This window comes from Cornus florida, unplaced genomic scaffold, assembly GCF_030987335.1.
Source record: "Cornus florida cultivar Cherokee Brave unplaced genomic scaffold, ASM3098733v1 CherokeeBrave_3.0.0_Hap2_Chr01, whole genome shotgun sequence".
Lineage (NCBI taxonomy): Eukaryota > Viridiplantae > Streptophyta > Magnoliopsida > Cornales > Cornaceae > Cornus > Cornus florida.
This window is the reverse complement of record NW_026775571.1, coordinates 31,426,869-31,528,800: the sequence shown is the minus strand read 5'-3', so window position 1 is coordinate 31,528,800 and position 101,932 is coordinate 31,426,869. Positions and strand designations below refer to the sequence as shown.

The following is a 101,932-nucleotide window of genomic DNA, read 5'->3' as shown; positions in this document are numbered from 1 at the left end:
TGCATGAAATGAATTGGACTCAATCTCATAAGGATTAAAATATGATAGAGGGGCATAAGGTGAAGGGATGTAATTCCCTCCCAAACTTGGATCAAACAATTCCTCCATTCACAATTAAAATCCAAATGCAACAAATAATGGCCTCAACAAGGGCCTATGCTTGGACAAAGATAAAGCAATATAATGAGCCTCAACAAGGGCTATCACAAGCATGCAAACAAGTGAAACAATTAAAATTCAAGAGTTCCAAGAATTGCTCACAACGGTCCTTAAGCAACTTCAAATTTTAATATTAGCTTTAAGCTCCAATTATTGCTTCAAGTTCCAAAGTTTGTCTTCCTTGTAGTCAAGTACCTAATTGAACAAATAATAATGAGAACAAGAGAAAATAATATACAATGGAAAATAGAATAAAAATAGAAGCAATCAAATAAACACTATTGTCTAGTCTAATTTCAACAAAACCGTTAATCTCCGGCAACGGCGCCAAAATTTGGTCGAGGGCCATTCCTATACGCCAAATTGATGTAGTGAATGCGCGATTCAAGAAAAGCCTTTTAGGTCAAATTTAAATTTATTAAAACCACTACCAACACTACTACTAACGTAGCAAGAGTGAGTAGGGATCGTCCCAAGGGATTATACGTGTTGGAATTTAACTTTGACTATAGTGGATCACAAGATTGCAAAGGATGGTTGGTTGTTTAATCTAGAAAACAATTAACTAAAATGCAGTTAAAGTAAAATAGTTAGAGATAGGGATTTAAGGGATGAGAAGAGAGGACTTAGGGTGTTAGAATCACCACTAAGCTCATGGAATTAACCACTTGCTTTCCATTAATGGGGAATACATTGTTATGAACAAAATGTGACTACCAATTGCAATATTAAGCATGGACCATCTAATTAAAGAATGAATTGTCTTACCTAAACTAAGTGTAGCACAACCCATCTAGTTAAAGCATGACCTATCAAACTAGTAACAATTGTAGCACACATTAATCTAGAGAATCATGGAATTTGCAATAATAAGCCATGGAGTATCTAAACAAGCATAGATTGTCTACCTACCTACAAGCATAAATTAAATTGTAGAACAACCCATCAAGCACAAGTATAAACCATCAAATTAATTGACAAATCCATTCAATGAAAAACCCATGTCTAGCTATCACTAGATTCTCAATCAACCACACATAGACATGCAATTAATATAAAAAAACTAGTGTAGAGATTAATTCCCAAATAATCACACATAACACAACATGTAATCAAATAGAGAATCAATAGGAAGAATTAATCCATATGAATCATGTGAGACATAATTCCTAATTTAATCACACATAGACATGTAAATAAACTATATAATTCCTAATTAATAGGAAGAATTAAACCATAGAAATCATAGAAATATACCAAGATTCATGAAATTCACAAGGCTAGAACACTAATCACAACAATATATATAAATTCCCAAAAATAGAAATACAAGGGTTTAGATTATACAAGACTTAGGGCTCATCCAAGCCCTAAGTGTAGATCTAGGCAATCATGGAGGAGGTGGATGTGGTCATGAAATCAAGCTCCAAACATGTCTCCATCTTCTTCTTCCTCTTCTTCTTCTTTGAAACTTTAGAGATGGAGAGAGAGTTGATCTAGAGATGTGTTCTTGAGATGAGCCTCCACTTCCCTCTATTCTTCTAACCCTAATCTCTAACTTTTCTAGAGAGAAAAAGTAAAATTACAATGTGAAAATAAAATGATAAAAAGCTCTTTACAAAATAGGTCACTTCCCTTTATATAGAAAATCCTTTTCTTAGCCATTAAGTCAGAAATATAGCCCCAAAATGATCTGGCATGCACACCAATATTCTCCCAATGATTAGATAGATGACAACTTTTTATGAGCTGGCAACTTAACTTTTTCGCACTGGAGGATGTTCGATCGATCGAACCTTGACCTTGGATCGATCGAACATGGCTGAGATCTATCGAATTTAGGCTGGATCGATCAAGGATGGCGGTGCCTTTTTGGATAAGAATAAATCTGAGATATTTTGGGAAAAGGACAAAAGTGGTTGGTAGGGTGGTACAACTGGATAAGATCAATCATTTGGATATGGACAAGGTAGTTCGATCGATCGAAGAATGATGTTAGATCGATCAAACTTTTGAGATCTCTGAAAATGTTATCATGGCTCAGATCCATCTTGAAGTGCTGAGATCAATTATGTTGGATCGATCGAACCTTTATCTGAGATTGATCGAAGATATTGAAATTCCACCCTTTGCTCTACTTTATTCCTCTCTTTGATTCATCTCAGAATTGCTCCACTTAACTTCTTTTATGCTCTTATTTGGCAGAATTGACTTATTTTTGGGATAGGCACCTAAAAATAACAATAACATAAAATTATACTAAAACGAGAAAATAAGATAGATAAAGGTCCTAGAATAGTCAAGTTTAAGGGGTTTAAAAATGTACTTTTCAGCGCTCATCATCATCCCATTTAGTAAAATAATCCGTGGCAACAATCACCCAGTGATAGCCTTCACTTGATGGTGGATTAACTTTACCAATAAGGTCAAGACCCCATCCTCTGAACGGCCATAATTTGATTATTGGCTGTAATTCTCTTACTAGCACGTTTTGAATCGGCCCATGTTTTTGGCAAGCTTGACAGCCTTTTGCATAATCTATGCAATCCTTTCTTATCCTTGGCCAATAATATCTATACCTTCGAATCAACCATCTCATCTTTATCCCAGCTTGGTGGGCTCCACAGCTGCCTTCATGTACATCGGCCATAAACTGAAGTGACTCTTCTTTACTTATGCATTGTAATAGGAGTCCATCCTCAAGGCCTTTTCTCTATAGATCCCCATCAAGGAGTAAAAAGTTGATTGCTCTTCTCTTGATACTTCTATCAGCCTTGATGTTTGGATTTCGGAGGAACATTATGAATGGTATCCTCCAATCACCATCGGCCAGATCTTCTATATCAGTTACACAAGAATCAACCATCTCAGTATTTCTTAACTCGGCCGATGGCAAGGATCTTTGGGTTATCTTTATCAATTAATCTTCTATTCCGACAGGTACTCTTATTCTAGAGGCTGCTTGGGCCATGCTATTGGCCTCCTTATTCTGTCATCTCGGCCAGAATTTAAGTTGAACATTATCAAATTGATTCATCAATGAAGTGGCCAGAGAGTGGAACAGCCTTAATTGCCAACTTAAACATTTAAAATCTTCAGTGATTTGACTAAGTTCCAAGTTTGAATCTCCGAGAATCTTTACATCTCCAACAGCCATTTCAATCAAAATTTCTAGGTCGATTATAAATGCTTCATACTCGGCCTGCTCCTGCTCCATCGGCCGTGCTTGATCTATCGAACATCAATATCCAAGGAGTTAGGAATATGGCTGAAGACTCGAGTTCATCTATACCTATGGATCAATATCAGTTGAAAGATGATCGGCCAAGAAATCGGCCAGAACCCTTCCTTTAACAGATTTTTGTGGGACAAAAATAAAATTGAATTCCATCAAGGCCAGTGCCCACTTACCTATTCGGCCAGTGATCAATGGCCTTGATAGCATATATTTAGTAACATTAGTTTTACATAGAATGCAAACATCAACCGGCCGCATAGATATTCTTAATTTCATGGCAGAATAATACAAAGATAAACAAAGTTTTTCAATTAAAAATATTTGCATTCAACATCAGTTAGTACTCTGCTTAAATAGTAAACAGCCTGTTCCTTTCCAAGTTCATTATTCTGAGCAAGCATGCTTCCAATTGATTTTTCTGCGGCCGATAAATAAGGCTTCAACGGCCATTTCTTCCTTGGAGGCATCACTACCGGGGGGTTTGCCAAATATTCCTTTATTTTGTTAAAAGTCTTCTGATGGGATTCATCCCAACAAAATTTTTCATGTGACTTCAATTTTAATAAAAGGGAAAAAACATGTACTCGGCCAGCATGGTTTGCAATAAATCTTCTAAGAAAACCTACCTGGCCAAGAAACTGTGATACCCCTCGAATCAGAGACATGGGTTGATCAGGCCCAAGCCCAAACCCGAGAGAATATCAAACAATTAATATTTAAAACGAACACAGATTACAAAATGAATTAAGAAATAATATATTAAAGCTGAAGAATTCTAAAGTAAAAATCCTCAAACCATAATTGTTAAAATCCAATAATCCAAAACCTCCATTAATTTAACAACTTGGGAATCCATTCAGTGGACCCCTAATAAAATCCCTACTGTAAAGGAAACAACTGAAACAAAGAGTAAATCTAAATATGAAAAGCAATCCTACATAGTCGGAGGAATGAGTGTCTGTATCTACTCTGCACGTCCAAGCTCTAACCCAGGAATTGACGAACACTTGAAAAGTAAGAGAGTGAATCAGGCCCACATGCAAGTCCTATCCTACTACGACCCATACAGAAACCCGATACGCATATACATCCTAAATAGCTCAACAATAACTAGAGTAGTCCATATATATATACTTACACACTATAGGACGATCACTAGTCTAATAGGTCTGTCTTAGCCTGAGTAGAGATACCATGCAAATCACACATTACGTGGTCATGTGTACCTAGACTTACCAGGGAACAACACCTATGTCCAGCTATCCATCCTAGGCGATATACGCACCCTAACCATGGTCTTGAGACTCAAGCTCATACCATGGCACCATAACTTAAATATATAAAGTCCGTATACTCCTAATACAAAATATCACCCATCTGGTATAGTGGTCTGATATATGTATAACAATTCCTCCAGAAACCAAAGTAGGTCATCCAATTATTTTATTGACATGACACAAATATGAGTAGGACTTAACCTTTGTGGTTAATCCATACCTCAATCCAAATTAGGTAGGACTTAGTATTTGAACTAATCCGTTCCTAGTATGCCATAGTCCCATACCGGTGCATATAATCCTCCAAATAGCATAGTTAATAAAACAACACTATAAATTCAACAACTATTCCCCAAAATATGCATCAATATAAATTAATACATATATATCAATATTAGGCATTCATTATAGATCCTAAAAATCATATTCCAATAATGTAAACTGCTAAAATAAATCGAAGCATTTACATCCTCCAAATTGTCCATAAATTGATGTAGTTAAAAAGCAAGGTAAATATCAATTTGTTACATCACAAGCATGGTTAATTTCAAGTAATCCATGATACTTATAACCCTATTTAAATATCATTAATCAATATTGAATCAGATATAAATAATTCTCCAAGTTCCAACGTGTAAGCTGATTAAGAATCAAAGTGCAACATGTAGGATTTTTTCCTAATTTTACACTGTCCAATCCCTAACCCATTTATGAATTATTGTTTCCCTATATTCTTACAAGTCTAAAACCATTATATACATCATTTAAAACAGTTTAAACGAAGTACAAAAACTCTGTATAGTCCAAACACAGCCTAAAAACCAATAATACGCAAAACTGGGCGAGAGCAGGCTCTCACAAGTTGAGAGCCTGCTCCAAAGCATCAAGATCTGGCTCCTTAAACTTGAGAGCTTGCTCTTGGGAGCTAGGATCTGGATCCACACTCCTTGGAGCCGGCTCCATTAATGAGGAGGTGGCTCCCTCTTTTCCTAGAGCCTGCTCTCTCTCCCTTAAGAGTCGTCGTCCGTTTTCCTCTGTCTTCTTCCCCTCCGGCGATTCCCAGGACCTCTGTAACATTTTAAATACTTGTTCTAATGTTTAATCAATGTCCCAGAACAATTATAAAGCATCAACATGCATCAACGACATCAATTAAACTAAGCTTAAACTCAAACAAAGCATGCATCAGTTAACAGAACTGTAAGAACTTGGAACCCAGTTTAATTCAACAAAATTAAATATAGTTAAAACATGCATAAACAATTTGTTTTAACATTAATTAAACCCCTGGAGTCTACCTAGGCATGCACAGAACACAAGTTTAGGGGAAAAAGTTAGAACAAGACTTGCCTCCGATTTTAGTTTAGAAATCTTAAACCGTCGTCTCTAGCAACTCTGGCGATCTTAGTTGCTTTTACTAACCTTTGCTACTTCTAGTTTAACCCATGAGCATGCATCAATTCCCCCTCCTTGGTTCAGTCTTAATCTAAGCCAAACCCTAGCCTTCGTCTCACTATTTTTCTCTGTTTCACAATACTCTCTGTTCGTGGTTTATGTTGTAAACCCTAAACAGACACAATATGATAGTGTATATATATATATACTAATACAACACTAGTCCACTTATAATTAGAGGCAGAAAACCCTAATCAAATTCTAGTCGGCCACAATGTGAAGAAAACTAAAACAAAACCCTAAATTACAATTAATGCATTTAACTTATTCAAACAATTACGTCAATGAAAGAAAGTACTAATAATACAAGTAATGTAATTACAGAAAAATAAAATACAATTAAATAATTAATTAATTCACATAAACAACCTTAAATTAAAACAATTCCCTTAAGTAAAATAATTTATCAATTAATGCAAATAACACGCCAATAAATAATTAAGTAATTTAAAATGCAATTTAAACAATTAATTAAATACCAGGACTATCCTTTTAACATTAGAGGTATTACATTCTTCCCCCCTAAAAAAAATAATTTCGTCCTCGGAATTCGCTCTTACCTTCTTCCAATATGTCAGGAAACTGCGAGCGAATGACATCCTCCCATTCCCAAGTAGACTCAGCCTCATTGTGATGACTCCACTGAACACGCACCAAAGGGATAACCTTATTACGAAGGATTTGATCTTACGGTCGATAATACGACACAGTGACTCCAAATATGTTGCATCCGGCTGCAACTCAATCTCCACAACATCGATATGTTGATACCGATCTTCATCTCACAAAAATTTCTGCAACATGGAAACATGGAACACATTGTGTATGCGATCCAAATTATCCGGAAGTGCCAACCGATAAGCTACAGGACCAACTCGATCCGTAATCATGAATGGACCGACAAATCGCAGTGACAATTTCCATTTCTTCCCAAAGCGCATGACACCTTTCATAGGCGACACTTTGAGTAGAACCTGATCCCCAACCTGAAATTCCAACGTACGAGTACAACGATCATCATAACTTTTTTTCCTACTCTGGGTAGTTCACATACGATCCCTAATAAGAGCAATCTTCTCAGAAGTATCCTTGATGAACACAGGATCCAAAAATCTGCTCTCTCCAACCTTCATCTAACAAACAGGTGATCAATACGGTCGACCGTACAATGCCTCAAATGGTGCCATACCAATAGTCTTCTGGAAACTATTGTTATATGCAAACTCCACAAGTGGCAAATAATCCTCCCAATGGCCCTTGAAGTCAAGGACACAAGAACGAAGCATGTCCTCCATGATTTGATTAACCCTCTCAGTTTGTCCATCAGTCTGAGGGTGATAAGTAGTGCTAAGATGCAATTATGTACCCAAAGCCTACTGAAAACTCTTCCAAAAGCCCGACACAAAGCTCAAATCCCTGTCCGATATAATAGACAACGGAATGCCATACAACTTCACAATCTCGGTAATGTAAAGTCTCGCTAACTGCTCCGATGTGAAGTCAGTGCGAATAGGCAAGAAATGAGCTGATTTAGTCAACCTATCCACGATTACCCAAATGGAATTTTGATCCTTAAAGGAATTAGGCAATCCCTCCACAAAATTCATAGAAATGCTCTCCCATTTCCACTCCGGTATAGGTAGTAGCTGTAGAGCTCTTGGCGGCCTCTGATGATCAATCTTAACCATCTGACAAGTACTACATTGAGAGACAAAAATAGCAATGTCCCTTTTCATACCTGCCCACCAAAACTGCCGCTTCATATCCTGATACATCTTGTCTCCTCCTGGATGAACAGAAAACTCAAAATAATGAGTCTCAGTCATCACATCCTTTCTCAAATCATCAGTAGAAGGTACCACTAATCGGCTTTTGTACCTCAAACCTCCATCAGTCCCAACATAGTAAAATGGAACCTCCCCAGAAGTTATCTCTGCAACTTTGTCAATGCACTGCTGATCTGTGAGTTGTGCCTTCAGAACCTTGTGAATGATAGAAGGTGTAACTACCATGCAAGCCATAAAAGCATCCGATAACTCATCCACCGTCTTCAACGCATTCCACTCAATGGTGAAAAAAGCAGAAAGACTAGCATCAGGTCGGCGACTGAGTGCATCTGCCACCACATTCACTTTCCCTGGATGGTACTGTATAAAAAAATGATAGTCCTTTACCAACTCCAACCATCTGCGATGTCTCATATTCAGCTCCCGCTAAGTGAACAAATACTGCAGACTCTTGTGATCACTAAATAATCTGAAGGACTCTCCTAACAGATAATGCCTTCAAATGTATAAGGCAAAGACCACTGCTGCAAATTCCAAATCATGTGTTGGATAATTAAGCTCATGAGGCTTAAGCTTTCGAGATCCATATAAAATCGGTCGCTCCTCCTATATCAAAACACATCCAAGACCTTGCAAAGAAACATTTGTGTAAATAAGATACTCAATCCCGCTCTGTGGAGTAGACAGAACTGGTGCCGAAGTCAACTTAGTCTTTAGCTCGTCAAAAGCCTTCTGACAGTGTTCATCCCACATGACCCGTACACCCTTTTTAGTCAGATAAGTGAGCTATCTTAGAGAATCCCTGTATAAACCGGCGATAATATCCTGCCAATCCGAGAAAACTCTGAATCTCGGTAGGCGAAGTAGGCTGTCCCTGACGGGTGCCACTTGTGAACTCCAAATTGATGTAGTGAATGTGTGGTTCAAGAAAAGCCTTTTGGGTCAAATTTAAATTTATAAAAACCACTTCCAACACTACTACTAACGTAGCAAGAGTGAGTAGGGATCGTCCCAAGGGATTATTCGTGTTGGAATTTAACTTTGACTCTAATGTACCAAATGATTGCAAAAGAGTGAGATTGGTTGATTAATCTAGAAAAAATTTAATTAAAATGAAAGTAAAATAAAACTAAGTAGAGATAGGGATTTAAGGGATGAGAAGAGAGGACTTAGGGTGTTGGAATCACCACTAAGCTCATGTAATTAACCGCTTGCTTTCCATTAATGGGGAATACATTGTTGTGAACAAAATGCGACTATCAATTGCAATATTAAGCATGGACCATCTAATTAAAGCATGAATTGTCTTACCTAAACTAATTGTAGGACAACCCATCTAGTTTAAGCATGACCCATCAAACTAGTAACAATTGTAGCACACATCAATCTAGAGAATCATGGAATTTGCAATAATAAGCTATGGAATATCTAAACAAGCATGGATTGTCTACCTATCTACAAGCATGAATTAAATTGTAAAACAACCCATCAAGCACAAGTATAAACCATCAAATTAATTGACAAACCCATTTAATGAAAAACCCATGTCTAGCCAATATTGGTGTGTGTGTGTAATTGGTTGGTTCAATAAGAAAGGATGACCAATTAAGCATCTAATGTCTAAGCAACATGTGAAAGGCACAATATATCTAATCAATGAAGCATATCTTGTCTAAACAACATATGAAAGACACAATAGATTAAAATAAGTCATTAATCCTTTTATTAAGCTCACAATCCAAATACACCACAAGGTTAGAGACATATGCTACTTGCATTCAAAAGCATGGAACATCCAACAAATAAGTATGAACCATCAAGAAAATAGCAAGAGCATTCCATTAAGCACTATGTTTTGACAATCTCTAGATCTATAGCATCAATACACATAAACATGCATCAACAACACAAGAAATAGAGACAAGCACATGAACATCTACTCTAGCATACATAAACATATGGATAGAGGGGAAATGATCAATTGGAAACATTAAACCACATAAATCGTGGAAATATACCAAGATTCATGAAATTCACAAGGCTAGAACATTAATCACAACAATATATATATATATATATATATCCCCAAAAATAGAAATACAAGAGTTTAGATTACACAAGACTTAGGGCTCATCCAAGCCCTGAGTGTAGATCTAGCCAATCATGGAGGAGGTGGATATGGTTATGGAATCAAGATGATTTTTCTGTTTTTGGGTCTTCATTTGATGTATGCCTCAAGAATTTGAATTTAGTGCTTAAAAGATGTCGTGAAACAAACCTTGTTCTCAGTTGGGAAAAGAGCCATTTTATGGTTCAAGAGGGTATTGTTTTGGGTCACGTCATATCAAGAAGAGGAATTGAGGTAGATAAGGCAAAAGTTGAGCTTATTTCTGAATTGCCTCCACCTTCAACGGTGAGAGAGGTTCACTCCTTTCTAGGTCATGCCGGCTTTTATCGCCGTTTTATCAAAGATTTTAGCAAAATTGCTCAACCCTTGTGCAATCTCCTTGCTAAGGAAACTCCTTTTGTCTTTGATCAAGCATGCTTAGACGCCTTCCATAAATTGCGTGCCTTATTATCATCAGCTCCTATCATACAGCCTCCCAATTGGTCATTACCTTTTGAAATTATGTGCGATGCTTCTGATTATGCAATGGGAACAGTTTTAGGACAAAGAGTAGGTAAGCTTCCATGTGCCATTTACTATGCAAGTAAAAATTTCTCGGGAGCTCAATTGAATTACTCCACTACCGAAAAAGAATTACTTGCCATAGTATATGCTCTTGATAAATTTAGGTCCTACCTCTTAGGTTCTAAGGTTGTTGTTTACTTTGGTCATGCTACCTTGAGACATCTTCAAACAAAGAAAGAAACAAAACCTAGGTTGATTAGATGGATTTTGCTTCTTCAGGAATTTGATTTTGAAATCAAGGATAAGAAAGGCACCGAGAATGTGGTTGCCGATAATCTTTCTAGATTGTCGATAGAGCCTTTCCCTAGTCCACCGATTTGTGACTCTTTCCCGGATGAACAACTTTTTCAAGTGACCAATGGACAAATGCCTTGGTTTGCCGACATTGTGAATTATTTGGCAGTTGGCAAACTTCCAACTTCTTGGTCAAAGAATGCAAAGAATCGCTTTTTTGCCAACATTCGGAATTACTATTGGGAAGATCCTATCTTGTACCGTTATTGTCCAGATCAAATAGTGAGGAGATGTATTCTTGAGAGCGAAGTTCCAAGTGTCCTAGTGTTTTGTTACACTCATGCATGTGGTGGGCATTTTAGTGCAAAGAAGACCGCCTTGAAGGTTCTTCAAAGTGGGCTCTTTTAGCCCACTATCCATAGAGATTGCCTACAATTTTTGCAAGTTAAGTGAGAGATGTCAAAAGATGGGGACAATGTCTAGAAGAGATATGATGCCCTTAACCAATATACTTGTTATTGAAATCTTTGACATTTGGGGCATTGATTTTATGGGGCCATTTCCTATGTCCTATGGTTTTCAATACATTCTTCTTACCGTTGATTATATTTCTAAGTGGGTTGAGGCTTGTGCTACCAAAACAAATGACCACTCCGTGGTTATTCAATTCATTAAATCCAATATCTTTGCTCGTTTTGGTATGCCAAGAGCTATAATAAGTGATGGAGGAAAGCATTTCTGCAATCAATTCTTCAGGCACCTATTCTTTAAGTACTCCGTCACTCATAAAGTAGCCACCCCCCCCTACCACCCTCAAACAAGTGGGCAAGTTGAAGTGTCTAACCGGGAAATTAAGCATATTCTTGAAAAAATGGTTAACACCACCTGGAAGGATTGGTCAAGGAAACTAAATGATGCTTTGTGGGCTTATCGCACGGCATATAAGACTCCCATTGGCATGTCTCCTCAATTTTGACCTTGCCAAAGCCGGAGAGAATAGGCTACTTCAATTAAATGAGTTAGAAGAGTTGAGACACAATGCTTATGATAATGCTAAAACCTACAAAGAACGAACTAAAGCCTTTCATGATAAGCATATTGTGAAAAAGTCTTTGGAACCCGGTCAAAAAGCTTGGCTCTTCAATTCTAGGCTCAAACTCTTTCCTGGGAAGTTAAGAACCAAATGGGAAGGTTTGTATGAAATAATCTCTGGGGCGGTTGAAATCAAAAATTTGAAGAAGGGTAACATTTTTAAAATAAATGGGCAGAGATTGAAACCTTACATTGAGGGTCAAGTCTTCCAAAGACACTTAGAAGCTGCACATCTAGTTGACCCGGTGTATGAAGATATAGAAAATTGCATTGACAAAGGATCAAAAACTTCTTTTGAGTTTGATCCAACAAGTTCTTCCAAGAACCATTTGTTGGGTGGAACTCAAGATATCTCTCACCCCAAAAAGGAGGGGATGCATAACAAGATCTTTGATCCGGGCTAAAGGAGCCCAAGGTCTTGCTAGAGACGTTAAAGACTAGTAAAAGTATTCGTAGGGTGTCAAAACCCTATTCCTCCCCCATTTCTATCTTACATTTCATTTCTTGTGAAGTCTAAATACTTGTTTTTGGTTCATATGCATTAAAAGGAACTTTGGTGAGGATTGCATGACTTTTTATGTTGGAATTGAGCTTTCTGCATAAGTTCGATCGATCTCATACCTGAGTTCGATCGATCGAACTTCTATCTGCATCCAATATTTAGAAAAAATTTCGCCCTGCATCCACCTGCATCCACCTGCATCCAAATCATCTCTCTGTTCCATCGTTCGAACACATTCCGAGATCGATCTGAAGTTCTTCGATCAATCCAACTATCCTACTCGATCGATCTTGAGTTTTGACACTTAGAATATTTTTGAGCTTGCAGGACCTGCATCCAAAACAACTCTCTGTTCCATCGTTCGAGTTTATTTTCAGATCGATCATAGAACATTCGATCGATCCAACTTTACAGTTCGATCGATCTCAAGTTCCAACACTTAGCCAAATTTTTGAACCAAAAACCTGCATATTTTTACTCTCTGTCCGATCGATCGAACTCTTGTTCCGATCGATCTCACTTCTTCATTTCATTGTTTGACTTTATTTTGACTTTTCAAATTTCAAAAATTCAAAAATATATATTTTTTATTTATTTTTATTTTATTTTATTTTCCAAAAATACCAAAAACATTTTATTTTATTTTTCAAACATCCAAAAATATTTTTCGTTTTTCAATTTTAATTTTTAATTTTTAATTTTTAATTTTAGTTTTTGTTTATCCCAAAAAAAAAAAAAAAAAAAAAATTCCAAAAATACTTTGAAGAGAGAAGTTCGATCGGTCTCAGTTGAGATCCGATCGATCAAACTCTATCGAGAATGTTTTTAAAAATAGATCTGAGAGTTATGAGATCGATTCCAATGATCGATCTCAACTCTTTCAAACCCTAACCCCATCTCATCATCCTAAGATATCCGCGGAGCCTGACTTGCCCGACCTACCTCATCATCTTGAGATTCCCAGTTTCTTCTATCTTTTCATACTACACCTCTATGATCTATATTTCATTTTTGTCACTGTATATTATCTGCAGCCGGATATGTCGGCTTTACTCTTTTGATGTACTCTATACTTTATTTTCTTTATTTATGCTATGGATGTCATATTCTTATATTCTTATATCTGTGTGTTTGACTCCATCAGGTGCATCCCAGTGACTTCAGTGAGAGAGTGCTACACAATTTTTTAGGACCACCCTTATACCTCTCCCACTTCTTTATCTGTTTATCCCATTTACACTTGCATGTCCACTGTACACTGATTACCCCATTTTGTTTTTTGATGAGTTTATTTAAGTGCCATCTTTTCAGGACCACAGTTTATCCTAAGTTTGGGGGGGCCATGCCACCCACTTCGGATAGTTCAGTCCTGATCATTATTGCTTAGTTGCATTGGTATACTCTTTCCTTTGTTCTCTTTGCACATTAATGACATTGTGCCATTTAAGTTTGGGGGAATGGTGCTTTGCAGTATTTGCTTTAAATTACATATCTTTCGAGCATGACTTGTGTATTTGAGGGATATTTCTATGATTGGTCCATGACTAGCTATGATTTTGATCTTTTGAGGACTATATTGCTTAAAATTGAAAAATTGCTTGACTTGAGAGTCCAATACTCCTTGTATGCCTTGTGGATGCCATTTAGGAGTAAATTTTTCAAAAGATTGATATCATGCTTGGACTTGTAGTCCAAATCATCCTGATTTTGTGATTGTTTTGAGATTCACTCTACTTTTCTACACTAGCACAGGTGCACACTAGCATTCATTTGTAGGGTATATGCTTTGTTGATTATTGAATTGGTTATATCCCAATTGGGCTAGTAGTGCATTAAAAGCTTTCATTCTTGATAAAGGTGGATAACAACCCCTTTTCACTAAGTAGCTGGGATTCTAGCCTCATCAAGCATTGAATTTCTCGCGCCGAAAGGTGGAGGGCCCAAATTCTAGGTTAATAATTGTATTTAAAAAAAAAAAAAAAAAAAAAAAAAGAGGTGCAAAAGTTATAAAAAAGTGAGGACTTCTCCCAAAAGGAGAGAAGTGGGAAATGATTAGATGGAGGTTGTCTTGATTTGTAACCTAGTTGATTTGAGCTTGTAAGTCCGTAGGGGTATTTGAATTCCTAATGCCCTAAAGCCGTCTGGTTTGGGAGTCATTGACCTAACGCTCGATCTCATGAATCACTAGAAAGCTTAATAGATCAACACATTGCACTATGCTTCCATCTTTGATCCTATTAAAAAAATAAAAATAAAAAAATTGAATGAGTGAAAAGAATAAGCGCACCTAGAACAATAAAGATTTAATAAAAGGTCCACTATTTTGTCTTGATGATCGGTACTAGATTTGTGTGCTAATTTGAGGGTAAGGATGTGATTAATTCTTTAGTTGGCTAAGATAGCAACACATTTGATGCTGGTCCACTAGAAAAGGATTCTAGAGTTGTTTTGATTTGCATGATCATTTTCTTGATGTGTGGAGGACCATACTTGCTTGTTTGATGTTGAAATTTTGGGAGATTGCTTAGAATGTTTGAAAAACTGCATACTTGAGGTAGTTTTCTCCCAATACTTATTTGCAATATTGGTGCCTCTTTTGAAAGAATGAGCTTAATGTTTGTGGGTATCATTTCTGGAAACCCTTACGAGACTTCACTCGTCCACTAGGGGTAACCTAGGGGTTTAAAAGGCTTGTTGCATGTGCTAAGTGCAATCGTGTTCCCTACGAAATTAACGCTATCATTTTATTGCTTTTTAGTTATAGTTATATTGTTGTTCATTTCATTCCTTTACTTTCTAGTTCACTGCTAGGGACTAGCAATATTTAAGTTTGGGGGTGTGATGAGCACTAAAAAGTGCGTATTTAAACCCGTTAAGCTTAGATATTCTAGAACCTTTATCTATCTTACCTTACCGTTTTAGATTAATTTCGTGTTAATTCCATTTTCAGGCACTTATCCCGAAAATAAGCTAACTCAGCCAAATAAGAGCTTAAATGAAGCAATTATGAGATTAATCAAAGAAAGGAGCAAAATGGAGAAAAAAAGAAGCAAAAAGAAGCCAAAGGTGGGAAGTAGCAATTTTCGATCGATCAGAGATGAAGGTTCGATCGATCCAACATGGATCGATCTCAGCACTTCAAGATAGATCCAAACCTTGACCTAAAATAGGAAGCCCAAAGTTCGATTGATCCAACTCTATACTTCAATCGATCGAACACCTTTGTCCTCATCCAAATGATTGATCTTATCCACAGCTATCCACCCACCTACCACTTTTGTCCTTTTCCCAAAAATATCTCCAAAATATCTCAGACTTATCTTTATCCAAAAAGCGTAGCCCAGTTAGATCGATCTAACCTTAGTTCGATAGATCCCAGCCAAGTCCGATCGATCCAAGTACAAGGTTCGATCGATCGAACTTCCTCCAGTGCGAAAAAGTTAAAATCCCAGCTCACTAAAGTTGTCCTCTCTCTAATCATTAGAGAATATTGGGTGCACGACCCCAGCTCATTTGGTGTGTCACTTGACCTACCTATAAAAGGAATATGATGCACTTTTTGAGATATACACATATAGATAGATAGAATTAGAAAGGAGGCAATTCTTAGAGAGGAAGAAAGGGAGGAGGAAGCTAAAGACACCATTGGAGGCCTTTCATCTTCCAAGAAGTAGATTTCATCCATGGAGCTTGCCCTTAAGGGTTGGAGGAGCATCACCATGAGTGGCTAGACATCCTTTTGGGGCTAGAGTTAGCCCCAAGCATGCTTTCTTTACCTTAATCTTGTGTATTATTGAGGGATTAGTGTTGTAATACTTGTTTTGACACTTTGATTTATATAGATTTTGTTTATTCAATGATTTATATGGTTTAATGCTTCCAATTGTTCATCTCACCTCTATCCAGTCTATGTATGCTAGGGTAGATGTTCAAGTGCTCATCTCTATCTCTTGTGTTATTGATGTATGTCTATATGTATTAATGCTATAGATCTAGAGATTGTCAAGACATAGTGCTTAATAGAATGTTATTGTAGTTTAATTGATGGTCCATACTTATTTCTTGATGGATTGTGCCTTTCCTTTAGTTTAATTTCATGCTAGTAGTGTAGTTGTAGTGTAGATGATAAATGGGAGGACAATCCATGCTTATTGTTTGATGTTCCATACTTTTGAATTAAAATAGCATATATCTCTAACCTTGTGGTGTATTTGGATTGTGAGCTTAATGAAAGGATTAATGACTTGTTTTGATCTATTGTGCCTTTCACATGTTGTTTAGACAATATATGCTTCATTGATTAGATATATTGTGCCTTTCACATGATGTTTAGACAATACATGCTCAATTGGTCATCCTTGCTTGTTGAATCAACCAATCACACACACACAAATGTTGCAACACACCTTACCCTCATTAGTCACTTGTGAATGGTATAGAAATGCATTGCTTGGTGGTGATATCTAAACCCCAAGACCTTTCTCTATCTCTTTTACTTACTCTTTATTACACTCATACTTAGTTTAATTTAGTTGCTCTCTAGTTTAAACAACAAACCAACCAACCATTGTTTGATCATTTGACCTACTAGCCTTAGTTGCATTTTCACAACAAAATTCGACCTAGCACAATCCACAATCCCTTGGGACGATCCCTACTCGCCCTAACTATATTTTTAGTGAAGGTAGTAGTGGTTTTTATAAATGTAAAACTTGGCCCTCGCCTTAATGCACACTCTCCAAACTTGACCGTAGTGCGACGTTGACGGCCAATCACATGCTTACAAGCAAATTAGACAACTTAGATCAAATCCATGCATTTCTTTTTCAAAACAAATGAGACAAGGTGGAACTATATTCACAATAATTCAAACTTTCAAAGCCATTTAATTTGCAAAAATATATCAAGTCCAAAAATATTTCTTCTTTTGCAATTCACTTTCAACATCTAACTTTGAAAAAGTCTTTTCAAATTCTCTCTCAAAGTCCAAAAATCAAAACATATGCCTTTTGGAATTTTAAAATCAAAGTTCGAAATTTTTTCAAAAATCCGGCATGGTTTCCCCTTAAAAATGGACATCCCAAAATTTTTTGAACACATCAAAACAATATGTATATCATTCAATACAATCAATTAATCAATCTCAACATTCAACAAGGGACACCGCCCACAACAATTCACAAATCAAATTCAATTTTTGCCCATTCTCCTTCTAAAAACTATACCAACCACATTCCATCTTTCATTTCCAGTTGTTCTATCAATATGTAACCAACATCAAATTTTAGTTCAAATCAAATGTTCCCAATATATATATATATATATTTTTAAATAACAACTTTTTGCATGTTTATTTTATTTTATTTTATTTTTTATTTTTTATTTTTTAATTTTTATTTGGTTTTGCCTTTATTCAATTTTTATTTTGTTTTCCATTTTTATATACAAGGATATAAACAGTATGACATTTAACATGCAAAACTAAAAGCAAAAATAAAAAAAAGAAGAAAAATAAAAACAAAATAAAATAAATAAAATAAAAATAAAAATTCGAAACATACCCGACTTAAATAGGTGAAGAGGAGGGTAGAGGAAGAGATGTGGAACAAAAATGGAGGTTTTTCAACCTTGCCGGCGTCGGAGAAGATGACCAGAGGCTCGCCGACGGTTCGCCAAAAAATTTAGAAGCTCGCTGGAGCTTGGAATCGGATCTCCTTGGCCTAAATCGGTTGGAGATGAAGAAAAGACTAGAAATAGATTGAAATGGAGAGAAAGAAAAGAGGAGAAGCTTGGTCTTTGCCAAAAGCTTCCCTGCCGCCGTCGATAGAGGTGCGACGGTGGCTTGGTTTGGGTTTCCTTGGGTTGCCGACCTTGGAGAAGAGAGTGGGATGTTTCGATGATGGCAATGAAGTTGAGGGAGAGAGATTAAGGTGGTGAGAGATGGAGATGGATTAGGGGTGAGAGAGAACAGAAGAGAGGGTTAGGGTTTGGTGCAAAATAGAAGATGAATAGGAGAGAGGAAGAAAGAAAATAGAAAAAGAAAAAGGAAAAAGAAAAATAGGGGGAAAAAGAAAAGAGAAAAAAAATAAAAAAAAAAAAAAAAAATCTGGAACTTGAACGGCCAAAGGGATTTCCGAAAAATTCAAATGACGCATTTTCGATCGATTGAAGGACTTTGATCGATTGAACCCTTAACTTCGATCGATCTAAAATGGATTTCTATCGATTGAACTTAACCTTGATCGATCGAAATGGAATTTGAAAGGTCCTCAACCCAGGTGATTCGATCGATCTAAGTGGAACTTTGATCAATCGAATTGGAGTTCGATTGATCGAAACCTCATTGGCAGTACTCAAAATGCAGAAAATGGCTCTCAAGCTGGATTTTTCAATGCAACTCATATCTAGACAACGCAGAAACACATAAAAACAGAAATGAGGGAGGAATAGGGTTATCAAACCCTACGAATTGCATTAGTCTTTAACGTCTCTAGCAAGACGTTGGGCTCTTTTAGCTCGTATCAAAAATCTTGTTGGGCATCCCCTCCTTGATGGGGTGAATGGCCTTTTAAATCCCACCCAACAAATTGTTCCCTAAAGAACTCGTTGGATTTGATTCAAAGGAAATTGATGGTCCTTTGTCAATGCAACTCTTAGGCTTCCATGCCCTATCAACACTTGGTTTTAAAACTTTATTCCTTAAAATCATTTTGGAAGACAAATCATTGAAGTTTTCAACCTCAAGCAAAGACTCAACTTTTTAAATTTCATTTTCAAGACACTTTCCACAACACACACTTCTTTATGCTTGTCTATTGAACTCGGGGTTGGATTAAATATGTTCAATTTCACCTTTATATGCCCAAATGAAATTTTCATTATTCCCATCCTACAATTGATGTTGGCATTTGTGGTTGCCAAGAAGGGATGGCTAAGGATAACGAGAATTTGGCTCTTGGGATTTGGGATCGGTTTCGTGTAAATGACAACGAAATTGACCAGAAAAAAGAATTTATCAATTTTAATGAACACATCCTCAATAATACCCTGAGGCTTTTTGATGGATTGGTCAGCTAGTTGCAAAACTACCGACGTTGGTTTTAAGTCTCCTAAGCCCAATTGAACATACATCGAATATGGAAGAAGGTTAACACTTGCTCCTAAATCTAGAAGAGCTCGGTTAATGACATGGTCACTAACGATGCAAGAAGTAGTAGGTGAACCGGAGTCTTTAAATTTTGGAAGAGTATTATGTTGCAAAATAGAGCTTACTTGCTCGGTCAAGATCACTTTCTTTGGTGGCCTTTGTTCTTCCTCTTTTGGGTGCAAAGATCTTTCAAAAATTTGGCATAAACTAGAATTTGTTTAATTGCATCAAAGAGTGGAAGATTTATCTTCACTTACCTAAACATTTCAATTATTTCATTGGCCTTGGTCTTTTGTTTTTCAAGAGAAATGAATCCTTTTAAGGCATCCGAAAATGGAGATTTTGACCCAAAATCTTTTTCAAAATCTTTCTTTGAATCACTTTCAATACAAGAATTTCTCAAATCATTTTTCAAAACTTTTTCGACAAATGGTTCATGCACATGCAATGAAGGAGGAATTTATTTTCTTTAAAACTCTATCACATATAACTTATTTTTATCTATTTATTGTGAGTTTTTTGATGAAGGAAATCTAATTAGACAACGATATATTTAAAGAAAATAAAATATTTTTTTAAAAGAGTTTATATAAAATTATAATAAAAATTACCTATTTATGTATATATTATGAATTTTTTTAATAAAATATAATATAACTAGATAAGAATTATTAATATAAAAAATATTTAATAATTGGTATAAAAAATAAAATAATTTTTTTAAAACTCTACTACAAATTATCTTTTATTATGAGTTTTTTAATAAAAAAAAATCTAATTAGACAATGATATATATATTTAAAGAAAATAAATAATTTATATAAAATTCTACCACAAATTACTTATTTTATTTAGAATAAAACTCTATCACATTCTATAAGAATATATTTAAATAATTTTTATAAAACTCTAAAACAAATTAACAAAACTTTAATTTTTATAAAACTCTAAAACAAATTAACAAAACTTTAATTTTTATAAAACTCTAAAACAAATTAACAAAACTTTACCGCAAATTAAGTATTCACTACGACTCGCCTTTCCATATATATATATATATATATATGCGCGCGCGTGTGTGTCTATAAAAGATCGTATCTATATAAACTACTGTGGTACTAATAGTACAAAGTGGAGAAGTCGATTACTTTTATAGCTCTTCAATTGGCTGTTCTAAATTCTCCCACTCGGCGCTTTTGTTCAGCCCCCACAGAAACCCTAATTTACTTTTACACTGCACATATACGAATATATACGTATAATATATATATATATATATAAACACACATCACTGTGAAGTCTGCGCTTGAAGATTGCAGCAATGGAGGCTTCCCTAGGGCAAAATTACAAACAAAAGGAGTTCACTTTGGCCTCTGTATCTCAGCTGTCGGTGACTTCATCAACGTATTCTTTTTCGCCTGTTGTTGCTCGTTTCAGCAGTGATTCTGGCGTCCCTGAGCTTCAATTCCACCAAGAATCTGAGCCAGATGTTTCTATTAACGTTGATCTTCGTAATGCACAGGTTACCATTTCTCTTGAGGTTATACGATTTAAGTTTGCATATTGAATAGGGATGAATATCACTTATGCTTTTATCATTTTTACATTTAGAAATTGCTATGATTTTTTTTGAAAGGATGCTTATAATGCAATGCAATGCATTTGAGAGGGTTATTTCATTATTTACTTATTTATTAATTTATTTATTCATCTATTATTACAGTTTTTCAAGTTAAGCCCTGTTCAATCAGTATGCATATCAGAAGTTTCTGAAACCAGTAAGGAGGTATGAAATTCCCAGAGTTCGTCAGAGCTGATCGGTTCTCTCATCTAATATATGGAAAAAAATGAGTTTTTAATTTATCTTGCTTTGGCATTATAATGTTTTCTCTTTTTCTTTTATTTGTTTTACTTGCTTGAAAATATGGTACACTAGAATCCCTGGTATGAATATTATTCTCGGTATTTATCGAAGTCATACTTGAAAAGTTGATACACCTGTAAATAGTATTCACTATTTACAATTTGATTGGTATATATATATACATATATATGTAAATTATCTATTAGATGTATATTTCTGTTAATATCTTTATCTTTGAACCAGAAAACCTGTTCAAGAGGAATAACCATTCAATTTACAAAGGAGGAGCAAAGCAGGGCCTTCCATTGTGCGATTGAGCAATGGAAGAAGGAAGCTGTTGACGAAGGTGATTCTTTTTGTCTCTCTCATAATTCTTCCCGAAATTCATTGGTATATTATGCCACGTGAAGTTTTGTATATATGACTAGGTTTAAGCGTAGGGGTGACATCAACTGAAAAGAAAAAAAGAAGATTTAATCTTGCATGAAAAGAAAACGACCCAACTTGAAAAGGGAAGAACTAACATCAAAGGAACAACAGGTGAAGGACAAAGGAGATGCACAATTCAATTTCCTAATAATTAAATCATGTCTACATCTTTTGGCTTGCGAACAATTATATGTCACGTCCTCTCCATAAGTTCCAATTACCATCTCACTGTTCTGCCATCATTAAATAGTTTCCGCAACACACAAATCGCCCCAGAAACTAGCACTTAGACTAAATCACCAATCAATCTGACACTTATCATCTCTAGAGATATTAAATTTCAACTGCTCTACAACTCATTGAGGTTTTCATATTAAGCCAATTCCATCTCTATATATCTAAATTGGCAAATTTAAGCTGACTCAACGGCAACACCGTTATGTTTGACACTTCAACACTACAAACCAATCTTCAACAATTACTCACACTTAGTATTCTAACTGAAGTAGATAAGAACTAGCATACAAAGATGATCCCCTCAAATGTAATAAACTATGATTAATCAACAAAAAAATGACGGTACAGATCAGTTCTTACTTTGCAATGTCCTGTTTATCCTTGCCAAACTTCTCCATGGCAAAATCTATAAATCACAGCCATAACTGTTCTAGAAATAAGTGGCATCAAATTTATTCCTAGGCCAGAAATTAGCATAATTAAAGTATTCACTTGTATATTGTTAATTACCACCTCTACATCTTTGTAGAAGTTGTATTATCTGTTGTAGAATAGCTCAAAGGTCCCAGCACAATGGAGAAAGAGTAGAATACATGTGCATTTGCAGCGGTTGTCCACATATACAGATTTGTGCACACATCTTAAGTAGATGTTGTATAATGTCTCTAAATTTCCACCAATATGTTTGTTTGCTTAAAAATGTTAGAAGCTGTGTTTCTCTGTTTTGTGAAGATGTTTTTTTCTGCACTGGTTCTTCAGATCTTTTGCAGCTAGCATCTTTTATATTAAAAACATGGGTTTACAACCACCTGAAATAAGGTTTTGACTCAAAAGCAGATGCTCATTATAGTGTGAAGGATCTAACTGTTTGTTATTTTCCCTTTCAGGATCTCGTCTTCAAAATGGAACACTATTACCTTCTAAAAGCAAGTTTGACAACAAGATAGAGGCATCTTCTGCTAAAATGTATTTCCATTATTATGGACAGCTGCTACATCAGCAAAATATGTTGCAGGATTATGTGAGGACAGGTTATATCACCAAGCTGTAATTTTTTGCTCCCTTTCAAAATTATAAGTATTTAATCTCCAGTTTCATAGTCAAATGTTCATCTAACCCAGAATGTTAAAATTCTTTGTTAAAGGATGATGTGCTCCATTGTGCTGCTAAAATGTATTTTATCTTGGCAAGCTTTTTCCTTGTATTCAAACTTGTAAAGATGAGTACATCTTAGTTGAGCATTAATGGCGTCCACTAGTGAAGTGTCACTTGACATTGTAAATGTGCTTGTTTCAGGAAGCTATTATGCTGCAGTCATTGAGAATCGTGCAGATTTTATTGGTCGTGTGGTGGTTGATGTTGGTGCTGGTAGCGGTATTTTGTCACTATTTGCTGCTCAGGTTTCCTTAGCCTTTTTTATCAACAATGTTTATTACGCATTGCGTGATTTACATGCAATTTCTGTGTTTGTGCATGGCAACATAAAAGGGCACAAACATTTTTGTGGGGTGTCTTGTGGAGTGATGTCCTGTTCTCTCTCTCTCTCTCTCTCTCTTTCTCTTTCTTGGATTAGGCTGGTGCAAAACATGTTTATGCCGTGGAAGCATCTGAAATGGCAGAATATGCCCGCAAACTTATTGCAGGAAACCCATCACTTGGTCAAAGAATTACGGTATTTTTTATTGTTTATTTTGTTTTGTTACATATTTTTTCCTACTTGCTATTTTGATTATTGGACCGTTATCACAATTTTTTTGGGGATTTATATAATCAAAATTATAGGTAATCAAGGGTAAAGTTGAAGAAGTTGAATTGCCTGAGAAAGCAGATATTTTAATTTCTGAGCCAATGGGTAAGCTTATTGTATTCTTTTGTTTTTCTAGTAAACAAACAATTTCTATCATACTAAACATCTATGGCCATGCTTTTTTTTTTTTTTTTTTCATGGTAATTGTTGAACTTTAGCTAGTTAAATGTTCCTTTATGCCCTCGAGGGGTTGTTGTTGAGTAATTAACTTTAGCTTTGATAGGTTTTCATAGACTGATGAAATTGAGTTGTTAGTTAGATAGTTTACCTTAGTCAAAGGGTAAAAATTGGAAGCTAAAGCTGCATCCAAGGGCAAAATGAACGCTAGCTTGGACAACTAGTCATGGAGAGAAGAAGCGGATCGCGTGAAGAGCGGATCTGTTGGTTGACATTGGCTAAGACTCGAGTGGAGAGTTTTGCATAAGTTTGAGGATTTTGCATAAAAATTGTGTCTTCATCTTGTTTAATCACAATGAATGGATTGATTTACTTGCTTTTAGCTAGTGAAATTTTGAATTTCCGGTATATTGTTCCAATTCTGAAAAAAGTAGTTAAAATTAGTTGTTCAAACAATTAAGATCTATTCACCCCCCTTTTCACTTCCCCAAATTTGATATAAGGACATCTTGTCCTATACCCAAATATGGTGCTTGATTTGGGTAACAAATCTCATTGCAACAGACTAACAACCATTATCGTATGCCAGATTGGAAAATATTGCAATGACTAATAATTAACTAAGGTAAAACCATTAGAATTTATTTCAATCTCTCAGAAAATAATACATCAAAGCCCTTTTAAAATCCTCAAAACATAGAAGAAAAAAATAAATTCAAATCACCAATTTATGCTCTCAATATCTCGACAACCTTCAAACTTTAATTACTTGAGATATTGGAAAAAAGGACGGGGGTGAGCTTACAACTTAGCAATTAACAGCCCAACCATGCAACGATATATATAAGTGTACGTAAACACCCCATGGAAAGATCAATAATCACTCTCCCAACCAATATATTTTTCATCTTTTTTTTTTTTTTTTTTCCCGATAAGTAAAGTTTTATTAAAAGCACCTAAGAGGGAAGTGCACCGGAGAAGCTCACGCGTTTAACCATTGAACCAGGCAACGGCTCTCAAAAGATTTGTTGAGTTGGAGATGCGGGGTATTGAACTCCATCCTCTCCATGCAATGTGAGCGCTCTAATATTTTCATCACTCTCTTTCTTAATAAGTTTTTATAAATTCTTCTTGCATGCTTTGTGCCTAATTCAGAATAAAGATTATTGTATGCTCAGCTTCCTCACTACTATTTTTAATTCCTTCGCATGTATGTATTAAATAATGAATCAATCATATCTAGGTTTATTGCCCTTTATTGTTGGATGTATAGTGCTTGTTCTTTTTGGAAGAGATTTAGTTTATATTGGGTGATGCATCCATTTCTAAGAGATTTCTGTTCTCAGTTGATTATTTGCAAGACTATGGAATACTTAAATGTCTCTTGATAGTGTTTTAACGCATCAGATTTTGGTTGGATGCCTGGTGTGATGATAGATCCCTTGCTCATCGATTCCCTAGATTGTTCAGGTTGGTGGTTGACAAACATTGCACAGTGTGCGAATGTTTGATGACAATGCGGTGACATGGGATTTCTAATTTGTTGGATCGTTTAGGACTGGGAGCTAGAATAGGGTTAAAGCCTTCTTTGGCTTGTTATACCTGTAGGCTTTGGATATGAAGGGTGATGATGTGTGGTGTTGGATGGGAGTTGGGCACAGTGGGTTTGCAGTAAAATTATTGTTCTACCAGGTTCTGTAAGGTGATTCTAAGATTGCATTTCCATGGAAAGAGGTATGGAGGAGAAAAGCCCCTCTTAAGGTGGCTTTCTTTGAGTGGTCAATGGCGTTGGGGGGAATATTGGCCATGGAAAATCTAGAAAAGAGGCATCAAATTGTTGTTGCATTGATAGAGGGGTGAAGAGACTGTCAATCATTGCATATTGCATTGCCTAATTGCGAGAGACACTTGATCTATGCTTTTGGTTATTTTTGGAATGCAATGAGTGGCTTTGGCTAATGCTTTGGAACCTCTTAAGTCTTGGAGGGGTTGTGGGAAGGCAAGTTAGAGATGTTTGGAGGACAAGCTAGAGACGCTTGGAAGGCAAGCCTGTTATGCATTTGGTGGGGTATGTGGAAGTGGAAAAATTTGAGATCCTTTGAGGTTGACAGGTTGTGGAAGCACCCCGATTTGGGTGATAAAGCACACTATTTTGAGTTTTTTATTCATTGGGTAAAAGGTGACTTATGTATATTGATTATGTTAATTTTTTGGATAGTGTGAGGGTACAAGGCTTCTTCTGTATGTTTTTTGCATGGGTGCACTCCACTTTGAACGCTTTTAATGAAATATGACTTGTCAAAAAAAAAAAAAAAGGTTTTGGCCCACACGAAAATAAAGAACCAAGCAGTTTTTTGAAGTACTATATTGGGCGTGGAGCTGGTTGAATTGAGAATTGTTTCAGAAGGGACATCTGGTTGTTTGTGTAGATCCTTGTTGAGCGGTGCCCGTGTATGGTTTTTTAAAGTGCTTGGACCTCATTGGGTTCTCTTTAACTTTTGGGGCTTTCTTGTTATTTTGTTATCTATATAAATAATTGGAAACTGAATTATTGGGTATATGGTATCGTATCTTACTACCAACACTGCCATACTGATACCTTTGTCTTGGCTCAGGTAGTCTAACCATATTTCCTCTGTTTTCTGTATGACCTCATATGGTATTCGTGCATCATGTCAAAAAACTCTTTTTGGATATATATGTTTTTTCATCGTTGTTGAAAAATTTCCTGCTAATTTGCTCATTATATGTTAATTGAGGTGTCTTTCTATTCTATGATCTTGTCTCCTCCTTGTTACTCTTTTGGTTTATAAGAACAACTCTCTTCCTTGTAGAAACTTTAGTGCTTGATGTTGTAGCTAAAGGTGTTAGATTGCACTGAAGCAAGTTTGATTTATCACATTTCTCCTCTTTGCAGGAACCTTGTTAATCAATGAGAGAATGCTGGAGTCCTATGTAATTGCAAGAGATCGGTTTCTTGTTCCTAATGGAAAAATGTTTCCTACGGTTGGAAGGTGATTGTACTTGTAATGCCTTTCTCCCCCTTAATAATTTCATAGTTTTCACTCTTAATCATTCTAGCTTTAACTAAAACTGTTATGATCATGCCTTAGATTGCCGTTATTTTTTGCAGCACTCAAAAATTGATTTATGAATGATGCTTCTAAGTAATTCGGAGAATTCAAAATCATACTTTCATCTTAATGTTCTTTATGCTGTTTGTTTGCCAAAGTGCTGCTGTATATGGTTTCATATTTCATCTTTGGTTCTAGTATACTGCTATGTCACTTCTGAGTATAAGTTTTTCCTGTATTGTACTATGAAACACACAAACTTCTTAGGAGGAACCATATCCATCTCCAAAATTTTGTTGAATACAAAACTTTTCCAGACGTAGATGGAAACTTGTTGGATACCATGCATACATGTCTTAAGTTTTTATTTTTACTTACGTATTTTTCTAGTATACATGGTCAAATTATTTCATGCATAATCTGAACACTTTTTACCAAGGGTCATAAGGCTCGTCACCCAGAGTGTTCTGTGAATCGAGATTGATGGGAGGGATAGATTAGATACAGACCTAACATTTTACATTATTTGCACAAAGTGACCACTCTCAAGATTTGAACCCACTTTCTCTTGCTTACAGTTGAGGATATTATTACTGTACCAAGAAATGACCCTATCTGAGCACTTTTTAGTATACAAAATAAATATTGTTTTAAATAGGAGATGGTATATTGACAAGGGATGTAGCCTAGTGGTACTTCCTCACCTTCCAAAAGTATAAGGTCAGGGTTCAAGTAGGGGAAAAAAATATACCGAAGTAATAGTGTACACCAAAAATTATTTATATGATATTTGTTGACTTTGTCTTCCAGTGTGATGCAATTGTTGATATAAAAGTTAAAAAAGAATATTAATTACAATTATACAATTCTATATTTGTCTATATGTAATTCATATAAAAAAATATCTTTATATTGCAATGTCCTCTGCATTTCCATATCCTACTTTTTCTGAATTTGTTTTGTCAATAGATCCATGTCATATAATGTGGTATTGTGTTTGTGTCTCGTGTTTTCATTTCTTAGATTTAATCGTATGCTTAGGTTGTTTGTTTACAAGAAACCAAGTTTGATTCTATGTTGGATAGGGTGGTGAGGAGTCTTTGGGGTGGAGGATTTGTCGAGTGGGAAGCGCTGGATGTCGTGGGCACTTTGGGGGGGTGGTGTTCTTGTTATGTGGGACAGGAGATGGGTGTCAAGGGTGGGTGTATGGAGGGGGAGATTCTCCATCTCTTGTGTCATTGTTATGGATGAGGATGGTTTTAGGTGGACCTTTTCCAGTGTGTATGGTCTTGTGGATGATGAGGAGAGACACATCCTTTGGCACGAACGCAGTTCTGTGAAGGATTTGTGGGCCCTTCCGTGGTGTGTCAGTGGGGATTTTAATGCAGTCAGATCCCCCTTGGAGAGATCTACTGGAGGAAGATGGTCTTCTGATATGGAGCACTTTTTCAGAGTTCATTGATAGCCATCATCTCATTGATAATCCCATGGAGGGTGTGTCATTCACTTGGTCTAGTGGTAGGGAGTATGGTACTCTCCACGGCTTGGTAGAGAACAGTGGCATCAGCCTTTTAAAGTATTTAAAAGGCGTGGCAAGAAGGATTCTAGAGCTCAAACCTTTATATTTGGCACATGCTAGACGATGGGGTCCACTTGGAGTCTTGCATAATTAGGGGGTTTGGTCAAATTGCATTAGTTTAGTAATTGCATTAATTATGGTGAATTTGCATCATTTTGGTAAATTGTATTATTAGGGGGTTTGGTCAAATTTCATTATTTTGGTAATTGCATTAATGATAGAAAATCTGCATTGTTTTGGTAAATTGCATAATTGGATTAAATTGCATCAATTAAATTATTTGTTACTTTATTAAGTTAGAGTCAACTTTTGATTACCTCCATTATAGGGTAATCCAAGGGTCATCTTTTATTATAAAAAGGATACTATGTAACTCTGAATACTCAGCGTGTGATTGAATAAAATTATTCTTTAAGATTTCTTTGTGAGTGATTCACAAATTCTGAGGGTGTGAGGCCTTCTCTAGATGTGATACCTAGGTCCTATTGGAGTGATTCCAATATGCTTTTCTTTGTTATTTTCAATCCTTCTTTTCTACTAACAAACTCTGAATCTTAGCTTTGTTTTTGAATTTCCAGCCCATAACTCTTATTTACTTTCTTCTATTTGAGCCTGTCCTTTGTCCTACATCACGGCTAGACATATTTTTGGTTTCTGGGGATTGGGAGGAGAGGTTTCCGGATGTGGTTCAAACAGCTTTGGCTAGACCAGTCTCGGATCACATTCTGTTGTTGTTGGATTGTGGGGGGATGAGATCCCGGGGTACACCCTTTCGGTTTGAGAACATGTGGCTCAGAGTAGACGACTTCTAGGGGAAAGTACGTTCTTGGTGGGATGAGGCTACAACCATTGGTACTTCGAGTTTCGTGTTGGCAGGAAAGCTTCAGTTCTTGAAGACAGAAATTAAAAGTGGAATAAGGAGGTGTTTAAGAACTTGGAGTGGAGGAAGAACAGGGCTCCTGCTGAGATTGTAGAGATCGATTGGTTGGAAGGTAGATGGAGTATTGAGGAGACTCGGAGGCATCGGAGAGCGGAATGTCAGGCGGAGATTGCTATTTTGGAGGAGATCTCGTGGCGTCAGAAGTCCAGGGCTTTATGGCTTAAGGAGGGTGATCGTAATACAAGGTTCTTTCATAGGTTGGCTAATGCTCATGGGTAGGGCAACCACATTGGGAGGATTTGTGTGGATGGGGTGGAGTTATGTAGAGAGGATGAGGTGTGTAGGGGGATTGCCTCGTATTATTAGCGATTGTACACTGAGACGTATAGGTGGAGGCCTCGGCTTGGAGGTTTACACTTCGATATGATCTCAAACATGGATAGAGATGGCTTGGAGATTCCATTTATTGAAGAGGAAGTATTGACAGCGCTCAAAAGTTGCAATGGCGATAAAGCCCCGGGTCTGGATGGCTTCACTATGAGATTTTTGTTGGCAAGTTGGGGTGTTGTCAGGGAAGCGGTGATGGGTACATTCCAGGAATTCTATTCTCACGAGAGATTTGAGAAATCTTTGAATGTAACTTTCATCGCTCTTATTCCTAAGAAGGGTGGGGCATCCGACGTGAAGGATTTTAGACTGACTAGTTTGGTGGGATGTATGTACAAACTTATAGCTAAAGTCCTTGCTTTGAGATTGAGGGATGTATTGGATGGAGTTATTTCCGAATCCCAAAATGCCTTTATTAGTGGTCGACAGATCCTGGATTCTTCTCTTATTACCCGTGAGTGTGTGGATGCTAGATTGCGTAGTGGTATTCCAGGAGTTCTTTGTAAGCTTGATGTTGAGAAAGCCTATGATTATGTATATGGAGTTTTCTGCTCTATATGTTGGAGAGGTTGGGCTTCGGGGAGAAATGGAGGAAGTGGATTGAGTTTGGTATTTCAACTGTGAGGTTCTTGGTTCTAGTGAACGGGGTTCCGTCTGGCTTTTTTGGCAGTTCACGTGGATTGACACAAGGTGACCCCCTCTCTCGCCGTTTCTGTTTATCATTGTTATGGAGGCTCTCAGCATGTTGTTGAGGAGGGCTGTGGACTTGAGGTTCATTATAGGGGCTTCAGGGTGGGGAGAGATTTGGATCATCAGCTCGAAATCTCCCACTTGCTTTTTGCGGATGATACTTTGGTGTTTTGTGATATAGATGTGTTGCAGATGAGATATCTGAGGTGTGTTTTGGTGTGCTAGGCCGTTTCTGGCCTAAAAGTAAATGTGGGGAAGAGTACTCTAGTCTCAGTGGGGGAGGTGCAGGACATTTTCAATCTTACAATGGTTCGAGGGTGTGGGGTCTCGTCTTTCCCCATCTCTTACTTGGGATTGCCCTGGGTTCACCGTCGATAAGGGTGGGGGTTTGGAATCTTGTGATTGACAGATTTGAGAAGAGGCTCGCCGTGTGGAAGAAACAATATTTGTCCAAATGGGGGAAGATCACTCTTATGAAAAGTACATTGTCAAGTCTTCGTACATATTTTCTCTCTTTTTTTTAGATTCAGTCTCAGTGGCCGAAAGGATAGAGAAGCTTCAGCCGAATTTCCTTTGGGGTGGCTTGGGGATAAGTTTAACTATGTTATGGAGGAGGGTTATATCTTGCCGCTTTGGGGAGGAGAGAGGTGGGTGGTGCTCCCGAGTGGTTAGATCGTCCGCTGCTGGTGTGGGTGTTCTGAACTTTATCCGGAAGGGATGGGATGATTTCTCCAAGCATATCAGATTTAGAGTTCGAGACGGCAGTGATATTAGGCTATGGGAGGATGTATGGTGTGGCTAACATTCGTTGCCTTCTTTGTTTCCCAAGTTATTTAGGATTGCTGTTGGCGGACACGCTTGGGTGGTCGACTATTATTGGCTTGATAGCGGGAGGATCACTTAGGATGTGCGTTTTCAGCGACATGTTCAGGATTGGGAATTGGATGACATTGCGGACTTGTTGGACCTGCTGTATAGACAAACGATTAATGGGGGCGGCCCAGATTCCCTCATTTGGGTCCCCCTCTCCCCAGGGGAGATTTGAGGTCCAATCTTTCTTCCGCTTTCTTCAGCTGCCTCTCGGGTTTCTCAAGGGCTGATTTTCCTTTGAAGACTGTTCGGCGGTTGAAGGCTCCCTTAAAGGTGGCTTTTTTTGTTTGGACTGCCGTTTGGGGCAAGATTCTTGCCCTTGACAACCTTAGAAGGAGAAGATAGGTAGCGGTCAATTGGTGCTGTATGTGCAAGAGGGATGAAGAGTCAATTAATCATCTTCTTTTACATTGTCAGGTGGCCCACGACTGTTGGAGTCTCATCTTTGTTCTGTTTGGTATACAGTGGGTCATGCCTTGGTCTACGAGAGGTTTGATTGACTCATGGAGAGGGTGTGGTATGCGTCCTCACGTTATTCATTTTTGGAGGGCAGTACCACTATGCATTTGGTGGTGCATCTGGAAGGAACGTAATAGTAGATCTTTTGAGGGGGAGGAATCTCCCGTAGGAATGCTAAAATACAGTATCATTAGATGTCTTTTATGCTGGGGGAGGGGGGGGAAGTTGTTCATCATTGGATGAGATGATTGATCTCTTAGGATCCCTGGGTCCTTAATCCCTTGTTTATGTTTTTCTGTATTTCTTTCTTTCTCACGTTTGGCTTGTTGTACTTGGATGCGTTCCCCTTTTGAACGCTCTTTAATACATCTTTACTTGTCAAAAAAAAAAAAAAAATTGTAAAATCATATCCATGTATCTCCTTGGCTGTCTGATACTCATTTGGATGGAACCATGAAAGGACCCAATTTCTGAAATGTTGACAATCTGAGGGAAGAGATTACCAATAGAATACCAAGAATAATTCCTTAGACTGCACACCTCAACTTGGGTCTGCCTTGCTTGATCTAAATGTGAATTTTGTGCCAATTCAATCATCAAGACCACTTTTCATTTGGTGAAAACCAAATCTGAGGGGCTTGCACTAAAAGAAAAGAATGAAAATGGCAAGTCATCCATTTCATGATTGACAAGTTATATAATTATTATCGGGATTTTGGTAAATCATCATGAAAGTATCTAAACATAAGAATTTGTTTCACAAAACTACGGAGACCAAATAAGACTAAAGAGACTCTTTATGAGGAGTTTCAGTACGATGCACCGAGTGGTGCTCATGAATTATGGGAAGGCAGGAGCCCTTGACAGCATTACTCTCCAATTGAATTAGAGGCTTCATGTTCGAGAGAAATAGGCGCTATTTCGATGGAAAGGAGAAGCCTTCTTCTATGCTTAAGTTTTCTATTATTTCCACCCTTTTTTGTTGGGTTTCAGGGAGAGATTGTCGATCTATAGAGGAGATTGTTGTTTTTTGGCCTCTTTGAAGGCTTGAGGCGCTTTTTGGCCTTTTGTTTGTATTTGGGTTTCGCTCCCCTTCTGAGCGCTTTCTTTATAAAATTTTACTTATCTAAAAAAAAAAAAAAAAAAAATAGAGGCTTCATGTTCCTCTCATGTTCTTGTAGGATTTTAACAGTCTTGTAGCACTACTTTTTAACCAAAACATCTTGTTTCTTTCTTTTTATAGATGACTTTCACTAAAGGGTTCATGGTGCATAAACTCATGTAAACATGAGAAAAACCACAAAATTGGTATGGGAAGATATAATTCAGTTCTTCCGAAGACTCTATATGGAATCAATTATGAGAGAAGAATGTAGTACAATGGGCTCAAAAAAACAGTATTCAACCTGAAATCATAAGAGTCTCCACCTTCAAGTGCCTGTTCCTTGTATTACATGCATACTAGTCAAGGCAAAAGGGTAGCCTGCAATTTTCCTCAATTTCTTTTACTCACCTTGGCTCCTCTCCAGCCAGCTACCAACACCAAATTGCCTACAACTGAAGCGATAAATCAACAATTGATTAACATTTTTGACTTCTTAGACCCCCACCAGCTATTAGGGATGAAATGTCTTCTTTCTACTTGGTCCATTTCTGAAACTCCTCATAGGAGTCTACGATTTAGCACAACTTCCTTATATTTTTTTCTGGAACCCATCAATCATCATATAGATGATCTCACGATTTCCATAAATTTGAGGCCTCTTATTTGATTTAGGTTTTTTTTTGTAGATCTTAGGGAAGATTAACAACTGATAACTCTTCCATTAAGGCGCATGCTAATTGATTGAAGAGCTCTTTCATTTTCTCTTAATTTATAAGGCATGACTTTTCAATTAAACATCTACTCGATGCATTATCCCAAAACTCATCATAAAGAATCATCTTTATCCACCGTTCTGTTGTTGGCCTTGTTTGGTGTTTGTTGTTCGTGTATAGATAGCTATATTTACACAACCCTATGAAGATATACCAAATCCTCATTATATTCTTTTGGAACTTGTTAGTCCTGAATTAGGTGACCCTACCATTTTCATTCATTTCTCTTAGTGCAAGATTGGTCATCCTTGGGTTTGGCTTTCACCAAATAAAAAATGGAGTTGAATTCAAAGTGGTAGAGAGTTTGTACTTTGGTAGAGCAGAGAGGCTGTCCAAAGTTGAGGTATGCTGTCTTGCGATTCACTGTTGGTATTCTATTGTAATCTCGCCCTGAAATTGTTTAATATTTTAGTAAATGTGAACCAAGTGGTACATAATGCTCTGACGTCAAATGTTATTCTGCCAACAAGTTCCTGTTATGTCACTCGTCTTTTCACAGCTCTTTACCTCAGTAAGATTGATATCATGAAGTGGGGAGCTCTCTTGGCTGTATGATCTCGACATCTATGGATTTATTAGATAGTGTTTTTTTTTTCCTTTCCGTAAATGGGTTGGTTGTATCTATGGATTTATTAGATAGTTATATTCTCAGTACTTCTTTCAGCAAGTAATTCACGATCTACTAAGGAATTGATTCATGTATGGAGAGGTTGTCGCGTGAGAAGGGATGTACGCGATTTTTGGATTTTTGGAGAGTTATCCCACATTGTGTCTGGTGGTGTATTTGGAAGGAGAGAAACAGTAGAATGTTTGAAGATAAAGAGTCATCTACGGCAATGGTGAAACATCACATTCTTCGTTCTCTTTTCAATTATGTGAAGAGGAGTTCTTACTCTTCTTCTGATGATTTAATTATTTTTTTGGATTCTTTGGGGCCTTAGTCCCGGTTCCATTTTTGTAAAAGGGACGCGTTCCTCTTTTAAATGCCTTTTTATGTTATTATTACTTATCAAAAAAAAGAAGTAATTCATCAAATATGCACCGTCTGTGCTACAGATGTATGAGCTATGAAAACGTTTCAAGATCACGACCACTTAGGGTAGTCTCTAACTTCCTATAGTTAGTCTTTCATATTCGATGGAGAATTACTAATAAAAGGCTTGTTTCGATGCATCTGATGTTAGGACTATCTTCTGCACATTTGTTACAGCAATAGTTTCTTTCATTTGTATATCTTGCGTATGAGTTGGTCTGGTTTTATTCCCACGTTTATATGCACTTGCGATTTGGCTTGTGCAGCAATAAGGAATCTCTTTTTGTAATATTTTTTTTTTTCTTTTTATTTATGTATTTTTGCTTTTATATTTGATCTACTTTTCTTTTTGTTTGTCATTCTTGGTTTTGATTTTTAATGTTATTTGCTCATGTAGAATACATATGGCGCCATTCAGTGATGAATATTTATTCATAGAAATTGCAAATAAGGTATGTTTTTGTATTGATTTTCTCAATTTTCTTTTTCTTTTAAATTTATCTTTGATACAAATATGTCCTCGGGATTTCAATTAGTTGCATGAGAAAGGCTGTTATCAGTTGCAGATGTTATTAGTCATACTCAAATATATATTACATGGTGAGTGGAAACGTAATCAAATAACAGATCTTATACCTCTGATATAGTATGTCATATCACAGATCCTATGCCTCTAATGTAGGATGTAGATGATGACCATAATATCAAATCCTATAAAATAATATCAAATCCTGAATTTACTCCCAATACTCCCCCTCAAGCTGGAGCGAAGATATCAACTAAGCCCAACTTGCCAATACTAGAGCAGCGGAGAGCAGATAGTCCCACTAACTTCGAGAACATGTCGGCAAGCTGATTAGAAGAGGAAACGAAGGAAGTACAGGTAACTCATGAGCGCACTTTCTCTCTGATAAAATGAACATCAACCTCAATATGCTTGGTCCTCTCATGAAGAACGGAGTCAGACGCGAGCATAATAGCAGATTGGTTATCACAGAAAAGTGTCACAAGTGCCTTGAGCCATGGCACGGTATTCGGCCTCTGCAGAAGAACGAAACATAGCACTTTGTTTCTTACTTTTCCAAGAAATTAGATTTACCCCGTGAAAAGTACAGAAACCTGAAGTGGAGCGACGGTCAGTCAAAGATCCAGCATAATCAGCATCAGAGTAGCACGATATGAGAGGCAGTGGTGTGGATATATAGAATAAACCAATTCCTGGGCAGGACTTAAGGTACTGAAGGATCTGGTATACTGCATCTAAGTGTGAGGTCCGAGGAGCATGCATGAATTGATTGACAACACTAACTGCAAATGTGAGATCAGGTCTAGTGTTTGTGAGATAAATTAAGCGACCAACAAGACGCTGATAAGCAGATGGATCTGGAATTAGGTCTTTGGACTCAGCATGAAGACAATGTGTCGGGTCCATAGGAGATGAAGCAAGTCGACATCCAAGCATACCAGTGCCTTGCAGGAGGTCTAGTGCATACTTTCGTTGGGAGAGAGAAATGCCATGCCTAGAGCGTGCAATCTCAATACCGAGAAAAAAATGAAGGGGACCTAAGTCGTTAACCTCATAAGTGTGCCCAAGGTCTCTCTTCACCTTATCAATGCAAGGTTTATCATCACCTGTGATGATGATACCATCAACATATACCAAGATAATTTTTTTTTTTTTTTTTGATAAGTAAAGATATTTTAACAAATACGCTTATAGGGGAGCGAACCCTTAACAAGGCAATTAAAACAAAAACGCAAACGCGTCAATACAATGATAAGTTGTCAACAAAATCCAAAAAACTATCTACAGATGGGCAATTTTTCCCATTAACCCAAGAATAAAGAGAATGCAAAATATTCGCCTTGATAACCCACACTGACGACTCCTGTCATTCGAAAGATTTCCTATTCCTCTCATGCCACAACCCCCACCAAATATAAAGAGGTGCAACCCTGCACGCCTTCCTGACAAAATTATTGAAATTGGTAATTGAATCAATTGATTAAAGAATTGGGAATACACTGTTATATGTACAAAAGAATAATGCTATTATAGGAAACTAACTAATCCTGGAGATATACATTAATACATATAAAAAAACTGATCCCTAGAGATCAGGGATTACAATAACTAATAAATCCCTAACTGTTAACAGCCTGTACACAATTTCCTTATACAAGGAAAGAATCGTATTTTCCCACACTCCCCCACAAGCTAGTGAATGGATGTCATCCATTCCAAGCTTGCTGGTTATTCTCTGAAAAACGGTACCAGGCAATCCTTTGGTAAGCACGTTTGCTAGTTGTTCTCCAGTAGGAACAAAAGGAGTACAAATGAGGCCACTATCCAACTTCTCTTTAATAAAATGCCTGTCCACTTCAATGTGTTTTGTGCGGTCATGTTGCACAGGATTGTGTGCAATATTGATGGCTGATTTATTATCACAGTAAAGCTTCATTGGATCTTTCCATCTGACTCTCAGATCTTCCAAGATTATCCTTAGGCATAGCAGTTCACATATCTCGAGTGCCATTGCTCTAAATGCAGCTTCTGCGCTGGACCTTGGAACCACATTCTGTTTTTTGCTTCTCTAAGTAATGAGGTTACCACCTAGGAAGGTGCAATAGCCCGAGGTTGATCTTCTGTCAATCACGGATCCTGCATAATCTGCATCCGTGTAGGCTTCAAGAGTCAGTCCTTTCCCTTTCTTAAACATAATTCCTCTTCCTGGTGTACCCTTCAAGTACTGCAGAATTCTATACATAGCTTTGAGATGTGATTCTTTGGGATTGTGCATGAATTGACTCACAACACTCACAACATAAGCTACATCCGGCCTAGTATGTGATAAATAAATTAACTTCCCCACAAGTCTCTGAAAAGAGCCTTTATCCACGGCCACCTCTTCTAGAGCATCACAAAGTTTGTGGTTTGACTCCATAGGTGTCTCAACTGGCTTACATCCCAGCTTGCCTGTATCAGCCAATAAGTCTAACACATAGTTTTGCTGTGATATAAAAATCCCTTGCTGAGAGTGGGTTACTTCAATACAAGAAAGTACTTCAGTTTTTCTAGCTCTTTGATCTCGAATTCCTTCACTAACTGTTTCTTCAAGCTCTCCATTCCTTCCAAATCATCTCCTGTTACTATGATATCATCCACATAGGCCAACAATACTGTCACTCCCCCTGATGCTCTGAGTGTTTTACAAACAATGTATGATCACCTTGACTTTGCTTATATCCCATACTCACCATCACTTTGGTAAATCTCCTAAACCAAGTTCATGGGGATTGTTTCAGTCCATAGAAAGCTTTTTTTACGCTTACATACCATTCCTTCCTTTTCATTTGAGCCAAACCCAGGCGGAATCTCCATATAGAACTCCTCCTCAAGATCGCCATGTAAGAAGGCGTTCTTGACATCAAATTGCTGTAATCTCCAGCCAAAATTTGTAGCCACTGATAGCAGGATTCTCACAGTATTCATTTTAGCAACTGGAGCAAAAGTCTCAAGATAATCTAGGCCGTAGGTTTGTGTATACCCTTTGGCAACTAATCTTTCCTTGTACCTTTCCAAAGAGCCATCTGAGTTGTATTTGGTTGTGAACACCCATTTACACCCAACCGGCTTCTTCCCTCTAGGCAGTCTCACCAAGTCCCAAGTCTTGTTTTTCTCAAGTGCTTCCATCTCAACCTTCATAGCATTTTCCCAATTGTCATTTCCTAATGCATTGGATAAAGTTTTGGGAATAGGGACTGTATTTAGGCTAGTAAGAAAGGCCCTATGGTTATGAGAAAGATTCTTATATGACATGAACATATAAAGAGGGTGTAGGTCTTGCAAAGCCTCACATACAGTGCAAGGGATGAAAATAGTAGAAGTGGCAGCAAGGTAGGTTCTGTAGGCATGCGAAAGTCCCTGATAAGAAACAAACTGGGCCATAGGGTATTTAGTTACACGTGTCCGTGTACCTTTTCAGAGTGCAATAGGCAAATCAGAATCAGAACTAGGTGAAACATGATCTGAAGTAGAACTAGGAAGAGCAGGGTTAGGAATACCTGTACCAGAAGAGAACGGTGGCAGGGAGGTGGGACAGAGTTAAAAATTGGTGTAGGTCGAGCCGGAGGTGAGGAAGACACTGAAGGACTGATTGGAGATGTAGAAGAAGATGGAACCTACAAAAAGGATGTGCCAAAAAAGGGAACATCTTCGAAAAAAGTGACATCAAGAGAGTGAAATATTCGATGAGTGCTAGGGTCATAGCAGCGATAGGTTGCTAACTGCTATCGCCTTGATAGCGGGAGGTTATCTTGGGATGTGCGATTCCGGCGATCTTTTCAGGATTGGGAGTTGGATGATGTCACTCGCTTGTTGGCTCTCTTGTATAGACAGGAGGTGGAGGGCACTGGTGTTGACTCCCTGTTTTGGGTGCCCTCTTCTCAGGGGATGTTCTAGGTCTGGTCTTTTTTTGTGTGCCTTTCTGGTTTTCATGGCGCTTCCTTCCCGTGGAAGACGGTGTGGCTGTCCAAGGCGCCTCTTAGGGTGGCCTTTTTCGTGTGGACTGCAGCTTGGAGCAAGATTTTGACTTTGGATAACTTGAGGAAGCGAAGACATATTATTGTTAATCAGTGTTGTCTTTGTAAGTTGAATGGGGAGTCAGTGGATCACCTGTTGCTGCATTGTCCTGTGGCTCATGATTGTTGGAGTCTCATTTTTGCTTTGTTTGGTATTCATTGGGTTATGCCTTGGACATCTCGGGAATTGCTGGATATTTGGAGGGGCCAATGGGTGGGGGCTCAGGCGAGAGTCTTTTGGAGGGTAACCCCCTTTTGTGTTTGGTGGAGCATTTGGAAAGAGCGGAATAGAAGATCTTTTGATGGGAAGGAGTACTCCATTGGGGTGTTGAAATTCTTTATTATTTGTACTCTTTTTTGTTGGGGTTGGGGGAGAGATTTTTCCTCCATTGAGGATATTGTGGACTTTTTGGGCTCCTTGAGATCATAGTTTCAGTTTTTTGTATAGCTTGGGACGCATTCTCCTTTTGAACGCCTTCTAATACATTTTACTTATCAAAAAAGAAAAAGAAAAAAGAATAACCTAGAAAATTGCAATGAATAGCTTTGTCATCAAGCTTCATACGCGTAGGACGTCGGTCCTGAACAAAACAGGTACATCCGAAAACATGAGGAGTGATAGGGAAAAGGGTGCTCTCGGGTCGCAAAAGATGCAATGGAACCTTACCCCCTAAAGTATGACTAGGAGTGCGGTTAATAAAAAAAACTGCAGTGAGAACTGCCATACTCCAATAAGACTGAGGAACTTGCATACCATGTAAGAGGTACCTGACAACACTCATGAGATGACGGTTTTCATGTTCTGCCACCCCATTCTGTTCCTGTGTATAAGGGCAGGTCAACTGATGAAGAATTCCCGGTTCATTATGGTGAGACCGAAAGCCATTAGAGATATATTCTCCTCCATTATCTGACCGAAGGGTTTTAACTATAGTATTAAATTGGGTTTTAATCATTTGCAAGAAAGAAATAAAAGTAGATGATAACTCAAAACGTGATTTAAGTAAATAAACCCAAGTACAACGCGAGTAGTCATCAATAAAAGTCACATAATATTTATGACCGAGTAAGAAGTAACAGGGGAAGGTCCCTAGGGCCCAGACATCCGAATGAATAAGATCAAATAAACAAGGGCTACGATGCATTCGTGAAATATAAGAGGTGCGTGTGTGTTTAGAGAGCTCACACACAACACACCGAAAATGATGGGTTTTACAAGCTGTTTGTAATGCAGGAAATAAAGATGGCAAATGCTGAAAATTAGCATGTCCTAAACGAGCATGCCATAAATCAAGCGTCTGGGTTGTAAAAGAATGTCTTTCATGGCCTGGTAATATGGAAGCATGTGCAAGTGTTGGAGACGTCCCAAAGATGTACAACCCATCCCTTTCATACCCCCTGCCAAAAATCCTCTCGTAACTAGGTCCTGAAAAACACAGTGATCAGGAAAAAAAGTCACCGAACAAGCCAGGGAAAGGGTTAAGCGGCTAACAGATAATAAGTTAAGGGAAAGGCGAGTAGTATGAAGAACAAAATTGTAAAGATAAATCAGGAGATAAAGGGACAGTACCCTCACTGATGATTTGTGTAAAAGAACCATCAGCAAGGCGTACCTGCCCCGAGGATGCTTCCAAATCTGAAAAATACTGAGACTCACCAGTCATGTGATCGGAAGCACCAAAATCAATGACCCAAGTTGGAGGAACAATACCAGACTGAGAGGCATGGAATGCAGATGGGGTACCTGAGTGAGTTGCAGCAGATGTAGCTAAAGGGATGGTACCTAAGTGAGCTGCAACAGATCTTGCTGAAGGGAGAGCTGCCTGTGATAGATGATCTTGGATAGTAGACCCAATTTGTGTCTGCAACTGACGCATATCATTACATCCAGGCGGAGGAGCAGGTGGTTCATTAGAAGACTCAGCGATAGCAGCAGTAGTGTTGCTAGATCTGAGGTGTGGGTAGAGTTAAAAGCACCAGTCCTTAGCATGACTAGTCTTCCCACAATGTGTACAGATGATGGAACTCCCCCGTCTACGATTACTATTGCCACGACCACGGCTACGAGTGCCAGACGGTCGAGAAGTAGCGGCTAATGCCATCTGATCAGTGTCAAACGTAGGAAGTGCAACATGAGCCATTGATGGTGTAACTTGGCGTCGACGATCATCCTCATCAATAATAGCATAGGCCCCAAAAAGAGAAGGTAGTGGTGTAGTGTTCAAAATTTAAGTGCGAAGGGCCTCAAACTTTGGACGAAGTCCCATAAGGAATTGATAAGTCTGATGTCGCTCATGTCTGGCCATAATAAACTCTGCAGCCTCTGCTCAGATATCACCAAGGCACTCATAATGAGCAAGCTCTTCCCAACATGACTGAAGGCAGGCAAAATAATCTGCTACTGACAGATTGAGATCCTTTTGGGTAGCCCGTGTAGTGTCTCGGTTCAACTCATAGATCCAGGCATCATTATGGGCATGGGCATAAGTCTTTGTGAGGGCAGTCCATAAAGTGTCTACAGTTTCGTGATACATGAACATATTATAAAAACGCTGCTCCATAGAGTTGAATAACCACCCAAGAAAGGTACAATTATCAATGTCCCACTGATTAAATGCGATTCAGTAGGTGATGGCCTTTTAACAGTACCCAATAAGTATCCAGTTTTACCATGACTCCCTAAATAGAGTCTTAACTGATCTTGCCCAAGACGGAATTTTTTTTCCCTCTAATAAAGCTGTAGTGATCCTTTGGGCTTGGGAGCTATGCCTAGAGGATATATTATCCTTAATCTCAACAGATGCCATACCAGGTTGCAGATTACCACCAAATTGAAGATTGCGAACACTGCTATCTGCAAGTCACAAGGGCCGAAAAAAAAAAAAAAATCAACACACACAGCTTCTGTTCGCAGATCTAAATGGGCTAGAAAAGCCCTGAGCTACTCTATCTGCAAGAATAAAATTAAGCTGGATGGTTCATCAACGGCATGTACTAAACTTTGCGGAAGCAACACAACACGAAAACAGGCCGGACGATTTGTCAACAACACATAACGACCGAGTCGGTCATTGCTTTAGAGAGAGGCACTCTATCGCAGGAACGATGGAGGGGAAAAGGAATACCCCTGAAGGGGTTTGGTTTGGTTGGGTGAAGTCTAGTTGTTGTTGACTGAAATTTAATGGAGACAGAAAGAGTAGAGGATGAACCAAAAGAAGGTGAAGCAGAGAGGAAGATGTAGTAGGGTGGCTGTTATCAGCTACAGATATTATTAACTCCTATATATATTACATGGTGAGTATTACATAAATGGAAACGTAATCAAATCACAGATCCTATACCTCTGATATAATATGTCATATCACAAATCCTATGCCTCTAATGTAGGATGTAGATGATGACAATAATATCAAATAATATCAAATCCTATAAAATAATATCAAATCCTGAATTAATTCCCAATACAATTTAGGGATACAACATTTTATGAAATCTGTTAGTCACTTACTGTTGGGATTTTTTTTTTTTCGTTTTTCATCTCTTAAGAGGATCCATTCAATTGTTTCGAGCAGTGTATGATGCGATTTGTACTTGCCTGTATTCAGAATCAGGATTGTAGCATCTGTTGCGTTTTACTAAGACAAATTTATTCATCATACGATTCTAGACTTCCTATTCTCTCAAAAGATGCACTATAAACACATATACTCACCAAAACCTATATTACATAAGATTTATTGGGAAAAAAACCCTACAATAGATAAGATTTAAGATTTAAGATTTAAAACAGACCCTGAATCAAGAGTTTGGGCATCTCATTCGATTGGTAAATTCCTCCCTTTATTTATTTTTCCATATTTCACCATTTATAGTGAATTTACCTAGATTTGTTATTTGATGTTAATTATTGAAAGATTGCTTGTGATATTGGGATTAGAATGTTGTTTGAACAACCTTTCTTGAATTATTTATACACACACACACACACACACACGTGTGTGTGTGTGTGTGTGTGTGTTTTTCGTTCTCTGTACCAGTCTTGAAACCTTGACCTGGGGCTTGGGAGTTAAGAACCAAAGCAGAACAATGGTAGACCAGTATTTTTATATATATTTTATTTGTGTGATCATAAAAAGTAATGAAAAATAAAATGTTCGTAAGTTTTTATTGCTGATTGGGACTTAAAATTAATTATCTATGATTAAGTAATCCTTATAAACTCAGAAAATTAATTAAAAAATATTCAAGACCCATTTATGGGATTTTGTGATCAAAACATGTGTATATTTTAGGAGGAGTTGGGTGATAGGAAAAAATGACTCTGATACCTTTGTCTATTAAGTTATGTTAGTTACACGCCATACCCATTATGCTACGACCACTACCTTTACTGCAATCCTGATTGGAACTTAAAACGCTGATCACAACTTATACTAATAGGATAGAGTAGGGATGAAGGCACTATGAAAACACTAAATTTGGGCAGGATTACGTGTTGGATATTTAGAACTAACCCGACCAAAAAAAAAAAAAAAAGGTTCTATTGCCCACTAGTTTCTTTGTTAACTTTTTCCCAATTTCTCATATGCATCTAAAAATTGCCACCTTAGTCCAGTTTTCCTTTGATCGGTCTGAGTTGGGATTTTCCTTGAGATTACCTTGATTAGAATGCTTACTAGAATATATTTTGTTTCTTACTGTCAGCTTTTAGACATACAAAAAATGTCTAAATTATTATTTTTCTTTACCATGCAGGCCCTCTTTTGGCAGCAACAGAATTATTATGGGGTTGATCTGACGCCCTTATATGGGTCTGCATTCCAGGGATACTTTTCTCAGGTATATTTTAATAGCATGTGAAATTTGTTTGAAAATTTTAAGACTGCCTTTGGCTTAAAACATTTACTAGTTCGTTGTATGGCTTCTTATTACCTTTTTTTTACCTGTTTTTGTAGATTGTCTGTCTGGTTTAGAAATTGAAGAAATTGAATTTAAAACTTGGAACAACAGTTATCTTATGCCTAAGCTTGATTTTTCCTCGGTTTTTAGTTTCTAAGATGTATTCTGGTTAACTACAGTAACAGTTTGAAACTTCTACCCAACTTTGGTTATTTATGTGGAGGAAATAACATCTTCAGATAGAGAATTATGAGTATGACAAGAAATTATATCCATTCAAAAGCACATGAAGAGGTATATTGAATTATCAAAGTAGGAAACTATGTGTAGAATGATGTCATACAACTAATGTAATTTGTGTTAAGAACGTATTACAGTTGAGGCAGTCTACTAGAAAAGGGTACTTGAGCTGTGATTGTTTCAGCTTCTTAGGACAGTAGAAGAGAGCATGCAGTCCCTGAATACCTTCTTTGACTTGTGCTTGTACTGTTGAGGAATGATTTTGAAAAACTTACCTTCTACATGGCCCACTGCCACCCAAATACCTTATTTGACTTGTGCTTGTACCGTTGAGGAATGATTTTGAAAAACTTAAACTTCACTTTATTCATGGCAAATAATTTTTTTGAAAGATTGAACCACGGCTTAGAGATGCTTAGTCGCTTTTTGAAGATAGTTAAAGCCCTCCCCATAGAGTGCAAGGGATCATGGCAGTCCTATCTCAAGATTCAATCATGCCTAGAGTCGTTCCAACCATAGTGCCCAACTAAAAGCGAAAATGCTTGAAAATTTTATGAAACACTGGTTGAAGAATTTTGGACTCAAAATAGATTGTTCAAATGAATTGGAAAAAGTGATCTTATATGTATAGGAATGGCATCGGGCGGGTATGGGACAGGTTTCCCTAAATGCTACTCCACCCTGTATAACAATAGTTGACCCCATAGCTGTCTCAAACCCATTCCGGACCCGGAATGGGTTTGAACTTCCCATCCCATCTATGCTTACAAACAACCTCCATAGCCCCTTTCCCGCTCTGTTAAATATAGATAATTTATACATATGCAGAGATAAATACAACACAAATCCTAGTTATACACACACACACACACACACACACACACACAACATAAATGACTAACCGTATGAGAGGAGTTTGCCGATCATCAGTGAAGAGACCGTCAAATGGAAATGAGATCGGCATCCTTGGTGAAAATAGCGAGGGACGAGTTGGACGAGTGAATGCAAGAGAGGTAGAGGCCAAAGAGGAGGGGGATTTAGAACCTGGTTCCACTCTGGTTATGGGACGCGTTCCTCTTTTGAACGCTTTTTAATCGATTATTATTTATCAAAAAAGAGGAGGGGGATGAAGGGGAAGACGAGGGGCTGAGATTGGAGTTGAAGGGAACGCTGGCGCTGGAGAAGGAGCAAGGCAAATAGAGAGGGGGAGGAGGTGGCTTGACAATCGTAGTGGGGGAGGGGTGGCTGATAACTAATAAGATGGTAGAAACCCTAGAAAAAAATATATGTATATAAATATTTATAAGAAATATTAAATTTAAATGAGCGTATAGTGGTAATTAGATATATAATCGGGGCGGGGTGGAATTCTTATATACCCAATCCTGCCTCGAACCTGGATCGGGTTTCAATAATCTAACCCAAACCCACTACTATCCCATTTAATACCTTACCATACACATCCCATTAGGGGCGGGCCTGGGTGGAAAGCCGTCGCGGTGGGACAAATTGCCATTCCATCCCTATATATAAATCTCCCTATTATTCGAGATGAATGAAACACAAGTGCGTTCATTCATTAACTTTTTGAGTCTGCTAGATTCACTGAGAAAATCCAAGTGTGGACAAATGTAAATGCATTTTCTTTGTAGGTACATGAATCATCCAATTAAGTATATTTTTGCTTCTGAAATTATTTATCATTTGGTGGCTCAAAGGGTTACGAATCCAAAAATAAGTTTTTCCAAATGACTACTGATAAAAGTTTTGGAGCACATCAATATACATGGGAAGCCATTTTTATAGGTTTACTGGTGTGTGTTGACATTGTTGGGAATATGAGGAGGTACGCTTGGATGGGAAGCCACTTTTATAGGTGGCTGAGACAGGAATATGTAAAAGATACACTTGGAGCGCCACATGTCATGTGGTCGTCTCTCCCATTGATTATCCAAGACGTTACCCGTACAGCACGTGTTCAGGGATCTGAACCTTGAGATGTGCAATGTATGTGCCTTAATGTCACATGTCCTTTCGCCTCGACTTGGGTTTCCAGATAGCTTTCCAAGGGAAAGAGGGGCCTAAAGACTCCATCAAACTAAAATAGAAAGACCTAACCTCAAAAGTCCCTCTGGAGCTGCCCTCCCACACCATCTCGTGCGTACCCACCCCGATCACCACTTGGCAATAAATCAAGGCAAGGAAATTTGTAACCTCCAAAATCTTCCAATAATTGAACTGTCTACGGAATTGCACATCCCAAGTCACCCTCTCATTATTGAGTCGATACTAGTTAACAACCACAACATGCCCTCCCCGTGATGGCAGAAGATAACCCGCCTCCAAAGCTTGGACCTCTCTCCCCCAAACCTCCACATCCACTTGCCTAACAATGCCTTATTGAACACATCCAGCCTTCGATTCCCAAGCCCCCTTTTTTTATGGGGGTGTACACCCTCTCCCAATTAACTAAGTGGTATTTGAATTCATCACCCAAACCACCTCACAAAAGACTTGCTCTGAATCTCTTCAAGTCTTTTGACAACTGTCATAGGCATCGGAAAGAGCAACATGAAATAGGTCGGGAGATTGGAAAGAGTGTTTTTCATAAGCGTAACTCTCCCCCCTTTTGACAAGTTCTGTCTCTTCCAACTTGACAGCCTCCTCTCAAACTGTTCCATAATCGGATCCCAAATAGAAATGCTCCTCAACGAGGTACCCAAAGGAGCCTTAAATAAGATATTGGTAAAGCGCGAACACCACAACCTAGGATATCTGCTAAAGCCTAAAACATCTCCACCACCCCAACTGGGACGATTTCACTTTCCTAATGTTGATTTTCAAGTCAGAGACTACTTGGAAACAAGCCAAAATGCATCTTAAGTACCTCAACTGGTCAACTCTAGCATCACAAAAGACAATAGTGTCATCCGCAAATAGCAAGTGGGAATGATTGGGAGCTCTATCCACAGAGAATCCTTGAATGAAACTAAGCACCCTCCCCATCAATCTATTGAAAGCCTCTATGACGATAATAAAAAGAAAAGGGGAGGGTGGGTCCCCCTGACTCAAGCCTCGAGAGCTGGAAAAGAAACCCGCTACTGGGCCGTTCACAAGAATAGAGAAACGTGCGGTTGAAGTACAAAAAAAGATCCACACCCTCCATTTGTGACCAAAGCCCATTCTCTTCATCGGGTACATCAAAAAATCCCAGCAAACATGATCATTGGCCTTCTCTATATCCAGGTTGCACACAACCCCCGAAACAACGCTTCTTGCCCTAGCCTCAATGCACACACTGGCAATCAAAACAGAATCCAGAATTTGGCGCCCACCCACAAAAGCATTATGTGATTCCGAGACCACCCCGTCGAGAACTCTCCTCATACGAGTGGCTAAGAGTTTCGCAATGATCTTATAAACAACCCCAGCCAGGTTGATAGGCCTAAAGTCCTTTGCCTCAATGGCACCATCCTTTTTGGGGGCAAGGGTGATAAAGGAAGCATTAAGGCTCTTCTCAAATGTGCCATGCAAGAAGAAATAGCTGATTTTACCCATCACCTAATCCTTCACTACCTCCCAGTTATGTTGCAGAAAAGCTGAGCTAAAACCGTCTGGGCCTGGGGCTTTAACTTTGTTCTTATCGTTTTCGCTACGTTAGTTGGTATCAGAGCAAGGTTTTGAATCCAAGATTCGATTTTGTGATGTAGGACAAGGGTAGCCTCAAATAGTTGAAACAAAAAAGTGTTTATTGGCTAAAAATTCTAATAAATAGAATTGGGGTTCAGGAAGTGTTAGTAGAAAGAAAGGATTTGGAATAACAAAAACCTATTGGAATCACACCAACAGGGTATAGGCATCACACCTAGGGAAGGCCTCACACCCTTATATCTTGTGAATCACTCACAAAGAAAGTTCAAAGACTTTTTTAATTCATTCCTCGCCTCACCAAGATTGCATTACCCTTTTTATAACATTCTATGAGTGCAGCTCATTACCCTTGGAGAACCCCGTTATTAAAGTAATCAAAAGTTGACTCTATAACATAATAAAAGTAATCACTCCATAATTGAGTCAATCAATATTTGACTCTATAATTACTCCATAATTAAGGTAATCAAGACTTACCTAATAGCATAATAAAGTAACTAAAAGTTGATTAATCTCCCAATTATTCAAAACTCTATGTGGACCCATATTATCTAGCCTATGCTAGCTCGAATCTTTGAATCCATCTTTTGGTGCCTTTAATACACCTTTAAAGATTTCTACCATTGATCTCCATCATTTTGTTTCGATGGATGGTTCACAAGATGGAAGCAATCCCTCCAACGACGGTGATCGTGATGGAGTAGCTTTTTTTGAGGGCTGAGTTTACTGAGTTCCAAATCAACATTAATCGAACCTTTCTTGATATGCATGAAATTATGCGTCAAGTATTGGCGAGATTGACAATGGTAAAACTTAACCGCGAGAACAATATGCTGCCCAACGACGGTGATTATGGACATCCTGCTGGTAATCGCCACCCAAACCCATTGATTAGGCAACCAGCCTACGAGGAAAACGTCGGTTTTGTTTGTTAACAACCGAGGCGTACAGGCATTTGGAGATAATCGAGGTCGATGGGAGTTTGATGATTCTAGGGATTTTCATATGAAGATTGACCTCCCCACTTTTCAAGGTCATCTTCGTATTGAAGAATTCTTGGTCTTGATTACTGAAGTTGAACGTTTCTTTGACTACATGAGAAACCAGGAAGAGAAGCAAGTCAAACTAGTGGCTTATAAGTTGAAGGGTGACGCATCAACATGGTGGGATGAAGTGCAAACCACACGCTCACGCCAGGGTAAAGATCCGGTATGTACATGGGTCAAGATGAAGTAGTTGATGAAAGCCCGATTTTTACCCCTTGATTATGAGCAGGTTATTTATTAGTGTTCAAATTGATGTGTGTGTGAGAGAGAGAGAGAGATGATGGAGGTTGTAGAGTGTATATATCATATATCATCCAGCCCTAAGCCAACAGAGGCTTATATAAAGACACAGGAAGAGCTAATTACATAATGACCCTACCATGTGTAATTACATAATGACCCAACTTAAGTATATATATATATACACATACACACACATAAACATTCTAACACTCCCCCTCAAGCTGGAGAATATATATCAAATAATCCCAACTTGGAACAGATAGTCCTTAACCGGTTATGACCTAACGCTTTGGTAAACATATCAGCTAATTGATCTTCAGACTTCACAAATGGAGAGTAGAGATGATCCCACTTAATATTTTTTCTCGAATGAAGTGACAATCAACTTCAATATGTTTGGTCCTCTCATGAAACGCAGGATTTGATGCAATGTGAACAACTGCTTGATTATCACAGAACAATGGAGTAAGAGCTTCAACTGTCAACCCTAGTTCTTTTAGAAAATGTTGTATCCATGTCAACTCACTAGTGGTATGGGCCATTGCCCTGTACTCAGCTTCAGCACTAGATCGAGCTACCACCGAACGACCACCTAACATACCCTTTTCTTCTAATAAGTCCAACACATATTTTCGTTGAGATAAACTTATACCTTCCTTAGATCTAGCAACTTCAATACCCAAGAAATACCTAAGTTTACCGAAGTCTTTAGTGTGGAATCGATTTTGCGGAAACAACTTCAACTTAGCAATGCCTTAAGAATCATCACCTATGATCACAATATCATCTACATACACCATAAGAAAAATGAAGCCAGCTTTAGTGCGCTGGTGAAATACCGAATGATCGGTCTGGCATCTGTTAAGACCAAATTCTAATGCCGCCTCAGAGAATTTTCCAAACCAAGCTTGTGGAGATTGTTTCAAACCATACAGGGCCTTTTTAAGGCGACAAACAGTGTGACGATACTCCCCCTGAGCAACAAACCTAGGTGGTTGCTCCATATAAACTTCTTCAACCAAGTCACCATGTAAGAAGGCATTTTTGACATCCAATTGAAACAATGGCTACTTATAATTGGCAACAATGGAAATAAGTACCCAAATAGAAGAAATCTTAGGAACAGGGGAAAAAGTCTCATCATAATCAACACCATAAGTCTGAGTGTACCCTTTTGCCACTAAACGAGCCTTTAACCACTCAATAGACCCATCGTGTGGGTATTTAACAGTGTAGACCCACTTACAACCAATCGTTTTGGAGCCCAGAAGTAAGGGAACAAGATCCCATGTCTGATTACGGTGAAGGGCATCCATTTCATCTACCATGGCTTGGCGCTTATCCGAATTAGAGATAGCATCTTGCGAAGTCTTGGGAACAAAAGTAGCATACGCTTTGGATAAAAAACAAGATAAAGAGGATGAAACATTACGGTAGGAGACAAAGTTAGAAATGGGATGTGCAGTAACACACGGTCGAGAACCCTTATGCAGAGCCATAGGCAAATCATTAGATATTGTAGATGGTGTCGGATCTGAAGAGTTTGAAGGAGATGTAGGGAGTGAAGTAGGCGGTTGAGGTCGTCAAGTATAAACCTGCAATGGGACAGCAGAGCGAGGAGGTACGGGAACAGGAAATAGAGAGGGAACAGTTGGCATAGGTGGCTCAGGAGTAATATCGAGAGTAGTAGAATCAGAAAAATATTGGAGAGACTTAGAAAATGAGACATCAGCACTAGTGAAATAGCGTTGAAAATGAGGACTGCAGCAACGATAACCCTTCTGACTGCGAGAATACCCAAGAAAAACACACTTAGTGGTACGAGGGTCGAGTTTGTCAAGACCGGGTCCAAGGTTATGGACATAACACACACATCCAAAGACCCGAGGAGGAAGATTAAACGATGGGAAATAGAACAAAATGAGGCGATTTCCCTTGTAACACCGACGAGGGCATCTGATTAATAAGATGACAGGCCGTAAGAATATCATCACTCCAAAAACGCTTGGGAACATGCATATGAAATAAAAGGGCACGACATACTTCCAGGAGATGACAATTTTTATGTTCAGCTACTCCGTTTTGTTGAGGAGTATAAGTACAAGATGATTGATGAATGATGCCTTTAGCATGAAAATAAGTCTCAAAAGGGTTTGAGAAATATTCTTTGGCATTGTAAGAACGTAAAACTTTAATGGAACACCCAAATTGAGTTTTTATTTCTTTGTAGAACGATTTTTCATTAAAAACAATCAAGTCATGCGAGAATAATCGTCCACAAATGTCGCAAAATAACGAAATCCATTAACAGAAGTATGTTTTATTGGTCCCCATACATCTGAATGAACTAACTGAAAAGAACTAGAAACACGATTAGTAGCTCTCGGTTTGAAAAATACACGACAATGCTTACTAAGCTGACATGCTTCACAAGACATTGACTCAACACGACTAAGACTGGGGACTTGACGCTGCAAAACTGATAATGATGGATGGCCGAGATGACAGTGCCACTGGAAAGAAGACAAAGATGATTGAAGAGCCGTAGGAGATGGTGCAAGATCAAAGTAATACAAGCCACCTACTTCATGTCCCGTACCAATCTTCTTCGTCGTGAGATCCTGAAAAATACAACATGTGGGATAAAATGTAACGGAGCAGTTAAGAGATTTAGTAATTTTACTAATGGACATCAAATTAAAAGGGATTTGAGGAACATATAATACAGAAGAGAGGGACATAGAAGAGGTGAGATGAGTGGTTCCTAAACCCAAAACTTTTGTTGATGAGCCATTAACAAGAGTAACACTTTGAGAGGAAGGAACAGACTGAAAATCATATAAGAGATGAGAACTACTGGTCATTTGATCGGATGCGCCAGAGTCAAGAATCTAGGGACTCTGACGAGAGGGCAAGAGACATGCAAGTGCACTACTTGATTGGTCTAAGGAAACTATAGAAGATGAGGTGGAAGGCCGTTGTTGAGACATAAGTTGAGCATACTCGTCACGGGGAATCGTGACCATGGCAGACTCAACAGCCACGTGTGGAGCAGTTGGTGTGGCAGAGAAAGAAGAATCCCCTTCATTAGAGGTCACGTGATGTGCATAGGAAGAAGGTGGCGGTTTCCAATGAAGATCCCGACAATAATTGACAGTGTGATTAGTAAGACCGCAGTGAGTGCAGAGTTTTGAGTCTCTGCCTCTGCCGTGGCCATGACCACGACCACGGGTAAAACGACCGCCACCGCCACGAGAAGAATGAAAGTCACCCTGGTCCACAACTAAGGCAGAACGTTCACTGCTAGGAGGAGCAGTGCCACCACTTGAAGCACCCTCTGAAGCGCCACTAGATAGAGTAGCACGCTGGAGTCTGGATAACATATCAGGTAGAAAGGGAAATGCAGGGCTACCCAAAATTTGTGCTCGAACGGGTTCATACTTTGGTGACAACCCTGTGAGAACCCAAACAACATTAAAATCCTCATGTTGTTGTTGCATGCTCTTCACATCAGAGGTGTTGGGATTATACAAGTTCATTTCTTCACAAATTCCTATTGCCCGTGAGAAGTATTCTTCTAGACTGTGAGTACCTTACTGGAGGTCAAAGAATTGTCTGCACACCTCATAAATTCTGGTGATATTACTAGTACCTGAATATAACCGTTGGAGTCGATTCCATATCTCCTTGGCAGTGTCCAAATACAACAAGTTGGAGCTAATATGAGGTTCAATAAAATTCAGCATTAAAGAAATGATCTGAGCATCCCTTTGTTCCTATGAACTAAAATCAGCATCACTGTCTTTAGGTTTATCCTTAACCAAATGAGTGCCAAAGCCTTTGGCTTTCAGGAAAATTGCTACTGACTTGGCCCATAAAACGTAATTCTTGCCATTGAGCTTTCTTGAAGTCATGGGAGGATTGAAGGAAGCAGAAGATAATAGTTCTGAACTGGTTGCCATGGAGAAGAGAACAAAAAAAAAAATTATCGTACTTGGGGGAAAAAAAACTGAATTGTATTCGGGCTGGATCTGGAAAATGGTCCGAATCTAGGCAAATGGGCCGGATCTGGGTAAACGGATCGAATCAGAACCAGATCTCTACAATTCCGGTTTTAGTAAACCAGGGTTGGAATAGTATAACCACGTAGCCAAACACGGTTGTTCTTCTTCAACCTCACAGACGCCGAGAAGCACGCAGCGGCGACAATGGCGGCAACGGCAATCCAATCACAAGCAGCAGCCATATCAATAAGCAGCAACACCGCACCGAATCAGAATCCCTGCAAATTCCGGCCAAAAGAAAACACGAATCTATGAAGCCTCACCTCTGCAAATAACGACGATAGAAGGCGACGAGCTCCCGACAGCCAAAGTGGCAACAACATGAGCAACCAAACAGGCTTCAGATCTGAGGGCGACGAATGAGGAGCTCTGAACAGATCGACGACCAAACTTTCGGCAAAGAACAGGTTTGACTTGAATCGCGATTCCGATCTATACAAGAACAGCACAATTGCAGTTCAAACTGATGAGAGAGAGAGAGAGAGAGAGAGAGAGAGAGAGCGAGAGAGAGAGAGAGAGAGAGAGAGGCTACAAAATGTATATATCATATATCATCCAACCCTAAGCCAATAGAGGCTTATATAAAGATACAAGAAGAGCTAATTACATAATTAGCCTACCAACTATGTGTAATTACATAATGACCCAACATATGTATATATATATATACACACACACACATAAACATTCTAATAATTAGCAATATCAATCCTGCACACAGGGAAGCAGAACGATTGTTGAATAAGTTGAGGAGTTCTATCGGTTTTCTTCCCATAACAACTTGGTGGAACTTGAATTTAGCATGGTGGACCATTTTAAAGGCGGGTTATGATGGGATATTGAAGAGAGTGGCATTGCAAACGCTATTCAAAATGTTTGAGATTGTCACGGCGGCAGAGAGAGTAGAATTCTTACTGGAGAAGTCGAAGAATCGGTCACGTGGTTCGTATAATACCCTACGTCCTACACATTACACGGGTAAACAGACAGCGATAATCCCTGTTCCGACGACATGGCGAGGCATTGGAGATGGTCCATCAAAGGCTAAAACCGTAGCACCTGGAAGGGGAGCCCCTGTTCTGAGAGAAAATCCCTATGCACACCTAAGTATGGGCAAGTGTTTTCGGTGTGGAGAACCTAGCCATAAATCCAACAGTTGCCCTAAGCGAACTACAATAAATTTGGTCGAGCATGGGGAGTACGAGGGTGAGGAAGGTGAGTTCGACCCCACCTTTGAAGAAGCAGAGGTGATTGAAGGAAACAATAGAGAGTTGTTGTCCCATTCTTTAGTCGTGAGGAGGTTGATGTTCACACCAAAGAAGGAGGAACACCCGCAGCGTCATAACGTGTTTCATACACGTTATGCGACATTATTGATAGCGGCAATAGTGAGAACATTGTTTCCAAACAATGGTTCAAAAATTAGAGCTTAAAATAGAGAAACATCCCATTCATACAAAATTGGATAGATCAAGAAAGGCTCGGAAACGTGAGTAACTGAAACCTCCACCGTTCCATTCTCTATTAGGAAAGTATATGCAGATGAGGTGCGTTGTGATGTAGTCGACATGAATGCGTGCCATACGATCGTGGGCAGACCATGGCAATTTGATGTCGATACCACTCACTGCGGTAGAGACATGCATATTCTATACAAGAATGGTCAGAAGGTTGTTATGGGCTCACTGAAAGAGGCCGAATTTTCCAAGACTACCCCTACCAAAGGAAATTCAGTTATGTTAATCAATAAAGAGGAATTTCTTTGGCGAAGTAAAAACAACCCCTGAAATCTTTGCTGTTATGTGTAAGGGGGAAGTGGTTGAACAACCTTCTTTTATAATACGAGCAACAGTGTAAGCATGAGTTTAAAGAGTTGGTGCTGGAAGACGTGTCTGATAGTCTCCCACCCATGAGGGATATTTAGCACCACATGGACATGGTGCCAGGGGCGAGCCTGCCAAATCTACCACATTACAGGATGAGTCCCAACAAAAATCCGATCCTACAAGAGCAAGTGGAGGAGTTACTGTAGAAAGGGTTTATTCAGGAGAGCATGAGCCCATGTGTTGTCTTGGCCCTGTTAGTACCTAAGAAAGACGGCAGTTGGAAAATGCACGTGATAGTCGCGCAATCAATAGAAACACTTTCAAGTACATATTTCTAGTTTATAGTCGGACAGAAGCAGAACACCGTTTTCACTTGAGAGAGGTATTTACAGCTTTGTAGGAGAATAAGTTGTTCACTAATCTGAAGAAATGTAGTTTTGTGACCCTAAACCTATTATTCCTGGGCTATGTGATTTGTAGTGATGACATTTGGGTAGATAAGGAGAAGGTGAGGGCCATTCGAGAGTGGCCTTCGCCGAAGAATGTGGGTGAAGTACACAGTTTCCATGGCTTAGCCGTGTTCTACCGAAGGTTCGTCAATAACTTTAGTAGTATTGTGGTTCCCATCATAGAATGCATGAAGAAAGGAAAATTCCAATGGGGAGAGGAAGCTGAGATAAGTTTTGCCTTGATCAAGGAAAAACTGTCAACATCCCCCAATTTTAGTCCTTCCAGATTTTGAGAAGCTATTCCAGGTGGATTGTGATGCCTCGATCATGGGAATCAGAGCAGTTCTGCCACAAGAAAGAAGACTAGTTTTACAGTGAGAAGCTGTGTGAAGCACGCAGAAGTGGATTACCTATGAGCTGGAATTCTATGCGGTGGTGCAAGATTTACATACGTGGGAGCATTATCTTATCTAACAAGAGTTCATGCTATTTACAGATCACCGGGCACTGAAATCCATTAACAATCAAAATAATCTTAATCGGATGCACGAGCGATAGTGGGCTTATATCCAGCGATTCACCTTCTCGCTAAAACACAAGTCAGGTCAGTAGAACAAAGTAGTAAATGCACTACGTTGAAGTGCAACTTGCTTAGTAACTATGAGGGCCGAAGTCACAGGGTTCGAGTGCTTGAAGGAGTTATATTAGGCTAATGAAGATTTTGGCCAAGCCTGGGCACCTTGTAAACTGAGGGTTGCACATGTAGGAAGGATTTCTCTTTAATGGCAATCAGTTGTGTACCCACGGAGTTCTTTGCAAGAGCAAGTGGTTCATGAATTGCATGGAGGAGGATTAGGAGGACATTTAGGGTGTGATAAGACGCGAGAGCTGGTGGAAGAACAATATTATTGGCCGCAACTTAAGCGTGACGTGGAGAACCATGTGCGGCGGTGTTTGATTTGCCAAACTAATTAAGGCCAATCTTATAATACTTGCTTTTACGCACTGTTGCCGATTCCAGATGATCCAGGGAGGATTCATCCATGGATTTGTTCTAGGGTTATTGAGGACGCAGGGAGGAGTAGATTTTGTTTTTGTGGTGGTCGATCGATTTTCCAAGGTGGCCCATTTTATTGCGTGCAAGAAGATGAACGATGCAGTCTAGATGGCTAATCTGTTCTTTAAGGAGGTGGTTCGTTTACATGGGGTGCCACAGTCCATTACCATAGATCGTGACACCAAGTTCTTGTCTCACTTTTGGCTGACTTTATGGGGGAGATTCGATACCTCTCTTAACTTCAGTAGCACCTCGCACCCCCAGACTGATGGCCAAGCGGAGGTGGTGAACATGACCCTTGGAAATCTGATTCGCTGTATTTCAAGAGAGAAATCAAAGCAATGGGATCTTGCTCTTGCCCAAGCAGAATTTGCTTACAATTGCATGGTTAGCTGGTCCATTGGCAAATCGTGTATTGCTGTCCTCAATGATATCCTTACCAAAGTTGCCGGGGAAGAGTGTTGCTGCACAGAAAATGGCTGAGCGCGTTAAGATTATTTAAGAGTGTGTCAAGAAACATCTAAGGAAAACTTACGCCAAATACAAGTCAGGAGGCTAAAAAGGTAAGGAGAGATATACATACAAAAAAAAAGAAAAAAAGAAAAGAAAAAGTCAACAATACAAAAAGAAAAAGTTTAAAATAAACAAGAAGATTGGTGGTGGAGTTGACAATAGGCGACAACATAATTGTTGTAGTTGCCAACAATAGACAGCTTGATTGAAGAATTATTCTTCATTGCAAGATTTATGGATGATTCTGCTCCATCGAAATCTCAACAGATACCTCTTTGGATTCCCCTTTAGTAGTATATTACGAAATGCTTTAATGAGTATAATGTCCTTTATTAATAAGCATGCTATGGTTGTCGACCATTATCAGCTTGATAATGGGAGGGCATCTTGGGATGTGCAGTTCCGTATAAATTTCAATGATTGGGAGATCTTGGAGGTTGTAGATTTTCTGGGATTGATATATAGGCAGATGTTGGAGGGTGAGGGTATGGATGAGATGGTGTGGGTGGGCACCTCTGGAGGGGTGTTTGAGGTTAGGTCGTTTTACCCCTGCCTTATTGAGCCTTCATGCCCCATCTTACCCTGGAAATCTGTGTGGAAAACTAAAGCTCCGTTGAAGGTGGCCTTTTTCACTTGGACTGCTGCCCTTGGTAGAATCCTCACTCTCAACAACCTTAGAAGGAGGCGTCATATAGTGGTGAATTGGTGCTGCGTGTGCAAGAAGTCTGGAGAATCTGTGAACCATATTTTGTTGCATTGTCTCGTGGCAAGGGCTATTTGGTCTATGTTCTTGGTCGTTTTTGGTGTGGATTGGGTTGTTTCAGGATCTACGGTTGGTGGTATGTTACAGGCTTGGAAAGGATGTACAGTGGAGAGCTGCTTGGAGGGTCACTCCCCTTTGTATTTGGTGGGGGCTGTGGCACGAGAGGAATAAGAGATCCTTCAAGGGTGAGGAGTCACTTATTTGGTCTCTCAAGTTTAATATTCTGTCTCCTCTCTTTTTGGGTTAATGGGCGGCATTGTATATCTATGGATATTCTTTTGGACTTTGTAGATAACTTAAAATTGTAGTGTCGCCTTGGGCGCCTTTTTGTTTCTTCGGGTTTGCTCCCCTTCGAGCGCCTTTTATGAAGTTTACTTAAAAAAAAAAAAAGAGTGTTGTGTCCTTTATTTTTTTATGAGTGGTGTGGTTTTTGACTTGCCTATATAAAGACTTGAGATGTAAGTTTGTAGGTGGGCAATTATCAATATAATTTCAAGTTTTCTCTCCTGTGAGTGTGTTCCTTGTGAATTCAAGGGTTTTAACTATGTTCTTATCGTTTCTGCTACGTTAGATAGCTATCACAGTTTTTAACATCATTGCTGCTAGACACGTATTAAAGAGTGTTTGGGTGGCCGGATGTGGAGACATGGTTGATCTTTTGTTTTTTTTTTTTTTTTTGATAGCACTCACCATTGTGTGTCGGTTAGAACTGGTCCATGTACTCCTAATTTAGAGAATCTGAAATCTAATATGTAAAGCAGTGTACAAATTAAATTCTACCATCTAAAGACTTGTCAAGATTTCTCATCTTCTTGACTTGGTTGCTGTTAAATCCATTGTGTAATGTAAATAAGTGATAAAAAAACAGCACTCCCTATGGGCTGCCACTTTATTTTTCATTTCCTTTTACTGATAAGTGCTATGGTTGCCACTTTCAAGAACTTCTTAGAGAAAAGTAGCAGGATTTTTTAGGGTTGGAGTTGGAGGTGGAGATTGCTACTGAAAACAATCTGAGGTGAATTCAATGATAATAAAGATTATGAGACTTCTTGCAGCCTTCTGTTTATGCTCTGAATAAATTGAATCAGCATGCTGACACTACTATGGGAAAGCAATTATGGAGGTAGAAAAGATGAATTCATTAGCGAATCTTTTTGCACAGGGTTTATGCTTCATCTTTTCGGGGAATATGGTGGTGGCTAGGAATTGGAGAAGCTTTAGTGGGATTTCTAATGGATGGAGAAGGCGAGGAGTTCTAGTTTTATATGGCGCAGTGGATTAAAATATTTTCTCCTGACTTGTTTGTAGGCATCTTAGAGGATGTGTTCTGTTGATGCTTTGAGGCTAAAATGTTTGTGGTGGGTGGTTGTGCCTGTGCCTGAGTGGGCATGTTTGCTTTCTTGTGCATGAGCTCCTTCCTATTACGTTTTACTGACTGTTCTATGCTAGTTTTTGTTATACACTTGTAATATTACTGTAATTGCTTCATTAACTGTCTGTTTTACTTTCTATACAGCCTGTGGTGGATGCTTTTGATCCGAGATTAATGGTGGCTCCAGCTATATCTCACTTGATAAACTTTACCTCAATAAAGGTATCCTTTCTCTTTGAATAACATCTGGTGCTTGTTAACTCAAGTGCATGTTTCTCTTTTAGTATGCGAAGTGGCCTTCATACTCCATGAGGGAGAATTATGGTATTTTGGTACATACATTTTCTATATCTGAAGTGGTTTTTCAGAAAATTGCTCTCTCTCTCTCTCTCTCTCTCTCTCCCCCTCCATAACAACATTTAAATCCTTTGCCAAAAATCTCTCTTGAAAGTGCTATGATTTTGTGGATACGGATTGTATTCCATCTTCAATGTATGCTATTGATTATGTTTTTCCAAAGAATTAGTTGGACATTGTGAGCGGTGTATGCTTCTAGAAATTATTGGAGCATAGGTATGGAATCTACCAAAGTGCCTAAGCTACCTTTCAAGATTGTTTGGCTTTATAGCTTGTGCTTGGATGAGGAATATTTTAGGGGTGCACTAATGAGAGAACCTGTCCTGCACGTCACATTGATTACCCCGAGGCTGAAATATTTTGTTACTATAGTCATAAAAAGCTAGAAGCTTCAGAGTGGGAACTCCCTGAATCAGCTAGAGTTTCCCACCACTTGTTTGCTGACGATACCATTGTTTTCTGTGACGCGGATGAGTCGCAATTGAGATTCTTGAGATGCGTTCTGGTTTGCTTGAAGGCAGTTTCAGGGCTAAAGATCAACCATGGGAAGAGTGAGATGATGCCGGTTGGGGAGGTTGCCGCTATGGCCTAGTAGCCTAACATTTTGGGGTGTAGGGTTGGGTTGTTTCCTGTGACATATTTGGGTTTGCCGCTGGGATCTTCCTTGAGGAGAGTGTCAGTTTGGGATCCGGTGGTGGAGCATTTTGAGAGGAGGTTAACAGGTTGGAAGAAGCAGTATCTCTCGAAAGGTGGGGGGTTCGAATCTTCCAACATATTATTCTCTCTTTTTCAGGCCCCTATCTGAGGAGAGTTGAGAAGTTGCAAGTTGCAATGAAACTTCTTGTGGGGTGGCTGCGGCGGTATGGGAGATGTTCCCTAATTCCATCTTGTGAATTGGGAGCAAGCTTGTTGGCCTATTCGGCTAGGTGGGTTGGATTATCAGGAGGTTGGAGCTGTTCAATAAGGGCATGCTGGGGAAGTGGCTTTGGAGATTTGGGGTGGATAGACCCATTATTTGGAGGAGGGTCATTGCCAATAAATTTGGAGAGATCAGGGGTGGATGTTGTTCTTAGAGGTGAGGCAGCCAGCTGGGGTGGGCATTTGGAAGGCTATTCGGAGAGGTTTGGATGAATTCTCGAAGCACATTCAGTTTAGGGTGAGAAATGGGAGGAATGTCGGCTTTTGGACTGATGTGTAGGATGGGGATCGTTCACTACGCCCACTTATCTGCGTCTCCTTCGGATAGCGGTGGACAAGGAGACTATGTTGGTCGACCATTGTTGCCTTGATAGTGGAAGGATGCTTTGGGATGTCCAGTTTGTGAGACCCTTTCAGGATTGGGAGTTGGGAGATATTGGTGTGCTGCTGGCCGTGCTGTATTGTCAGGAGTTGGGAAGGGTGGAGCCTGATGTTTGGGTTTGGAAGGAGTCTACCCATGTGGTTGTTGAGGTACGTGCTTTTTACAAGAGTTTGATGGATGTTCGTGAGCCTTCTTTCCCTTGGGAAGGCAGTGTGGCGCACCAAGGCACCGCTTAAAGTGGCCTTTTTTGGATGGACAATGGTTTTTGGGAGGATTTGATTATTGATAATCTGAGGTGTTGTATGTGTAAGAGAAACGAAAAGTCGGTCAGTTATCTTCTCTTGCACTGCTGGTCGTTCGAGATAGATAGTCTATTCTCTTTTCCCTTTTTGGTGTCCATTGGGTAATGCCAGAGTCTCCACAGAGCAAGCTTGAGGCTTGGAAAGGGCGTGCTGTGAGTAGGCCAGTCAGAGATGCTTGGAGGGTAGCTCCCCTTTATTTATGGTGGGGGTTGTGGACTGAGCGGAACTAGCATTCCTTTGATGGAGTTGGGGTTCCGACATGGGTGCTTAAGTTCTCTATGCTTTATACTTTATTTTTTGGGGTAGAGGGATGGAATTGTAAATCAGTAGGGCATATAGTGCCTTTTGTGGATTCTTTGATTGTATAACAGACTTTCTTAGTCTTGCTTTTGTTCTTGGGTTGTGCTCCCCTTTGAGCACTCTTTTAATGAAATCTTACTTGTCCAAAAAAAAATTCCATATTTTTAAATAAGCAGTAAACCTAAAAAATTTCACAAAGTTACCTCTGTTGAATGCATACTGTTATTATATTTTTATTCTTGAACATGGCCTCAATTGATGGTTATTGCATTAGAGACTGAAGAAACATTGCTGTTAACCCGAGAGGGAGAAGAGGGGGAGAGGTGGTGGAACCATGGAAGTTCTCAATCGATTTTTTAAGTTTCGACTATCAGAATTAAATGAAATTTATTTATTTATCAATATGCATGAAATAGATAGAGTGCAAAAATATAAAGTAAAAATTCTTCCACATGCATAAACATTGATTTTTATGTGGAAAACCATAAGGAGAAAAACCATAGGACCTAGTTCAGGCAGACACAAGAATGGTATTGCACACTCGGTTAAACTGATTCTAAACCCAAGAATCCCTTCTTGTCTTTGATTCTGACTCATGCCCAACACTCCATCCTAGATTTGCTGCTGCTAACCAATGAACTCGTTCCTCACATGATCCACTCTTTAACCCGTTCCTAGGTATTATCATTTGGCCCCCTGGCCTGGTCCGAGCCCACATGCCTAGACATGAGGTTCTAGACCCCCAACCTATGGGCCTAGATGTGAGCTCCCAGCTCATGTGCCTCTCAATTGGCCCTGCTAGCTGCCTACGAGCCTGAGTAATTTGTTTTTATATCTTCGTTCTTTATATAATAATTTTAGATAACAATATTTTCAATAGGACTTAAACCTACAACCTTCCCTTTGGGGTGGTGGGGTATAAACCACTCAAGCCAATGGTTTGGTTGACAAACATATGCATATGAGGTACTTATATATAAGTTTAATTATTTGCATAGAATTTAAGAGACAAATAGTTTAACCAAAACTCATTTGGAAATAAGTAACTAACAATGATCTTAAAAAAAAAGTGAAATAGGAGACATGGCTTGGAATACAAAAGAATGGGACAAGAGAATTTATGTAGCCGACCCTATTCATATGGAATAAAGGTATGGATGATGATGATGATGATGTATTAGTTTTATGATATATAAAATTATAATAAATATGAATACAACTTGTATTAGTTGAATACTATTTAAATACCTTGTATGTGCATTTGAATATTAGTTATATATTTTACCTTTATAATATTCGAGTTAGGTGGTTTATTTTATAAAAAAATAGGACCGCAAATCAATTGATGTTCACGAACAAGTTGTCAAAAGATCGGCTCAAGCTTGTTCATTTATTAAACGAGCTGAGCTTGAGCTTAGCTTTTAGGCTCGTTTAATAAACGAGCTGAGCCCGAAAATTTCCAAACTCGACTCGTGAACAAGCTCGTATATTTTAAGGCATTATATATTTCAAAATTTTGTAGTAAAGTTTAGCCTATAGCTCAATTTCGTAAGGACCAATAACTTATTTAATCTTTGGAAGCTATCAACCTATTATATAATCACAACCGTAGGATTCCATATAACAGGTAAAGGAAAAAAGAGAAACCCTATCTCCCTCTTAGTGGCACACAACATCTCTCTAGTCTCCACTGACCACCGTAGAACCATGCCGACAACCTTATTCCAAAAGCAATTGTAAGGTTAACTCTCTCTCTCTCTCTCTCTATATATATATATATATATATATGTATATGTATATATATATATATCTGCATGTCAGCTCTTGATCGCCATTCTTTCATTTCTTTTATGCCGATGTAAGCACGAGCTGAGCCTGTTGGTGAGATGTGTGAGGCTAGGTTCTGATAGTTAGTATGCTAAGGCCACACTAAACCTAGGGACGGTGAATATGTCTCGGAATGAAAAATAACTATTTACCAGAAATTAAAGTTTAAACTACCACAACCAACTAGAATTTAAACAATACTCAATAAGCAGATAAAAACTAGTATTATGCAGGAGAGAGAGAGAGAGAGAGAGAGAGAGAGAGAATTCTTCCATGAAAAAACCACTGAACCTAGTCACCCTGATGATTGTATGGAATTTGATGAAGTGTTATTCCCTTATAGCTCTAATGTGTGATCAACACTCAAAAGGCACTCACCATCTATATGCAGGGATAATAAATAAAATAAATAGCATTCTAGCAATTAGATTTCTATGATGCACTCAAGATACTTGCAATATGCCTCTCTATGCTTGGTGCACTTTTTTTAGTAGGCTTAGGATCTTTATAGACATAAGAAGTGCCGGTGGCAGTCGCGGCATTGATTGGCTAGATAGCCAATCACTGTTGCCACGTGTTTTGGTGGTTTTTTTTTTGGTTTATAATCTGTGCTGTTTGACATGCTATCATCTTTAAAAATTTTATAATTAGTGCCATCAATTTTAATCACATTGAATTAGATGCAAAATTTATAATAGCACTAACGGTAAAAATTTTAAAGATGAGGGTATATTTAAAAGTGAAGGGATCATCTTTAAAAATTTTACTATTAGTGCTATCAATTTAAATCAAAAGTGATATTGATAGTCCGAGGATTAGAAAACGAAAATAAAAAATAAAAAAGGAAACCCCAAAACACGGGGCAACTGTGACACTGCCGCAACTGTCCTAGGGCAGTCGCACTAGTGACTGCCGCAACTGTCCTAGGGCAGTCGCACTAGTGACTGCCGCTAGCACTTCTCTATAGACATTTGAGGCTGAAAAGGATTAGGGTTTTTAGAGTTCAATACCTTATTGGAACTACTATTCTGCAGGATTCAAGCGATTGAGGACAGGTTCGATTGATCTAAGCTAGTCCACTGAGCTTCAATCGATGTTTGATCAATTGAACTGTTGCCCTAGTATACTTTGGATTTCTAGTATACTTTGGCCCTTGTGTAGTTTCTTTGGGATGCGCTCCTCTTGAGTGTTGTCGATAATTCTTATTAAAAAACAAGATCAAAATATGCAAATTGTAAACCCTAGCATGTTTAATAATATAAATGTATGCATATGAACCCTGATGTTGGTGAGTGCACAAATTGAGGGTTGAAATTGCCTTTATACCTTGTTGAAGCTATTGAAATCTCCATTTTGTCATTGGATACAAATTACTTAACTATACTAACTTTTGAAAAACATAAACAAACTAGGAATCAAAGTTATACTCTTTTTTTGTACGAAATTTGCCAAGTGCCAATATAAGTCATAATGACCTAATGATCCCTTCTTAAACTTGTTAAAGCAACCAATCTTTAAGCTGTGAAAAGATAAATAAAATTGGCCTTAAGTACCCCCTAGCAATGTCCTACATCAGTTATCATGTTATCTGCTTCACTATACCTATTTGCCTTTCCATCACAGTTAATAAAAGCATGAGCACTGTCAACGTCGAGATAAGGCTGAGTGGAAACGAGATCAAATAAATATATTGTCGTTACTGTACTGTTTTTTCTCTTTCCATTCATCTGTAGCATTAAATGTTTCTTTCTCCGGTTACAATATGGCTCTATAAAGGTAGTGATGAAATAATAGAGATTTGAACATTCCTAACAGAATTATGAATGGCCTATAAGTAAGTAACAAGAAATTGGATAAGAACAGCTTAAACTAACTAAAATTGTAATTATGTATGTTTAAGATATAAACTTTTTAACTCGAGAACTTTTGATTAACACACCAGTCTGCACTTCTGTGTTGAGGCATAGTCATAGGGATTTGACAGTTTTGGGACATTTGAAATCTCCCAAGGAAATGATTCTGCCAGTTCAAACTTTTAGGCATTTGCTAGTGTCAACGTAATTGGAGGTACCAAATTGATGTTGGGAATTCTGAAGTATAAATTATAATACTAAGAACTCTAAATTAGACTATGATGCCAGTGAGATCAAAATCTAACATGGATTTGCAATGAAGAATGCTATCCAATTAAAGTGCTTTTGGAACTGCAGAGAAAAATTGTCACCCGAAAGCATCAGTGACTTTTTTTATTTATGATAGTGAGGCTCCTAAACACTTGTAGCCATCCCATCCTCTCGGTTTGCCAGGTTCTTCAGTATGGGATGGCCAATGGCCTGAAAAGGTTTTGACCCTGAGAAATTTACCTTATACTGTTCAATTAAGATGGCAAAATATTGTCACGTGCAAAAGTCCTTTGTGATAACTAGTGTTGGGAGCCTCACGGTTAATTTGATAGCAGTCGAGTTAAATGCCTGCAAACTCCTAAAAGTGTAAAAGGTGCTGGAGAGATGGAATATAGTTTCTGATACTATGGAAACAGTCGAGTTTCTGTGTAACATACAAAGGGCTTGGTGGGCAGTTCAATTGTTAGGATGCACTGCCTGCTCATAATTTCTTTTCATATGGGACGTGCTGAAATCCTGCTTTTGGATCTTATTAGAATAGTTAAAACAACGCAATATGCTATTTGTTGAAAGATATAAAAGTTGAAGAGAGAAATTAGACATGAAGAACACAAGAATAATTTCGTGCTTCAGCCACTAGGGATTACATCCATGACGCACAAAGCCCAAAGGGCTACATCTCTTTCATTACATTCTTAATTTTTGTATACAATGATCACCTCTATTTATAGGTGAAAGAATACAAACATATGAAAAATATGATATAGGAAACATTCCTAAAATCACTTCCTTGATTCACTCATACCAATTTGTTAATGAGTGATTTAAGGCCGTAAATCATTCCTATAATAATATTCTACAACACTCTTCCCCGCTTCAAGTTGGTATATAGATTTTTAACTTAAGTGTTCAAACTTGAAATTAAGTACAAAGTCGCCGAGAGTTTGAGACGAGTAGATCCGAGAAGAGTTGATCCAAAGATTGAAGATGAGTTGATCTGGAGATCTGAGAGGAGTTGGTCCGAAGATCCAAAACTAATTGATCCAAAGATCCAAGACAAGTAGAGAATAGAGTCGGCTATGATAAACCGTCTTTGATACTATGTTGAAAGATATACTTATAAAAAAAAAAAAAAAATACTATGTTGAAAGATATAAAAGTTGAAGAGAGAAATTAAACTTGAAGAACACTAGAATATAATATGGTTCAACTACTTAGGCTTACATTCATGACACACAAAGCCCAAAGAGTTACATCTCTCTCATTACATTCTCTCTTAATTTTTGTATACAATGATCACCTCTAAATATAGGTGAAAGAATACAAACATGTGATAAATATGATATAGGAAACATTCCTAAAGCACTCTCATGATTCACTCATATCAATCTATCAAGGAGTGATTTAAGGTCTTTAATCATTCTTATAGTAATATTCTCCAACATGCCCCGTCAAGGTGTTATACAGAGATTTTAACTCAAATGTCCAACTTGAAACTAAATACGGAATTGTCGAGAGTCCGAGACGAGTTGATCCGAAGAATGAAGATGAGTTAATCTGGAGATTCGAGACGAGTTGATCTGAAGATCCAAGACGAATTGATATGAAGACCAAGACAAGTATAGGGTATGATAAGCCTGTTATGATACCATGTTGAAAGATATAAAAGTTGAAGAGAAAAGTTAACCATGAACACCGCAAGAATATAATGTGGTTCAGCCACTAGGGCTTACATGCACAAAGCCCAAAGGGTTGCATCTATTTCATTACATTCTTTCTTAATTTTTGTATACAATGATCACCTCTATGTATCGGTGAAACAATACAAACATGTGATAAATATGATATAAGAAATATTCCTAAAACACTCCAATGATTCACTCATATCAATCTGTCAAGGAGTGATTTAAGGTCTTTAATCATTCCTATAGTAATATTCCCCGCCACCCCCTTCAAGTTGGTATGCGGAGATTTTAACTCAAGTGTCCAATTTGGAACTAAATACGAAATTGTTGAGAGACGAGTTGATCCGAAGATACAAGAGTTGATCTAGAGATCCGAGACGAGTTGATCCGAAGATACAAGACGAATTGATCTGAAGATCCGAGATAAGTTGAGTATAGAGTAGGGTATGATAAACTTGCTCCGATACCATGTTGAAAGATATAAAAGTTGAAGAGAAAATTAAACATGAAGAACACAAGAATATAACGTGGTTCAGCCACTAGGGCTTATATCCACGATGCACAAAGCCTATACGGCTGCATCTCTTTCATTATATTCTCTCTTAATTTTTATATATGTTAGAATGTATTTTTTATATATATATATTTGAACGTTTTTCTAATATATTTTTACTTATCAAAAAAAATATATATATATATAGTAGTAGGCATTTCACTAAAGGGCAATATAGTCATTTGGCTGTAATAGTAATTGTATATATATTCACATACGTGAGAAGAAATAAAATTGTGTAACGACTCAAACCCGGCGGTCCGGAGTCCTTACCCGAATCGGAGGTCATTTAAGGGTATTACGGTTATTTCCAATGTTAAGTCATAATTATTACATCATTCTAGGGTTTATACTATATCATTGCGTCATTAAACAACTTGGAGTTAGTCACGAGAGAAGAAGAAACAAAGTCAAGGGAAGATCAGGAACCGGTCGACGTGAAGAGGGAACACGTCCAGTAGACGTGTTCGCTCTTCACGTTGACTGGTTTAATCCCCCATGCCCAAAAACCCCACTGTGAAGATATTGGTCGATGTGAAGATCCACAAGTGTTGACCGGTTTGTTCCCCACGCCCTTTTTGGCCTGTGTTGGCTGGTTTGAAGCCCCGGCACCCATTTGGTTTATTTGTGACCTCATATAAGGTCTAAACCTATCCCAAAACATTCACAAATGACCCAAGATATGTAAGACAACCCAGTGTTGTTACAGGCGTGCCCAGGCTCGCGCCTAGGCTTGAGGCTCAGGTTTAGCGCCTGTTGTCATCCCAGGCTCACTGATGTTTACTAGGTGCGCGCCTTGGTTGCCCCTCGTCCTGTTTGTGAGGCGCGCCTATTGATATTTGTTTTAAAAAATACGATTGTTCTATTTCTTAAGCCAAAAAGGGTACTTTTGGCAACTTAATAAACAAAAAAGAAAGCCTAAGCATATGATATAAGGAATTTTGTACAAAAGAATAAAAAAATAAGAAAGCCAAGAGTCAAAGTGTTAACCAAAATGAGATTGTGAGATGAAGACGAAGCCCTAGTTGCAGAAATGAACGACGAAGCCATGTCAATTATTTCTTTCTTTTTTTTTCTCTCTTCTGCTCTAGATCTCCCCTCTCTTCTTATCTTTGTTTACATCTCTCTCTTCGTCTAGTTCTCTTATCTCTCTATCTTTTTTTTGGCTCTGTTTTTTCTTTTTCTTTTTCCTTCTTGTTAACATATTTATTTCTTTTTTTGTTTTGTTTTGCCAATCAAAAAAACACATTTTGCTTTGCCTTTCAAGAAAACAAATTTGTGCTCTGTTTTATGGTTGTTGGATGCTTGTATAGTTGATGGATTTATTTTTTTATATTTGATATTAATTTTTAGAATATTGATATGACTTATGAGATATGAATGTTATTATGGTAGTTTAAATTTTCAATTGTGAGCCTCACTTCACTCAGGCGCACGCCTCGTGCCAAGGCTCCAAAGGACCTCTGGTGCCTTGGTGCGCCTTGGGCCTTTAATAACACCGCCAAGGCTCTTAGTCATAACTGGTTGAGGTTTATTTATTCCAAGCTAGGATTACGCAACATATCCTCACCAGCTTGAGGGGGGGTGTTAGAATGTATTTTATACATATATATATATATATATAGTAGTAGGTATTTCACTAAAGGTCAATATAGTCATTTGGCTGTAATAGTAATTGTATATATATTCACATACGTGAGAGAAGAAATAAAATTTACTCACGAAATTCCCCAAAAGCTTTCTTTCTTGTTTTCTTTTCTGCAAACCCTAAATCCTACAGTATACGATGATCACCTCAATTTAATAGGTGAAAGATTACTAACATGTGATAAATATGATATAGGAAACATTCCTAAAATCACTCCCATGATTTGCTCATATCAATCTGTCAAGGAGTGATTTAAGGACTTTAATCATTCCTATAATAATATTCTCCAACAATATTTTATTTTCCCCTAGTTATTCTCCGTCACTATTTATGTTAAAGTAAATTTTTTTGTCATTCTACTCAATTTATTTTGAATTGTTATTAATTTTTTGGATGGCTGCTTATGATTCTTTTTCTAACAAATGTTAATGATCAAAACATTTTTAATTTCATTCTGCAGGAAGAAGAATTATATGAATTTGACATTCCACTAAAATTCATAGCCTCTGTGGGTGCTAGAATTCATGGGCTGGCTTGCTGGTTCGATGTATTGTTCAATGGGAGGTAATTATCTGACATTAACCAATAATATATGTTTTTAGTATTGGCCATAGTTCTGCATCAACTCTATAAAAGGTGTGTTTTTAAAATCACAATTTACGGCATTTTTCAGATTATTATTATTTTTTTATGAGTGGCATTTTTCAGATTTATCAGCCGATGTATTTCATATATGTCAATTGAAAACTGTGTCAATGAATTGTGGATTTAATTGACTGGACACATCGTAATTTTGGTGTGTATTATACAAAGTGCATTAATTATAAATTATGTAATATCTTGAAGTCCAAATCTTGTATTAGTTTCTATTATCTGCTATTCATAATTTTCATTTTTCAAATAATTAAGTTACATCAAGCTATATGCATTATATCCGTACTTCAAGTTTGTGAAAATCCTTTTTTTGCATTATTTTGTTCCTGTGTTTTTACTGCTGTCTTTCTGTTTTGGTCTGCAGCACTGTACCAAGGTGGCTCACTACTGCTCCTGGTGCACCAACAACCCATTGGTATCAACTACGTTGTGTTCTCTCTCAGCCTCTTTATGTCATGCCAGGACAAGAAATTACTGGCCAACTCCACATGGTTGCCCACAATGCTCAGAGTTATACCATCAATCTAACAATGTCAGGTTGGTCATTATTTTATTCTATCTATATTCCTTTGTGTTTGTAGTGCTGATAGGATTAGTAATCTAACCAAGTCATATATTAATATTAATAGTTAAAATGTGGGGACCTGGTGCTGTACAAGGAGGAATACTCCAGACATCATCTTGCAAACTTGATCTGAAAGAGCCCTATTATCGAATGTCTCAACCACAAGCCTATTCAATGGCCCAAGATCAGCAACCACATCAGCTATTACAAACACCGGTATTTGTTAATCCTGTATTCACGTTATATTCGTTACAATTTGTTTAAAAAAAAAAAAAGGAATGGCTGCCTTATCCTTAAGTGCTATACCTCTTGGGTGTAACTTTTCTATGTGATTTACCATTGCTAGAACAGTCCTAGCCTATCAAGTGATGAGGGCATGCATTCTTTTTCAAGAAACGCATCTCATAGACCCCTTCCTTCTCTGAAAACAAACACGATTATATATTTCATGAATATGCCATTTTTTTTAGTGGAAACTGGAAAATGACACCAGGGAACATTGTTCGCCCCCCCCCCCCCCCCCCCCCCCCCCCCCCCGGAAACAGATTTTGCAAATGGAATCAGTATGCACCAACTTTACTTCTTGCTCAGTAGCAGCATTATTTACATGAGTATTTGTGGAATAGTTGTTTGACAATCTGGGGTGAAACATCCAACAATTCACGTGCAAAAGTTGCACAAGTTAAATTGAACCATAGGTTCCATTCTTTGTGTCATCTTGTTGTGGGACGACGTTAGGAGTGGGACTCACACTGACCTAATCTGAGCAACCTAAGCCCCGCCCAAAAATTTGTGACCTTGGACAGAGCATTAGAGATCTCAGAATCAAATTTCAGATCTCACATTCATTTCTTACTGGATTTGGGTAATGCTTCCTCCTACCCGAGGAACCCAAAGTATAAGAAAAATTCAAGTTTCTAGATTTTAAGGTTATGTACTAGATACAAAAGTTGAGATTAAAGCTGCATGTTTTACACTAAACTCTTTTGTTGCATTATTACTGGTTTTTGGAACATTTAATAGTTGTCATAGGTTTTACTACAATTATAACTTGTTCTTTTTTATACTTAATTTGGTTGATTTTGTTAAGTTATTATTACATGGACCCATGTATGAAAAGTTTTATCATAGGTTAGGTTATATTGATATGGTTTCAATGTTTAATGCACAGGCTTTAGACTCTCTATGATTTGTAATGGTTCTGTTTATTAGTATGATCTATTCTTGAAAATCAATAAATCTGTTCAGATTTTTGAAAATTTGGACAACCAAGCAGTCCCTAGAACCTGAGGAACCTGTATGGGTGCAGGTTGAGGTATGTTGGGTCTGGCACGGATTAAGGGGTCAGTACATCAGGGCTATTGTGGGCTGACCCCTTGACCCTCCCAACCTGCCTGAATCTTACCCTAAGAAGCACGGACACTCCAAAATGGGTGAAGAATCCGTGTTCGACACGTGTCGGACACGGACACGCGTCGGACACGCCAAAAAACGTGTCTGGAATTTTTTTATTTTTTTTATTTTCGGACACGGCTTGGACACGGCTCGGACACGGCTCAAACAGCTCGGACACGGCTCAGACAGCTTCGACACGGCTCGGACACGGCTCAGACACGGCTCGGACACACTTTTCTGGATTTTTTTTTTTTTTTTTTTTAAATTTTTAATGCTGATATGTTAATTTTTTTTTTTTTTTTTTTAATTTTTAATGCTGATATGTTCTATTTTTTGTTTTGTACTACCCTAAAGATGGTGATATATATATATACTAACCTAAAGATGCCACAATTCGCCGTGTCCGTGTCCTAAAGATGCTGATATATATATATACTAACATATCAGTGATATATATATATTCCAACCTAAACATATCAGTGTTTTTTTTTTTAAATTATTAATGCTGATATATATATATATATATATACTATTCGCCGTGTCCGTGTCCTAATTTTTTTGGATTTGCCGTGTCGCTGTGTCCGTGTCGTGTCGTATCCGTGTCCCGTATCCGTGTCCGTGCTTCTTAGATCTTACCCCTACATGTGCGGTCTAATATGAGATGGACACTTGTTCAAAGTATCCATGTGGGACAGAATATGACACTGTTATTGGTATAGAGTATGCTTCTAAACACCCACTTTTGAACCAACAACAGATGTGGCTGATATTGGAGACAAAGCTATACATAGTTTGCTAAAAATATATTAAGGTTGCATTTTCTACCCATTCCAATGTAATACAGATAATTCTAATAGAGTAAATTTTATATCGTGGATATGCTTTTTTACTTGGACCCTTCATTCATTTGAAGGTTAAGAGACTTCTACCACCTAGACTCCCACTTGTGAAAAGCTGCTTCTACATCCAACATAAACTTTTGGCATTTTGTTTTTACTAGTTTTCTTCTTGTATTTGCCTTTTCATAATTTGTTCCACCTTTGGTAATTTGCATAACCTTGATATTGGTCGTGCTGATTGTGGTAGAATGGAAAATAATTTCAATTTATATGTGCTGGTGGGTCTAAATTGTCATAGGACCCAATTTAAATCAATGGGAGGTGATTGATAACATTAATTAGAAAGTCTCAGTAATAGAGAGACGGTCCAATCAAATGGGTTTGTCTCTTACAATTTAATTATATTCCTATTCCTTTATACTTGCACACTTGACTTTGATGCTTCTCTGTTCTGTATACCTGTCTCTTCGAGTTTGTAGTAAATTAATGTATGTAACTAAAATATACTTGTCTCTTCGAGTTTGTAACAAATAAAATAATCATGTGTTTTGGAAGACTGTCCTTGTCCCCCTTTTCTATAAGAAGACTGTCCTTGTCCCCCTTTTCTATAAGAAGACTGTCCTATCATAGTTAGTGCCACAACAAGAATTAGCCCAGCCAGGACATCAAAATTTCCCAGATTGGTTGATGTGATGATCCGCCGGGATAAGCTTTTCTATAGGAGTCCAGCAAGACGTGTATCTCTTGAATAAAAACCATGTATCCATTTAGAGTGTCGGACAGAAAACACCTGGCTGCAGGATATACCTAGTACTGGATAGGTTGGCTGTGTTAGTCGATGAAGACTCACACTTCCATTACACAGATGCCAGTTGGAAATCAATTGCTGGTCCATGTACACTTGGGAAATAGTATGAATCTGCGCGGTTTATCCTCCGCCCCTCCATATCTGCATCTTCTTTAGTTAATGACACAGTTCAAAAGGGTGAAGTGAGTCCCAAAAGAAATTTGTTATTTGATGAAAGTTCATGCTAAAAAACAGTTTTTGTCATGTTTGATGGTTAGGGTAGCATGTCATCTTATTACACACGCACGCACATTTATGTATATATTTTTAGTTCCAGTTATACCAAAATTTTCTATCTTGCTATTACCTAGTACCAAAAACTCGTCATTGTGAAATATAAATTGCATGCTTTCCTTCAAAAATGCTCACCATTAATGGTGTGATAATGGTGGTTTTTTTTTTTTTAAAGACGAGGGATGGTGCTTTCTGTTTAGACTCCCAATCCTTGTGCTTAGACTTATCTCACAAGTTATCCATTTCTGTAGCGGCGTTGTTCTTCAAAATCTAAAGCCAAGACTGACTGAGTTTTTTCCATTAACAGGATTTACAAATACTGGGAGAGGAGGAAGAGGTATCTGAGTTGATGCAACAACCATCACAAAATTCGGGGGACCAGCTCCATTAATTCACTGAAGGAATACAGTCTAACAACTGATGTCCACAAAGGATGTTGCTGACATGCTCCCATGTTTGTAAAATTAAAGGTTCTTTACCCTAGTGTGCATGGTTTTCAGACCGCTACCCCGGTAGAGCCATTCACCTGTAAATTATATGACACCATCCCGGTACTTTATGTTTGAGTGTTTGTGCATTGTTGTACAATGTCGTCACAGTTCAATCAGATGAATAATTGATTATGCGAATCGTTCGAGTTTCTTTGGAAATGAGGTGCTATACTGTGGGTTTTCTTGCAGTCACTGCCCAATTTATCGCATTTAGGGCTCTCAAATGGTTAATTAATACCAGTGTGATCGTTCACAGAAATTTGAAATTTGTGGTGCTAGGGTTGGACTTACATGTTTTGAGAAATAAGATTTCTGTGAAGCATGAATAGAAACTCGAGAAGAATCTTCTCCTCTAAGGCTCTGTTTGTTTGCAAGTAAAATATTTTTTTAAAAAATATTCTTTTATTTTTTTGGTGTTTGGTTGATTCAAAACCTATGTAAATGTTTAACTCAGGAAAATATATTTTGACAAAAAGTTACAAAAACAACGTACCTCTGAATTTTTGGGAAGTAATTTCACAAATACGAGCCCGATCAAAATTAGTCATCGAGCTCAGCCTCCTCCATGACGAACCCGACGATCTCAAACCTCCATCGTCGTCACTCTCTCTCTCTTCCCCCACTGGGAAATTTCTCTTCCGCTTTCTCTATCCACTCTGAAACCTTAGACCATAGACCGTATCAATCCCTATAAAGTTCTTTTTTTAACTCTTAAAGCTTTTCATTTCATTCAAAATCGCATTCCGATTCGTCTCTATATTTCATCTATTGGAACTTCAGTCTCTGATTTGTTGACCCTCTATTCTTGTTTCTGTTTTGGGTACCAGTTTCTCGTCTCTCTCAATATAAAAAATATATAACTGCGTAGGTATGTATTTTGGTGTATTATAATTAGTGTTTTTATATATTAATTTTGGGCTTCTGCTGACTCTACGTTGTGAGGTTTATAAATGGTTGCTGTGGATGGTGCTCAGGTAACAGTCGTGTTGTCGCTGGAATTATTAAATAAAAGCAATAGCAACTTTAGTGCCAGGACTGGACCATTTTACCCTATAACTGGAGTAAAAGATTTGAGATTTTCCATCAATACATAAATACATTTGTTCCATTGAGATTATAAGACAAGTTTTCTCTCTCTCATTTTATTTTTTTTATATAAGAACAGATCAGAATAGAAGTTCTTTGTTTTGTATATTATTGTAAGGGTTCAATTTATAGTTTGTGTTCTCTTATTCATCTTGAAATGAAAAAGAGTGCAAGTCGTAGGATGTGATAACTATATTTTCATTGAGAAAGGTTCACATTGGTTGTTATGATGAAAATTGCCTAAAAATTCTTCTAATGTTTTTAAAGAATTTCTGGATTCTAGTTTGAAACTTGATGCTTAATCACAAATATTTCTTATATCAGCTTCCTCGGGAACCTCATCTTAATAGTAAACTATATACTAATATTCAAGTTTATTCTACAGTGCACATAAAACTTTCATTATGCTTCTTCTATACATAATATAGAATCATTAATTAGATTATGGCCAGCATCAATTGAGAATATGCCAAAACTAATTTTCTGGTTGCATCAATTTATCATCATTGGTAGTTGGGTTCAATATATCAAAGATGCTTTCATTTTTTATCCAGATGTTTCTATCATTCTATGCCGTAGTTGGGATTTATCTGGTGAGGGTGCTTTTGTTGCTAGTAAGGCTGTTTAGCAGTCAGCACTTGTAACCAACGGGCTAGTGGTCTAACGGTATCAGTCTCTTGCTTCTCAAAGGGAGGTGGGGAGTTCAAGTTTGAAAAGAGATAAGTGTGTGTGAGTACCAACTAAAAAAAAAAAAAAAAAAAGTTAGCACTTGTGCTACCAATTCAGAATGGACTTATAAGTCAGCAGACGTTGCTTTCCATGGGCATAAGTATCAAAACCATTTGTGTTTTTTTTTTTTGTTTTTGTTTTTGTGTAGGGAGAGAAGAGAGCATTTGTTTTTTTAACTGCTCTTTTACTAGTAGATTATAGTCTGTTATTTATGCGAATGTAGCTCTTCAATTACCCCCCTCTGATTGGAGTAATCTGATGCAATGGGCTACTCTGACTTGAAGATTAATCCTTTGTTTAAGTTAGATGCTAGCTATTACTGCTTATGTTATTTGGGTAGGTGGCTTTTTTTATGTTTTTTTATTGACACAGATGGGGAAGAAAAGAGAAGGTTCCAAACAATTTATATGGAACAAACAAATGGAGAGGGTGTTATTGGAAATTCTTTTAATAGGGTAGCAAATGCAATCAAAGATAAATTTGGAGTTGAATGTTCATCCAATCACGTTGAACACCATCTTAGAACCGTAAGAAATGCATGGTTGGCAATAGAGCAACTTCGTGGAAAATCAGGTTTTGGATGGGATGAGAATATGAAGATGGTGGTTGCTAGTCCAAGCGTTTATGATGAACATATTTAGGTATAACAAAACTTGACGGCCGTCACATTGAGGAAGCATCAATGGAGAGAGCGACCAACAAAAGAGCAAGCTCATCGAGTGCAACGTCATCCCAGTCAACACAACATGGTAAGAGAGGAGTCGTACCTCTCGTGATATGGATCAACTTGAAAGCATTACAACAAAACTTGGAGCGGTCGCTACTGCAATTAGTAGGTTGACTGAAGATCGACTGGATATTAACAACTTATATGATGAGCTGAGGAAGACTGATGGTTTCAACCATGTGTTTCTTGCCACAGCATTTGATTACTTGGTGGAGCATGAAAGGCTTGCAAAGGCATTTTTGGCTAAGAACAACAAACTTAGAAAGATTTGGCTGGAAAATTTTCAAAAGCAATCACATTAGATGGTTAGTGCCATTAAGGAGATTTTTATAGCCCTTTTGTGCAAAGCAATTGAGCTTAAAACTATAATTGTAAATGATCAGTGCCACTGACCTCCAGCTACAACCAGACCTTTTGGAGCTTAAGATAGGAACATGTGATCTCTTGTTACTAATCCAACCAGACCTTAACATAGGAATATGCATAATGTAGGAAACACCAATAGTTATGTGGTACATCATAATTTGTGTTATGAGAATAATTGATCTTAATACATTTGTACTCCAAGTTTTTTAAAGTAATTTCAATGTCTGAAACATTGGATGATCAATTAAAATCAAAGCTATTTTTTTTTCTTAAATTTCTTTTTATTATCATATCTTTTTTATACTCATCACTGGTTAGTGATTAGATTGTAGTACTACTTTTCAAAACTTCAAGAAGTGATATGCAAAGTGAAGGGGAAAAAAAAAAATTTCAATAGAGAGATAAAGTCTACTATCATGATGGACAGGTTTGGTTTGTTTTGCTTATCCTTTTTTTTTTTTTTTTTTCTAAATCAATTGATCATTTTTTAAAAAATTTCTTGTAAAATAACTATTAATATTCGAATAGAAATAGTTAGACTAAATGGATAGGTAAGAGAGAGATTCGATAATTAAGGACTTACATAAGAACTTTGATTTTCATTTTAAAATATTTTTAGAAGCCAAACACAAAAAAATATTTTTCATAAGAACTTTGATTTTCATTTTAAAATATTTTTAGAAGCCAAACACAAAAAAATATTTTTCGGAAAATATTTTATGGATGTTTGCCAAACACCAGAAAATAAAAATAAAAAAGATATTTAACCTGAAAAAAATTTATGAATAAAATATTTTCCGAGGAAGATATTTTACGTTTGTTTCACGTTTGAAAGAAAAAAGTGTAAATGCGTTAAAATTCTAATTGACAATAATAATGTTGAATACTTAAAATTTTTAAAATTAACAATTTATAATATTCGCTTTTTACTTCGGCACTTAAAATTTAAGTATCAAAATTTTTCGGTACTTAATTTTCAGTTTTATTAAAAGTGTAAGTCAATTTGTATTATCGAAAAGTGAGAAGAATCTCTCTCTACCTACATGTCAATGTATCACCATGGAAAATACTTCAGTCCTGCCCCATCAAGACAAACTGTGTCCTGCACACTAATGTGTCCCAATAAGAGGTTGACGCCTCTTTTAAATTTTTAAAAATACAAAACATGGGTTATACCCATTTTTTAGGGTTAAACTCGAAAGATCTATTTTTTTCCTTTCTTTACTCCCATATGTGTATCTTCATCTACATCTTTCTTTTTTCATAACCGCCAATCATTCCAAACCTAATATTTCCATTGTGTCCTCCACCACTCCCATAACATTATATTTGTCCCGGCCGTGTAATTTTTCTCTCTTTCAAATAGCTTAAATGAGTAAGAGATTTTGTTCAAATTTTGAGTTTTTTTCGCTTTCAAAAAACAAGGATAATGGTTTCTGTTATGTTCTTTTTGCTCTCATTCTTATTTACTAAAAAAGGTATGTATGAAATAAAAATAAGATAGAAATCATAGAATTGAGTGAAAAAAAAAAAAGAAGGAATAATTTTCATATATAGTATGCATAAAAAATAGTTGAGTTAGATTTTAAAAAGGGAGAAATAGAAATGGTTAGTTCAATTTTTTTAAGGATAGTTTTCTATCTTAAGAAAATTAAAAATAACATATGAAGGTAAGAAATAGAATTTTCCATGAGTTAATTAAAAATAATATTCAAAGTTGAGTGAAGAAAAAAATAGATCTCTTGGGTTTAACTATAAAAATGGATATAACCCATATTTTCTATTTTTTTAAGTTTAAAAAAGGTGTTAACTTCTTATTGGGACACGTTAGTATGCAGAACACAGTCGGTCTTGATGGGACAGAACTGAAGCATTGTCCACATCACCATTGAAGTGGGCGACCGGCGATTGGCAATATTTCGACCTGAGATTGTGTCCAGCGAAATAAATGAATTATTATTAGTGTTTTTTATTTTTAGAAAGGTTGGTTACTTCAAAGCATCGGTAATAAATTCAAATCTATTTATAAGTCTTTGGATGAAATATTGAAAGGTATACAACAAGATATTCTATTATCTGTTGTCTGCTAATGACAGTGTTATGGATGTTGTAAGAACAAAAAAAGAGATATGGAAAAAAATTTGGCAGTGAAAGGATTAAGAATTAGTAAAGTTAAAATGAAATACATGGAAACATTGATAACGATTGAAAACCAAAGACCAATGAGCCACTTGGTACAATGGTATAACAATTTTAAAAATTTAAATTAATAATAGCTAAAAAAAAAAAATTCACAACGGAGATAGAGAAAGAAATGGCATTGGCACTAAAACATTGATGATGTGCAATCTCTATTTCAATCAATGGATTTGGTTCACTTTGGTATATATTTCGTTTTTTATGTTTTTTATTTTTGGGTGAAAAGACGTGTTTAGTAAAATCTATTTTGTTTTGTACAATGTGAAAACGTTTCGTAAATAATGACCAAAATTAAAATACTAATTTGGTATTTTTATATGTTATAGTGCGTCCAACCTTTATATTTTTCAAATTTACAAAATTTTTTTGCCAAATGTGTTTTCATATTTTTGTTTTTAAAAAATCTTACAACAAATAAATGTTACCGAAGATACTTCCGATTGTTATTCTAAACGCTCTACGCCAAAACACTTATTTATTTCGAATTAAAATAAAAAGCCAAAAAAAATACGCGAACCAGTCCATGCGTTTTGTTGTCATATTGCTAGAGAGGCAAGCATGGTTGAACATGGATGATGTTATGGTTAATGCATTAATAAATTGTTCAGTTAGAGGTCACACCATGTAACACAGTCACTTGGTTGACCGAGTCAAGGATAAATATAATATTAACAGTGTACATACTATTTATTTTGTAGGGCTAAAATTATAAAACCCCTGCTATTTTCAATTTTTGATTATAAAACTCTTTATTTCTAAATTTTTTAATATTATTATAAAGTTATTACATTGTCCTAATTCTGTCAATAAACCGTTAAAGACTTGTTAAATGACTAAATTACCCTTATGATATATCATTTTATTTTTTAAAAAAATCAATATTTTACAAATTATAGAATTATCCTCAAGCACAAACCTGAATATTATAATTTAATTCAAGTCAATTTATGAATATTACATAATGTATTAAATTATAATTTAGTTCATTTAATTTAAATTAAAAAATCTTTCGTAGAATTCGCAATTTTGTAAACAAAAAAACTAAATAAGTCTTTAAAATATCATTATTTATTTTGTATTTTTAAAAAATTGAATCATTTTCATACTTAAAAAAATTGACTAATTACTACACAATTTAAATATAAAAATTGACAACAATTAGGATAGCTAATAATTTTTTTTCAAATATGTTTAAATGGTAAACTAATAGATTTTGGATAACCACTAAATTTTGAATAAAATTCTAATTACAAAAGTGTTGCCCAAGCAATGTTTCAATTGTCAATTTTTTTAATTTCAATTAATATGTAAGTACTAATCTTTCTCAGCAAATGTTTAATACAACAATCTGAATTTTAAACCTCAACTATCAACATTTATCAATAGATTAATCATGCTAAATTTAAAGCAATAAATGTAAGAGATAAAGAGAGAGATAGCAAACAAGTACTCAATGATTTTAGCGAGATTCGGAAACTCCTACTCCTCGGCTCAAGGCCCCTCTTGAGACTTCCCAATCCACTATGGCATCTCCTTATGAGTGGAGAGCAAACCTTTTACAAGAAGCACCTCCTTGCTTCAAAGTGCTAAGGGAAACACCTTCTTTTAGTCTTTCTTGGGCCATACCAACCCTTACAAGTTTGAAGAAGATAAATGAAGTACACAATAATCTCTCTCAGATCTGTAGTATAAATTTCAGCTCACTCTAGAGTATGTATGAATAGATTGAAGCTCAATAATCTTAAAAGATATGAAATGTATGAATGACGGTATAAAGGCTCTATGATTGCATATATATGATTCTCAGTAGTTGCAATGCCTTTTTATGAAGAAAACAATTCATTATATAGAGTTTCAGACGTATCTTATCTGTATTCTAGCTGTTGAGCACATATTTCGAGGTAAAATAGTCGTTCAAATTTGAATCTACGCAGGTTTGGTCGACCGAAATGAAACACCATTTTGTTTCGGTCGTCCGAAATGACTTGAGGCTAACTTTTACCTTTTTACTTTGGTCGGCCAAAATGGATTAGGCTTTTATTTCGGTCGTCCAAAACAGCCTGGGACCTTTTAGCAAAGCTACTGTAAGAATCGGTCGACCGATTCATATGGTCATTCTATTTTGGTCGTCCGAAATAGCCATGTGACCTTGTTGCTAAGCTACTGCCCAAAATGGTCGTCCAATTCAAATTGTTATTCCATTTTGGTCGACCGAAATGGAACTTCAGTTTTAGGAACATGTTTTGATGATATTTAAACTTTGTCTAATGTTCCTTGATATGGATGAATGGGATTTTGTGCATGATCCTAGATATATGAGCTTCAAAATGTTCATACATGTCACTCACCAACTTAGCTACCCCTTTTTCATTGGTATTTGCATGATCGTTTGATTACTTGATTAATCTTGATAGCTTTCTTTTAGGTCTTGATTCCTTTGCGACCTTTTCTCGTATCTTCATGATGCTCCTTTTCATTTGTGTTTTACATGTAATGTCTTAACTTGATGAATGCTTAGATCTGTAATTTTGCTCAAGGTAGACAATAGAATACATAGAATATCATTGCAAAATAACAATAAAAAAAATTTCTCATAAAGCATAGTCATTGATAAATCAGAAGTGAGGGAGGCCAGTAGCTCGGAGGTCAGCAAGGTCACGCTTTACAAGGTTGACTTCTTTTGCTATTTCTTCAACTCGTTCGCGCAGAGCTAGAATGTGTTCCCTGTTTTCTTTGCCAAGTTCAATTTGCTCTTTGGAGAGAACAATACTCTTTAATAAAAGCTCACGAAAAGAGCTTTCATCTGATGGAGGGGCTGGAGGAGCATTAGTTACTTCTTGTTCTTCTTCCTCTCCTTCCACCTCTGCTTCTTCTTCTTCTTTTTCTTCACCAACCTCTACACCTTCTTCTTTTTGCTCTGCTATAGCAACAAAATCTTGGCCCACATTTGCTGGATCACCTAATTTAAGGTCATACCAAGTGTTATCCTTATATTTTTTGAGACCCATTTGGCCAAGAAAATCTTTGTCAACCCAATAGAGATTAGTTAGTTCTTTTTCATCCTCTCCTTCTAGCCGTACTTTGTTGGTTCTGAATATCATGGTGAGAGCCATGGCATAAAATAGATGAGTTTTCTACTTTTTGGCGCAATATTGTATGTGGTGAAATATAAGGAAGGCGAGGTCAAACTTTTTCCCTTTTAGGACACACCAAATCAGAAAAGCTTCCATAAATGACACATCTAAGCGTCCGCCAGATTTTGGACGGATGGTATGTATGATAACATGGTAATGAGGCGAGCTTGCACGGTTAACTGACTAGCAAATATCTTGTCAGTGTTTTTGGGAGGAAATTGGCTCATTTGTTGAACTGCTTGTAGCTCGTCAAATCCTTCCCCATTATACCAATCATAGGCAGTATAGTAAGTGATATTACCTTGAGGTATTTTGAGAATACGGCGAAAATCAGACAAGGTAAGGTGAATGTTAGTGCCTACGACGAATGAATTGAAGGTGTTTTGCCCTAGAACTCTCTCAAGATGAGTATAAAATAGTCTTACAAGCTTGGGGTAATAAGGAACTTTGAGGGATACAAATCCACCCAAGCCAATAGCATCAAATAGAGAGTAAGTGTTTCGAATAACCTCTACAAATTTGTTCTTTGCAACTATCTTATGAAGGAATTTGGTTTCATATGTTTCTCTGAAGTGTGGTTCCTTGAAAAGACGCATGGCTGGGGCAAGATAGGGTTCGGGTTGCGCAGGATTGGGAGGCTCAAACCCTCTGGCATCATAGTCATGAGCACGCTTAGTTCGTTTTTCTAAGCCTCTTGTTGTCCTAAATGGATTCTTCCTAGAAGCCATATGAAACGAACTCAAGGGTTTTCGCTAGAGTTGAGAGATTAGAAATGGTATCTAATATCAAGATAGAATGGCTTTTTATGATAACCAAATATAAGCACAGAGAATAGTAACCTAAGATACCAATAGAGAATAATGATGAACAAATTGTTTTTGAGAATATGTGTTTAGCCTTACCTTGAAAGCGAAGAGGAGAGAGAGAGGAAGTTTCGCAATCGCCTTTCGAGAGAGAGAGGAATGGTATTTTAGTTTGGGAGAAAAAGAAATGGTTCATGGGTTACTTAAGGTCAAATTTGGGCTTTTACATCTGTGGGCCGCGAAGCATCGGTCAACCGAAATGACTTCATCGGTCGGCTGGTTTGCATCTTGAAACTATTTTGACTTCCTTATTTCGGTAGGCCGAAATAGGGTTTCGGTCTGCCGAAATGCTTATTTCGGTTTACCGAAGTGATGTTTCGGACTGTCGAAAAGAGTACAGAGGCAAACTCATAAAGGCTTTATCAGTTGTCATTGAATCTCGCTTTCCATGGCCATTCCGATTTCTCGTCGAAGAGTGCAAAATCTATCTTCTTGAAGTGGCTTCGTGAAAATGTCGGCTAATTGATTTTTAGTGTTGATGAACATCAATTCAATATCTCCTTTTGATACATGATCCCTTAAGAAATGATATCTAATTTCAATATGTTTTGTCTTAGAGTGCTGAATGGGATTTTTTGATGTACAAATGGCGTTAATGTTGTCACATTTGATACGGATTTTGTTGTAGAATAATCCAAAATCCTCAAGTTGCTGTTTGATATATAAGATTTGTGCACAGTAGCCACCAGCAGCTATATATTCAGCTTCAGTAATGGATAATGCAACTAAATTTTGTTTCTTCCATGACCAAGACACAAGGGACTGACCTATAAAGTGACAGACACGGCTTGTACTTTTTCTATTAACTTTACACCCAGCAAAATCAGCATCAGTAAAACCGACAAGATCAAAGGACGTATACCTAGGATACCATAATCCTAAGTTAATAGTGCCATTCAAATATTTGAATATACGTTTGACAGCATTTAAATGAGACTCTTTGGGACAAGATTGAAATCTAGCATATAAACATACACTTAACATAATGTTCGGCCTACTAGCCGTTAAATATAGAAGGCTTCCAATCATCCCTTTATATTTCTTAATATCAACATCTTTGCCCTTCTCATCCTTATCAAGCTTTAAGGATGGACTCATGGGAGTTTTGGCATGTTTGGCGTCCTCTGAGCCAAATTTTTTTAGCAAATCTTTAGTATACTTTGATTGGCAAACAAAGATTCCATCAAAAGTTTGTTTGATTTGCAGCCCTAAGAAGAAGTTAAGTTCACCCATCATGCTCATTTCAAACTCATTTTGCATGGAGGTGGCAAACTCTTTGCTTAGTAAGTCATTAGTTGATCCAAATATGATATCATCAACGTAAATTTAAATGATCAACAAATTGTCATCAATGATTTTGGTAAAGAGTGTATTGTCAATTTTACCTTTACCAAAATCATTTAAAAGTAGAAACCCACTAAGTCTTTCATACCAAGCTCTAGGAGCTTGTTTCAAACCATATACTGTTTTAGTCAATTTATAAATATGGTTTGGACTTTCATACCTTTCAAAGCCCGGTGGTTGTTCTACATATACTTCTTCATCTATAAAATCATTTAGGAAAGCACTCTCTACATCGATTTGAAATTTTTGTGAGATACAAATGCAAGTAACATTCTTATAGCCTCAAGTCTAGCAACGGGAGCAAAAGTTTCTTCATAATCTATACCTTCTTCTTGGTTATAACCTTTTGCAACAAGTCTAACCTTGTTCCTAACAATAGTTTCCGATTCATCCTTTTTGTTCCTAAAAACCCATTTTGTGCCCATGATTGTTTTATTTTGAGGTCTAGGGACAAAATACCAAACCTTGTTTCTTTTGAATTGAATGAGTTCTTCTTATATTGTCAATAGCCAAGATTCATCATTTTCAGTGTCATGTATATATTTAGGTTTAAATTGAGAAACAAATGCCACAAAGTTGCATACATTTCTTAATTGTAACCTTGTAATAACACCTTTGGATGCATCACTAATAACTTGATCCAATGGATGATTATAAACTAACTTCTATTCATTTGGAGTAGTTTTATTTTGAGAGACGTCATCAATTGAATTGGTGTTTTGAGAGATATCAATAGGAGACTCATTTATATTGAGTTCATTGATACTCTTCTCAAGCTCAATAGGAGACTCATTTACATTGAGTTCATTGGTACCCTTTTTGTAATACCTACTAATTTCGGAACACGGGTTGATCAAGTCCGCGCACAAAATTAGGGAATATCAAAACAATTAAAGTATTTAAACAAGCACAGATTACAAAATGAAATAAAGAATAAAATAAAACGCTGAAGAAATCTAATTAATAGTAAATCCATTAATAACTTCCAAATGGTTACAGTTCGGGAATCCCGTAACTCAAGGACCCCTTAACCAAAAGTTACTATGTAGAATTCCAACCAAATAAATACTAATCTCAACTGTAACAATAATAATATCCTACTTGTAAATAAATAGAAAGAATGAATAAGTCCTCCAGCTGCGGATCCTCAACCTTGAGACTTGACCTTCTAACAACCTGAAAAATAAATCGCGGGTTAAACCCTACGAACAAGTTCCCTCTACCAAACCTCTGAAAGCCAATAAACAAATCATCTATATCAAAACAAACCCTAATAAAGTTTAAACTTTAATATACCATGCTATAAATATATATAAATACTTTTATACAATACAATAATCCTATCTATTAATAGGTGCAATTAAATTGTTAAATCCATTTACCAACGATTAATTAATAATCAGACCTAGACCAAAACCATCATTTATAAGTTTCCTATAAAATAAACTCCACTCACCTTAATTCCAACCTAACCAGTAATTTAACATTTTAGCTATAACTTACATTTAAATGAATAATCCACTAAAATCCAAAACCTAGTAATACTTTTGATTGTTTAAATTACAGGTTCAGAAATTTAAACTTTCACAAATCATTCATGTCTCCACCCACAATATTTTATTAATATATACCAAGTAATACACTAATATGTAACCACTAGATTATTCTAATTTAAGAATATCTAACTTAAATCCAACTCATACCTACCGTACACATAGATGAATTTAATCATCTAACATACATAGCAATTTAATTTTGCTATAGCAATTCAACCATGCTATTATGAATATATTTATCTATATATTGGCAACTCAACCATGCCTCCTCAAGTATATATATTTATACTTTTAATTAGCAAGTCATCCATGCTTTCCACGTATGTATTTTATCTATACGAATAATAAGGCAATATATTTAAGCCTTTGGCAACTCATCCATGCCTACAATTCAACCATGTACCAACCTTAAACTTAACTAATAAGCTAAATCACACATACACATCTCATGCATATAATAAGCATGTCAATAATTAATAACCCACATATTCAGATACACCAAATAAGACTTATAATAATAATTATCTTAAATGATATCCATATACACATATATTATGTAATATATACGTATATAATATCTTCCATACTATATATACATATACAGATGTATATATATATAACTACTTCCTTCCATCCTAATCGCAAGTTAAATAAACCATATACTCATGTACGATTATAGATAAATAACTAAATAAATATATATATATATATATATATATTCATTTCCTTCTATAATAATCATTAATTTATTCTGTTACACACGCTAAAGGCTACCACATATCTTAGCAACACTCTACAGCCTTTAGAAAAACTAGAACACCTCGAGACTTATTCTAGAACCTCTCCGGACTTTACCGAACCTTTTCGAGACACCAAATACCTTACCACGCGCCTCTACAGTCTCCGAAGCACCTTGCACGCGCTTCCACACATCTTTCCACGCACGCACGCGCTCACACGCGCCCTCACACGCGCTAGAGAGTGAGCGCACGCTCACACGCGCTGCCACGCGCGCGCACGCGCTGCCACGCACGCTGGCTATTCCTCTTGCTGACGCGGCGCGCTCCTATTGGTTAGTTGTACCGCGTCCCTGCTGGTGCGCTGCAGCGAATCAATCCACCATCATCCACCTCATCCAACGGTCTAGATCAGCGTAGCCATCAACATATTATACACCCTAATGCACTGAATCAATCTATTATGTATTTCAAAATTCAATGCCCCAGATTCACATGCACATACTTTTAGCATAGGCCGCACCACACTGGAATATCGCCCTTCTAAACTACCACCAGTGCGTAAACATATACAGGATATATATATATATATATAATTAATTTGCACATATATAATTATATATATATAATTCTAAATATCCGAATTTTTCTAAAAAAAATATCAAATCAGTCCAGAAAATTCTAGGAAAAATCCACAAGCTTAATTTATTAATTTTGGCCATAACTAAATATATGTAATTATATTTTGGTCCATTTAATTTAATTAATCACGCTACATAAAGTTAAAACAAACTATAAGAAAATTTCAGAAATAAAATTTAATTAACCTTCCCTCACATACAATATTTAAACTATCCGAACAATTCATACATATATTCACATGTTTAAATCTATAAAAAAAAATTTCAAAAAAATAAACATGCTCATCTAATTCGATTAATAATTTAATTCAATACAATACAATTATTATTTCGATAATCAAGGTGATAAGTTTATAAGTTCTAAGAGGAGAAGTAGAGAAGAACTTGCCTTTTCTTTTCCAGATCCGGTCTCCTCTTACGTTCTTTGATCCGGCCTCCTCCTCGTTAGCCCTTCTTCTTCTCTCTCTAATTCTCGTATTTTTCTAACGTGGAAAAACTCCTAACCCTAAAGTCTTATATGTCTATTTATACACATCCAAAAACCTAAATCCTTTTCCCATTAGGATTATCATATAAAATAAATAATATTTATCTTTTAAATAATATATATACATACATATATTTTAATATAAATATATATATATTACCTTCCCTATATAACCATTAGTTAAATAAATTATATATACCTATATATATCAATATATAATTATATTGACATATATGCCCCTACACATGATTTAATAATGAATTAATATACACATGTAATTATATAGGTATAATTATGCAAAGATAATTGTTAAATATCCTCCCAACCACGGGCCTTTACCAATTAACCCAACAAGGCTTCCTTCAAGCCCAATACCACATCCGTTGGTCCAACTTCCTTTAATCCCAATCCAAATAACTTAAATACCTAAAATAATGAAATTAAATTTAATAGCTACCAATAATTAACAATAAAGTTACACCAACATAAAATCACGCAAATCAAATAAACACTTCACTAACTAGCATTCCACAAATCAAACACCATATAAATTTAACAAATAAAATTACAAAATATAATTTAATTAAAACAATACAATTTACCTACGCACTTAATTAAATAAAACAAATCACAACTATCAAGCACCTAATTAAATAAAACAAATCACTTAAAAGTAATAATAATAATAATATAATATAAATTAATTTAATTAATAAATCCTTTTTAAAATATCGGGGTATTACATTCTTCCCCCCTAACAAAAGGAATTTCGTCCTCGGAATTCACGAATCCATGAAATGAAATTTTGATTATTTGTCCCAAACTTTCATTTTCCCTTATTCCACTGTTTGCCATGTAATACATTTAATATGTAAATATCTATAATAAAATGCTCACAATTGTGTAAATTACTTAAACACCTAGTGGTGTAATATACTAACAGTCAATGATTTGTATATATATGTATAAATATATATCACCATCATAAGCCAAAACCATCCAGATACTAATGAACATGATGCCCTTATATCTACTAAGTCATTTCTACATCTACCTTGAAATAAAAAAAAAACATACCTCAATTCTTCTGAGGTACCCATGCATTGCAAGGTGTGGCATTGTACACCATACCCTGATGCAACTGTTGTATAGGCTGTCCCTGCGGTGGCGGTGGTGCTGGTAAGGCCGGAAATGTCTGAGCCTGCACACGTGGAATCTGTGGAGTAGGTAATGGTTGCCACTGTCCCTGTTGCCCATGCTGTTTCTGAGCCAACCCAGGACACCGTTTGGCTGAATGCCCATAATCTCCACACTTATAGCAATGACCCCTAAATATATTTGACTGCCCCTCCTGGTGATTACCTTGTAGCTGTCCCAGTCCAGTCTGAGGTGCTCCAGTCTGCTGAGTGGAAACTCCCTCTCTCTGAACTTCTGAATTACCCTTGTGCTTCTTCCAAGGCTGCTGGCCCTGGAATCTGCCCTTATCATTCTGTCGGTTCCCATTATCATTCACTTTCGCAGCTGGCTGATTAGCAAAGTCTTTGCCACCCCGCTTCTCAGCCCTAGTCTGTCTGAAATCCCCATTCAGCTGATAAAGCTGCAAAGCTGCGTCCACCACTTGAGCATAAGTAGTGTAGGCTGGACTACCAGTAATAGCTCTCTTGATAGACCACATCAGTCCCTTGACAAAACTGTTGCGCTTCTTCTCCTCTGTATCCACCTCCTCCGGTGCAAAGAGAGATAAGCGTGTGAACTGCTGTTCATACTCCGCCACTGTCATGTTCCCCTGCTGCAGATTAAGAAACTCAGTCTTCATGGCTGCCCTAACTGCATAAGGGAAATACTTTTCTTCAAAGCGTGCACTGAACTCATCATAAGTCAATGCCATCCTCTCCTCTATGGTGGTAACTGACTCCCACCACTGCAGTGCATCCCCAACTAGCTTGAAGGTAGCAAGCATCTGCTTCTGAACCTCCGTGCACTGAACCAAGCGAAGATGTCGCTCAATGTCCTGTTTCCACTGGTGAGCTGCTCTCGCATCGGTGGAGCCCGTGAACTCAGGTGGACTCCCTTTTGTGAAAGAACTCCTGGCCTTCTCCCAGGTATCAGTCTGAACAACCGGTGCTGGTAACGATGCCGGCTGTACCTGAGGCTGATTCCGAAGTACAGCTGCTACCCCAGCTTCTATAGCCCGAGCAATGAGGTCATTGATGTGAGGAGGATACTCTGGATCCCTGCCCTGAGCCGGAGCCTGCTGAACTTCCTCTTGCTCCTCCTGAAGCTGACCTTCATCCTGAAACCCAAGTCGTTGCTGCTCTTCCTCCATTTGCTGACGTTGCAGGTGTTCTTGCTGCCTACGTGCAGCTCTCCTCTGTCGACGGTTCAGATTCTGTCCTCTTCCAGTGTTAACCATGCTGTTAACATAGAACGGCAGACATCAGTACGATTTTAACGGACCGTAAAGGAATACAATGTATCCTAAACTTAAGCTCTAAAGAAAAGAGTACATAAAGCGGAATTCACATAACGAAAGACACCCTAGGGACACTTGAACCTGGAGTGCTCTGATACCAACTGTAATACCTACTAATTTCGGAACACGGGTTGATCAAGTCCGCGCACAAAATTAGGGAATATCAAAACAATTAAAGTATTTAAACAAGCAAAGATTACAAAATGAAATAAAGAATAAAATAAAACGCTGAAGAAATCTAATTAATAGTAAATCCATTAATAACTTCCAAATGGTTACAGTTCGGGAATCCCGTAACTCAAGGACCCCTTAACCAAAAGTTACTATGTAGAATTCCAACCAAATAAATACTAATCTCAACTGTAACAATAATAATATCCTACTTGTAAATAAATAGAAAGAATGGATAAGTCCTCCAGCTGCGGATCCTCAACCTTGAGACTTGACCTTCTAACAACCTGAAAAATAAATCGCGGGTTAAACCCTACGAACAAGTTCCCTCTACCAAACCTCTGAAAGCCAATAAACAAATCATCTATATCAAAACAAACCCTAATAAAGTTTAAACTTTAATATACCATGCTATAAATATATATAAATACTTTTATACAATACAATAATCCTATCTATTAATAGGTGCAATTAAATTGTTAAATCCATTTACCAACGATTAATTAATAATCAGACCTAGACCAAAACCATCATTTATAAGTTTCCTATAAAATAAACTCCACTCACCTTAATTCCAACCTAACCAGTAATTTAACATTTTAGCTATAACTTACATTTAAATGAATAATCCACTAAAATCCAAAACCTAGTAATACTTTTGATTGTTTAAATTACAGGTTCAGAAATTTAAACTTTCACAAATCATTCATGTCTCCACCCACAATATTTTATTAATATATACCAAGTAATACACTAATATGTAACCACTAGATTATTCTAATTTAAGAATATCTAACTTAAATCCAACTCATACCTACCGTACACATAGATGAATTTAATCATCTAACATACATAGCAATTTAATTTTGCTATAGCAATTCAACCATGCTATTATGAATATATTTATCTATATATTAGCAACTCAACCATGCCTCCTCAAGTATATATATTTATACTTTTAATTAGCAAGTCATCCATGCTTTCCACGTATGTATTTTATCTATACGAATAATAAGGCAATATATTTAAGCCTTTGGCAACTCATCCATGCCTACAATTCAACCATGTACCAACCTTAAACTTAACTAATAAGCTAAATCACACATACACATCTCATGCATATAATAAGCATGTCAATAATTAATAACCCACATATTCAGATACACCAAATAAGACTTATAATAATAATTATCTTAAATGATATCCATATACACATATATTATGTAATATATACGTATATAATATCTTCCATACTATATATACATATACAGATGTATATATATATAACTACTTCCTTCCATCCTAATCGCAAGTTAAATAAACCATATACTCATGTACGATTATAGATAAATAACTAAATAAATATATATATATATATATATATATATATATATATATATTCATTTCCTTCTATAATAATCATTAATTTATTCTGTTACACACGCTAAAGGCTACCACATATCTTAGCAACACTCTACAGCCTTTAGAAAAACTAGAACACCTCGAGACTTATTCTAGAACCTCTCCGGACTTTACCGGACCTTTTCGAGACACCAAATACCTTACCACGCGCCTCTACAGTCTCCGAAGCACCTTGCACGCGCTTCCACACATCTTTCCGTGCCCTCACACGCGCTAGAGAGTGAGCGCACGCTCACACGCGCTGCCACGCGCGCGCACGCGCTGCCACGCACGCTGGCTATTCCTCTTGCTGACGCGGCGCGCTCCTATTGGTTAGTTGTACCGCGTCCCTGCTGGTGCGCTGCAGCGAATCAATCCACCATCATCCACCTCATCCAACGGTCTAGATCAGCGTAGCCATCAACATATTATACACCCTAATGCACTGAATCAATCTATTATGTATTTCAAAATTCAATGCCCCAGATTCACATGCACATACTTTTAGCATAGGCCGCACCACACTGGAATATCGCCCTTCTAAACTACCACCAGTGCGTAAACATATACAGGATATATATATATATAATTAATTTGCACATATATAATTATATATATATAATTCTAAATATCCGAATTTTTCTAAAAAAAATATCAAATCAGTCCAGAAAATTCTAGGAAAAATCCACAAGCTTAATTTATTAATTTTGGCCATAACTAAATATATGTAATTATATTTTGGTCCATTTAATTTAATTAATCACGCTACATAAAGTTAAAACAAACTATAAGAAAATTTCAGAAATAAAATTTAATTAACCTTCCCTCACATACAATATTTAAACTATCCGAACAATTCATACATATATTCACATGTTTAAATCTATAAAAAAAAAAATTCAAAAAAATAAACATGCTCATCTAATTCGATTAATAATTTAATTCAATACAATACAATTATTATTTCGATAATCAAGGTGATAAGTTTATGAGTTCTAAGAGGAGAAGTAGAGAAGAACTCGCCTTTTCTTTTCCAGATCCGGTCTCCTCTTACGTTCTTTGATCCGGCCTCCTCCTCGTTAGCCCTTCTTCTTCTCTCTCTAATTCTCGTATTTTTCTAACGTGGAAAAACTCCTAACCCTAAAGTCTTATATGTCTATTTATACACATCCAAAAACCTAAATCCTTTTCCCATTAGGATTATCATATAAAATAAATAATATTTATCTTTTAAATAATATATATACATACATATATTTTAATATAAATATATATATATATTACCTTCCCTATATAACCATTAGTTAAATAAATTATATATACCTATATATATCAATATATAATTATATTGACATATATGCCCCTACACATGATTTAATAATGAAGTAATATACACATGTAATTATATAGGTATAATTATGCAAAGATAATTGTTAAATATCCTCCCAACCACGGGCCTTTACCAATTAACCCAACAAGGCTTCCTTCAAGCCCAATACCACATCCGTTGGTCCAACTTCCTTTAATCCCAATCCAAATAACTTAAATACCTAAAATAATGAAATTAAATTTAATAGCTACCAATAATTAACAATAAAGTTACACCAACATAAAATCACGCAAATCAAATAAACACTTCACTAACTAGCATTCCACAAATCAAACACCATATAAATTTAACAAATAAAATTACAAAATATAATTTAATTAAAACAATACAATTTACCTACGCACTTAATTAAATAAAACAAATCACAACTATCAAGCACCTAATTAAATAAAACAAATCACTTAAAAGTAATAATAATAATAATATAATATAAATTAATTTAATTAATAAATCCTTTTTAAAATATCGGGGTATTACACTTTTCAAGTTCAATTTCTTCATCATTGTCCATCACACTTTTTATAGGAGGAGTTAGGGATTCGTCAAATACAACATGTATGGATTCAACCACAACCAAGGTGTAATGACCCGGTCATTTTTCTTCCTTTCCTTTTTCTCAGATTTTTACTGATATTTTTTTTTCCGTAGTCTTTTCTTTTCTGTGTTCGGTTTTTCATCGCTTGATGTCGTCATGAGTGTTCTGGAATAATTTCCGAGACTCTTTTTCTTGGATTGACAACTTTCTTTGAGGATTGTGTCATTTCCACATTTTTTTATTTTTTCCGGACACTATTCACTTTTCGTCTTTTTCTCGTTTATCATTTTTCCTTACACAACCTCACTTTTTGTGTTCGGATTTGACTCCGGTTTTGCATGCATCCATGATATTTAAATTCCATGTCATGTATATTTTTACTTTCTTAGCAAAGCATGCTTAGTGTTTACTTTTCTTGTAAAGGGTATGGATGCATAACCTTTTTGTAATATTCTTAACTTGTGGGGTTTTAGTGTAATTAAATAAAGTAATTATTTTTCATCTTGGGGACCATTTTGCAAATTAATTTAGAAGATATTTTGAAAAAAGACCTTTTACAATTTTTGAAAAATGTGACAAGTGTTACATTCTCTTGGTGCCACTTGTTGGCATTAGGGGGGAATGACTTGAATGCATCATCTTGTGACATTTGGAGGGTGGAGATTCACCCACTTGTTGGCCTAAGATTAGTACACTTGTTGGCTTAGATAGTTGACAAGTGTAGGCTTGAGATTAAGCCTAGGAAAGAACCTTGGAATTGTGACAAGTGTAGGTTCACAATTATTTTTTTGGGCCACTATGGGATTATGTTTTTAAGGTGGGTTTTTGGTTTTAAAGGTGGGTTTTTGTGCAATTGACCATAAATGTGTGTGTTAACCATGGTGTAGGATCACATAGTGAGTGGAGGATTTCTATTTCCTCCACTCACACTTTTTCACATTACGTCATTACCTTCCTCACTATAAACCCTAGCCTCCATGGATGAAGCTTAAAGCCTTAAGCCTTGACTTTGATTTTTGAGAGCCTTCCATTGCTTTCCAAGCTTAATCTTGAGAATACTTTTTGTTCCCCTCATCCTCCTCTTCATAACCTTTGAAGGGTTTGCCATTTTGTGTTGATTTGCCTTGGATTTAAGAGGAACAATCCTCTTGTGAGGTAAGGCGTGTTATAATTTATTACCTAAAGGTATTCCTTGCTTTTGTAGTGACATATAAGTTGTATGCATGTCTTTTGATTAATTTGAGAAATTAATGATGTATCATATCTTGCATATAACTCACTTTAGACTTGGTATATGGCATAGCCATGACATGATCTTTGTTATATATTAAATTGGAATGATTTAAATGAGTTTTCAAATCTAGAGATTAAATGAATTTAATTTGATTTAAATTCTATTTAATTGTGTTTTGCTTGTATTCCATTTTAAACTTGATATATGGTATGACTATGACTTAGTGGTTGATATGTATTAATTTGAGATCATTTGAACAATTTTTGAAATCTAGAGATTTAATTGATTTAAATTAATTAAATTTTATTTGATGATATCTTACTCATTTTACACTTTTGATTTGATATATGTAATGACCATGTTATGTTGTTTAACATATATTAATTAGAGGTTATTTGAATTTGATTTGAAATTTAGAGAATTTAATTATTTTGTTTAATTAAATTCTATCTAATGGCTCCATGGACCTATTTGTGTTTTAGAAGTTATTTCTATATTCAAATCATGGACTTGGACTTATTGTGTATTCACTTGGTTGTGCTTTGAGTATTGGATAACATTGTTGTTATATTTATATTCATGAGAACATGTTTTCTTTATGGAATATATTGTTGCTTTATGTAATGAATTGCACACTTTGCGATTAACATTATGTATGCCATTTTAGAATTGAAATTCTAAAGCATGGATTGTGTAGTTTCAACTTACTTGTGTATGGAACGTGGTATATATGCCTTAATATTGTGTATAAGTTTTGAACTTGATATATTTTGGATTCTCTTGGGACATTGTTACAAGTGACATGGCTAGAGTTTGGCTCTAGTGCGGGTGGTATGAGTTCTCCCCATTTGTAGTGCGCACTAGGGTGATCTTCCCAGCGGGTTAATGCCTGAAATAACTGTTTAGGTCTTGGCTTTATCCAAGGCATGATGTCCAAGTCTTCCACTATTTGATTTCGCATTCAATTTCAAGTTGACAATCATGTTTAATTGTGACTTGTGGTTTTGGTTATTGGCGATTTGAAGTTGTTAAGTACATCTATGCTAAATTGTCATATTTAGTTGTTTTTGTACTTTAGATTTCAAGTTGATAACTTTGAGAATCTATATCTTGATGCATTGCACTTGAGATTCTAATTATGTTAAAGGGTTATATTTAGTTGTTTTCGCATTTTAGATTTCAAGTTGATAACTTTGAGAATTTATATCTTGTTGCTTTGTATAGCACGCCCTTATGTTGTTTGGGATTGCATGCATGATGTGATTTATGCTAGAAATTTTTTAAGGTAGCTTAAGATGCTCCTTGAGTCTAACCTTTGACATGGACGTTGGGTGGCATGACCCTTTTGAATTGTTTCAAGTCAACATAAAAATCTATAAGAAATCGAGTCATGCAAACTCATTTTCTACGAGTAAACTTGTTTACTCACCTCGAAGTTATTGGGGGGCTGTTTCAGGTACGAAGAGTTGGTTCGTGATGTTCATCATTGCTTGGATGATTGTAGGCTTGAAGGTTTTTAATTCTTGTAAAGGTTGGCTTGAAATGCCACTTGTAGCCTTATATGTCAAAATGTGTATATTTGATTCCATATATATAATGTGTACATGAGTACACTCTTTACAATGTATTTGACATGTATGAGATGAGGTTGGAGGCCAATGACATGTAATTTGTATCCTTTGTAATTTTTGACTTAATGGAATATTATGAAAGTATTGAAAAATATTGAGTTATTGCTTCACCATGTTTGCATTTGGTATGGGAATTCTATTTTGATTCTTCCATAGGGTCCCATTAATCATGTATGAAGTGTGGCCAAGGGCCAAATGGTATTTTGAAACTATTTCATAATTTTGAATTCCGAGTTTTCATTCCAAGTTCTATTTTTGTCATTTTGGCCGTTGGGGGGTCGGATTTTGCATTGGCGGTATTTTTAAGCCGTGGATCATTGTACCACATCCTATTAGGTAAGTTAAGTTTGCGTGCATGATCGTTTTCAAGAAAAACTTCTTCTTTGGTGAAATGAGCTTCTTATGGATTCATTTCGCATCTTTATTGCATAATCTGATCTAGGGGTATTCTTGACCTTTCGATGTAGTTTTATTTTCTTCTTTTAACATGGTTTAATAGAAAACATGATTTTAGGGTGGGGGGGGGGGGGGGGGGTGTTTCTTCTTCGTCTTTTTCCAGAAAATGTCGTCTTGGTACCAGAAATCGTTCACGAAGTTCAGCTTTTAGTTTTGTATTTAGCAGCTTTTTGGACTCTCATGACCTGATTTCATAGAGGGGCATTTTGGGCATCTTACAGTGAGTTATTTTCGATTCCTTTATGATATCTTATAGAAAACTCAATTTTGAGGGGGGTTTCTTCTTTGTGTTTTTTCAAAAAATGTCATCTTGGCCCTCAAAAATCTAATTTTTGACGAAAAACCCCTGCTGCCAGGTTTCCTTGTTGACCTTTCTATTTTTTTGCTTGGTAACCGGTTAGAAGGGGTCTCCTAAACGGTTAGATGTGCTTGGGTAGTGTTGTGGTCGTGAGTTTTGGCCTCCTAACCGGTTAGGAAGGTGTGGTAACCGGTTAGATGTTCTAGGGTTGGCTCTTTTTGACATTTTTGCCCCTTCTTCTTCCGTTAGCCATATATTCTTCATTCGGACTCCGAATCAAGTGATTCTTGAGTCTAAGTTCATTAATTTTTCATTGTCTTTCCAATGGTGTGCTTGGTAGCACCCACTTTCATGTTAAAAATGACCATTTTGCCCCCAGGTTCATTCTTGTCCGTTTTTGAAACACCGCTTCCGCATTTATTTCTTTTGGGTTCCGTGACCTCGTTGAGGGTCACATTGGTGTCTTAGAGACGTGTTGTATCTCTAGAGACCGTTGTTTCATCTTTTGCTTCTGTATTCTGAATCCAGTTCGGGTCATCATAGGACACACTGGGTTAAAAAATCTAGGGTCGTTACACAAGGTCCTCTTATTATAGACTCTAAATGCTTTGCTTCTAGAAGAATAATCAAGAAAAATGCCTTCATCGGATTTAGCATCAAATTTTCTTAAATTGTCTTTATTGTTAAGAACAAAACATTTACACCCAAAAACTTTGAAATAACCTATATTAGGTTTTCTTTGGTTCCATAATTCATAAGGTGTTTTGTTGAGAATTTTTCTAATGACAACTCTATTTGTAACATAGCACGAGGTATTAACGGCTTCGGCCCATAGAGATTTAGGTGATTTATGCTCATTTAGCATGGTTCCAGCTATGTCTTGAAAAAACCGATTTTTCCTTTCAACAACTCCATTTTGTTAAGGAGTCCTAGGTGCCGAAAGATTGTGGTTATAGCTATTTTCATCACAAAATCTTTCTACGTCTTGATTATCAAACTCTCTACCCCTATCACTTCTAATAGTCTTAATCTTACACTCCTTTTCGTTTTCGACTCTTTTACAAAATTTTGAAAGAATTGAATGAGCCTCATTTTTACGAGCAAGAAAGGATACCCAAGTGAATCTAGAGTAGTCATCAACGATCATAAAAATATAGAGTTTACTACCAAGACTAGCAATTTTCTCTGGCCCAAATAAATCATATGAATTAATTCAAGTGGCTTTGAAAACATTAAATCATTTTTCCTTTTGAAAGAAGATTTAATTTGCTTACTTATTTGACAAGCACTATAAGGTTTGTCTTTTGAAAAATTTATCTTTGGGAGACCTTTGACTAATTTATTTTTAGACAATCTTGAAATTAAGTCCATACTAGCATGACCTAACCTTCTATGCCACAACCAACAATGTTCATTTGATGACATAAAACATTTAATATCTTGATCATGAAGTTCACTTAAAAGCAAAGTATACATATTACCACTTCTAGGAGTACAAAATATCTGAGTTTCATTTCTTTTAAAGATGCATTTATCCGTTTTAAAGATCACATCAAATCCCTTGTCACAAAGTTGACTAATACTGAACAAATTATGCTTTAATCCTTTAACAAACAAAACATTATTAATAGACAAGGAGGAAGAGATACATATGGTTCCGATGCCAGTTACCTTGCCTTTAGAATTGTCTCCAAATGTGACGCTTCCTCCATTATATGCTTTTAGAGAAGAGAGTTTTGAGTAGTCTTCCGTCATATGTCTTAAACATCTGTTATCTAGAAACCATTTGTCTTTGAAAGATGAGGATGCCTTCAAGCCATCATACAAGAGAGATTTTAAATAATTTTCACTTGGTACCCAAATTTTGTTAGGTACATAAGAGTTAGATAGAGGCATGTATGTTCCTTCAAGAACCCATTTCTTTATGATTTTCAGCCTTTTCTTTGTGCAATCTTGGATAAGATGACCTATTCTTTTACAATAGTTGCATCTAGTACTTTTGGCCTTATTTTTAACAAAATAGTTAGCCAAAGGCTCTCTCTTTTTCAATAGGCATGCATTTTTGTCAAAATGATCATATCCTAATCCATGTTTATGAAAAACACTTCTTTGGCTACCTAGCATAAGTTCTAGATTTTTTGTACCTTGCGTAAACTTTGCTAGACCATCAATTTGGTCTTCAATAATTAGTTTCAAGGATTCATTTTCAGAAACAAGATCATATGATGCCGATTCTTTTAGAAAGATGCATTCCTTTTTCAAACAATCATTTTCATTTTGAATAGTTTGAAATTTGTTATCAAGGATGAGCTTTTCGCTTCTTAGAGAAGCACATTTTTTGACCATTTTTCCTAACTCATCATGTAATTCTTTAAAAGCATCAAGTAGTCCATTGTAAGCATCAACCAAATCATCATAAGACATTTCACATTTAAATAAAGAGTCAAGGTTAGAGTTTACCTCATCTTCATTTACTATGAGACAGAGAATAGCCTTTTCCTCATCGCTCTCGGAACCGTTTGAGTCATCATCTTCCCAAGTGGCTTACATTGCACTTCTCTTTTTCTTCTCCTTTTTATAAATAAGATAATTGACTTTGAAATGCCCTGGTTTTCCGCAATGAAAACAAGTAGGAGTGTCTCTTTTTCCATGTTCATTGGATGATTCACCCTTTTTGAATTTACCCTTGTTGAATTTCTTCCTTTGAAGAAATCTTTTAAAAGATTGAGTAATAAGGGCCAAATCATCATTTTCATTTTCATTGCCAGCAGCTTTCTTTTCCATTTGAGAGGATTTGAGAGCAATTTCTTTCTTTCGGTGATGGTCTCTTTTTCTATCTTTAAGGGTGATTTCCCAAGTAAGAAGGGAGCCAAGAAGTCCATCAAGCTCAAGTGTGTTGAGATTGCGAACCTCCTTAATTGCGGTAGCCTTTGCATCCCATTTTTCAGGTAAGCTTCTTAAAATTTTCCTTACAAGATCAGAATTAGTAATAGTTCTACCAAGATGCTTTAATCCATTTATAATATCAGTAAATCTCACAAACATTTCATTAATAAACTCATTTTCATTCATGCGAAACAATTCATATTGATGCATAAGAATATCAATTTTGGATTCCCGAACTTGTGATGTTCCTTCATAGGTAATGTGAAGTTTATCCGAGATTTCTTTAGCTGTGGTACATGTAGAGACTCTATTGTACTCACTAGGGCTTATGGCAAAATTCAGATTTACTTTGGCTTTAGCATTTAGGGAAATGAGTTTATAATCCTCAGTATCCCATTCTGCTTCAGTTTTAGGGACTTTTCTTGTGTCAACTACTTTCATTGGAACAAATGGTCCATTAACTATGACCAACCAAATTTGATAGTCTACGGATTGAAGGAAGTCTATCATTCTATTTTTCTAATAACCATAATTTGTTCCATCGAACCAAGGAGGTCTAGAATTAGATTGACCTTCTTGATGAAGATGACCATTTAAGTTTGACATGATCATTCTCTAATACACTTAAGCCTTTTCAGTAGAGATTAAGCTCTGATACCAATTGTTACCCAAGTAATGACTCTAGAGGTGGATGAATAGAGTCTTAGCAAACAATAGTCAATTTTTCTAATTTCAATTAATATGCAAGTACTAATCTTTCACAGCAAATGTTTAATACAAGAATCTGAATTTAAACCTCAACTATCAACATTTATCAATAGATTAATCATGTTAAATTTAAAGCAATAAATATAAGAGATAAAGAGAGAGATAGTAA

At 36.9% G+C, this 101,932-nt stretch overlaps 2 protein-coding genes across 2 annotated transcripts; both read left to right on the top strand.

Annotated features, from left to right (window-relative positions):
* The first annotated feature begins 20,708 nt into the window (after window positions 1-20,708).
* On the top strand, window positions 20,709-74,870 carry LOC132294331 (probable histone-arginine methyltransferase 1.3). Its single transcript, XM_059792151.1, has 15 exons — window positions 20,709-21,105; window positions 21,307-21,369; window positions 21,691-21,793; window positions 23,001-23,144; window positions 23,410-23,513; window positions 23,687-23,785; window positions 23,896-23,965; window positions 26,955-27,051; window positions 35,285-35,339; window positions 44,224-44,307; window positions 59,736-59,813; window positions 70,147-70,250; window positions 70,705-70,877; window positions 70,970-71,121; window positions 74,528-74,870. The coding sequence occupies exons 1-15, from the start codon at window positions 20,905-20,907 to the stop codon at window positions 74,609-74,611; spliced, it is 1,611 nt and encodes a 536-aa protein (XP_059648134.1). The 5' UTR covers window positions 20,709-20,904; the 3' UTR covers window positions 74,612-74,870.
* A 1,437-nt stretch (window positions 74,871-76,307) lies between these two features.
* Window positions 76,308-77,555, top strand: LOC132270436 (uncharacterized). Its single transcript, XM_059771620.1, has 2 exons — window positions 76,308-77,146; window positions 77,283-77,555. Exons 1-2 carry the CDS (start codon window positions 76,790-76,792, stop codon window positions 77,553-77,555), a joined length of 630 nt encoding a protein of 209 aa, XP_059627603.1. The 5' UTR covers window positions 76,308-76,789.
* Window positions 77,556-101,932: the final 24,377 nt, after the last annotated feature.

Bases quoted from the DNA above. Each gene is read 5' to 3' on its own strand.
- LOC132294331 (XM_059792151.1), top strand. From the start codon at position 20,905: ATGGAGGCTTCCCTAGGGCAAAATTACAAACAAAAGGAGTTCACTTTG. The intron at 27,052-35,284 runs GTGATTGTACTT...TTGCTCATGTAG, and splicing joins ATGTTTCCTACGGTTGGAAG to AATACATATGGCGCCATTCA. The intron at 59,814-70,146 runs GTATCCTTTCTC...TTCATTCTGCAG, and splicing joins TAAACTTTACCTCAATAAAG to GAAGAAGAATTATATGAATT.
- LOC132270436 (XM_059771620.1), top strand. From the start codon at position 76,790: ATGGGCTACTCTGACTTGAAGATTAATCCTTTGTTTAAGTTAGATGCT. The intron at 77,147-77,282 runs GTTTATGATGAA...ACATGGTAAGAG, and splicing joins TGGTGGTTGCTAGTCCAAGC to AGGAGTCGTACCTCTCGTGA.